This window comes from Hyla sarda, chromosome 1, assembly GCF_029499605.1.
Source record: "Hyla sarda isolate aHylSar1 chromosome 1, aHylSar1.hap1, whole genome shotgun sequence".
NCBI lineage: Eukaryota > Metazoa > Chordata > Amphibia > Anura > Hylidae > Hyla > Hyla sarda.
This window is the reverse complement of record NC_079189.1, coordinates 473,920,083-474,064,261: the sequence shown is the minus strand read 5'-3', so window position 1 is coordinate 474,064,261 and position 144,179 is coordinate 473,920,083. Positions and strand designations below refer to the sequence as shown.

At 43.7% G+C, this 144,179-nt stretch overlaps 1 long non-coding RNA gene across 1 annotated transcript; it reads right to left on the bottom strand.

Moving 5' to 3' along the window:
• Nucleotides 1-70,637: 70,637 nt before the first annotated feature.
• LOC130309982 (uncharacterized) lies at nt 70,638-129,974 on the bottom strand. The gene is made up of 5 exons (XR_008858556.1): nt 129,690-129,974; nt 114,349-114,421; nt 81,549-81,624; nt 80,026-80,066; nt 70,638-70,968 (listed from the first exon to the last, which is right to left on the bottom strand). It is a non-coding gene; the product is annotated as an uncharacterized LOC130309982 (long non-coding RNA).
• Between the last annotated feature and the right edge of the window lie 14,205 nt (nt 129,975-144,179).

Genomic DNA, 144,179 nt, shown 5'->3' with positions numbered 1-144,179 from the left:
ACTCCAGCCACATGAGGTCTAGCATTGTCTTGCATTAGGAGGAACCCAGGGCCAACCGCACCAGCATATGGTCTCACAAGTCTGAGGATCTCATCTAATGGCAGTCAGGCTACCTCTGGCAAGCACATGGAGGGCTGTGCAGCCCCCCAAAGAAATTCCACCCCACACCATTACTGACCCAATGCCAAACCGATCATGCTGGACGATGCTGCAGGCAGCAGAATGTTCTTCACAGTGTCTCCAGACTCTGTTACGTCTGTCACATGTGCTCAGTGTGAACCTGCTTTCATCTGTGAAGAGCACAGGGCATCAGTGGCGAATTTGCCAATCTTGGTGTTCTCTGGCAAATGCCAAATGTCCTGCACGGTGTTGGGCTGTAAGCACAACCCCCACCTGTGGATGTCAGGCCCTCATATCACCCTTATGGAGTCTGTTTCTGACCGTTTGAGTGGACACATGCACATTTGTGGCCTGCTGGAGGTCATTTTGCAGGGCTCTGACAGTGCTCCTCCTGCTCCTCCATGCACAAAGGGGGAGGTAGCAGTCATGCTGGTGGGTTGTTGCTCTGCTATGGCCGTCTCTACGTGTCCTGATGTACTGGCCTGTCTCCTGGTAGCGCTTTAATGCTCTGGACACTACGCTGACAGACAGAGCAAACCTTCTTGCCACAGCTCGCATTGATGTGCCATCCTGGATGAGCTGCACTACCTGAGCCACTTGTGTGGGTTGTAGACTCCGTCTCATGCTACCACTAGAGTGAAAGCACCGCCAGCATTCAAAAGTGACCAAAACATCAGTCAGGAAGCATAGGAACTGACAAGTGGTCTGTGGTCACCACCTGCAGAACCGCTGCTTTATTGGGGGTGTCTTACTAATTGCCTATAATTTCCACCTGTTGTCTGTTCCATTTGCACAACAGCATGTGAAATTGATTGTCAATCAGTTTTGCTTGACTATGAGTTACAAGGATAGAATGAACAGAAAAAGTGGTGGAGTCTGTCTGTATGTAAGAAGTGGTATGAAAGTCAATGTGAACGATGCCATAGTGTGTGATGATTCTGAGGAGGTGGAATCACTGTGGGTAGAATTACAAAAGGAGGGAAATACTGAAAAAATAATATTTGGTGTAATCTACAGACCCCCTAATATCACTGAAGAGATAGAAGGTCGGCTGTATAAACAAATAGAGAGGGCCGCCCGGGCAGGTACAGTGGTAATAATGGGAGATTTTAACTATCCAGATATAGATTGGGGCCGGGGGTTGGCTAAAACTACAAAGGGGAGAAAATTCCTAAATTTATTGCAGGATAATTTTATGGGCCAGTTTGTGGAGGACCCAACAAGAAGTGATGCCTTGTTGGATCTGATCATTTCCAACAACGCAGAGCTGGTTGGTAATGTAACTGTGAGGGAAAACCTTGGTAATCGCGACCACAATATAGATACTTTTGACTTAAAATGTAGAAAACAAAGACAGACGGGGAAAGCAAAAACATATAACTTTAAAAAGGCAAACTTCCCTGGGTTGAGGGCTGCACTACAGGACATAGACTGGGGGGAGGTGTTCTCAAATGCTGATACAGAAGGTAAATGGGACATCTTTAAATCAACTCTAAATAACTATACAGCTAAATATATACCAAAGGGGAACAAATATAAACGATTAAAACTAAATCCTACATGGCTGACAAATGAGGTTAAAAGAGCAATAAACAACAAAAAAATAGCCTTCAAAAAATACAAATCTGATGGGTCAGCTATAACATTTAAACAGTACAAGGAGCTTAATAAAATCTGTAAAAATGTAATAAAAACAGCAAAAATTCAAAATGAGAGACAGGTGGCCGAAGAAAGCAAAACTAATTCTAAATATTTTTTTAGATATATAAATACAAAAAAACCAAGGACAGAGCATGTAGGACCCCTTAATAATGATAATGGGGGAGGTTGTCCCGGCGATCAAGAGAAGGCGGAGCTACTGAATGGGTTCTTTAGTTCTGTATATACTATGGAAGAAGGAGCTGACATTGGTCAGGTCAGTGCTGGTAACACATCATATAATGTATTGAACTGGCTTAATGTAGAGATGGTACAAGGTAAGTTAAGTAAAGTAAATGTAAGCAAATCTCCAGGGCCGGATGGACTACACCCAAGAGTTCTTAGAGAGGTAAGTTCAGTAATATCTGTACTCTTGTTCATGATATTTAGAGATTCTCTGGTGTCTGGTATTGTGCCAAGGGACTGGCGCAAGGCTAATGTGGTACCAATCTTCAAGAAGGGCTCTAGGTCTTCGCCAGGCAATTATAGACCGGTAAGTCTAACGTGCATTGTGGGTAAATTGTTTGAAGGACTTATAAGGGATTACATACAGGAATACATAGGGGATAATAGTATTATAAGTGATAGCCAGCATGGGTTTACTAAGGATAGAAGTTGTCAAACCAATCTAATTTGCTTTTATGAAGATGTGAGTAGAAGCCTTGACAGAGGAATGGCTGTGGATATAGTGTTTCTGGATTTTGCCAAAGCGTTTGATACTGTCCCTCACAGACATCTGACAGGTAAGTTAAGGTCCTTGGGCTTGGAAACTTTAGTTTGTAACTGGATTGAACACTGGCTCATGGATCGTACCCAGAGAGTGGTGGTAAATGATTCGTACTCTGATTGGTCCCTGGATATTAGTGGTGTACCCCAAGGTTCAGTACTGGGCCCGCTGCTGTTTAATTTATTTATCAATGATATAGAGGATGGTATTAACAGCTCTGTTTCTATCTTTGCAGATGACACCAAGCTTTGTAGCACGGTACAGTCTATAGAGGATGTGCATAAGTTACAAGATGACTTGGATAGACTAAGTGTCTGGGCATCCACTAGGCAAATGAGGTTCAATGTGGATAAATGTAAAGTTATGCATCTGGGTACTAATAACCTGCATGCGTCGTATGTCTTAGGGGGGATTAAACTGTCAGAGTCACTGGTAGAGAAGGATCTGGGTGTACTTGTAGATCACAGACTACAGAATAGCATGCAATGTCAGGCTGCTGCTTCCAAAGCCGGCAGGATATTGTCATGTATAAAAAGAGGCATGGACTCGAGGGGCAGGGACATAATACTCCCCCTTTATAAAGCATTGGTACGGCCTCACCTGGAATATGCTGTTCAGTTTTGGTCGCCTGTTCATAAAAGGGACACTGCGGAGTTGGAAAGGGTGCAGAGACGCGCGACTAAACTAATATGGGGCATGGAACATCTTAGCTATGAGGAGCGATTAAAGGAGTTACAATTGTTTAGTCTTGAGAAGAGACGTTTAAGGGGGGATATGATAAACGTATATAAGTATATAAATGGCCCATACAAAAAATATGGAGAAAAACTGTTCCAGGTTAAACCCCCCCAAAGGACGAGGGGGCACTCCCTCCGTCTGGAGAAGAAAAGGTTTAGTCTAAAGGGGTGGCACGCCTTCTTTACCGTGAGGACTGTGAATTTATGGAATGGTCTACCTCAGGAACTGTTCACAGCAGGAACAATTAACAGCTTTAAAGCAGGGTTAGATACATTCCTGGAACAAAATAACATTAATGCTTATGCAGAATTATAAAACTACATCCCTTTCCCTTATCCCCTTGCATCCTTCCCTTCAATCCCCTGGTTGGACTTGATGGACGTATGTCTTTTTTCAACCATACTAACTATGTAACTATGTAACTATGTTTAAGTGTTCCTTTTATTATTTTGAGCAGTGTATATAGAGATATATAATAAGTGAATATAGTCCTCCTTCTCCACACATCTATACAAATTACTAATACTGATATTAATTAATACGAATTAAACTAAACATGTAAGAAATACCTATAATGTATATATTGTATGTAATAGGTCAGGAAAGATCCTAGCTGAAGGCCTAATACTTTCTGAAGTGTGTGATGTCTGTAGACTATATACATGTATATGATGATGTATGCAGGCCCCATAAACTCCTGTAGATAAGGCTCCATGCTATCATTATCTATCACCAGAAGTGTCACTAGGCTTTACCATTCAGGGCCTGTGCCCCAGATAAACTCTTCAGTGCCCCCAATCTTCTGCCCCCAAACTGTGCTGCTATATATATATTTATATATATATATATATATATATATATATATATATATATATATATACATATACGCATCACCACCCCAACCATACCCCCCCCCCCCCACCGCAGCGCGATCGTGCGGGAGCGATCCACTGCTGAGGAAGTCAGAGGGCTTACCTCACGTCCTATGCTGGCTGCTGCGCTATGAATGATAAATCCTGGCAGGACCAGGTTTTATCAATCGAGCGCAGAGCATACAGATTAATGTGGTTCTATGAAACCACATTGATCTGTATGAGAAATCTAATGATTCCTCCTAAAAGTTCCCTAAGGGGACTAAAAGTGTAAAAAAAAAAGTTGAATAAAAAGTTTAAAAAACATCCATTAACCCCTTCCTTATTAAAAGTTTGAATCACCCCCCATTTCACAAATTCCATATAAAAAATATGTAACCAAAGTAAAAATAAACACATGTGGTATCGCCACATGCGTAAATTTCCGTACTATAAAATATATAATTAATATAACCGCATAGTCAATGGCGTACGTGCAAAAAAATTCCAAAGTCCAAAATTGCGTATTTTTGGAAATTTTTTATATAATGAAAAAATGAACAAAAAGCAATCAAAAAGTCCGATCAATACAAAATGGTACCGCAAAAAACTTCAGATCATGGCGCAAAAATTAGCTTTCATACCTGCATGTAAGCAGAAAAATTAAAAAGTTATAGGGGTCAGAAGATGACAATTTTAAACATATTAATTTTCGTGCATGTTGTTATGATTTTTTCCACAAGTAAGACAAAATCAAACCTATATAAGTAGGGTATCATTTTAATTGTATGGGCCTACAGAATAAAGATAAGGTGTAATTTTTACTGAAAAATGCACTGCGTAGAAACGGAAGCCCCCAAAAATGACAAAATGGTGTTTTTTCTTCAATTTTGTCGCACAATTATTATTATTTTTTTTTGGGGGGGTGGGGGGGGGGTTCCCCGTAGATTTTTGGATAAGATGACAGATGTCATTAAAAAGTAAAATTGGTGACTCATAAAATAAGCCATCATATGGATTTTAACATTGTAGAGGGCCAATAGGACCACTAGACACCAGTGATGACCAGCATTTCACCATTTAAATGAAGGACATCAGGGTGATCTCTGATGTCTGTCATTACCAGCAGATGTCAGCCGCTGATAGCAGCAGACATCTGCTGGTTATAGTGTGGACCCAACTCCCAAGCCTGTGCTATGTCCCCTCACCCAACCCACGACATGCACATGTACGTCATGGGCCAGGGAGGGGTTATTGGTAGAGCTAGCATGTGAATTGGGCCGTAGGAAAAAAGTACAAAATAAAAGTTTCTTTACACATACTTTTTGTGGCATTTTTGAAGAGCAACATACAACACAGCAAGCCTGAACCCTGGATGTTTTATGACCGTAACAACCCCCCTGACATGCACTCAGCTGCACAGTCTATACATGCATCACAGAAAGGAGGTTTGTATCGCCAATGTGGCCCCACCCACCAGGAAAGTGACAGTGGTCTCAAAATTCTTCTGTGATTATCACCCCGATATTTATTTTTAACATTTAACAGCATACAAAATTACTCATGTCTACGGATTTCCCAGGTTGCAGTGAGTCGAGACCTGACATCACTAGTCAGGTGATCAGAGAGAGCTTGTCCTGCTTCAATTTTGCAACAGCTGTAGGCCCCCTGGTTAGAAAACATTGTGTTTCAATGGGTGGGGTGGCTGATGTGTGGGAGGAAATAAAGTGACCTCAAACGTTTAAGCATGGAACTGTGGGATGTGTAGTTTAGAGAACAAAATACGACAGGAATAACCCAGTTCTAGCAGGTAAGTGCTAAAATCACCTTATGGTGGATAACCCCTTTAAATAAAAAAAATAAAAAATAAACGATATTGTATGTAGTAAATTTGTTTTAGATCATAACATTCAGTGTCTGTTTTCTTCTGACATATTCCCGGAGGTGAAGACCTTCAGATTATGATATATACTTAGAATAATATTACCAGGTCCAATCTGGAGCAAAATGTCATGACTTGTTATCACCAGAGGATGCATCTCTACCAGCAGAAGGATGAGCTTGTTGCGTAAGAACTATTAATTCTCCTGCAGGACATTTATTGCGGTAACAACTAAGTCAATCATGTGGAATCCATTAACTAGGAGGTAAATATCCTCTCCACTTACATCCTTTTATGAGGCTTAAGACGAATGTTGAAATAAAATGTAGTTGGACTTTAAATGCCAGCATAGGCCTGTAGTGCTTTTTTCTTGTATGTAATGCAAATCCTTGAGGGAGATTTGAGGGATAAAGTTTAACATTTTCTATAATCCCTCTGAGTCTATTCTGTGGACTGCAGTTATTATACATACCAAGATTGAAAATAAGAGTCAACCTATACCTTTATTATCTGTACTTAGCAGAGGGATAGGAATGTATAGTCAGCAGCAGAAATGAGTGACAGGTCAGTTTTGGCTAAAAAAAAGTAATTTTATATTCAACCTTTCTCTACAGAAAAAGATCACGCTATCTGTGTCTCCAGAGAAGAGTGATGTGTAATGAAAATAAAAAGGGTAAATGTAAGGTTTATTTGAAAATCTTATTGATTTTAAAAATTAAAACTACAATCTGCATATGTAAAACTATATTCTCTGCATTTATCTGAAAAGTTTAGAAAAAGTCACTCTGTCCAGGATCATAGTGTACACTGGAGAAATAACTTTTATTACTTATCAAGTTGTTTAAAAAACATTTAATGGGTACTGTCATTAGAAACAAAATATATTAAATACATTGATTACCTAAAGATATGAGTCATTGCAATATACTATGATATACAATTATTATTATTTTTTTAATGTAAAATAAATCCACCACTAGGTGTTTCCATTCTGTTTAGATCATTGTCTAGTGCCAGCCACTAACCCTTGTTTGTCTTGGCTGGCTGCCATGCTGAGACAAACTTTAGGAAGTGCAGGCTGGACAAGCGGAACTCTGTGCACAATTCCGGCTTGTTAAGCTACATTCAAAAATTACGGCCGTCAAACTGCAAAAAAAAAAAACAACTCCTTGAAACTCCTGACAAATAAATTCAGGAGCCTTTCCCAAGTCCACCCTTCTGTCCGGGGAAAAAACTGTGCACTTAACCTTGTCCATGTTAGTTTTAGCCACTGCTTAGCCAGCAAAGAATACGTCTTGCTCCTCAACTCTGTTATTCTTGTTGGTAAGCCTAATGGAGTAAGCCTAGATACTGCTGTGGTAGCCCTTGGGGGGTGTATAGTAGTGGGGATGTTGTATCGGTATATGAGGGGTTAATGTTAACCCTATAGTTCGTGATGCCAAGCTGAGGGCTAGTATGCTGAGGTAATTCTCCGACCTATTGCCGCCCTTCCCAGTAACAATAGGTGCATCAAATGACTGAAGGTCCACAAGGAGATTGAACTTGAACTTGAACAACTTTACTTTACTGTACATCCAAGGCACAGTAACGGTCTAATATAACAGTCCTTATATTGCTCAGTGACTGACAGTTGTTGCGGGCCTTGAGGTATTTAGAGAGTCTCTGAATTTAGGGTAGATATTGCAGATCCGTCCGGATTAAGGGGTTAGATTAGGTCCGGTGATGCTGCAGAGTGTCTGGGGATTGATACACTCTCGATTTAGCATTAATCAGCCGTCGCCGCAAGGCTCAGGCCTAACTCACTTCGAGAATATCTGCGCAGGTCCTTCTCGGTTGACAGCCCAGGAACAAGAGAGAGAATAATGGCCGCCGCTCCCTTATATGGGCAGGGGCGGGTTGAATCTGATTGGTCCGAATACCTGTCATTCATTCGTACACAGAATGATGGGATTGCATACGTCATAGGGACCTCCACAGGTCCTCAAGCAGAAATACCATAGAGTTCACCTAGTCACGTGACCCGCAGGTCCTGGTACGCTACACGCAGGTAAATTAACTATTCATTTACATTTATATAACTATATTTACATAAACCTTGCATAAGTTACTGGTTTACTAGATGGAATAGAGGTGACAAGGGGTAGACTATACAACATGGACCTCTACGTCCTAGGGACTCTGGCTATGGGGACCCATACACATAAAGGGACCGCATAGGATGCGGTATCGGGACACCACACTGCTAATATCAAGCATACCTTCAAAGTATGTTTCTAGGTTCACCACACAGGTACACTTTGAAGCTTGTATGTTTGAATACAATAATATGTCATAGACCGGGTGTAAAAAAAAAAAAAAAACCCTAAGAGCAGATTTGGCCCCCTAATATGTACTACTACACTTCACCTTGAGTAGAAAAACATAAAATAAATATGCCAAGCGTATGCACAAACCATCGTGTGAATGCACCACACAGGTACAGGTGACCCAACTGCAGTAAAAATGTCATAGTACATAGATGCTACATAATTTCTTTAAACGATGAAAGAGAAATCATATAATACAATGGTGTACAGAAAACCTTTCTGTAATCTTCAGAAGTAAGTTCACTAGAATATTAAATTATGACTAAAATTAGAACAACAAGAAAAAATGTGGTTTCAAATGGCAGGAAATGCTCAACCTCAAATGTAGTTGTACATTTATGCTGGGGGATCAGATCCTGCGCCTGTGGTCCGTTGCTAAGGGCGATCCCCAGAATAAAATGCATATAATGGGGGATGCCTGCAGCATCCTACACCAGATGAAAGGTGTGGATGTGTAACATATAGAATAATATCTGGTGGCCCAGTACGGGAGGTGTTACCCAGTACTCCTGCTGCCCTGTCAGGCAGCATCCCTACAGTGTCCCCTGGGCCTCCCTTGCATCTGTCCCCCCATGTAAATATGTTTCTAATGTATTATACCATGTAATGTGTTCAGAAAGCGTTGTCACTTTAAGACTGTTTACAATGTGACTTGTCATGTGATTGTTACCCAGGAGGTACCAGGGGTGACCTATGGGCTCCCTGCTAGTCTCCCCCATATAAGCCCTCGGTGGAGCTATCTCTCTCTCTCTCTCTCTTTTCTTACAAGTCTTTGCTGAGTCAAGTTGAGTCTAGGTATGTGTCCAGAGTCATAGGAAGCCTCAAGTCCAGTCTGCAGCCACAAGCAGCTACAGGTAAGCCACAGTCTCAGTATTGTCAGTCATCAGTCAAGTCGAGTCAGTCAGTCACAGTCACCATTTGTCAAGTCAATGTGGCCTGCATTAAATTGACCCCATCTACTACAAGTCCCAGCAAGCCCTTAATGTCTCTGAGTCACTGATCACTTCCATGGACCCTGGCTGAATTGTATAGACTTTTCCACCTGTCTAACCTCACTAAAGCTACCATTGTCCGTAAATTGGCATTTGAGTCATTATTGACCCCGTGCCTAGCCCAGGATCCAGCGGTATACCTTCAGGTGGCATTGAGGACAAACCACGCCCTGGCGTCACGAATACAAGGGGTTAATACCATCTGCCCCTAAGGTAATTCCATCTGCTATTTGCATCACACCCTCTACCACAAATACATAAATTTAGGTGCACTACTGTGGTAGATGTAAACAGTGACATATGGCTAACCCTCAAACTGATGTTAAAATTGAGACATTAGCCAGTATATCCTTAAATGAAGGACATACCTGAGCCCGAACACCAACTCTAAGGTTTCTCATGTGGCCCGGGACCTATCACTTAACCTAACTGCCGTATGGGCAATACCAGGGGCCAGTGGGCAATGACAGTGGTTAAAATTTAACATTGAAGTCTATGGGAACCGGATGTTAAAAAAAAAAAAACATCCATTATCATCAGTTATTGTCAGGTTTTTTAACATCCGTTTTTTGTACTAAGTACAGCTTTACAAAAAAAGGGTTAAAAACCTGATTTAAAAAAATGGATGTAACTGGTAAAACTGGTAATAATGGATGATAACGGATGAACAACATCAGGTTTTTTAAGGAATAAACATTAAAAATAACAAATGATGGTCATCAGTTATCATCCGTTATTACCAGTTATTGGATCCATTTTTTTCCCATCCATTATTGTAAAATAACTGCAGTAAAAAAGCAGGATGATACCTGTAGTGTGAAAGGGGCCTAATCTTGTATTCAGAATTCTGCAGGATTCAAAGCTGAAATCTACCAAAATTCCATGCTTAGTTCAAAGTGTGCACATAGTCTTTTGCTTTTTAGAAAGAGAAGTCTCAACATATCTAGCCTGAAAACTTGTAGGACTCTGTCAACATGTTTGTTGACCGTTTCCAATAACAACCACGAGAATTGTGACTCCAGCTCTAGACTATATTAATTACTGTAATTCAGGAGTGTGGGATAGGTAATACAATTTAAATACATAGCAGTTTATGTTGAGTATATGAATGGTGGAGTTATTATGTGCGGAATATATAGGGTAACATATATTTTACCGATAAAACTAACTAATGCTTATTACATGAACTGACATTGTTGTAAATCCCCCTGGAGCTCTTAACCTCTTAAGGACCCAGCCATTTTACACCTTAGGACCCGGCCATTTTTGAACATCTGACCACTGTCACTTTAAACATTAATAACTCTGGAATGCTTTTAGTTATCAATCTGATTCCGAGAATGTTTTTTCGTGACATATTCTACTTTAACATAGTGGTAAAAAAATTGTAACTTGCATCCTTTCTTGGTGAAAAATTTGAAAATTTTATGAAAAATGTGAAAATTTTGCATTTTTCTAACTTTGAAGCTCTCTGTTTGTAAGGAAAATGGATATTCAAAATATTTTAATTTTTTTCACATATACAATATGTCTACTTTATGATTGCATCATAAAATTGACAAGTTTTTACTTTTGGAAGACACCAGAGGGCTTCAAAGTTCAGCAGCAATTTTCCAATTTTTCACAAAATTTCCAAACTCACTATTTTTCAGGGACCAGTTCAGGTTTGAAGTGGATTTGAAGGGTCTTCATCTTAGAAATACACCACAAATGACCCCATTATAAAAACTGCACCCCCCAAAGTATACAAAATGATATTCGGTCAGCCTTTTAACCCTTTAGGTGTTTCACAGGAATAGCAGGAAAGTGAAGGAGAAAATTCACAATCTTCATTTTTTACACTCGCATGTTCTTGTAGACCCAATTTTTGAATTTTTACAAGGGGTAAAAGGAGAAAATATATACTTATATTTGTAGCCCAATTTCTCTCGAGTAAGCACATACCTCATATGTCTATGTAAAGTGTTCGGTGGGCGCAGTAGAGGGCTCAGAAGCGAAGGAGTGACAAGGGGATTTTGGAGAGTACCTTTTTCTGAAATTGTTTTTGGGGGGCATGTTGCATTTAGGAAGCCCCTATGGTGCCAGAACAGCAAACAAAAACACATGCCATACCATTTTGGAAACAAGACCCCTTGAGGAACGTAACAAGGAATAAAGTGAGCCTTAATACCCCACATGTGTTTCACGACTTTTGCATATGTAAAAAAAGAAAATAAAATTTCACTAAAATTTGTGATTCCCCCCAGATTTCACATTTTTGCATGGGTTAATAGCAGAAAATACCCCCCCAAATTTGTAACCCCATCTCTTCTGAGTATGGAGGTACCCCATAAGTTGACCTGAAGTGCACTACGAGCGAACTACAATGCTCAGAAGAGAAGGAGTCATATTTGGCTTTTTGAGAGCAAATTTTGCTCGGGGGCATGTCCCATATAGGAAGCCCCTATGGTGCCAGGACAGCAAAAAATACCCACATGGCATACCATTTTGGAAACTAGACCCCTTGAGGAACGTAACAAGGAATAAAGTGAGCCTTAATACCCCACACGGGTTTCACGACTTTTGCATACGTAAAAAAAAAAAATAATAATTTCATTAAAATGGGTGTTTCCCCCCAAATTTCACATTTTTGCAAGGGTTAATAGCAAAAAATACCCCCCAAAATTTGAAACCCCATCTCTTCTGAGTATGGAGGTACCCCATAAGTTGACCTGAAGTGCACTACGAGCGAACTACAATGCTCAGAAGAGAAGGAATCATATTTGGCTTTTTGAGAGCAAATTTTGCTCGGGGGGCACTTCGCATTTAGGAAGCCCCTATGGTGCCAGGACAGCAAAATAACCCCCACATGGCATACCATTTTGGAAACTAGACCCCTTGAGGAACGTAATAAGGGGTACAGTGAGCATTTACCCCCACTGGTGTCTGTCAGATCTTTGGAACAGTGGTCTGTACAACATTTTTAATTTGCACAGCCCACTGTTCCAAAGATCTGTCAGACACCAGTGGGGGTTAAATTCTCACTGCACCCCTCATTATATTCCGTGAGGGGTGTAGTTTCCGAAATGGGGTCACATGTGGGGTTTAGTTTTTTTTGCGTTTGTCAAAACCGCTGTAACAATCAGCCACCCCTGTGCAAATCACCTCAAATGTACATGGTGCACTTTCCCTTCTGGGCCTTATTGTGCGCCCCCAGAGCACTTTGCGCCCACTTATGGGGTATCTCCGTAGTCGGGAGAAATTGCATAACAAATTTTGGGGGGCTTTTTTCCCTTTTACCTCTTGTCAAAATGAAAAGTATAGGGCAACACCAGCATGTTAGTGTAAAAAATTTATTTTTTTACACTAACGTGCTGGTGTAGACCCCAACTTCACATTTTCATAAGGGGTGAAAGGAGAAAAAGCCCCCCAAAATTTGTTAGGCAATTTCTCCCGAGTACGGCGATACCCCATATGTGACCCTAAACTGTTGCCTTGAGATACGACAGGGCAACAAAGTGAGAGCGCCATGCGCATTTGAGGCCTAAATTTGGGATTTGCATAGGGGTGGACATAGGGGTATTCTACGCCAGTGATTCCCAAACAGGGTGCCTCCAGCTGTTGCAAAACTCCTAGCATGCTTGGACAGTCAACGGCTGTACAGCAATACTGGGAGTTGTTGTTTTGCAACAGCTGGAGGCTCCATTTTGGAAACAGTGGCGTACCAGACGTTTTTCATTTTTATTGGGGAGGGGGGCTGTGTAGGGGGATGTGTATATGTAGTGTTTTTTACTTTTTATTTTATTTTGTGGTAGTGTAGTGTAGTGTAGTGTTTTTAGGGTGCAGTCACATGGGCGGGGGGTTACAGCGAGTTTGAGCTGCCACGCAAAATTTGCTGCATCGCAAACTTGCAGCCTGATACTCACTGTAAGCCCCCTGCCCATGTGAATGTATCCTGTACATTCACAGGGGGGGGGACCTCCAGCTGTTGCAAAACTACAACTCCCAGCATGCACAGTCTATCAGTGCATGCTGGTAGTTATAGTTTTGCAACAGCTGGAGGCACACGGGTTGGGAAACACTGAGTTAGGAAACAGACAATGTTTCCCAACCAGTGTGCCTCCAGTTGTTGCAAAACCACAACTCTCAGCAATCTCAAGCATGCTGGGAGTAGTAGTTCGGCAACATCTTTAGAGCCAGATGTTGCCGAACTACAACTCCCAGCATGCTTGGAGTTGTAGTTTTGCAACATCTGGAGGACTACAGTTTGCAGACCACTAATACAGTGGTTCCCAATCTGTGCCCTTCCAGATGTTGCAAAACTACAACTCCCAGTATGCCAAAACTGTCCAGGCATGCTGGAAGTTGTAGTTCTGCAACAGACAATGTTTCCCAACCAGTGTGCCTCCAGTTGTTGCAAAACCACAACTCTCAGCAATCTCAAGCATGCTGGGAGTAGTAGTTCGGCAACATCTTTAGAGCCAGATGTTGCCGAACTACAACTCCCAGCATGCTTGGAGTTGTAGTTTTGCAACATCTGGAGGACTACAGTTTGCAGACCACTAATACAGTGGTTCCCAATCTGTGCCCTTCCAGATGTTGCAAAACTACAACTCCCAGTATGCCAAAACTGTCCAGGCATGCTGGAAGTTGTAGTTCTGCAACATTTGAAGGGCCAGATGTTACAGAACTACAACTCCCAGCATGCCTGGACAGTAAGGGCATGCTGAGGATGTGTAGTTTTGCAACATCTGGAAGGGCACAGTGGTCTCCAAACTGTGGACCTCCAGATGTTGCAAAACTGCAACTCCCAGCATGCCCAGACGCCAAGGGCTGTCTGGGCATGCTGGGAGTTGTAGTTTACAGCTTTACGGCGACATGCTTTGCTGTAAAGGGCCCAACCGCGGCTGAAGATCAACTCACCTGTCGCCGCTGCCGCCGTCTTCATCGCAGGGATCTGGGTCTTCAGGGACGAGGTAAGTACCGGGGCCGGTCCCCAGCACTCCCCCGTCCCCCGCCGCATCCTCCGGTCTTCCTCCCGTCCTCTCCGGACTTTCAGGGGCCGGGCAGGACGGGAGGAAGTAACCGCCCCCCCCCCCCCCCCCCCCTGCGATTGGTCGGTTAACTAACCGACAGATCGCAGGGGATCGGAGGAGGTGCCACCTCGCTCCTAGTCTTCAGCATGGTCCATGCGAAATTACCGGGCGGTCGGGTCCCAGAGACCAGATCAGCCCGGTATTGCCGCAGATCGCAAGGGCGCAGATCGCATGGCCCCCCTCGGCGTTTGCCCTGGATGCCTGCTGAAGGATTTCAGCAGGCATCCAGTTCCGATCTCTGCCCGGCGCGCGGCAGAGACCGGAAAACGCCAGGGCGTATGGATACGCCCTGGGTCCTTAAGGCCCAGGGTGTGAGGGCGTATCCATACGCCCTGGGTCCTTAAGAGGTTAAAGCGTACCCGTCAGATCCAACAAAAAAACATTATTTTCTATATATCACTCAGTATCTAATCCTGACCATGTACATCTAATTTGTATGTGTCTAGCACCTTTACTTATTTTTTTATTACACTTTTAATTTAGCTCACTAGTCTGAATTCCTCTCAAAGGGAGGGGGTGTGGCCTCAGTACAGGTCTCCGCCCCTCCCTCAGTATGCTGTCTGCTCACGTCTCGCTTAACATTAGCAAAACTACAACTCCCAGCTTGTCCTAACTGACAGTAGCGGGACACAAGCTGACAGTGGGAGGATTTTTCCTCCAGCTATGAGCCCTGCGCTCACAGCTGTCAATCAAGGAAGTGTGTCCATGACATAGTGATGATGCATGGACACAGCAGGACTAGTATGTGTCCAAGCAGGCAGGGGGGGCAGTTGTTTGACTGGCTTTTTCAGTATGAAATACTGAAAATTGTCTAATGAAAGCAATTGCAAAACCTATTGGTTTTGCATCCTTTACAACATATCAAAAGTTTTTGTATCTGACAGTTCCCATTTAAGTTCTCTCTGTTTTAAAATCATTATTATTCAATTTTATATAATAACCTCTTCAGGACACAGGGCGTATGGATATGCCCTGCATTCCGAGTCCTTAAGGACACAGGGCGTATCCATACGCCCGTGGGAAATCCGGTCCCCACCACTAGCCGGTTGGGGACCGGAGCCAGATGCCTGCTGAAATCATTCAGCAGGCCCCCCGGCACATCGCCCAGGGGGGTCCTGAGCCCCCCTCATGTCGGCGATTGGAGAAAATCGCTTGTCAATTCAGACATGCGATTTTCTCCAATTCCGGGCTGATCGGGTCTCTGGTGACCCGATCACCCAGAAAATAGGGCTGATCGGAGTTGTCAGCAACAGCCCCGATCAGCCTAAGGGATAGGAGTGAGGTCGCAGAGCTGCAATCTCCTCCTATCCCCTGCCATTAGTCAGAACAGAGTTCTGACCAATGGCAGCGCAGGACAGGGGGTTGCCATGGCAACCCCCATTCTGCCCGCCCCTGGATGTTGAGGGGATCTGGGAAGAAGATGGAGGCCGTAGCTGCAGGAGAAGATGCCTTGGGACCCGGGATCTTCACTGGAGCCTGCTGGATACTTGCTCAGGTAGGGAATCGACGGGGGGCGAATTGAAAGTGAAAGTAAAACGATCTTTACTGTGGCAACCACTAGGAGGGCCAAACTGCAACTCCCAGCATGCCCAGACAGCCAAAGGCTGTCTGGGCATGCTGAGAGTTGTAGTTTTGCAACATCTGGAGGGTCACAGTTTGGAGACCACTGTTACAGTGGTGCCCAAACGGTAGCCCTCCAGATGTTGCCAAACTACAACTCTCAGCATGCCTGGACTGCCCAGGCATGCTGAGAGTTGTAGTTCTGTAACATCTGTCCCTTCAGATTTAGCAATTTTCATGAAGTTTTTGAAAATTTCTGCTCTACTTTGAAGCCCTCTAATTTTTTCAAAAAGCAAAAATATGTCCATTTTGTGATGCCAACATAAAGTAGACATATTGTGTTTGTGAAGAAAAATAAAATGTATTGTGAATATCCATTTTCCTTGCAAGTAGAGAGCTTCAAAGTTAGAAAAATGCTAAATTTTCAACATTTTCATGAAATATTGGGATTTTTCACCAAAAAAGGATGCAAGTAATGGCGAAAATTTACCACCAAAATAAAGTAGAATATGTCATGAAAAAACCATCTCAGAATCAGAATATTCGGTAAAAGCGTTTTCGCGTTATTAATTCGTAAGGTGACGGTGGTCAGAATTGCGAAAAAGGGCTCAGTCCTTAAGGTGAAAAAGGGCTGCGTCCTTAAGTGGATAATATAACCAGTAAAGCAAAATAATTCATAAAAAATCTATACCTTATGCTCCTCATGTCTTAAACCATAGCAATGCTGACAGAGGCATCTAAAGATCAGCAGCTGGGATTGCTGTAGTCATTCTTGATCAATATTTTAGAAGACATACTGCTGCGCCTTTATAAATAAGCTTCTTTATAATAAACCATCATATCATTTTTATTAGGTATTTTGCTGTATATGATGTCATGATGGGACATATAAAGACACGTATGCAGCTTGGAAACATAATGCATATGAATATCCTCAATATCTTCATCTGCTGAATATTTTTGCTGCAGATTATGTGCAGCTGAATTTGCTGCCCATTAACTTCAATATGTAGCAAAATCGGCTGTGGAGAATATGCAGCAAAAATATGCAGCAGGTCCTGAACATGTGAACATAGAGTTGCAAATTCCTGAAAAGTTAATAAAATTGGGGAATATTTCCCAGTGTGTATATAAAAAAAATTTAGATTTTTTTGAAGTTTTAGAGGTTATTGTGAATGAAATAATCTGCATTTTAATGTTTATAGTAAATGATGTTAATGTGTTTAAATTAGTATGTTTAAATATATACCCAAAATACTGGTTTTCATTCCTTATGAATTTCCAATGAGTCTGTAAAAAATGTCGACTGTCCGTGATTTTTGCACAACCTTTCCAGCAAAAGTAAATATCAGGATGGCCACACTGAAATTAAGCTACATGTTTCCTCAGAGACATAATTTGCAGAACCCCCACCCTTGTGCAAAATCTGTTAAGGAATCTTAACCCACCATGTGCCATTTATGATATTGTAGTGTTCAACTATCAATGTTCCAGCTACTATGCACCCACTAGCCACCCAAAAAAATTTTGGGTGGTAAGATAAAGGTTTTGCATACTGCATAAATATGTAACAAGTACTGTTGGGTTATCTGCAAAACTATTTTTTTGCCTTGCACCCCATTAATTGCATACACTATGGTATTCCAAGAAATGTAAAGGGTTAAAATCTGTGTTGCTGTGCATCAGATGAATGATTCCTTGGTCATGTGATCCTCCCACAGCTAATGGTACTTCCACTCCAAGGAGAAGGGGTTGATTCAAAATCTGTTAGACAGTAGTCTAGGCCTGAGCAACATCTCCAAGCTTTTGCATCTGCTAGGCATATCTACATCTAGGCCAAAGTGTTAATTCATGTTGGAATTCTGTTCTTTCCACATTGGAACGAAAAAGTGTGTTAAAGAGGAAAAAAAAATTTTTTAGATATCAACTGGCTCCAGAAAGTTAAACAGATTTGTAAATTACTTCTATTGAAAAATCTTAATCCTTTTAGTACTTGTGAGCTGATGAAGTTGAGGTGTTGTTTTGTGTCTAAGTGCTCTCTGATGACATGTGTCTCAGGAACCGCCCAGTTTACAAGCAAATCCCCATAGCAAACCTCTTCTACTCTGTGCAGTTCCCGAGACAAGCAGAGGTGTCAGCAGAGAGCACTGTTGCCAGACAGAAAACAACAACTCAACTTCAGCAGCTGATAATTATTGAAAGGATTAAGATTTTTTAATAGAAGTAATTTACAAATCTGTTTCACTTTCTGGCGCCAGTTGAAATAAAACATTTTTTTTTCCTGGAATACCCTTTAAATATTCTTCTTCAAGAAGGAGTCAGCAAGAATAACAATTGATACACAAACCTGAAGGAACCCCCCGGGATAACCCTAAACTAAGGACCCGCCTAAAGTCAATAATGTTTATTAAACTCTGTAGAGTATGTACTACCCAAATAGGAAAGTTTAAATCACAGCGTGACTCTAATGTTGTGCTATCAGCACTATTATTAGAGTCACATTAGAGTCACGCTGTGATTTTAACTCTTCTATTTGATTTATCCCTGAGGGGGTTCCCTCAGGTTTATAGTTTAGTACCCTGGGATTTTCCAGCAGATTTGTTTTTTAAGAGAGAATAACAAGGCTGAACAAGGGTCTTTCTGTAATACGATAAATTTTTAACTGACCTACGGTCAGAGTTAGTGCTGGTTGGCTGCCACATCATTAAAAGTTTTCCTGTATACATCCCTATGTGTATTGTGTCGCTAACCAGAGTTTAGTGAGTAAAAGTTTTTAGAGTGCACCACAGCCAACCTGTGAAGTTCCTCATCAGTGGCAATAAAGCTAATTGGACCTTATAACATCTGTAAACATTGACATTTGTAAATTGCATCTGAATAAGTCACCACACTTTCACATGCTGGAAAGAACCGCAAAGATTCCTAGGTTCATTAAATCTGCTAAAAGTGCAACATTTAAAGGGACAGTGACCAAATATCCATTCATCTGGCTTAAAACCAATAACACTTATAGCTGTGCTAAAGCAACTGCATTGTATTGGATTTGCAGAAGAATCTTAAATGGTCACTCTCATTAAAACTTAATTTTGCTATTGCACTCCTTACAGTAAATAAAAAATATTTCTAATATACTTTGTTTTAAAAAGAATGAAGTTTTCTATGTTTTATTTGTGCTTAAAAAAGCTCAAGAGCACATTTTCCCCCATCTCATACACAGACTTTGGACCTAAGTCCAAACACAGGAAGTGCAGCCTGGAGTGCTCAGGGGGCTGTGTCCAGCCTCATCCAATCATAGCTCCTCTTACACTTAACTGCCATATGCTGTTGGTTGGACACACCCCCTTAGCACTCCAGGCTGCACTTCCTGTCTTCGGGCTTCGGTCCAAAGTCTGTGTATGAGATGGGATGGTGTATGAGTGCAATAGCAAAAAAAAAAATTATGAGAGTTACCATTTAAGTAAAGTATAAATACATACATAATAGGCATTGCCACATTCATAATGACAGATGCCAGATTTGTAAATTGGGTACATGGATTTGAGAGATGACAAGCTCTGTACAGTGCTACCATGTATGCTGGCACTATTTAAATAAATAAAAATATTAGTAGTAGTAGTAGTTGTAGTAGTATGATAGATAGATAGATAGATAGATAGATGGATAGATAGATAGATAGATAGATAGATAGATGGATGGATGGATAGAGAGATGGACTACACCCTCAAATGTTTTCTCTTTAATGTAGGTTTGATTTGACTAGTTCTGCTACAATGGGCAATACACAAATCCTAACATGTTTTAAAATACATTTAATGTTCACAAAATTTGCCACACTCTAAAAGCCCAGACAAGAAGACCTTGAAATAACATTTTTACCTAAATTAGATGCAATCTTGTAATAATGTAATTATCTCATTTCTTTCCTCCTAGACCTCTGGCTGAATGTGAGGATGTGTATTATTCAAGTATGTCAATTTGCCTTGCCTCACACTGTTCTTATCAGGTAAGAAATTATAGTAACTGTGGAGGGAATGAAAAGATTTCTCCATGAACAGTCCTGTTGAATATACTGTAAAGTAAACTGTGATTCTAGTAGATGTTCCTATATGTTCAAATATCAGATGAAATGAAGAGAAAAGCTCCAATGACTGACATTAAAAAAAAAGTTTTAAATGTGGGGTTCCTGCAGTTGGGACCCTGAGAATGTGCTGGTTCCCTTCCATTGACACAAATAAGTATTACAGAATAGAAACAATAGCATTTTAAAATATTCTATTCATTTCAATAAATAATGATGTACACCACCAGCTAAGCTGTCAGGATCGGTGGGATGCCAGTATTCTCCACTGAGCAGACCTTCATAACAACATCTTTTTCATGCCTACCACAAGGTGCTATGCAGAGAGTTTATACCTGAACATATATTAATGATTTAATTAATATGTATTGATGCCTATTGTCATGGACAGGCACTACTATGCCTCTGCCACCATAAGAGGTTAATGTCTCATCACAGTTCATACTTACACCTGCCCCTTACTCAGGCTACAAACTGCACACACACCATACAATTCATACAGTAAGTAACATAAACACTGCCACCACTCAACGAATGTGAGCAAAACACAGACTGCATACAATTCATACACTAAGGAAACAAAAGACAGTCCAACCAGCTCACCCCGCCCGGACAGATGGAGCACGGACTCCTGGCGCTGGATAACACCGCAGAGAATGTAGAAAATGGAGGATGGAGTCCAGCACAGTTGCAAATAAAATCCAATTTATTGGTAGGCAAATGCAGAAACACAAGGGTTACGCGTTTCAAGCGCTACAAGCGCTCTTAGTCATACACCATATACAAAGGAAACATGGGTATATATAGGTGGAGCGATGGCAAATGATCACAGGTGATGAAGTCAGATGCCATTAACTCCTTACACACCTCTCTGCAAAAAGAAGCATCTCACAGTTTACAGTACAAAACAGACAATAAAAACCATATAAAGTAATGGAAGATAAAAGAGGTGGGTAAAAAACCCCGAAAGTCTGGATGTGTGCTAAATAAGGAGAACAGGGACAAATAAATAAACAAAATGAAATATGGATAAAAGAGGGACAATATTGTAAATCACCAAAAAAGACACAGATAACATTGGAAGGAATTATAATTATAAAATGATATAAATATCCTACATAAATGCAATGGATTTTAATTGAACTTGTTTGGTTACTACAATTAATGAATTCGGGTAGAAAAACAGACATGGTGCACATCTACAATCTTGTATAATGATCTGATTGCTTCTCAGCATAATATCAAAAACTAACAGGTTGTTAGTATACATTTTTGATCAAAAAGTACAAGCCCACTCGCCACGTCAAGGCCACCTATCCAGAGCGGGTCCCTAACGTCCCTAGCATAAAATGGCGCAGCACCGGGCGGCGACCACAACCGCCGCGACGCCAATGCCCACAGGGGGAACGACCCATCGGCAGAGCGGCCCCAATGCCACTCAAACCAGTCTATGGGCCGCACCCCCCGCAGACACGGCGCCACGGCAGCAACGGACACCGCACAGCACCACACCAGTGTGAACAGGGATGTAATAGCTCACTTACCATACTCTCCCAGTCAGACTGGGAGGCAGCTAGGAAAGAAATGGCCCATGTGCAGCTAACTACTGCTTATATAGGGTTGGGCTGAGGGGGTGGGGAAGAGTGCAGCACATGTTAAAACAAAGAAAAAGGTACAAAAGGTACTACAATTAATAGCAAGGGCTTACTGGAAAATATATCCAAATTTTAATAGTGAAGAATTACGTCTTGCCGTTTATTTAAGCCCTGTGGAACACGGGTAGAGAGCTTGAGAATCCAAAAAATTTCTCGGTTCAGAAGCTTTCTCCTGGGATCACCACCTCTTTTAGAAGGGTTGACACGTTCTATGGCAGTGCAATGAAGAGTTGAGAAACTACCACTGCGTAACTCAGCACAATGTTTGGAAACTGATGACGTATTCCTGGATAAGAAGTGAGGTATGTCAGACAGGTGTTTGCGCAATCTAATCTTCAGTGCATTTGTTCTACATCCAACGTATTGTAAGCGGCATGCCGTACACGATATCAGGTAAACTACATAAGTAGTATTACAATTACAGTATTGTTTGATTGAAAAAGATTCATTAGTCGAAAAAGATACAAAGGACCTGGTAACGTGCATGACGGAACAACAAGTGCACCGATAGTGCCCACACCTGTATGATCCTGGGTAAGATAACCAGGTACAAGATGTAGTGCAGATACTCAGAAATAGACTAGGTGAGACTTTCTGACCGATCGTGGGTGCTCGTCTAGCTATACACTTGTACCCAGAGTTTTTACACTCTGTAATAGAGGATCTGACAAAACCATATGCATATGTGTGTTAATGATTTTGCAAATGGATGAAAAATCAATGCTGTATGGTGTAGAAAAAATGACAGGTGAAGGATCAGTGGCTCGATTGCTCATCGTATTCCTACGCGAGCCATGCAGTAAATCGGATCGATTCCTCTGCAGGGCTATGCGTCTTAATTCATACACTAAGTAACATAAACACTGCTACCACCTATCGAATATGAGTGATATGAGCACATCTCAGACTTAAAGGGGTACTCTGGTGGAAAACATTTTTTTTTTTTTTTTTAAATCAACTGGTGCCAGAAAGTTAAACAGATTTGTAAATTACTTGTAAAAAACCTGTGTATCGGCGCACAAGTATGAGGATAGATGGAAAAATGCAGTGGTACTTACTGAGGATATTATGTTATAATCACAAGGATGGATATTGGTATATGATGGGGATTCCTGGTCAGTTGTAAGGATCCCTCCCAAGAGTGAATAGTGGAATTATTCAGATATTGTACCTGTTACAACAATTTCGGTGTGTAATGTAACAGTTAGATTGGTAATAGTATGATGTCAATACCATAGGAGTTAAAGATAATTAAGCAGACAGGCAACTCACTTATTATAATGTTTGTCACACCTCCAGGTGTACATGTATTTCACTTGTTTTTCTCTATATATACTCCTTGCGGCGGTGATCTGTCACTCTAAGGTAAGATGCTGTGTATCGATGTTAGTTTCACTTTAGATACACTGTGTTCCAATGCGATACTTATGTTGCGATCCTCTTACTGGCGATCGTACTACAATGTATAAATAATACTGTCACTTTCAGGGCAATGTACTTTGTAGTCTATTTCTTATCATGCACTCTATGATATTCAAATAAACAGTATGCCGCACTATATAGTCGGGCCACTGTTGAGATGCACGCTGCTCAAGCAGCTTGTCAATGCATACTCCACACTGAGGGCTTGATATACGGGGTACCTCTGTCATCCAACGCTGTTTGAGTCCCAGAACTTCCAGCGATGTCAGCGTCTTGCAGCCAGGAGAACTCGGGGTCCAATGATGTCGCGGGTCAGTAAGAAGGAGACTAAGACAGTCCGGGCGGTATGCACCGGGAGAACTGCTCCGGCCGGTAGCGTCTCACCAGTGTTACTAATTGTCCAAGGGTTAACTGGAACCTGTAGGCTGCTCGTGACGTCACAGTTACAGCAGGGCGCAGGGGCCAAAAAAATATCTAACGCGTTTCGGTCAGTACGCCGACCTTCATCAGAGATGAGTGGATGTACCAGGTCCCAGCTATTTATGCCGGTTTCCCTATGATGACGCCAAATTGTCTCCATATTTCCTCCCATTTCTACACCAATTGAGTACTATCATATATGCATTGTTCCAAAAACATTAATCAATAGGGTACACAGCCCTTACATTCCTCTTCTAGGATTTGTACTGTATTATATGCAGTATCCTAAATATGTTAGTCCAAAAAACGCATCAAAAACGCACCTGTACTACTGCACTGTGTGAATGCGGTGTACATTTGAATTGTGTAAAACCATGGAAAAAAAAATATTATTATTGCATTTTGTGCATACTTTTTTTCTTCCACGAGCTTCACATTTTTATTTTTTATGTTTTTATATATTTATTTAGAGCAAAATCATTCAAAACTGCAAGGCCATAATTAAAGGAATGCAAATAGCTCCAGGTCCATATTCAAGCCATTTGGGGATATGGTGTTCAAATAAAAAATCCAGCGGCTCTCTGCCTGTGACATGGCCGTTATATGATCCCCCCCTCTGCAGTGTTTTTTCACCTTCTCTATACCAAAAAAAATGTGATTGTGAAAATGAGGCATTGTGTTTTTTGGCAAAATGTTTAGAGAGGGGGTGCCCCAAATACTTTCGCTCAATGTTGTAAATGTGTTCTCCGATCCTGGTAGTTAAAAGGCGCTTGGTTCTCCCCACGTACGTTTTCCTACATGGGCACAGAATCCCATAGATGACATCTTTAGACTTACAATTAATGTGGGATTTTATAGAACCTATATATGATCCATCCCAACTCTCCACTTTAAATTGTGGGGATCTTTTTGCCCCTGTTTTCCTACAGCATTTACAAGAGCGGTACGGGAAAAAGCCTGGCTCCTGAAAAAAGGGTCGCTGGTCCTTATAGTTGTTCTTTATAGTTGGTGCCACCCTGTTTCCTATATTTGATGTTTTTTTGAAAATAAAGGATGGTTTGGCCTGTAGAAAGTGTCCCACAGTACGATCTTCCTTCAAGATCTCCCAGTGCTTGCTCCCTATTTTTTTGAAGAAATTGCTCTGGTTATTGTAAGTGGTAATTGGGATTTTGATGTAATCTGGGTTTTCTTCAGAAGGTATTCTTTGTTTATTCACAAGTAGGGTGTCCCAATCCATATTTTCCACTTGTTCTGCTACTTTTAAAAGCATATCTTGTTGATATCCCTTTTGTAGAAAATCCTTTTGCAAGTCTTTTGCCTCCTCCCTAAATTCTTTTGTGACTGAGCAGTTTCTGCGCAGTCTAATGAACTGGCTCCTCGGGATATTCTGGAGCCATATTGGAAGGTGACAGCTGTTCAAATCAATGAAACTGTTGCTATCCGTTGCCTTGCGATACGTTTTAGTGCTTATTTTGTTGTCCTCTACTGAAATGGTTAAGTCCAAAAAGTTTACCTCTGTGTGGCTAATGGTTGGAGTAAAATTCAGATAAAACAAATTTTTATTTAAATTGTTAAAAAATTCTGTTAGAAGTTGTTCCGATCCATTCCAAATAAAAACAATGTCATCGATAAAACGCCGCCAGAGGACCAGATTTGCTGCCAGGCCTTCCCCTGGGAGGATAGAGAGCTCCTCCCAGAGGCCCATGTAAAGGTGAGAATACCCTGGCGCAAATCTGGTCCCCATGGCGGTACCCCACGTCTGGAAATAAAACGTGTCCTGATATAATAAATAATTATGTTGTAATATTAAAGCAATACACTCCCCTATAAAATGTATTTGTTCTTCTGGCAGTGTAACATCTTTTTTCATAAAAGTATTCTGCCGCTTCTCACCCTTTTTGATGTTCAATAATTGTGTACAATGACGTGACGTCTAGTGTACCTAGAATATACCCTGGTTGCCACGTTATTTCCTTAAGAATTTGCAAGATGTGTGTTATGTCCTTAAGGTATGCTGGAAGTTGCACCACATGTTTTTGGAGATGAGTGTCCACATATTTTGACAGGTTCGCTGTGAGGCAGTCAATACCCAATATAATCGGTCATCCCGGGGGTTTCATTGCGGATTTGTGTATCTTAGGTATGTGGTAGAATGCAGCTATTTTGGGGTGTTTCTGCATAACAAATTCTGCTTCTTTTTTGTTTAAAATGCCACAAGCTTTTCCCCTTTGAACCAGCTCAGTCAGTTGTTTTCTATATAGTGTTGTGGGATCATTTGACAGTTTTTAATAAGTTTTTGTGATTCCAGATGGTAGTCCTCAACATTTTGTACTACTATGCTGTCCCCCTTGTCTGCAGGTCTGATCACAATTCCGTTGTTATCTTGTAGAGTGTGGATTGCCAGCTGTTCTTTTTTTGTAAGATTGGATGCTCTATACCTATTTGGTTTTTCTTTATATCGCCTAATGTCTCTGACTACCATATTTTCAAACACCCTAAATGAATCAGAGTATTCCCCATACGGGTGAAACGTGGATTTGTTCTTTAGCATAGTGTGCTGATATATGGAGGAGCACTCCTCATCATTTTTGGCGATGGGATTGTTTAGAAAATATTTTTTTAAGTGACAGATTCCTCATAAATTTCTTTATGCCTATGAAAGCTTCAAATTTATTGAAGGAGTTGGTTGGTGCGAATTTGAGTCCTTTCCTTAGTAAACTGGATTCGTCTTCATTTAAGGTGTGTTTACTGAGATTGTAAATTTTCTGAGAGGTCAGGGGTTCCTGGTTACATTCAGAGTTTTGTATTTCCCTCCTTGTGTTTTTTCTTTTTGGAGAATTTTCCCCCTCTCGAACCTCTTTTGTGTCCTTTTTTTTCCCCGTTTGTGAAAAAAATCGTGTCTGGGGGTTCTCTCCAGATTATTCCTAGTGCGTATAATTTCTGCATAGGATTTGATTGATCCTGAGAGAGTGTTGTGAAATTTATTAGCACTTTTATTCTTTACTGACTTTTTTGTTATTATTTTTTCACAATCATCATTCCTATAATTCTTATTGTCCTTAGGTCTGACTACTTGTTCTATTTCATTTCCTTCCATTTCTACGTTTGTATTTTCTCTTTGTTCTACTAATGCACATCTATTTGCTGTAGGGGGATACTCTTTACTGGTCGGGGAGTGGGATAGTATACCCATGCATAATTGTTCCTGATCCCCACTGTTCCCCTCCTTGGGGGGATCCGTGTGGGCTTCTGTGCTATACTGTGTCGAGGGAGTATGGCAAATGGAAATTGCTCTCAGGTCTATTTCTACCCCGACCATTGAATTCTTTATATTTGTCTCATCGATAGTATGTAACTCTAGCTCACTGGTTGGTGAGGTAGTATCTAATGGAAAAATTTGAGAATCATCTGGTATCTCATCCCGACTGAATTTATTCAGTTTTTTCTTCATGATTTCTAGTTCCTTGGATTTAATTCTTTGTTTAATACTGTTGGAGAGATGGATGATTTCTTGGTGATATTTGTACGGTTGTAGTGACTCAAAAATCTGTTTATTAGATCCATCCATTTCCATTAGATACTACCTCACCAACCAGTGAGCTAGAGTTACATACTATCGATGAGACAAATATACAGAATTCAATGGTCGGGGTAGAAATAGACCTGAGAGCAATTTCCATTTGTCATACTCCCTCGACACAGTATAGCACAGAAGCCCACACGGATCCCCCCAAGGAGGGGAACGGTGGGGATCAGGAACAATTATGTATGGGTATACTATCCCACTCCCCGACCAGTAAAGAGTATCCCCCTACAGCAAATAGATGTGCAGTAGTAGAACAAAGAGAAAATACAAACGTAGAAATGGAAGGAAATGAAATAGAACAAGTAGTCAGACCTAAGGACAATAAGAATTATAGGAATGATGATTGTGAAAAAATAATAACAAAAAAGTCAGTAAAGAATAAAAGTGCTAATAAATTTCACAACACTCCCTCAGGATTAATCAAATCCTATGCAGAAATTACACGCACTAGGAATAATTCGGAGAGAACCCCCAGACACGATTTTTTTCACAAACGGGGAAAAAAGGACACAAAAGAGGTTCGAGAGGGGGGAAATTCTCCAAAAAGAAAAAACACATAAGGAGGGAAATACAAAACTCTAAATGTAACCAGGAACCCCTGACCTCTCAGAAAATTTAGAATCTCAGTAAACACACCCTAAGTGAAGACGAATCCAGTTTACTAAGGAAAGGACTCAAATTCGCACCAACCAACTCCTTCAATAAATTTGAAGCTTTCGTAGGCATAAAGAAATTTATGAGGAATCTGTAACTTAAAAAAATATATTTTCTAAACAATCCCATCGCCAAAAATGATGAGGAGTGCTCCTCCATATATCAGCACACTATGCTAAAGAACAAATCCACGTTTCACCCATATGGGGAATACTCTGATTCATTTAGGGTGTTTGAAAACATGGTAGTAAGAGACATTAGTCGATATAAAGAAAAACCAAATAGGTATAGAGCATCTAATCTTACAAAAAAAGAACAGCTGGTGATCCAAATTCTACAAGATAACAACGCAATTGTGATCAGACCTGCAGACAAGGGGGCAGCATAGTAGTACAAAATGTTGAGGACTACCATCAGGAATCACTTCGTCTATTAGAGGATACAAAAACGTATCAAAAACTGTCAAATGATCCCACAACACTATATAGCAAACAACTGACTGAGCTGGTTTAAAGGGGAAAAGCTTGTGGCATTTTAAACAAAAAAGAAGCAGAACTTGTTATGCAGAAACACCCCCAAAATAGCTGCATTCTACCACATACATAAGATACACAAATCCGCAATAAAAAACCCTGGACGACCGATTATATTGGGTATTGACTGCCTCACAGCAAACCTGTCAAAATATGTGGACACTCATCTCCAAAAATATGTGGTGCAACTTCCAGCATACCTTAAGGACACAACACACATGTTGCAAATTCTTAAGGAAATAACGTGGCAACCAGGGTATATTCTAGGTACACTAGACGTCATGTCATTGTACACAATTATTGAACATCAAAAAGGGCGAGAAGCGGCAGAATACTTTTATGAAAAAAGATGTTACACTGCCAGAAGAACAAATACATTGTATAGGGGAGTGTATTGCTTTTATATTACAACATAATAATTTTTTATATCAGGACACGTTTTATCTCCAGACGTGGGGTACCGCCATGGGGACCAGATTTGCGCCAGGGTATTCTAACCTTTACATGGGCCTCTGGTAGGAGCTCTCTATCCTCCCAGGGGAAGGCCTGGCAGCAAACTTGGTCCTCTGGCGGCATTTTATCGATGACATTGTTTTTATTTGGAATGGATCAGAACAACTTCTAACAGAATTTTTAACCAATTTAAATAAAAATGAGTTTTATCTGAATTTTACTCCTACCATTAGCCACACAGAGGTAAACTTTTTGGACTTAACCATTTCAGTAGAGGACAACAAAATAACCACAAAAACGTATCGCAAGGCAATGGATAGCAACAGTTTCATTGATTTGAACAGCTGTCACCTTCCAATATCGCTCCAGAATATCCTGAGGAGCCAGTTCATTAGACTGCGCAGAAACTGCTCAGTCACAAAAGAATTTAGGAAGGAGGCAAAAGACTTGCAAAAGGATTTTCTACAAAAGGAATATCAACAAGATATGCTTTTAAAAGTAGCAATACAAGTGGAAAATATGGACCGGGACACCCTACTTGTGAATAAACAAAGAATACCTTCTGAAGAAAACCCAGAGGACATCAAAATCCCAATAATTACCACTTACAATAACCAGAGCAATTTCTTCAAAAAAATAGTGAGCAAGCACTGGGAGATCTTGAAGGAAGATCGTACTGTGGGATACTTTCTACAGGCCAAACCGTCCTTTATTTTCAAAAAAACATCAAATATAGGAAACAGGGTGGCACCAACTATAAAGAATAACTATAAGGACCAGCGACCCTTTTTTCAGGAGCCAGACTTTTTCCCATGCCGCTCTTGTAAATGCTGTAGGAAAACAGGGGCAAAAAGATCCCCACAATTTAAAGTAGAGAGTTGGGATGGATCATACATAGGCTCTATAAAATCCCACATTAATTGTAAGTCTAAAGATGTCATCTATGGGATCCTGTGCCCATGTGGGAAAACGTATGTGGGGAGAACCAAGCGCCTTTTAACTACCAGGATCGGAGAACACATTTACAACATTGAACACTGGAGAGCGGGGGATCATATAGCGGCCATGTCACTGGCAGAGAGCCGCTGGATTTTTAATTTGAACACCATATCCCCAAATGGCTTGAATATGGACCTGGAGCTATTTGCATTCCTTTAATTATGGCCTTGCAGTTTTGAATGACTTTGCTCTAAATAAATATATAAAAACATAAAAATAAAAATGTGAAGCTCGTGGAAGAAAAAGTATGCACAAAATGCAATAATAATAATTTTTTCCATGGTTTTACACAATTCAAATGTACACCGCATTCACACAGTGCGGTAGTACAGGTGCGTTTCTGATGCGTTTTTTGGACTAACATATTTAAGATACTGCATATGATACAGTACAAATCCTAGAAGAGGAATGTAAGGGCTGTGTACCCTATTGATTAATGTTTTTGGAACAATGCATATATGATAGTACTCAATTGGTGTAGCATAATGGGAGGAAATATGGAGACAATTCCGTCATCATACGGAAACCGGCATAAATAGCTGGGACCTGGTACATCCACTCATCTTTGACGAAGGTCGGCATACCGACCGAAACGCGTTTTTTGGCCCCTGCGCCCTGCTGTAACTGTGATGTCACGACCAGCCTACAGGTTCCAGTTAACCCTTGGACAATTAGTAGCGCGGTAGCACTGGTGAGACACTACCGGCCTGAGCAGTTCTCCCGGTGCATACACCCGCTACCACCCAGACTTCCTTAGTCTCCTTCTTACTGACCCGCGACATCATTGGACCCCGAGTTCTCCTGGCGGCAAGACGCTGACATCGCTGGAAGTTCTGGGACTCAAACAGCGTTGGATGACAGAGGTACCCCGTATATCAAGCCCTTAGTGTGGAGTATGCATTGACAAGCTGCTTGAGCAGCGTGCATCTCAGCAGTGGCCCGACAATATAGAGTGGTATACAGTTTATTTGGATATCATAGAGTGCATAATAAGAAATAGACTACAAAGTACATTGCCCTGAAAGTGACAATATTATTTATACATTGTATTACGATCGACAGTAAGAGGATCGCAACATAAGTATCGCATTAGAACACAGTGTATCTAAAGTGAAACTAACATCGATATACAGCATCTTACCTTAGAGTGACAGATCACCGCCGCAAGGAGTATATATAGAGAAAAACAAGTGAAATACATGTACACCTGGAGGTGTGACAAACATTATAATAAGTGAGTTGCCTGTCTGCTTAATTATCTTTAAATTGTTGTAACAGGTACAATATCTGAATAATTCCAATATTCCCTCTTGGGAGGGATCCTTACAACTGACCAGGAATCCCCATCATATACCAATATCCATCCTTGTGATTATAACATAATATCCTCAGTAAGTACCACTGCATTTTTCCATCTATCCTCATACTTGTGCGCCGATACACAGGTTTTTTACAAGTAGTTATATATAAAACGCGAGCATTAGCCAATACTCACCTTTGTGTATCAGGGGGCTGCCGTATTGAGGTACCATTGTTTGCCCCAGTATTATTTACATATATCAGATTTGTAAATTACTTCTATTAAAAAAAATCTTTACCCTTTCAGTACTTATTAGCAGCTGTATGCTACAGGGGAAATTATCTTCTTTATGAATTTATTTTTTGTCTTGCCCACAGTGCTTTCTGCTGACACCTGATGTCATTTTAGGAACTGTCCAGAGAAGGAGAAAATCCCCATAGCAAACCTATGCTGCTTTGGATAGTTCATGACACGGACAGAGGTGTCAGCAGAGAGCAATGTGGACAAGGCAAAAAAGAAATTCAAAAAGAAAAGAATTTCCTCTGTAGCATACAGCTGCTAATAAGTATTGAAAGGATTAAGATTTTTAAATAGAATTAATTTACAAATCTGTTTAACTTCCTGGCACCAGAGTACCTCTTTAATGGAATTCATACACTAAGAAATATAAACACTGCCACCACTTGTTGATTATGACTGATATCAGCACAACTTAGACTGCATACAATTTATACACTAAGGAACATCAACACTGCCACCACTTATCAAATATGATTGATATGAGCACAACACAGACTTTATACAATTCATACAGTAAGTAACATAAACACTGCTACCACCTATCGACAAGTGATATGAGCACAACTCAGACTTAATTCCATTGACGGATCCCATTGACTTGAATGAAGTCTGTCTTGTTTTTCATTTGGTATCCCTTGTTTTTGGGGAAAATGAGCAGAGAAAAAAATGGATCTGCAGTATTTTCTTTCCTCCACTCAAGTCCCATACTTTCAATGGACTAACTGAATGGTGCACCCCTGGATGAAGCTGGAATGCGGGTGTAAACTGAGCCTAACATATATGAGCAACTACACAGATGCTCAGATTCTTTAGATAAGCATGACAAAACTATTAAAGTTTGGGGCATTAATATGCAAAGATACGGTACTTAAATAAGTACATAAAACATATATAAATTGTGCAAAACCAGTTATTAAAAGAAAAAGATTTTAAAAATAAAAACTTAAAAGCCCAATACTTTCCATTAGTTTCATTACTCCTTTGTTTGCCAACAGGAACATGGGCAAAAGATGTACACAACTCCAATATGCTTGAGTCAACAAATTGTGTTACTCACAGTCATGTGTTATTTGGTTTGCAAAGAAAAGGCATAAATGGATGTTTACACATTAGAGTCACGAGAGCACAGTTAGAAAACTGAGCAGGATATTATTTTTTCTAAATCACTCCCAAGCAATATTTGTAAAAAGAAAAGTACATTCGCAAAATGCTTTTTTTTTTTTTTTTTTACAGTTATGTTGAAATATTAAAGTCCATACAACTTCCATATACAGTTGAGCTCTAAAGTTTGCATACCATGGCAGAAATTGTGAAATATTGGCATTGATTTAGAAAATATGACTTAAGATGCAGAACAAATGTATTTTATTTAAGGGTGGTGATCATATGAATCCATTAGATAACAGTGGAAGTGGAAGTGGAAGTGGACAATTCTGGGATCTCGTGCTACCAAGCCAAGGCCAGGTAGATCAAGGTGTTAGCCACTACTGCTAGAAGAATTATTTAGGATACAATGAAAAGCACAGGTAACGTCAGCAGAAATCCTGTTTCCAATATGTCTATCTATCTACACGCCTTACAGCTTTCGTCACACCGTAATTGTGGCCCACAAATATTTAGCTACACCCCCAGGAAACTGGCATGGCACCAAGAGCATGCCCTATATAGGTAAGACTTGTCATTTCCATTCCTATGGTTTCTGTAAGTAGACCTTGTTCCAGTGATGGAGAATGGGCCCAAGGAAACGTAACTGTTTGCACACAAAAGTGCTCTGATTATTTCAGGCATACAAACCTTACTTCAGGAATTTACATACTCTTGTTTCTGTGAACCTCCATTCTAATGGGGCAAAAGAAATACATTTTAAAATGGAGTTCATTTTTACTTGTATATCTATAGCTACAGTTTTTTCTAAGGCAACCCAGTCTAGTGAGTCATGGTAAATTCATCACAATAGCATGATCTGCTTCATGACTTTAATGTCTCCCTGTAGAAAAAGTTTGAACCTTATGATTATCTCAGGAAAATCAGAAAATTTATTAAAATTAAAATACTATGTAGCAGTACAAATACACATACTTCCTATTAACTGTTATAGGAAAAAGTGTTTATTAGTTTTAATATAGTTGAGGTGCCACATGGGGGATAACACAAATCAAGTAAATCACTTCCAAACTTACTATTGTTATTGTGTGTAATAGGGGATGTGTGGGCATAGGCTGATTGCAGAAAAAGGGAGCATAATTCAACGATCATTTGTGCAGCTCTCCCCATCCAACCCTCAAGGTGTATAAAGGCTTTGTAAATAAGCACCAATGTATGAGATTGGCATTAAATAAAGTCATCTAATAGGGCCCTAAGTAACAGAAAACAACATCAGCTGCTTAAAAAGCCAGCAGAATACTGTTCTATACAATAAAATGCATAATCCTACTGCTTTATGATATATTGATGTGGCCTCAACTGGAATACTGTATGCTGATCCATTTTAAGCACTAGTTTATACAAAGCGTTCCTTGGAGTTGGAAAAAGTGCAAATGAACTGATAAGGGGCATTGAGAAGCTTAGTAAACTAATGGGGTGTGCCCAGCCAAGGTGGTGCACACCTAGTCGCCATTATTTTGCTGAGACACAATGAGAGATGCATGCCATGGTTGATACGTGGAGTAGTACCTATGACCAGGGGCAATATGTGGCCGAAAAAAGCTTTGGTCCATTTCTCTCTCAGTGGGATTTCCCAGCCCGGCCTAAGCCGCCTGGCTGAGGCAAAATTCTAATTTATCGCGTTTGCTTTTGCAACCACCCTTGCAGCCAGCCAGGGCTGCTGGCTAAATTCAAATTTGCTGAGTTTGCTTTTGCAACCACCCTGCAGACAGATACAATTGATATGTGGAGTAGTACCAATGGCCAGGAGCAATACGTGGCCAAAAAAACAGTTTTGCTCCATTAATTCCTACTACTTCCAGCCAGGACTGGGCCATCTGGCTGGGGTGAAATTCAACAAATTTATAACGGTTGCTTTTGCAAGCCAGGGCTGCTGGCCAAATTCAACTCATCAGTGACATCTTACTCAAGGCGACACTAATGAGGATGTGGAGGAGCAAGAGCAACCTTGGCTGTGTGGGACAGAGGTGGAACAAGCTGGGCCCTTAGAATGGCTAGGGTGGCAAGAATGACATCAGTCTGCCATCTCATGCTGTACAATAGTAACATCTGTTAGCCACCAGCCCACCGCCTTCCTACCACTAACAGTACGCCATCTCATGTTGTACGCTGGTGACATCATCCGCCATCTTATGCTGTACAATAGTAACATCTGTCAGCCACCAGCCCACCACCTTCCTGCCACTACCAGTACGCCATCTCATGCTGTGAGCTAGTGACATCAGTCCGCCATTTCATGCTGTACGCTATAAACATCTGTCTTTCAACTCTTGCTGTACGCTATTAACATCAGTCAGCCACTACCTGCTGTATGTGGGATACTACTAGTAACACCAATCCACCATCACCATGCTTCCAGCCATATACACAACCCCTCATCCCCAGAAAAGGGAAATTTTTTTCGGCTTTTCACATAAGAGCTATTTCTTCTTCAGTCTTCACTATTTTAGAATGCCAATTTTATTACTCCTAAAGGATAAAGGGATAAGGCCGCAGCATCTTCCCATGCCTCCATATGCATATTAACACTGGCAGGCATCTACCGACAATTAGGGATACTTCATGCCGCTTTATTTTCATGTGAATAAGCCTAAAAAATTAGTGCGCTGGAATAGTTATCATGGTTTACCACATGTCACCATAACTGCTTGAATACACTTTTAACAGTGTTAGACAGGGGTTTAGAGCTTTTAGGCAGTGTTTAAAGTGGTTATCCAGGAAAAAATGTGTGTGTGTATATATATATATATATATATATACTAGCTGAGTACCCGGCGTTGCCTGGTTTTTCCTTCCTAATCCTTGTTGGGGAGGAAAATAAACAAAGGAGGAAGCTTTTGACTTCATATGCAGTCCTCATATATTGTTGACATATCCCAACCCCACATCCCGACCTCCTATCCTGTCCTCCTATCCCGTCCTCCTATCCCATCCTCCTATCCCATCCTCCTATCCTGTCCTCTTATCCCCACCTCCTATCTCGACCTCCTATCTCGTCCTCCTATCCCGTCCTCCTATCCCTTCCTCCTATCTCGACCTCCTATCCCGTCCTCCTATCCCGTCCTCCTATCCCGTCCTCCTATCCAGTCCTCCTATCTCGATCTCCTATCCCGACCTCCTATCCCGACCTCCTATCCTGACCTCCTATCCCGTCCTCCTTTCTCGACCTCCTATCTCAACCTCCTATCTCAACCTCCTATCCCATCCTCATATCCCGACCTCCTATCCCGTCCTCCTTTCCCGTCCTCATATCTCGACCTCCTATCTCTACCTCCTATCCCATCCTCCTATCTTGACCTCCTATCCCGACCTCCTATCTAGACCTCCTATCCCGTCCTCCTATCCCGACCTCCTTTCCCTTCCTCATATCTCGACCTCCTATCTTGACCTCCTATCCCGTCCTCCTATCTCGACCTCCAATCCCAACCTCCTATCCCATCCTCATATCCCGTCCTCATATACTGTCCTCATATCCCGTCCTCCTATCCCGATCTCCTATACCGACCTCCTACCCGACCTCCTATCCCAACCTCCTATCCCGACCTCCTATCCCGACCTCCCATCCCGTCCTCATATCTCGACCCATAATATGTGTACCAGGTATTGAAATAGCTCCAGCCATACGGAAATTATATAAGAACATACATTTCCCATTGATTTGCCCGTTTTTTCCTTCCTAATCCTTGTTGGGGAGGAACCTCGACCTCCTATCCCAACCTCCTATCCCATCCTCATATCCTGTCCTCATATTCCGTCCTCATATACCGTCCTCATATCCCGTCCTCCTATCCCGACCTCCTACCTGACCTCCTATCCAGACCTCCTATCCCGTCCTTATCCCGATCTCCTATCCCGTCCTCCTATCTCCACCTCATATCCTGACCTCCTAACTCGACCTCCTATCCCACCCCCCTATCCCACCCTCCTATCACCTCCTCATATCTCGACCTCCTATCCCGTCCTCCCATCCCGACCTCCCATCCCGTCCTCATATCCCGACCCATAATATGTGTACCAGGTATTGAAATATCTCCAGCCGTATGGAAATGATATGGGAACATACATTTCCCATTGATTTGCATGGGACCTTAAACAAAAACCCCGACACTCACAAATGGGGGTAGTTAAGGGTTAAATTAATTATACTATATTTTAAGTGGACATATAAGTAACATGTGACCAAGTATTATTGAAATATCTCCAGCCGTTTGGAAGTTATGCGTTAACATATATTTCCATTGACTTGCATGGGACTTTAAACATAAACCCCGCCCCTGGCAAACGGGGGTGAGTAAGGGTTAAATCACCTATCCTATGTTTGTTGTTGACATATAAGTAACATGTGTGCCAAGTTTCATTTTAATATCTTTAGCCGTTTGAAAGTTTTTGTGGAACATACACACATACATACATACATACACACACACATGTTGAGTTTTATATATATAGATATATCAACTGGCTCCAGAAAGTTAAACAGATTTATAAATTACTTCTATTAAAAAAATCTTCATCCTTTCACTACTTATGGGCTGCTGAAGATGAGTTGTTCTTTTGTGTCTAAGTGCTCTCTGATGACACTTGTTTCGGGAACTGTCCAGAGTAGAAGCAAATTCCCATAGCAAACCTATTCTGCTCTGTGCAATTCCCGAGAGATGTCAGCAGAGAGCACTGTTGTCAGACATAAAAGAACAACTCAACTTCAGCAGCTGATAATTATTAGAATGATTAAGATTTTTTTATAGAAGTAATTTACAAATCTGTTTAAATTTCTAGAGCCAGTTGATATATATATATATATATATATATATATATATATATAAAATTTCCCTGTAATACCCTTTTAAACGTGTTAATGGCTTTTTTTCTTTGCCAGTTCAAGTCGAACTGAGCCGAACCGAACTCGCGATTTTGGAAAAGTTCGGCAAGCCTTTTCAAAAGTTCACTCAACTCTAGTAATCATGTATGTGATCATAATTCTGAGTGGCTGAACTGCAGCCGAACTACAGATGAAAGGTGATGAAGCAGAAGTTGCTCCTCTATGACTAACAATCATGAACCTATTTAATATACCTCAAGTTTGGCAGAGCTGGAATTCCACGTCTTCTATTATTACCCATCGTCATTTTAAAACCTCTTTCTGTTTGCATTTTGCTAATGGAAATCTTATCTCTAACTAAAGATAAGACATGAAATAATTAGTGCTTAATGATGGAAAGTCAGCCACAAAAGGAATTTTTCTCAACATATATGTTTTAACCATTCCAACTAGAAACAAATGTAAACCTTTGTAGTTTAAATACCGTATTTATCAGCGCATAACACGCACTTTTAAAAACTTAAATTTAAGGCAAAAAGCCTGCCTGTGTGTTATACGCCGATAAATCTTCTGGTCACTGATTTAAAGCGGCCGCAGCAGTGGCTGCTTGTGGTACTCCGGTGAAATTTTTATTTTTTTTTTCAAATCAACTGGTGCCAGAAAGTTAAACAGATTTGTAAATTAGGGTAGAAAACAGACATGGTGCACATCTACAATCTTGTATAATGATCTGATTGCTTCTCAGCATAATATCAAAAACTAACAGGTTGTTAGCATACATTTTTGATCAAAAAGTACAAGCCCACTCGCCACGTCAAGGCCACCTATTTAGAGTGGGTCCCTAACGTCCCTAGCATAAAATGGCGTAGCACTGGGCGGCGACCACCACCACCGCAACACCAGTGCCCACGGTGGGGAACGACCCACCGGCAGAGCGGCCCCAAGGCCACTCAAACCAGTCTATGGGCCGCATCCCCCCCCCCCCCCCGCAGACACGGCACCACGGCAGCAACGGACGCTGCACAGCACCACACCAGTGTGAACAAGGTGTAATAGCTCACTTACCATGCTCTCCCAGTCGGACTGGGAGGCTGCTAGGAAAGAAACGGCCCTTGTGTAGCTAATTACTACTTATATAGGGTTGGGCTGAGGGGGTGAGGAAGAGTGCAGCACATGTTTTCCCCCCCGTGGGCACTGGTGTCACGGCGGTGGTGGTTGCCGCCCAGTGCTACGCCATTTTATGCTAGGGACGTTAGGGACCCACTCTAAATAGGTGACCTTGACGTTGCGAGTGGGCTTGTACTTTTTGATCAAAAATGTATACTAACAACCTGTTAGTTTTTGATATTATGCTGAGAAGCAATTAGATCATTATACAAGATTGTAGATGTGCACCATGTCTGTTTTCTACCCGAATTCACACTGTGTTTTCTATCCCCTCCTTTTTTTTTTTGTTTGAACATGTGCTGCACTCTTCCCCACCCCCTCAGCCCAACCCTATATAAGTAGTAGTTAGCTACACAAGGGCCATTTCTTTCCTAGCAGCCTCCCAGTCTGACTGGGAGAGCATGGTAAGTGAGCTATTACACCTTGTTCACACTGGTGTGGTGCTGTGCGGCGTCCGTTGCTGCCGTGGTGCCGTGTCTGCGGGAGGTGCGACCCATAGACTGGTTTGAGTGGCATTGGGGCCGCTCTGCCGGTGGGTCGTTAACCCCCCCCCCGCCCCACCGTGGGCACTGGTGTTGCGGCGGTGGTGGTCGCCGCCCAGTGCTACGCCATTTTATGCTAGGGACGTTAGGGACCCACTCTAAATAGGTGGCCTTGAGGTGGCAAGTGGGCTTGTACTTTTTGATCAAAAATGTATACTAACAACCTGTTAGTTTTTGATATTATGCTGAGAAGCAATCAGATCATTATACAAGATTGTAGATGTGCACCATGTCTGTTTTCTACCCGAATTCAGATTTGTAAATTACTTCTATTAAAAAATCTTAATCCTTCCTGTACTTATTAGCTGCTGAATACTACAGTGGAAATTCTTTTCCGTTTGAAACACAGAGCTGTCTGCTGACATCATGAGCACAGTGCTCTCTGCCGACATCTCTGTCCATTTTAGGAAGTGTCCAGAGTAAAAGGAAATCCCCATAGCAAACATATGCTGTTCTGGACAGTTCCTAAAATGGACAGAGATGTCAGCAGAGAGCACTGTGCTCATGATGTCAGCAGACAGCTCTGTGTTTCAAAAAGAAAAGAATTTCCACTGTAGTATTCAGCAGCTAATAAGTACAGGAAGGATTAAGAATTTTTAATAGAAGTAATTTACAAATCTGTTTAACTTTCTGGCACCAGTTGATTTAAAAGAAAAAAAAAGTTTTTCACCGGAGTACCCCTGTAAGTATTAGCAGCACGGCCGCGACAACTTTAAATCAGTGACCAGCGGCGGCTCCTCCCCGCTCTGCTTTAAATTTTTCTTACCTCCCCCCTCCCTCATCATTTCCCCTTTCCCAATGCTTTTCATAGTTTTTTTTATTTCCTTACCTGGCTGCGCTTCAGCAGGCGGCGGGTCTTGCGGGCTGTGGTCAGTGAAGCAGATGAGCGACGTCCTCTCCCGACTTCTCTGCGTGGCATCAGAGACATCACTTTTCATTTCCTGCAGTTGCCGCACTCCGAACTCTAACTGGCGGCAGTTACAGGAAATGAAAAGTGATGTCCCTGATGCCGCGCAGAGAAGACGGGAGAGGACGTTACTCATCTGCTTCACTGACCACAGCCAGCAAGACCCACCGCCTGCCGATGCGCAGCCAGATAAGGAGAATAAAAAAAAAAATATGAAAAGCAGGGGAAAAGGAGGAATAATGAGGGAGGGGAAGAATAGCATAGGAGGAACATGATGGGGGGATGATGAGACAGGGTGGGGGGATGATGAGACAGGGTGGGGGGATGATGAGACAGGGGGGGTGATGAGACAGGGGGGGTGATGAGACAGGGGGGGTGATGAGACAGGGGGAAATGATGAGGGGGGGATGATGGGGGATATGATGAGACAGGGTGGGGGGATGATGAGACAGGGGGAAATGATGGTGGGGGAGGCACTAAATGCTTAATGTCTGTATGGCTAGTGGTGGTCTATGACAGGGGGAAATGATGAGACATGGGGGGATGATGAGACATGGGGGGTGGCGATGAGAGGGTTAAATGTGGCACAGGGACTGATAAAAGGGAAGGAATGATGTGGCATTGGAGGGGATGGGACTAAACTGAAGTGCAGAAGAAAACAAAGTTGGGGGGATGATGTTGCATTTAGTCCAAGTAATTTATTTTATATTTAATTTTTTTTACTTAAATTTCCCTGTTAAAATGGGGGTGCATGTTATACGCCAGTGCGTGTTATACGCCGATAAATACGGTAATAATAAATTTTTCTCATATATACTGCATACAGTAATGAATGATTTCCATAATACATAAATAAGTTACATCTCATTGTGGCCAATATTATTGGCACCTCTGAATATTTGGTATACAAGAACAGGGATGTGGAATTCCTATCGCCCGACGCCCGGGACTAGCAGTTTTGGGCGCCGGGCAGGGGAATTTGTCCGGCCCTTAGCCCGGGCCGGACCTGACAAGCGCGGTGGCGATCTGCAGTCTGTATGGAGCAGGCTGCCGACTCCTGCCCGCTCCATACCCTGCCGCCTCCGACAATAAAAAACTGTATCCTCGGAAGCAGAGCAGGGGAGATGAGAAGCTGTGTATGTCTTATCTCCTCTGCTCTGCAGACGTGCGGGGGAGATGAGGGGGCGTGGCTTCTTGCTCTGCAGACGTGCGGGGGAGATGAAGGGGCGTGGCTTCTTTCTCCCCATACAGACCTGCGTCCTCTGCCTTGGGAGAGCTGAGGGGAGGAGGCACGTCTGCACGGGGAGATGCTTGCGGCGCTCTGCAGTATGTATGGAGCGGGCTCGGGATTCCTGCCCACTCCATACTCTGCAGCCCCCGGCTGTTCTCAGTAGCCGGGGGCCGCCGCTAATAGCCAGCATGCGGCGATCGCCGCGGCTGGCTATTAACCCTTTAGATCGCCGCTGTCAAAGCTGACAGCGGCGTCTAAAGGGAGATGTGAATGCTCCCTGGTGGGCTAGTGGGGTGGATCGCCCACCCGCAGCGCGATCGCAGGGGGGCGATCCACTGTAGAGGTAGCCGGATGACTTACCTCTGCTTCCTCCTGTCCAGGCTCTGTCATTGATAGATCCTGGCTGGACCAGGCTCTATCAATGGATCACAGAGCACACAGATTAATAGAGTTCAATAGCACTCTATTCATCTGTCTGAGGAATCTAATGATTCCTCATAAGTCTAATAAAGTGTTAAAAAAAATAAAAAAGTTTTAATAAAAGTTTGAAAGACACATTAACCTAGTGGTCTTCAAACTGTGCCCCTCCAGATGTTACAAAACTACAATTCCCAGCATGCCAGGACAGCCGTTGTATGTCCGGCCATGCTGGGAGTTGCAGTTTTGCAACATCTGGAGGGCCACAGTTTGAAGACCGCTGCATTAACCCCTTCCATGTTAAAAGTTCAAATCACCCCCTTTTCCTATGTAAAAACATGCAAACATAATAAAAATAAACATATTTGTTATCGCTTTGTGCGTAATTGTACAACCTATTAAAATATAACATTATGTATCCCGTACGGTAAGTGTAAAAAAATACCAAACCACAGATTTGCAATTTTTATAATATCCCATAAAAAAAAGTTAAAAAGCGATTAAAAAGTCAGATCAATGCCAAAATGGTACCGATACAAAAAACTGATTATGGCGCAAAACATGAGCCCTCATACAGCTGGTATGCGAAAAAAAAATTAAGCTACAGGGGTTAAAAAATGGCAAATAAGAAAATTTGAAAACGTTCAGAATTTGTAAAACATGACGTAAACGATACAAATCTGGTATTGCTGTAATCAGGCGGCCTAAAGTATCAAACTAACATGTCACCTCAACCACAAGGTAAATGGCGCAGAAAAGAAAAACACCAAATCTGCAAAATTATCTTTTACTATTTCAATTTCACTTCCCCAAATATATATATATTTTTTGGTTCGGAGAATATGTTATTGAAAAATTAAAAGGTGTCATTATAGTAGGTAGTTATGGCTATTATAGGGCGAGGAGGAAAAAATGAGTGCGTAAAAGCGAAAATTGGCCGGTACAAGTGGATCGTCATGAGGGACAAGTAGATTTTGCTCCATTTTAGTCCCGTGGACAAGTAGTTTTTTATAAAATTTCCACACCCCTGCATGAAAAATATTTCCTTAAATAAAGTGTTTAGTGAAATAGTTATATACGCAGACAAAATTGTTGGTACCCTAATGTTAAAGACAGAAAAACCCACAATGCTTCCAGAAATAACTTGAAACTGACTAAAATTATTGTGAATAAAAATATTATCAAGTTATCAATCAAGTGATTTCTGTAACTCTCAATGAGGCCTCTGCACTTGTCAACAGGTACTTTGGCCCACTCTAAGCTATTTGAGGAGTGCTTTCTCCTGACTGCATGTTTAAGCCCTTTCCACATATGTTCAATAGAGATGTCGCGAATTGTTCGCCGGCGAACAGTTCCCGTCGAATTTCATATGTTCTCGTTCACATCGCTGGGCGAACATATGTGAAGTTCGATCCGCCCCCTATACTTTAACATTGCAGTAAACTTTGACCCTTTGAGTCAAAGTCAGCAGACACATTACAGCCAATCAGCAGCAGTCCCTCCCTTCCAGACCCTCCTACCTCTTGCATGAATGCCATTTTAGCCTCATTCAGCATGCTGCAGAAGTGGAGGGTTAGAGAAGCTGCTCCTGCTGCATAGGGAAAGCGATAGCTAGGTTGCTGCTAGGTGGTGTATTCAGGGTCCAGTTTACTCCTAATGCACTAGTGTAACATCTGCTTTAAGGACAGCACCCAAAAAAGCCCCTTTTAGGGCTGAAAGATATCAGTCCTGGTTGGGAGGGAACCGCTGGTTAAAAGGGGTACTCCAGAATCAAACTTAAGTTCCTTCAAGCAACTAACTACTAGTGTTGAGCGGCATAGGCCATATTCGAATTCGCCATATATTCGCGAATATTCGCATATTCTCATTTTTATTTTCGCATACGCGAAATTCGCGCATGCGAAAATTAACATATGAGAAAATTAGCATATACAAAAATTCGCACGCCGGTCTCACACAGTAGTATTAGAGCCTTCTTTACACCACACAAGCTGGAAGCAGAGAGGGATGATCACTGTGATGTGTACTGTGAAAAAAAAACAAAAAACGAATATTCGTAATTACGAATATATAGTGCTATATTGGCAAATATTTGCGAATTCGCGAATATGCGATATTCGCGAATAAAATTCGTATTGCGAATATTCGCGAGCAACATTACTAACTACTACAGTATTCAAAGGGCTGAAAGATATCAGTCCGTGTTTTTTGCAACAGCTGTAGCCACCCTGGTTGGGGACCACTGCTTAAAACGGGAACTCTGCTGGCAAGCTTTTTTTCTTTAAAGCAACTAACTACTACAGTATTCAAAGGGCTGAAATATATCAGTCCGTGTGTTTTGCAACAGCTGGAGGCACCCTGGTTGGGGACCACTGCATAAAAGGGGAACTCCGATGGCAAGTTTTTTTTGCTCATTGTCACACTAGTGCAAATCACATTAGGTGTGACAGTTGTGCAAATAAAAAAAAATACCTTTTTTGGCTGTTAAATAAAATCAGCCGTCACTGTTAGTTCACGGCACAGTTGCCATTTTTCCTGCCTGAAGGGCAAATTGTGTCACCCTAGTGCAACTCACATTAGGTGTGACAGTTGTGCAAATTTAAAAAAAATACCTTTTTTGGCTGTTAAATAAAATCAGTCGTCACTGTTAGTTCACGTCACAGTTGCCATTTTTCCTGCCTGCAGGGCAAATTGTGTAACCCTAGTGCAAATCACATTAGGTGTGACAGTTGTGCAAATTTAAAAAAAAAAACTTTTTTGGCTGTTAAATAAAATCAGCCGTCACTGTTAGTTTACGTCACAGTTGCCATTTTTCCTGCCTGCAGGGCAAATTGTGTCAACCTAGTGAAAATCACATTAGGTGTGACAGTTGTGCAAATAAAAAAAAAATACCTTTTTTGGCTGTTAAAATCAGTCGTCATTGTTAGTTCACGTCACAGTTGTGTCACCCTAGTGCAAATCACATTAGGTGTGACACTTGTGCAAATTTATCCAGAAAAATGACAGGCAGAGGAAGGCCACCCCGCAGGGGCCGTCGTGGTGCTGGGATTCCCTTTGGCCCTAGAATGGCCAGTGTTCAGAGGCCACGTACCCTGAACCCCCAAAGTTCTGAGGACTTAGTTGACTGGCTATCACAAGACACCCAATCTACTACTAAAGCTTCCGCTCGGAACCTTGACGCACCGTCCTTCTCCTTCTCTAGCTTAGCTTCGGGCACCTCTCATGCTACCACTTGCCCGCCTGCTGCCACCACCAACACTAGCACCACAGCAGCTTTACTTGATCCGTCAGAGGAGTTATTTACACATCAGTTTGAAGACTTGAGTGATGCACAACCATTATTGCCAGAGGATGTAGTTAACAGGGATATGTCTCAGACAGGCAGCATTACACACATGGACGTACGGTGTGATGATGATGTTGTAACCGCTGCTGCTTCCTTTCTTGAGGTGTCAGATAGCGGTGAAGGTGTTGATGATGACGATGCGTCGGTGGATGCCACGTGGGTGCCCGCTAGAAGAGAAGAAGAGGGGGAAAGTTCAGATGGGGAGACAGAGAGGAGGAGGAGACGAGTTGGAAGCAGGGGGAGGTTGTCGCAAGGAACTAGTCACAGGCACAGTCAGACAGCATGCATCGGCACCCAGGGTCAGCCAGACGGGACGCCAATCAACGCATGCTGTTGCCACCACCAGAATGCCGTCATAGCAGAGCTCAGCAGTGTGGCATTTTTTTTGTGCGTCTGCCTCTGACAACAGCGAGGCCATTTGCAACCTGTGCCAGAAGAAACGGAGTCGTGGGAAGTCCAACACCCACCTAGGCACAACTGCTTTGCAAAGGCACATGATGTCACATCACAAACGCTTATGGGATCAACACGTCAGTACAAGCAGCACACAAAGTCAAAGCCGCCATCCTCCTCCTGGTCCAGCATCTTCAGCCAGGTCAACCACTGCTGCCCTCCTTGCCCCCTCCCAACCATGCGCCTCTCCGTCTCTCGCCTTGAGCAGTTCCTGCTCATCTGCCCACAGTCAGGTGTCTGTCAAGGAGATGTTTGAGCGCAAGAAGACAATGTCTCAAAGTCACCCCCTAGCCCGGTGGAACTGCTAGCCCGCCAGCTTTTACCATACAAGCTGGTGGAGTCTGAGGCCATAAAAAAAAATTTTAGCCATTGGGACACCGCAGTGGAAGGTACCCGGACTAAATATTTTTGCACAAGAGGAAATCCCCAACCATTGTGCAAAAGGAAATTATGGCATGTCTGGCACACAGTGTAGGGGCAAGGGTCCATCTGACCACTGATACCTGGTCTGCAAAGCATGGTCAGGGAAGGAATATCACCTACACTGCTCATTGGGTAAACCTGGTGACGGCTGCCAAGCATGGAATGCGTGGCTCTGCAGAGGAGTTGGTGACACCGCCACGACTTGCAGGCAGGCCTGCTGCCACCTCCTCTACTCCTCCTACTCCATCCTCTTCCATAACATCCTCGGCCGAGTCCTCTTCCACTGCTGTGTCTTGCTCCAGATCACCAGCACCCCCCCCCCCCCAGCTCCCAGGTGCTAATCCACATTCCGGATACGGCAGTGTCACGCCATCTTGGGGTTGACTTGCCTCAAAGCGGAGAGTCGCACCGCACCAGCGCTCCTGTTGGCCCTGAACGCACAGGTGGACCAGTGGCTGACTCCGCACCAACTGGAGATCGGCAAGGTGGTTTGTGACAACGGAACAAATTTGTTGGCGGCATTGAGGTTGGGCAAGTTGACACATGTGCCGTGCATGGCATATGTGTGTAATCTGATTGTACAACTCTTTGTGCTCAAGTACCCAGGCTTACAGGATGTCCTGAAGCAGTCCAGGAAGGTGTGTGGCCATTTCAGGCGTTCCTACACGGCCATGGCGCACTTGTCAGATATCCAGCGGCGAAACAACATGCCAGTGAGGCGCTTGATTTGCGACAGCCCAACACGTTGGAATTCAACACTCCTAATGTTCGACCGCCTGCTCCAACAGGAAAAAGCCGTCAATGAATATTTGTATGACTGGGGTGCTAGGACATCATCTGCGGAGCAGGGAATTTTTTTGCCACGTTACTGGAGGCTCATGCGCAATGACTGTAGGCTCATGTGTCCTTTTGAGGAGGTGACAAACCTGGTCAGTCGCACCGAAGGCACCATCAGCGACATCATACCGTTTGTTTTCTTCCTGGAGCGTGCCCTGCGAAGAGTGCTGGATCAGGCAGTAGATGAGCGTGAAGAGAAAGAGTTGTGGACACCATCACCACCAGAAACAGCCTTATCAGCATCGCTTGCTGGACCTGCGGCAATGCTGGAAGAGGATTGTGAGGAAGAGGAGTCAGAGGAGGAATGTGGCTTTGAAGAGGAGGAGGAAGACCAACCCCAGCAGGCATCCCAGGGTGCTCCTTGTCACCAATCTGGTTCCCGTGGTGTTGTACGTGGCTGGGGGGAAGAAGATTATACCTTCCCTGACATCACTGAGGACGAGGAACGGTACATGAGTAGCTCGGCATCCATCCTTGTGCAAATGGGGTCTTTCATGCTGCCGTGCCTGTTGAAGGACCCTCGTATAAAAAGGATGAAGGAGAACGACCTGTATTGGGTGTCCACGCTACTAGACCCCTGGTATAAGTATAAAGTGCCTGACATGTTACCGCATTAATGCAAGGCGGAAAGGATTCAGCAGGTCCAAAATAAATTAAGAAGTATGCTGTACACGGCATATAAGGGTCATGTCACAGCACAACAGGGATCTAACAGGGGAAGAGGGAACGGGGGGAGTGTTTTTTTAAATTAAAAATTTTTTTCAATTTGCTGTGTCTTTTATAATTAAATTTTCAGGCTTAGTGGTGGAAGGCGTCTAGTAGACAGAATCCATTACCAAGCCGGGGCTTAGCGTCAGCCCCCAAAACAGCTAGCGCTAACCTCCAAATATTACCCCTGTACCCATCGCCACAGGGGTGCCGGGAAGAGCCGGTACCAACAGGCCCGGAGCATCAAAAATGGCGCTCCTGGGCCTAGACGGTAACAGCCTGATGGTATTTAGGCTGGGCAGGGCCAGTAACAATGGTCCTCGCCCACACTGGTAACGTCAGGCTGTTGCTGCTTGGTTGGTATCTGGCTGATACTGAAAAAATGAGGGAACCATACCCTTTTCTTATTTATTTATAAAAAAAAAAAATGCATAGGGTTACCCCTATTTTCAGTATCAGCCAGATACCGACCAAGCAGTAACAGCCTAACATTACTAGGGTGGGCGAGGAATATTGTTACTGGCCCTCCCCAGCCTAAATAACGCCAGCCTGTTACCTCCTAGGCCCAGGAGCGCCATTTTTTATGCTCCGGGCCTGTTGGTATCGGCTCTTCCCGGCACCCCTGTGGCGGTGGGTACCGGGGTAATAATTGGGGGTTAGCGCTAGCTGTTTTTGATGCTAACGCTAAGCCCTGGCATAGTAATGGATTCCGTCTATAAGACAGCTTCCACTACTAACCCTGAAAATTCAATTATAAAAAACACGGACACATTGAAAAAAAAATTATTTTAAAAAACACTACCCCACAGCCTTTGTTAACCATTTTATTGAAATAAAAAATAAAAAAAAATGCTGGTCATCGTTGCAGTCCACCGAATCCAACGTAGTACTCCGCATTCACGTATCTGAAATGAGAAGAAAAGAAAAACAAGAAATATGGGTTAGTAAAAAATGTTTATGCAGCGTGTTCTTAATAAGGGAGTCTCCAATTGTTGCTAAACCACAGCTCCCATCATGGGGGGGCTGTAGTTAAGCAACAGCTGGAGGCACACTGGTTGCAAAACACTGAGAGTTTGTTACTTAGCTCAGTGTTTCCCAACCCGTGCACCTCCAGCTTTTCAACAGCTGGAGGTGCACAGGTAGGGAAACACTGAGTTAGGAAACAGACAATGTTTCCCAACCAGTGTGCCTCCAGTTGTTGCAAAACTACAACTCCCAGCATGCTCAAGCAGCCGAAGGGCATGCTGAGAGTTGTAGTTTTGCAACAACTGGAGGAGAACAGTTTGGAGACCACTGTGTATTGATGTCCAAACCGTAGTCCTCCAGATGTTGCAAAACTACAACTCTCAGCATGTCCAGACTGCCAAGGCATGCTGGGAATTGTAGTCCGGCAACATCTGAAGGACCAATGTTACAGAACTACAACTCCCAGCATGCCTGGACTGTCTGGGCATGCTGGGAGTTGTAGTTTTGCCACATCTGGAAGAGCACAGATTGGAGACCACTGTACAGTGGTCTCCAAACTGCGGCCCTTCAGATGTTGCAAAACTACAACTCCCAGCATGCCCAGACAGCAAAAGGTTGTCTGGGCATGCTGGGAGTTGTAGTTTTTAAACTACCAGAAGCAGCAGTGAAGAGCTTCACTGCTGCCTCTGATGCAGATGCCGCCGCCTCCATTTACCCGCCGCCGCCAACCCGTGTGCCTCCAGCTGTTCAATAAGTGCCGCGGTCCCCGCCGCAGCTGTCGGCGTCATCTTCCCCTGCTGTGCCCAGCCTTCTAGCGGCGGGCAGAGCAGGGGAAATGAACTTTACCCCCAGTCAGCTCATTCACTGTGATTGGTCCACAGGGACCAATCACAGTGATCGCTGACCAGGACCATCGACAGATGGTCCTGGGGGGTGTTGCAGAAGTTGTCCCCTAATGGAAACAGCGGGACTTCTGCCAGTTAACCCATGCGATGCCACACATCGCCGGGTTAACTGAATGCCGTTTATAAACACGGATCGCAGCAGATCTCCAGAATGATCTGCTGCGATCTGCGTTTAAATTAAAAAGCTGGTGGTACATGCGTCTACATCGCGCTGCCACCGGCTCCTATATACAGTACACTGTCATAATTCATAATCCCCGCCGGGAGACGGGAGCTCTGATTGGTGGAGAGCTATAGACCAATCAGAGCTCTCCTCTCCCTGCGCCGGCGATTATGAATTATGACAGTGTACTGTATATAGAAGCCGGAGGCAGCGCGATGTAGCCGCATGTACCGCTGACTTCTATAGTTAATAAATGCGGATCGCAGCGGGTCTCTGGAGGATGACCCGATGCGATCTGCACCTCAGACCCTGGACTACAACTCCCATCATGGGCAGAGTCTGTCCATGATGGGAGTAGTAGTTCTAAATGTCCCGCAGCCGGGGGATGTGCAAGTGCCATCCCTCAGTGTTGCGGTACTACAACTACTCCCATCATGGGACAGACTCTGTCCCATGATGGGAGTAGTAGTACAAGGGCAGTGGGGCAGATCGCAGCAGATCATTCTCCAGAGACCTGCTGCGATCTGCATTTATTAACTATAGAAGTCAGCGGTCTACAGTGCACTGCCTGCGGCTCCTATATACAGCTCTTATAAGTTATAATCCTCGCCGGGAGAGGGGAGCTCTGATTGGTTAATAGCTATCCACCAATCAGAGCTCCCCTCTCCCGGTGGCGGGGATTATGAATTATGACAGTGTATACATGAGACGGTGACAGCGCAGTGTAGCGCTTGTACCGCCGACTTTTACAGTTAATAAATGCGGATTGCAGCGGGTCTCTGCAGAATGACCCAGTGCGATCTGCACCTCAGCCCCTGGACTACAACTCCCATCATGGGCAGAGTCTGTCCCATGATGGGAGTTGCAGTTTTTACTGTGCCAAAATAGACACTTTTGGAACGTGTCCTCCGAGGTGATGTATATTTGCGCAAGAAAATGCCGTTTGCGCATTTTTTCGCGCAAAAACAAACAAACATGCAGTTAGTAAATTGATTCTACAGTAGAAAATGCTCTATAGTAGAATTAACCGTAGACAAGGGGATGAAAAGTTCTATAAAAATTTGCACACAAAAAATTTTTGCGCAAAAAAAATAGACACAAAATAGCTCTATATACAATGACAGCAGCGCAGATCCTTCTCTAACAACAGCCCACGAGGAAAAAGAGATGCTGCTTGCTTGGCAGCCCAGGAACAAGAGAGAGATTAACGGCTGCAGCTCCCTTATATGGGCAGGGGCTGAGCCGTTTTGGATTGGTCCAAATAACTGTCACTCACCGTTACAAGGAATGATGGGTGCAATACGTCATAGGGACCTCCAAAGCTCCTTAAGCAAAAATCATAGAGTTTACCTGATCACGTGACCCGCAGGTCCTGCTACGTTCCGTACAGGTAATTAACCAATTATATACATTTGTACAATTATATTTATATAAATCCTGAATAAACTGTTAGATTAATAATACCTAGATGAGAGGTGACAAGGGGTGGACTAGATAAGAAGGACCCCAACATCCTAGGGACTCTAGCTATGGGGACCTCTATGCAGGTACCGAATAGGATGCATAGGACACCACAACAAGATTATAAGTGAATTTAAGAAAATCTAGAAAACTATATTTGGGTCTAATAAAATGAGCCCAAAAACTGTTAAAATTGACAAAATACTAGTTAAACTGGTCAGCAATGATTCCTGATTTCAATCCAATTAAAAATCTTTTGGAGAGAGCTAAAAGCTGTTATGGAAAAGAAATCCTGAGAGAATTGCAATAAAAGAATAGAAGAAACGATTAACAGATGAGTGCAAGAAGCTCACACATGGCTACCCAAATGTTGGCAGGGTGGCATTGTTGCCAAAGCTTGGAAAACCAAGTGTTATGGAAGGGTGTCTTTAATTCTGTCCATGTCATATACTGTTTATTACTTATTATTTTTATAAATTATTGATATATGTTGACAGGTCCACCTTTTTGTTGAATGTATTTTGACATGCTATTAAAATGTTATAGGAATACAAAGTTGCTGAATAGCCACTTTCTTCTGACGTTATCAGTGTTTTTTTTAAATCAGATAATTTTTATTGAAGCTTTTAAACACAAACATTTTTTAACAAACATACAAACAACCCGCAACCCCCACCCCGTCAACACCCTCCCCTCAAACATATTGTTTGTCTCAACCCCACAATCCTAAATTACCAAGCAGTTAAAGAACTAAGCAACAGTTATGCAAAGCATACGGATAAGGAAAGTGGGTGTGCAGGACATGGCCTCTCAGAAGTAGACCCCAGTGGAACAGGAAACAAATATAATCACACCAGGCACCACATCAGAAGTCATCCAATACAGAGACAGAAGAGAGAATGCTCACACAGACAAATCTCACCGCATAGAGAGCATCCCAGCTCACACACTGTCAGGGAATACAGAGACCAACATCTATGTCCCAACCCCAGTAGGATCAAATTTCCACACTCAGGGACCCCAAATACTGTCAAACTTCCGTTCTACCTTCTGTTTAATATAGATCCCCTTCTGCAGTCTAACTATAAACTTAACCCGGGCAATCAAATCTGCCAAATCTGGAGGAGTAGGCCTAATTCAGTATTGTACAATCAGTTTTCGGGCCTGATACAGAGCATGCAGTATGCCAGTCTTCACCAAAGAGGGCTCCTGTCCACAACCGAAAAGACCGAGAAGACACACCTTTGGAAGCCGAGATAATGTCACCCCATACACCATCCGGACAAGATTAGGCACTTTCCTCTAATAAGTATCTAAAAGGAAGCAATCCCATATCATATGCACCAGATGTGCCTCCAACCTACCACACCTTGGACATGCAGATTCAGACCTGACCCCAATCCTGTGTAAGAACACTGGAGTTTTATAAACTCTATGAGAGCCGTAGCTGCCATGAGGCGACTGAGGCAGTCGCCTCAGGCGCAGCTACAACCTCTGATAAAGAGGGAGCAGACATGCTCCTTTTTTTAAATTTTTTTTATTTACCTTATTTTCCGGGGGGCCGCTGCAGTGTGCGGTCGCCTTAGCAGGCACATTTGCATCTCTGTAGAGGAGGCGCAGACCTGCTCCTCCCTTTGGCTTTATTACCTCCCAGGCAGCCTGTTGCATTCAGCCCTTGTACCAAAGTGACTGCCAAGGAGTAGAGCGGGATGTCACATCAGTGATGACATGCAACGTGGTTCCAGAAGGCCGGCAGAGAGGAGCGCGCAAGACATGCACATGCGCCCTCCTCAGTCTGCCTGTCACTGAGTCCTGGGCCCGCGTTTCTAAGCTGCTGCTGCTGTTGAGTTTGGCAGCGCCAGGCCTCCAGTGCCAGCCCAGTACCACCCACCATTTAGGTAAAACTCCCCCCTGGCCTGACCCCCTCCCCCCACTTGCCTGCTCCCCCCCCCCACACTGGCCTGCCTCCCCACCTGCCTATCCCCATTACACCTGCCTGCCAGTGCCACCATATACTTAACCCCCACCTACCTACCTCTCCCCCACCTGCCTACCCCAATAACCCCCCCACCTGCCTTCCCCAATAACCCGTACCTGCTTACCCCAATAGGTGAATATATGTATATATATATATATATATATATATATATATCAGTGCATGGGGACCATAGAAGAGTGGCCGCCCACATCTATACATTATACTGGAGGATAACAGCAGATGTCAGGAGTGACATCCGCTGTGATCTTTCCTTAAAGGAGTACTCCGGCATAAGAAAACGTATCCCCTATCCTAAGGATAGGGGATACGTTTCAGATCGCAGGGGGTCACCGCTGGGGCCCCCCGCGATCTCCCGTACGGGGCCCGACAGTCAGCGGCCAGGGGCATGACGCGGCAGCCAACACGCCCCCTCAATACATCTCTATGAGAGAGCCGGAGCGCTGCAATCAGTAGCCTCTGCCTCTGCCGTAGAAATGTATTGAGGGGGCGTATCAGACGCCGCATCATGCGGTGGTCGAAATTAGCTATTTCGGCAAAGAGCCAATAGCCCCGGACAGGAGATCACGGGGGGCCCCAGCGGTCGGACCCTCCGCGATCTGAAACTCATCCCCTATCCTTAGGATAGGGGATACGTTTTCTTATCCTGGAATACTCCTTTAACTGCAGGTATAACTACTCCCAACATGGAGCACACTCTGCTCCATGCTGGGAGCTGTACTACCTGCATTAATAGACAGATCGTAACAGGTGTCAGAAGTTACACTCACTGCAAACTGTCTATTAATGCAGATACTACAGCTCCTATCTATTGCAGAGATGCTGAGCGGCTTTCTCCTGCACTCTGCATCTGTGCACTATACTCCGGCCAGACAGTGATATGAATAGAACATCACTCATTCATATTTCTCTCTGAGAGCGGGGATTGGCTGCAACCATCCGGCCAATCACCACTCTGGGCGGAAAATATGAATGAGTGATGTTCTATTAACATAACTGGCTGGCCGGAGTATAGTGCAGAGATGTGAGCGCTGTATAGAGCCGCTCTGCATCTCTGTTATATTATGGACGATCGCATCGGGTATCAGGAGTGACATTTCCGTTTCTACGCAGTACATTTTTGGGTAAAAAATGTACCCAAAAATGTAGCTGTAGCTCCATACGATTAAAATGATACCCTACTTAAATGGGTTTGATTTTGTATTACTTCTGAAAAAAAGTCATAACTACATGCAGGAAAATGTATACGTTTAAAATTGTCATCTTCTGACCCCTATAACTTTTTAATTTTTCCACGTACGGGGCAGTATGAGGACTCATCTTTTGCGCCGTGATCTGAAGCTTTTGTCAGTATCATTTTTGTTTTTATCAAACTTTTTGATCGCTTTTTATTCCTTTTTTTATGGTATAAAAGTGACCAAAAATTCGCTATTTTGGAATTTGGAATTTTTTTGCGCGTACGCCATTGACTGTGCGGTTTAATTAATTATGTATTTTTATAATTCTGACATTTGCGCTCGTGGCGATATCACATATGTTTCTTTATTTTTTTACACCGTTTTTTTTAATGGGAAAAGGGGGGCAAATCAAACTTTTATTAGGGAAGGGGTTAAATCATCTTTATTAACTTTTTTTTTTACTTGCAATACTTGCAATACATTGATCATTGTTATCGGCAGTTGATTGCTCAAGCCTGGATTTCAGGCTTGGAGCAATCAATTGCCGATTGGACGCGCATGAAGAATGTAAAGCACCCTTCTGCTGTGTCGTAGCTGATTGGGACATCGCAATTATACCGCGATGGTCTTGATCAGCGCGACTGAGCTGCCGGGAAGCTTTCACTTTTACTTTAGACGCGGGGATCAACTTTGATCACCACGTCTAAAGAGTTAATGCTGGACATCTGCCTGAACTGTGATGTCTGGCATTAGCCATGGGTCCTGGCTGCTGATAGCAGCTGGGAACGTGGGGGTATGATGCGAGCTCAGCTCTTGAGCTCGCTTCATAACCCTCCTGTGCCACAGCGCCATTTAGAAATGGCGTTTTTCTTTTTTTTTTCTTTTTTTTGGGGGGGTTGTGTAATTTTCTGGGCTTGCCTTGGGAGCAAAAGTAGCTAGCTACAGCTCTTCACTCTATGCAAGAGAAAGAGCTGGGACAACCTATTAGATTCTGACATTGATAAAGATCAAGTCCAAGATCCCTCTCCCATTTACAATGAACAGTTAAGGGGAATTTTTCATGATGGAAGCTCAACAAGTCTCCATACAGCCACGAGATGATCCCAGCTGGCTCCATTTTTGTGACCACCGAGTCCAAAATCCTATTAGAATTAATCACCAACAAAAGAGACCTACATTGCATCTCGTATAGATGGCGGAGCTGTAAATACCTATAAAAGGAAGAATGTGGCAAGGCAAACTCCTCCTGTAAGTCCCCAAAGGACCGGACCACACCCTGACTAACTAGTTGCTCCAAACTACACAGTCCCTTCCTCTCCCAAAAGCCAGCATCCATAAAAGAGTAGAAATAAGGCAAGCCAGGGTTACGCCACAGCGGTATAAATTTAGTGCAACCAGTAATTCCCAATAGTTTATGCGTGTGATCCCAAAGCTTGCATAAAAGATGGGTAGTGGGAGAGGAGTCAGGAGGTCTTGTAAGGGCACCAATTTTGAGCATGTGGAGCCGGATCCGACCTCCATGTCTTGCCATGAAAAATCTACCCGTAGGGCCTAACATGCTAGCATGTGCCCAACCCCGTATCTGGTGCAGTTGGAAGACTAAAAAATATATATAGGAATTGGGAAGGGCTAAGACTGAAGACTTCCCTCTTTGAAGCGTTTCCAATCTAATCCTGGCAGAGCCCGCCCCCTCCCCCCATACCAGCAGCTGTCTGTAAAGATGCTAAATGCGCTGAAAGTGGGCCATCGCAATCCATACTAGGGAATTTTGTAAAATGTACAATAATTGCTGCATCAATACCATTTTGGCCAAGTTTGTCCGGCCAACCATGGAAATCGGAAGTTTACACCAGACCGCCACCTTTTGGGAACTCCAATCCAGTAGAGGGGTCAGGTTACGAGGAACAAAATCATGCAGGGAAGGAGCAATATAAATGCCCAGATACTTAAAACTAGTGACCACCTGAAGCTTGGGGGCAGCAATCTGAGGAATTTCAGGCAGAGGATCAAGAGGCATCAGCACAGATTTGTCCCAGTTAATTAACAGACCAGAATAGGAATCGACATCAGATGTAAAGGTGCCAAGGAGAGGGCCGTATCTCCCAAAAAATAGCAAAATATTGTCCGCATAGAGCGCAACCTGCTCCTCAATGGACCCATTCCAAAACCCCAACACATTAACAGAAGATCCAATAAGGCAAGCCAAAGGCTCAATAGCTAAAGCAAAGAGCAGAGGTGACAGGGGACACCCCTGCTGCGTGCCCCTCTGCAACCTAAATATCTCTGACAGCTGGCCGTACCCTAAGTCAGGCAACAGGGTTAAGGTATAACAACTGGACATGAGAGAGAAACTGAGGGCCAAAACCCCTAGATATCATCCCCTGCCACAGATAATTCCATTCAACAATATCAAACGCTTGGCAGTGTCCAACAAAACAAATGACCTAGCACCAGCTCCCTCATGAGACATCTGTAAATTAAGATAAACTCTACGAATATTATCTACTGTAGATTTGATACTGTAAAGCCATTCTGATCCCCGTGAACCAGCGATAAGACAACCTTAGCCAACCTGTTAGCGAGTACCCGAGCCAGCAGCTTCACATCAATGCATAATAGAGAAATAGGCCTGTAGGAGCCCGCACACAACAGGTCCTTACCAGGTCTTGGAAGAAGCGCTACTATAGCCTCCATCATGGAATGGGGCAAAGGGCCCTCCTCCACCGTTGTCTCGAATACCCGCTGCAGCTCCGACAAAAGGACCCCCTGAAACTGTGTATAGACCTTGTTCGGCAGACCATCCGGGCCTGGGGACTTTTCATTAGCAGCATCTTTTAGGGCCAATTCTAGTTCTTCCAAAGAGATAGGCGAGTCAAGCTTGCCCCTCTGCTCCAGAGAAAGAGAGGACAGAGACACCCATCCCACATAGTCCTCCAAGCCCACTTCAGAACATGTAGTCTTGGACAAGTATGTGACCTTGTAAAAATCCAACATCACATGTAAAATGTCCCTATCCTCCGTAACTTCCTTCCCCTGAACATTCCTCAGACATCCAGTGTACGTAACCCCTGTTGAGCACGAGCAATAGAGGCTAACAGTTTTCCCGTACCCTCACCACATTATCAGCGTTTTTATGCTAAATAATCCAGGTGGCCATTAATGTAAACCACAACAGTATGCGCCAAACATGTCATGCTTGAAATGACAAAAGTACATTGTCTAACTGTACATTCTATTCCATTCAAAATAATGTTGTCTACAAAAAGCTTTAATAATATGTTTTTATGCTTGTTTCACTTTTAGTAATACAGTACTGCATACAAGCAGTTTGCATATTAGAAATCATGTTCTTTGTAAGGTCTGGTTGAAGGCTGATTTGGCTATTGCAGTACACAACTAACAGGTATTTTTTTGTACTTTTACAAGCAGGGAACCATTAGTTTGAAATACTGTAAATGACTTTATTATTAATGTTAACAGCATGAAACTGTATATAACCTCCAAAAAAGAAGTTAGTCAAATGTGCTTAAAATGGACAAACCTATTCACATAAACATGCCATCCAGAGCCTTTAACTTTCAATTCTCTGTTTTGAATGGCACCCTGCCGACAGATAACAAAAGAAACACCTCTCTCCCCACATATCGTATTTTCGCTCCCTAAAATATAATTACTTGTACATAGCTTCAGCCTAAAAGCATAAGCCAGTGCAGGTTACCACGGAGATATTAACTCTTACAGTATGAATTTCAGGATGCACAAAACTGTAACCTATAAACCTATATAAGTTTTTGAAATAGGCATATAGAGTTCAATGCATATATATATATATATATATATATATATATATATATATATATATTTATATATATATATTTATATATATATATATATATATATATATATACACACACACTAGCTGAGTACCCGGCATTGCCCGGTTTTTCCTTCCTAATCCTTGATGGGGAGGAAAATCAACAAAGGAGGTAAATTTTGACTTCATATCCCATCTTCATATCTTGCTGTTATATCCCAACCCCATATCTCAACCTCATATCCCATCCTCATATCCTGACCTCCTATTCCGTCCTCATATCCCGTCCTCATATCTTGACCTCATATCCCGACCTCATATCTTGTCCTCATATCCCGACCTCCTATCCCGACCTTATATCCCGTCCTCATATCCCGACCTCATATCCCGTCCTCATAGCCTGACCTCATATCCCGTCACCATATCCCATTCTCATATCCGGTCCTCATATCTCGACCTCATATCCCATCCTCATATCCTGTCCTCATATCCTGTCCTCATATCCCGTCCTCATATCCCGTCCTCCTATCTTGACCTCCTATCCTGTCCTCATATCACGTCCTCATATCATTACCCCATATCCCGTCCTCATATGTTGTCCTCATATCCCGTCCTCCTATCCCGTCCTTATATCCCGACCTCCTATCTCGTCCTCCTATCTTGACCTAATATCCTGTCCTCATATTCCGTCCTCATATCCCGACCTCATATCCCGTCCTCATACCCCGTCCCTATATCCCGACCTCCTATCTCGTCCTCCTATCCCGACCTCATATCCTGTCCTCATATTCCGTCCTCATATCCCAACCTCATATCCCGACCTCATATCCCATCCTCATATCCTGACCTCATATCCCGTCCTCATATCCCGTCCCCATATCCCGAACTCATATCCTGTCCTCCTATCTTGACCCCATATACCGTCCCCCTATCCCATCCTCATATCCTGTCCTCATATCCCGTCCTTGTAACATACTGCACTCTGGCCACAGACCCTGGCTGTGAGCGCAGCGTCCCTGTGTCCCCGACCGCCGGCGGGGCCGGGATTCACATTGCGGGACGTGCCCGCGTGCAAATCCCAGCCCGTCTCTTACCTCACTCCACTCCTGCAGCTACATCCTCTCAGTCCCAGCCCCTGTTTTGCCTACCCGTGTTTCCTGACCTTAGACTCCACTCCCCGATATGGTCCGAGTCATCAGCCACACAGGTTGAGGATGCACATCCAGTTTCGTGACAGCCCGCATTCAGGTGCGGGACAGTCCTCATATCCCGTCCACCTATCTCGACCTCATATCCTGTCCTCATATCCCATCTTCATATCCCGACCTCATATCCCGTCCTCATATCCCATCCTCATATCCCAACCTTATAAACCATCCTCATATCCCGACCTCATATCCTTACCCCATATCCTGTCCTCATATGCTGTCCTCATTTCCCGTCCTTATGTCCCATCCTCATATCCTGTCCTCAGGTGGGACTGATTTGTGATGAAGATATTGTAAGCTGAAAATTAAAGGGGACATTGTTTTGTGGGACTGGGCATGATTTGCAAGCAAGGCAGATGCACAAAAAGGGTAGAGAATAAAAGGGGTGGGGCTTAAACAGTGGGCATGTCTTTGTGAGATGAGGTGTGGCTTACAAGCCGGGCTGACACATTCACCAGGAGATGCAGAGCAGAGCTTGTGGAGTAAGGTAACGGAAGTCCCATATACTTGCATGGGACTTTAAAAGTTATATGGGAACATACATTTCCCATAGATTGACATGGGACTTTAAACAAAAACCCTGATCCTCACAAATGGGGGTAGTTAAGGGTTAAATTAACTATTCTATATTTTAAGTGGACATATAAGTAACATGTGACCAAGTATTATCTAAATATCTCCAGCCCTTTGGTATTTATTCAGTAACATATTTTTCCCATAGACTTGTATGGGACTTTAAACAAAAACCCCGACCCTGGCAAATGGGGGTGAGTAAGGGTTAAATAACCTATCCTATGTTTGTTGTTGACATATAAGTAATATGTGTGCCAAGTTTCATGTCAATATATTTAGCCGTTTGGACATGATGCTGGAACATACATACACACACACACATTTACTAAAGTCCAACCGGCTCTTTTTCTCGGTTATTGCGACTAAATTTTAGTCGCAGTGTCTGTGCGACTATTTATGCAACCAAATTTTAGTCGCAAAACCGACACTTTAGAAAACACTCAGAATGGGGTTTTTTTCACTCTGAAATTGGCGTGTTTTATGCAAAAATGGGCGTTTTACCGTCAAAAACCAAAAAATACTCGGAGTACTTCCAAAATCACTTGAGAAAAAGTGTGAGTTTGCCTCACACAATAACCGACAGCCAAGAGGCCGAGTGAAATTCCAAAAATGGAATAATTTCTAACAAGGGACTGTTTGCCATTGCGTTTTGTGTGAAAGTAACTTGTTTTCTAACCTGAAAACATTTTGTTCAGTTAAACACTTTTATGAATAATATATTGAATGCTTTTGTGATAGTTAATGTTTATATATTTTTTTTCTTTTTAACACATTTGCAATATTAGGTTTAAATCAATTTAACACCCAAGCTGATAAACAAGGATAATTGTTGTAATGTTTGAAAAATGATACCACATGAATACTTTTGATTCATGGAAACATTTTAAAACAAACAAGTGTAAACCATTTTGACTCACACAACAAATTTCTTTAGCTCGGAGTTTGTGCGACACAAAAAAACGAGCGACAGAAAAATAACCGACATGTGCGACAGAATAGTAAATAAGCCTGAAAAAAAAGACAAGTGATATTGAAATCACTCCAGAATAAACACTCCATTGGCCCTGATTTTCTAAAGGCTTCCCGACTGTTTTTATCGGTTTGTGCGCCTAAATTTCTGTTGCAGCGACCGTGAGTCAAAATGTGCGCCTTAAATTTGCACAGCAAAACCAACAGTTTTGCAAACACTCAGAGTATTTTTTTGAACCGAGAAAATGGGTGTGTTTTTGTTAAAAAGGGCGTGGTCTCGACAAAATGCTAAAAACACTCCGAGTAAGTTGGAAAACACTGTAAATTGTGTGAATTGTGTTTGCTGAAAAACCGACAACCAAGAGGATTTGTAAAAACTACTAAAAGTTTGAGAAAGGAAGGCATATTCATTCTGAAACGCGTCAGAGACCTTTTTAGACCTACGGAGCATCAGTAGGGACGTCACTAATCTTTCTGCTCCTTCGCAACTTGCGGACATCTCGCTGGTGAGACACCACCGGCCGGTGCAGATCTCCCAGCACTATGGATCAAGTTCACAGCAGCAAGCGACAGCAGTCAGTGGCAACCTACTGGTATGCAACCCGGGGGATACTATAAAGATGGATCATAAGTTGTATAATGGATGCTACATCTCTTCATCTCCCCAGCACTCAGCACAAGGTATCTTTATATAAACCTAGTGGATTACTTTACCTTTTGCTATTAAGGTAGGTGACATCAGCAGTAATTGTAGTATAGATGTTGCATTCAGTAAACTTGCGCCAGTGTATTCAATTATTATATAGTTATATCTTGGTGGTCAGATAGGGTCCACCAGTATACATATGGGCAGCATTCTAATATTCCATAGCGCCGGTGGAAATCCTAGTCTTTATCCTACGATTCTTTAATTATACTTATTCCTATATTAGCACATATATAGATTCTTGGGATGTGTTATTTGTTCTCTTTTGATACTTCACAGGCTCAGAGATCGGCATTAGTTTTGCCTGTCCGTCTGTAGACATGTGATAGATCTTTTAGTTAGGTGATGCGTCATGTGATCCCTAGTTGAGCTTAATGTCCGGACTACAATGGCGCAGCTCCACACTGTGGCTCAGATTTATCAAAGAATGTCTATGGTAGAGCTATTTTCCCACATTTATTTGAGTGGTGGGTTTGACTAGCGTGCATCTTATTTATCAAGAAGGTGCAGCAGGATGATGAATTTTGCGCAGCTCTGCTGTGGTGGGAAAAGCTCTACCATATACACTTTTTCTAGACCCTTGTGAGGGAGGGTAGTAGACACTTTCCCAGGTCCTGAATTTGGCAGGTTAGATGTTTTTACTTAATTTCACAGAGCTGTTACTTGCATTTTAGACGCTACAATCAAATTTGATTGCGGTGTCTAAGGGGTTAAAGCCGGGCATCACCGTGATCGGTGATGTCTGGCATTAGAAATGGGTCCTGGTGGCAGATAGCCGCCAGGACCACCCAGCTATGACCCGCGCTCAGCTCCTGAGCACATGTCATAGAAGGGGAGTGGGACGCTGTTGTCCACAAGAGGTTAAAGGTTGAATTGCGGAAGGTAGAAGTGATTCTCACGCCTACGACTTTTGACAAAAGTCGCAAATGATAAATAAAGTGACCACTGCATGGTCAAAAAGAAAAAGCTCTACGGGTAGGCAAAAAGAGTGAAACTGTCTATATCGAAAGATGTATTAAAGTTTAAATATGCTGAATATGCTGCTTGCCCCTGAACTGCGCCAAAACATACACCAAAAAAATGCTCTAAAAGCGATGATGAATCTCCCCCTATGGGCTTATATGCATGCTCTAGCCCATAATTTACCATGTGACCAGGTTTTCTGTATTATAATTGGTTTAGTACGAGACAGTGGGTAGAGCGTTAACCGACTGAGCTTCCTGAACACCGAGATGTCTGTGCACGTTGACACACACGTCTACATGTCATGTATAAGTATAGTACAGTTAATTATTTAATTCCTCTGATTGCTAATGTTTTTAATTATATGTATTTGGATATTTTTATGTATTTATCTTATTCATTCACTAACTGTACAATGATGAGATAATAATTAACACAATTATTTAGCAGTGAATATGTGCAGGCAATGTCACTTTCTAATATCTATGCACTGTATATATTTGCACCTTACTGTCTTTTTGATTTATTGATGGATTACACTGATTAATTGATTGATAATTCACATGATTTGCTTGTGTATAAATTGTATCACAGATCTTTTGTTAGTCGCTTAAGAAAGACCCTGGAGAGGGTGAAACGTTGCTGCTCTCACATTTTTTGATGGCATAAATTCACTTTATGGAGTGCTGCATTGGCCTGTTTTCTTTTGTGATTCCATGATGGATATGTCCTGGTGAAATCACTCACTGTGCTTGTCACTGACATCACCTAGGTTTTCTATGAAAAATCTAAATGTGAATGAAGAAAATCTATCTTCAGTGACATATTACAACCAAGAGCCTTATAGTTCTGAAGTAATTCCTCAAAAAGGTCCTTATAGTTGTTATTTCTAAAAAAGTTCTGGACTTCTTTCATAAATGACCCCCATGCTGGTGTTTCTTACTCATTTAAGGTGGCATCCAACTCAGAATCATTCATTAATTCTCAAATTTGAGGGCCAACAAACATGCCTTCCTTGATTTTAGCGTTGCTGACCCGTGGAAATTAGTTTTTAAGAAAGCTAAAACCGTGGCTTTCATGTTTTTATATGTCTTTCATGTTTTCATATGTCTCCTTTATGTCGGCCCCATAAGCGATGGGAATGGAGGGGTTTTTCATTACCATTGAGCAAAAGTACTTAGGTTCCTATTGTCTGACAGAAAGTGTTTCCTATTGCCTGTTTTGCCATTCCTGTGTATCCCGACCTTCCTGCTACGTTTTTTGACTACGAACTTTTGCCGCCTGCCTTGACCTTCTGCTACGTTGACTATGCTACAGCCTCCTCCTTCGGTATCTCACCTTGCCCAGTTAACTGTGTGGTCGAGCCGTGTCGGGGGTAGCAACCTGGGTGTCGCCTGCTGCCGCAAGCCCATCCTGCCTTACGGCGGGCTCTGGTGAAGACCAGTGGCACCTTAGACTCTGCTCCCCAATACGGTCCAAGTCATCAGCCACACAGGAAAAGGATGCACCTCCAGTTCCGTCACAGTAAGATCCGGCCATGGATCCCACTGGGGTTCCTCTGCCTGACAACACGGATCTTGCTTCTATCGTGGCGCTTCAGTCACAGCAGTTGGACCAGCAAGCACAGCAGCTTAACCTGCTATCCGCCCTGAGGCAGCAGTTGCTATCTGCTCAGCAGCAACCACAACAGCCTCCTCCAGCTCCAGTATAGCCTCCCGCTGCTGCAGAGACGGCTCTGCTGAGTCTTTCCCAGGGCAACTCCACTATGGGCGAGTATGCCATCCGGTTCCGGACCCTAGCGTCGGAGTTGTCTTGGAATAAAGAAGCTCTCTGCGCTACTTTCAAGAGAGGATTATTAGGTCAAATTAAGGTTGTCCTCGCTGCCCGGGAATTGCCATCTAACCTGAATGAACTTATACAATTGGCATCCCGAATTGATATCCATTTCTCTGAGTGACGTGAGGAACTGCGACAAGAAAGGGAATCTGCACGACCTTGGCACTTCCCTCGTCTGGCACAAGTTTTTCAGCAACCTTCTATGTTGCCTCCCACAGTGGAGGCTATGCAGGTGGATCGGTCTCGTCTGACCCTGCAGGAAAGAACTCGCCGACGAACCGAAAATCTATGCCTATACTGCGCCAGTGCAGACCACTTCCTTAAGGATTGTCCCCTGTGTTCACAGCCACAGGGAAATGTTCGCACCTAGGGTTCGTGGGAGAGGCCTCCCTAGGTGTGAGTTCCGCCTCTCCATGCTTAAATCTGATGGTCCAGCTTCTTCTGCGTTCTAAAGTAGATCATCTCCGTTCTGGCTTTCCTTGACTCTGGCTCAGCAGGAAACTTTATTGATGCCTCCCTTGTCCATAGGTATCATCTGCCAGTGTCCCGCCTCTTAAAACCACTGTATATCTCTATGGTCAATGGAGAAAGACTGAACTGTACTGTGCTATATCGCACAGAACCATTATCTATGCAAATCAGAGTCTCCCTTAGGGAGAACTTGTCTTTCTACGTTCTGCCACATTGTACTTCTCCTCTATTGCTTGGCTTGCCGTGGTTCCAACTCCATGCTCCGCAGCTTGATTGGAAAACTGGAGAAGTTCTTCGCTGGGGCCCGTACTGCAACCACCACTGTATACATATATGTGTGACCAAGTTGAAATCTTCGTCTAGTCCTCTGCCAGGTTTACCTTCGTTCCTCCAAGACTTTGCTGATGTCTTCAGTGAAAAGCAAGCTGAAGTCTTGCCTCCACATTGTCCTTATAATTGTCCCATTGATTTCCTTGGCTTTGCCAATTATTACCGGCAGTTTATTCCCCACTATTCCACCTTGGTTGCCCCCATCGTGTCTCTTACCAAGAAAACTGCCAATCCAAAGGTCTGGACTCCAGAGGCCGAGGAAGCCTTCAAGCGCTTAAATTCTGCCTTCGCTTCTGCTCCGGTGTTGTCAAGACCGGATCCGGACAAGGCGTTTACTTTGGAGGTGGATGCATCTTCAGTTGGTGCAGGAGCAGTCTTGACACAAAGCTCTTCCAAGGGCAGGACTGTGACTTGTGGATTTTTCTCTAAAACTTTCACTCCAGCGGAGAGAAATTATACAATAGGAGATCGTGAGCTTCTGCCTATTAAGTTGGCCTTGGAAGAATGGCGACATCTCTTAGAGGGCTCAGTGGATCCAAAAATCATCTACACGGATCACAAGAATTTACTCTATCTTCAGTCTGCTTATTGTTTCAACCCTCGACAGGCTCGCTGGTCCCTATTGTTCTCCAGGTTTAACTTTTTTATTCATTTCCGTCCAGCAGAGAAGAATCTTCGGGCTGACGCTCTATCAAGATCTTCTGAAGTACAAGACCTGGAATCACACCTTCAACATATTGTTCCTCCTGATTGTCTTATTTCCACAGCACCAGCAAGTAATCAGCATCTTCCCCCTGGGAAGACTTATGTATCTCCTCGTCTGAGACTCTGAATCTTGAAATGGGGTCTTTCCTCTCTGTTGGCTGGTCATGCAATCCTTGCAACTAATATCCCGACAAAATTGGTGGCCCACTCTGAAACGGGATGTCATAGACTTTGTTTGTGCGTGCTTAGTCTGTGCCCGGGACAAAACACCACGTGCCAAGCCAGTCGGTCTTCTACATCCTTTACCTGTTCCTGACCTGCCCTGGACTAACATTGCAATGGACTTTATTACAGATGTTCCTCCTTCTAGCGGCAATACGATCATCTGGGTAGTTGTGGACCGATTTTCTAAGATGGCTCACTTTGTGCCCTTGCCTGGTTTACCATCTGCACCTCAACTCACTAAACAGTTCCTTTCCCATATCTTCCGTCTCCATGGATTACCGACACATATTGTTTCTGACCGGGGAGTCCAGTTTGTTTCTAAATTCTGGAGGGCACTCTGCTCACATCATCAAGTTAAGCTAGATTTTTCCTCTGCCTATCATCCCCAATCTAATGGTCAAGTTGAGAGGGTGAATCAGGTCTTGGGAGATTACTTTCGCCACTTTGTTTCTGCCTGCCAAGACGACTGGGCCGATCTACTACCCTGGGCAGAGTTTTCGTACAACCATAAGGATACCGAATCCACAGGAACTTCACCCTTCATTGTAGTCTATGGACTTCATCCTTGTCCACCTTTGCCCTTGTCTTATCCCTCCGGTGTCCCTATGGCTGATAAACTTGTACCGAACTTCTCCTCCATCTGGAAGAAGACTCGTCTCTCCCTTCTTCGTGCCATGACCCGTATGAAATTTCAAGCGGACAAAAAAAGGCGTCCTTCTCCCCAATATTCACCCGGGGACAAAGTGTGGTTATCATCTAAATACATCCGCTTCAAAGTACCCTGTTACAAACTGGGTCCATGCTATTTGGGTCCTTACAAAGTCAAGAAACTCCTAAATCCAGTGGTTTATTCTCTTCATCTCCCTTCCTCTCTTCAGATCCCAAATTATTTTTAAGTCTCCCTCTTGAAACCCGTCATCTATAACCGCTTCTCTAAAAAGGACGTTTCTCCTACTCCCATCTCGGGTATCTCGGATGTATGTATTTGGTCAAAGAAATTCTGGACTCCAAACTCATTAGAGGAAAACATTTCTTTCTTATAGATTGGGAGGGGTTCGGACCAGAGGCGAGGTCTTGGGAACCACAGGATAACATCCTAGATCAGGATCTTCTCAAAAGGTTCTTGAGCCATAAAAAGAGGAGGAGACCAAAGGGGGGGTACTGTTACACACTGCACTCTGGACGCGCAGTATCCCCGTGTCCCTGACCGCTGGCGGGGCTGGGATTTGCATCGCAGGATGCGCCTGTATGCAAATCCTGGCCCATCACTCACCTCGTCCCACTCCTGCAGCTCTCTCACTCTCTCAGCTCCGGCGCGCGCGTCCCTGTCCCTTAGGGCGCGCATGCGCCGGAGCTTTGAAATTTAAAGGGCACCCATAATTAGTAAAAGCACCTGACAGCACATTATAAGTTGTTACACCTCCCACACCCCTCTGCCGGATCTTCAGTGCATATTGCCTGAGACAAAATGTTCCCTATTGCCTATTTTGCCATACCCATGTATCCAGACCTTCCTGCTACATTTTTTGACTATGAACCTTTGCCGCCTGCCTTGACCTTCTGCTACGTTGACTACGCTATAGCCTCTACCTTCGGTATCTCGCCTTGCCCAGTTACCTGTGTGGTCGAGCCGTGTCGCTACCTGGGTGTCGCCTGCTGCAGCAAGCCCTTCCTGCCTTGCGTCGGGCTCTGGGGAAGACCAGCGGCACCTTAGACTCTGCTCCCCTATACGGTCCGACTCATCAGCCACACAGGTAGAGGATCCACATCCAGTTCCGTCACAGTCCTCCTCCATCGTATGCCAGATTTATGTTTGAGGAGGGTACTGGAATAGGTAGCTCTTCACTGTGAGGGACAGGCCTAATGGCTGAGGGTATTTTAGAATACTGTACAGAATTTTTCAACTTACTTGAAATTCCAGTGATTTTGATAATGCAATAATAGCAGTCAGACAAGTGATCCTTTGGCTCTCTTGATAGCATAGGAACAACAAAGTCCATGTGGCAAAGCTTCTTTCTTAACCAACTTGCAAGCAAAGTAGCACAGGATGCACAACATATATGTGCAGCCCAAGACTTGTCCTGGTCTCCAATCTTGCAACCAAAATATTGTTCACAACTGTTACAAATAAATGGCATTCATTTTTTCTTTGCAATTTAAAAGTGAGCTTTTCACAAACATAACAGAAATTGTCAGGATGATTCAAACAACTTCAAGGTATTTTCATAAATAAAATCACAAAAAAACACAAAAGCTGAACTGAAAGGCAACCAAGTGAGAAATGAAGATTTTTCCTTTTACAGAAGCGTCTAGATAAAATACCAAGACCAGCACCAACGGCGTCCAGAAGTACACTAACTAATTTCTCTTCTTATCTTGCCACTCAGGCTTGTAATAATGCACAGTGCGATGTGCGTTGGTCGAGAAAGTCTCTGAGGGGACCCGAGCAGAAAAAGCGGACAAGTATAAACTATCGGATGCAGGCGGATGGGTGTGGTCAAAGTTTCTCGGGGACTCGTAATTCTCTTGTCCACATTATGAGAGGTACCTCAAAAGAATCTCTATGTACTATTCCACACTGCGTGTGCAGATAAACTTGTCAATCCTACATGACAGTTCCTACTCCCCCCATTTAAACTTCTGGTCTTTTTGTATAAGGCAAAAAGACACATAAAGCAAGAACCCTTTAGGTTCAAGGGCCTGGGTGGGTTTAACCCCTTAAGGAAGCAGCCCTTTTTCACCTTAAAGGGGTATTCCGCCCCTAGACATCTTCTCCCCTATCCAAAGGATAGGGGATAAGATGTCAGATCGCCGCGGTCCCGCTGCTGGGGACCCCTGGGATCCCCGCTGTGGCACCGCGCTATCATTACATCACAGAGCGAGTTCGCTCTGCACGTAATGATGGGCGGTACAGGGGCCGGAGCATCGTTACGTCACTGCTCCGCCCCTCATGATGTCACGGCCAGCCCCTTTCAATACAAGTCTATGGGAGGGGGCGTGGCGGTCGTCACGCCCCCTCCCATAGACTTGCATTAAGGGGACGGGCCGTGATGTGACGAGGGGCGGTGCCATGACGTCACGCTGCTCCGTCCCCCGTATCGCCCGTCATTACACACAGAGCGAACTCGCTCTGTGCTGTAATGATAGCGCGGTGCCGCAGCGGGGATCCCGGGGGTCCCCAGCAGCGGGACTGCGGCGATCTGACATCTTATCCCCTATCCTTTGGATAAGGGATAAGATGTCTAGGGGCAGAGTACCCCTTTAAGGACTGAGCCCTTTTTCGCAATTCTGACCACTGTCACTTTAAGCATTAATAACTCTAAGATGCTTTTACCGAATTTTCTGATTCTGAAATAGATTTTTCGTAACATATTCTACTTTGTTTTGGTGGTAAATTTTTGTCGTTACTTGCATCCTTTCTTGGTGAAAAATCCCAAAATGTCATGAACATTTTGAAAATTTAGCATTTTTCTAACTTTAAAGCTCTCTGCTTGTAAGGAAAATGGATATTCCAAATACATTTTACATTGATTCACAATTACAATATGTCCACTTTATGTTGGCATCATAAAATAGACATATTTTTACTTTTTTTATTTTTATTTGAAGGCTTCAAAGTAGAGCAGCAATTTTCAAAATTTTCATGAAAATTGCAAAATCTGAAGGGACAGATGTTACAGAACTACAACTCCCAGCATGCCTGGGCAGTCTTGGCATGCTGAGAGTTGTAGTTTGGTAACAACTGGAGGGCTACTGTTTGGGCACCAATGTAACCGTGGTCACCAAACTGTGACCCTCCAGATGTTGCAAAACTACAACTTCGAGCATGCCCAGACAACCACTAGGAATGCAGCAGTAGAGATCGCTTTACTGCCCCCTTCCTTCCCCCCTCCCCCCCCCCCACAGTCGCTTCCCTACCTGCGCCGTGATCTCCGCAGTCTCCAGCGATGATCGGAGGTCCCCACGCATCTTCTCCTCCAGGTACCAGCCTCCATCTTCTCCCCCCGTTCTGCCCGACATCAATGGGTGAGCAGAGCGGGGAGTTTCCATGGCAACCCACTCTTGTGCTCTGCCATTGGTCAGAATTCAATTCTGACCAGTGGCAGGGGATAGGAGGAGATCGCAGCACTGCGACTTTGCTCCTAGCCCTCAGGATGATCGGGGCTGTCACTGACAGCTCCGATCATCCCTATTTTCCAGGTGATCAGGTCGCCAGAGACCCGATCAGCCCAGAATAGCAGAAAATCGCATGTCTGAATTGACATGCGATTTTCTGCGATCGCCGACATGGGGGGGGGGGGTCTCAAGGCCCCCCTCGGTAATGTGTCGGGATGCCTGCTGAATGATTCCAGCAGGCATCCCGGTCCGGTCCCCAACCGGCATACGCCCTACGTCTTTAAGGACTCGGGATGCAGGGCGTATGCATACGCCCCACGTCCTGAAGAGGTTAACTACAACTTCTGTACCCCATATAGTTACACTCTTGTTTAAATAGCATGAATAGTAATCTGTTGGTGTTGCAGCTCTTTAAATACCATTATAGGTCAGTACATCATAATAGCTTCATCATGCCATGGAAGAACCTTAGTCACTCTTAGACCCCTAATGAAAAAAAAGGCATAACATCATAGTTGTATTTGCAAAAAGAGAATTTAAAAAGCTATAAGAGAATACAGAAACATAAACAAGCAAAAAAAAAAAATCTAAAGCATAGACTCATAAATCATCTTTTGTCATGAGACCCATTCCAATCTTTTTCATAGAAAAGGTAAGATCTGATAGATCTGCCAGATCATGGTTGTGATGCAGTGTCCTAGCTCCTGCTTATCCACTCCAGTTACAAATGGTCATCTTTGTAAAATAAGGCCAAAAGTGTTATACCGTATGCTGTAATGCAAACTGAAATACAGATGAAGTGACATATCATTCGGTGACAACAATGTGTTAAAGTTTCTGTGTCTGTAAAAGCAAATAAGAGTTGCTCTTCTATCAGATGCACTGTACATAATATCCCTCTTTGCAGACTGCAAGAGCTAATTAACTGGAGATGTTTTCACGCAAGAGCCAGCGCTTTATCTGGAGGGAGTAGAGAAACACTTTACTGTAGGTGACAGAATGACATCTTTGCATCATGAAGAGACTCAGCAGGGAAAGACACCACTGGCCTTCATCATGCGACTGAAACTTACAACACTTTGGAGAGGAATGGATTAATCTTTTGGTCCACAAGAGAGGAAAAAACATGATGCAATTTGCATATAATCAATACCATAAATCAACCCAGAGCTATTGTAGCAATTTCTTATTCCCGTGCTTTTATTGTGGCAGCAAGACAAGTGTAGAGCATGGATTACAAAGGGAAAATAATGCTCTAACGTACAACACATTAAAGCAATAAGAGGGGACATGCAGTCAAACAATATAAGATGCAAATGACTTGTGTGTCCCTGTTCATATGACAATGGTATTAAATATAATTTCCTCACATATTCAGAGCTTATAAGAATCACGGCGATTAGTCATTTTAGCTTTGTTATTCCTTGTAGACTTATATTTACAAATGTGCGTTAGACTATGTGCATTAAAAGCATCATATTCTGAACAAAAACATATCTGTCACACGGAGATATGTTCGGTGCTACCACCTGTTTTTGGATTCCATACTTATTAGGTCACTGTTGATTTTAAAACAAAGGGCACAGTTATGCTAATAAAACTGTAATAAGGTATTGGGTTATACCACCACATGGTGACAATGTAGTGGTAGATTCGTTCGGGCCATACATGTGATTATATATAGTTACAGTAACTCATAGGTGACGTCTCTCCTGATTCTAGGCGTTCTTTTTTCTTTTTCTTTACCACCTGTCCCAGACTGCCATGATGACTTTTGTGGACCCTCAATTTGACTGCCTTTCCCAGCCGATATAGCAACACAAATAAATCTTAGATCACTGACCACAGATAAACCAAGATTCTATAATAAAGATAAATCAGATAAATGACTATTGAAAAGTCGAACCAAGTACAAGCCTTGAAGTACAGTACTTGAAGCAACATTCAAGGATGGTGAGAGCAGTGGCGTCGCTAGGGGGGGGCCAGAGGGGGCCATGGCCCCCCCTAGATCAGGCCGTGCCCCCCCTTGTGCCCCCCCAATTTAAAATAGTCGGGTCGGCAACCACTCATGGCACGCGGGGCTCCGGGCGGAGAGGTGCTCACTCCGCTAATGGGGATCCTAGGATACTTGTCCCGGATCCCCAGGCGAGCCAGCGCCGCTTTCAGCTGTGTGCACACACAGCTAAGCCTCCTCTCAGTGTGAGCCGCAGGACCTGCCGCTTCACTGAGAGGAGACCTGTGAACTCTGCCCCCACGCAGTGCAGGCGCCGATGACGTCACTCATCAGCGCCTGCACTATAGCGGGAGAAGAACGCAGCCCCCTGTGCTGCTGAGGAGAGCCTGCGTATAGGTGAGTAAAAGGTTTATTTTTAATTTTTTAATCATCATGGGGGGGGTTGATGATGTGGAGGAGGGGGGGTGGGGGGGGTTGATGATGTGGAGGAGGGGGGGGGGGTGGGGGGGGTTGATGATGTGGAGGAGGGGAGGGGGTGGGGGGGGTTGATGATGTGGAGGAGGTGAGGGGGGGGTTGATGATGTGGAGGAGGTGAGGGGGGGTTGATGATGTGGAGGAGGTGAGGGGGGGTCGATGATGTGGAGGAGGTGAGGGGGGGTCGATGATGTGGAGGAGGTGAGGGGGGGTCGATGATGTGGAGGAGGAGAGGGGGTGATGATGTGGAGGAGGTGAGGGGGGGTGATGATGTGGAGGAGGTGAGGGGGTGATGGTGAGGGGGGTGATGATGTGGAGGAGGAGAGGGGGGTGATGATGTGGAGGAGGTGAGGGGGGTGATGATGTGGAGGAGGAGAGGGGGTGATGATGTGGAGGAGGTGAGGGGGGGTGATGATGTGGAGGAGGTGAGGGGGGTGATGGTGAGGGGGGTGATGATGTGGAGGAGGAGAGGGGGGTGATGATGTGGAGGAGGTGAGGGGGGTGATGATGTGGAGGAGGTAAGGGGGGTGATGATGTGGAGGAGGTGAGGGGGGTGATGATGTGGAGGAGGTGAGGGGGGGTGATGATGTGGAGGAAGAGAGGGGGGTGATGATGTGGAGGAGGAGAGGGGGGGTGATGATGTGGAGGAGGAGAGGGGGGTGATGATGTGGAGGAGGAGGGGGGGTGATGATGTGGAGGAGGAGAGGGGGGGTGATGATGTGGAGGAGGAGAGGGGGGTGATGATGTGGAGGAGGTGAGGGGGGTGTAGGTGAGAGGGGGGGGTGATGATGTGAAGGAGCACTAGCTACTTCCCTACCTGGCTACCTACCCAATTAACTGCTTGGCTACTTCCCTACCTGGCAACCTACCTAGTTACCTGCCGGGCTATTTCCCTACCTTGAAACCTACCTAATTACCTGCCTGGCTATTTCCCTATTTGGCTTCCAACCTTATTACTGGCTACCTACCCACCTACTTAGCCTCCTGGTTACTTACCTACATAGCTACTTACCTACATAGCAACCTAATTACCTAGTTAGCTAGCTACCCAGCTACCTACCTACATACATAGCTACCCACTTACCTACCTGGCTACCTACTTAGCTACCTTGCTACCTACCTATGAACCTCCATATCTACATCGCTACCTATCTACCTAATTGGCTTCCTACCAACCTAGCTAGCTAACTATATCCAAGGACAATCTCAGCACACCAAAGTATAAAGTGCAGTTCAGTGGAGTTTATTCCATTCTAAACAGAGTTACAGAGCAGGCTACGATTCGTCGCTTCTAGTGCTTGGCAAAGGTGAAGACAGGTCGCTGAAACGTTGCTTGCTCTGTAACACTGTTTGGAATGGAATAAACTCCACTGAATTCTGCACTTCTGGGGAGGGCACTGGAAAAAATGCAGAAACTAAGATGTTTGTCTTGCAGATGCTGCAGTGATGGGTTTTGGCTGGAAGAAGTCGTCATGACGGTCTGAGCCAGATGGAGAACAGAAGGAAAGAGGATGACGCCGACCATAAAAGATGTGAATTGTGAGTCAGTTAATGTAACTGTATGTATATTATTGCGCAACACGACTGGGGTCTGTATTATGCCGGGGGATGGGGTCTATTATGCAGGGATCTGATTCTGGGGTCTGTATTATAGTGGGGTCTGATTATGGGGTCTGTTTTATGGTAAGTGGTGATGATTCAGGGGTCTGTATTGTGGTAAGGTAAGGTAAATTAAACATGTTCTGCATGGTGTGTGTGTGTGTATATATATATATATATATATATATATATATATATATATATATATATATAAATATATATATATATATATACACATACAAATACGTTTTAAAATTGCCCCCCCACTTTTGTCACTGGCCCCCCATGTGCCCCCCCTAAATATGAATGCTGGAGACGCCACTGGGTGAGAGTGTGTAAAGGAGTACTAAAGGGGCACTATGGACTATTGTTGTTGTGTTGGGCACAAAGGGGGCACTATTATTGTCATTACCATTATCACTGTCTGATGTGCTGCTTTATTAGGGGTGAAAATAGTTAAAATGTAACGAGGGGCAGCTGCAGGAAAGGAGCAGAATTCCATGTTTGTGATGAGGGTAAACAATAGATAGGATGGATGCTAGAGAAGCAGGAAACCAGAGACATCTTTACAGGAAATTGACAAGACAAGCCATGGCGGGAAGCTAAAGGAATGGAACAAGTAATGTACAGTGGGGCAAAAAGTATTTAGTCAGCCACCAATTGTGCAAGTTCTCCCACTTAAAAACATGAGAGAGGACTGTAATTTTCATCATAGCTATACCTCAACTATGAGAGACACAAAAAAATCCATAAAATCACATTGTCTGATTTTAAAGAATTTATTTGCTAATAATGGTGGAAACTAAGTATTTGGTCAATAACAAAAGTTCATCTCAATACTTTGTTATATACCCCTTATTGGAAATGACAGAGGTCCAATGTTTTCTGTAAGTCTTCCCAAGGTTTTCACACTTCACTGTTGCTGGTATTTTGGCCCATCCCTCCATGCAGATCCACTCCAGAGCAGTGATGTTTTGAGGGTGTTGCTGGGCAACATGGACTTTCAACTCCTTCCAAAGGTTTTCTATGGGGTTGAGATCTGGAGACTGGCTAGGCCACTCCAGGACCTTGAAATGCTTCTTATGAAGCCACTTCTTCGTTGCCCGGGTGGTGTGTTTGGGATCATTGTCATGCTGAAAGACCAAGCCATGTTTCATCTTCAATGACCTTGCTGATAGGAGGTTTTCACTCAAAATCTCATGATACATGACCCCATTCATTCTTTCCTTTACACGGATCAGTTGTCCTCGGCCCTTAGCAGAAAAATAGCCCCAAAGCATGATGTTTCTACACCCATGCTTAACAGTAGGTATGGTGTTCTTTGGATACAACTCAGCATTCTTTCTCCTCCAAATATGACAATTTGAGTTTTTACCAAAAAGTTATACTTTGGTTTCATCTGACCATATGACATTCTCCCAATACTCATCTGGATCATCCTAATTCTCTCTACCAGACATGTACTGGCTTAAGCAGGGGGACAAATCTGGCATTGCATGATTTGAGTTCTTGGTGGCGTAGTGTGTTACTGAAGGTAGCCTTTGTTAATTTGGTCCCAGCTCTCTGCAGGTCATTCACTAGGTCCTCCCGTGTGGTTCTGGGATTTTTGCTCACTGTTCTTGTGATCATTTTGACACCACGTGGTGAGATCTTGCGTGGAGCCCCAGATAGAGGGAGATTATCAGCGGTTTTGTATATCTTCCATTTTCTAATAATTGTTCCCACAAGTGATTTCTTTACACCAACTGCTTGGTTATTGCAGATTCAGTCTTCCCAGCCTGGTGCAGGTCTACAATTTTGTTTCTGGTGTCCTTCGACAGCTTTTCGGTCTTGGCCATAGTGAAGTTTGGAGTGTGACTATTTGAGATTGTGGACAGGTGTCTTTTATACTGATAACAAGTTCAAACAGGTTCCATTAATACAGGTAACAAGTGGAGGACCGAGGAGACTCTTAAAGAGGTACACCGGGGGAAAACAGTTTTTTGTTTTTTTTTTTTTTTAAATCAACTGGTGCCATAAAGTTAAACAGATTTGTAAATGACTTCTATTAAAAATTCTTCCTTCCATTACTTTTTAGCGGCTATATACTACAGAGGAAATTATTTTGGGATTTCTTTTCTGTCACAGTGCTCTCTGCTGACACCTCTGTCAATTTTAGGAACTGTCCAGAGCAGTATATGCTTACTATGGGGATTTTCTCCTGCTCTGAACAGTTCCTGACATGGACAGAGGTGTCAGCAGAGCTCACTGTGATCGTGACAGAAAAGAAATCCAAAAAGAAAAGAATTTCCTCTGTAGTATACAGCTGCTAATAAGTACTGGAAGGATTAAGATATTTTAATAGAAGTCATTTACAAATCCGTTTAACTTTCTGGCATCAGCTGATTTAAAAAAAAAAAGAAGAAAAGGTTTTCCATCGGAGTACCCCTTTAACCCCTTAAGGACCAGGCCATTTTACACCTTAAGGACCAGAGCGTTTTTTGCAAATCTGACCACTGTCACTTTAAACATTAATAACTCTGGAATGCTTTTAGTTATCATTCTGATTCCGAGACTGTTTTTTCGTGACATATTCTACTTTAACTAAGTGGTAAAATTTTATGGTAACTTGCATCCTTTCTTGGTGAAAAATCCCCAAATTTGATGAAAAAAATGAAAATTTAGCATTTTTCTAACTTTGAAGCTCTCTGCTTGTAAGGAAAATAGATATTCAAAATAAAAAAAATTTTGGTTCATATATACAATATGTCTACTTTATGTTTGCATCATAAAATGTATGAGTTTTTACTTTTGGAAGACACCAGAGGGCTTCAAAGTTCAGCAGCAATTTTGAAATTTTTCACAAAATTTTCAAACTCGCAATTTTTCATGGACCAGTTCAGGTTTGAAGTGGATTTGAAGGGTCTTCATATTAGAAATACCCCATAAAAGACCCCATTATAAAAGCTACACCCCACAAAGTATTCAAAATTACATTCAGTAAGTTTATTAACCCTTTAGGTGTTTCACAGGAATAGCAGCAAAATGAAGGAGAAAATTCAAAATCTTCATTTTTTACACTCGCATGTTCTTGTAGACGCAATTTTTAAATTTTTGCAAGGGGTAAAAAGGAGAAAATTTTAACTTGTATTTGAAACTCAATTTCTCTCGAGTAAGCACATACCTCATATGTCTATGTTAATTGTTCAGAGGGCGCAGTAGAGGGCTCAGAAGGGAAGGAGCGACAAATGTTTTTTGGGGGCATGTCACCTTTAGGAAGCCCCTATGGTGCCAGGACAGCAAAAAAAAACACATGGCATACCATTTTGGAAACTAGACCCCTCGGGGAACATAACAAGGGGTAAAGTGAACCTTAATACCCCACAGGTGATTCACGACTTTTGCATATGTAAAAAAAAAATGTAACATTTTTAAAAAGGGTAATAGCAGAAAATACCCCCCAAAATTTGAAGCCCAATTTCTCCCGATTCAGAAAACACCCCATATGGGGGTGAAAATTGCTCTGCTGGTGCACTACAGGTCTCAGAAGAGAAGGAGTCACATTTGGCTTTTTGAAAGCAAATTTTGCTCTGGGGGCATGCCGCATTTAGGAAGCCCCTATGGTGCCAGAACAGCAAAAAAAACACACATGGCATACCATTTTGGAAACTAGACCCCTCGGGGAACGTAACAAGGGGTAATGTGAACCTTAATACCCTACAGGTGTTTCACGACTTTTGCATATGTAAAAAAAAAACTTTTTTTATTACCTAAAATGCTTGGTTTCCCAAAATGTTTAAATTTTTTAAAAGGGTAATAGCAGAAAATACCCCCAAAATTTGTAACACAATTTCTCCCGAGTACGGCGATACCCCATATGTGGCCCTAAACTGTTGCCTTGAAAGACGACAGGGCTCCAAAGTGAGAGCGCCATGCGCATTTGAGGCCTAAATTAGGGACTTGCATAGGGGTGGACATAGGGGTATTCTACACCAGTGATTCCCAAACAGGGTGCCTCCAGCTGTTGTAAAACTCCCAGCATGCCTAGACAGTCAGTGGCTATCTGGCAATACTGGGAGTAGTTGTTTTGCAACAGCTGGAGGCTCCGTTTTGGAAACAGTGGCGTACCAGACGTTTTTCATTTTTATTGGGGAGGAGGGCTGTGTAGGGGTATGTGTATATGTAGTGTTTTTTACTTTTTATTTTATTTTTTGGTAGTGTAGTGTTTTTAGGGTACAGTCGCACGGGCGGGGGTTCACAGTAGTTTCTTGCTGGCAGTTTGAGCTGCGGCTGAAAATTTGCCGCAGCTCAAACTTGCAGCCGGATACTTACTGTAAACCTCCGCCCATGTGAGTGTACCCTGTACGTTCACATTGGGGAGGGGGGAACATCCAGCTGTTGCAAAACTACAACTCCCAGCATGTACGGTCTATCAGTGCATGCTGGTAGTTATAGTTTTGCAACAGCTGGAGGCACACTGGTTGTGAAACACCGAGTTTGGTAACAAACTCAGTGTTTTACAACCAGTGTGCCTTCAGCTGTTGCAAAAGCTACAACCCCCAGCATGTACGGACAGCGGAAGGGCATGCTGGGTCTTGTAGTTTTGCAACAGCTGGAGGCATACTACTTTGGCTGGGGATGCTGGGGATTGTAGTTATGCAACAGCTGGAGACACACTGGTTTGCTACTTAACAGTGTGCCTTCAGCTGTTGCAAAACTACAACTCTCAGCAGTCGCCAACAGCCAACAGGCATGCTGGGAGTTGTAGTTATGCAACCAGCAGATGCACCACTACAACTCCCAGCTTGCACTTTAGCTGATTGTGCAAGCTGGGAGTTGTAGTTATACAACAGCTGAAGGTACACTTTTCCATAGAAAAAATGTGCCTCCAGCTGTTGCAAAACTATAAGTCCCAGCATGCCCATAAGGGAATGCTGGGAGTTGTGGTGGTCTGCCTCCTGCTGTTGCATAACTACAGCTCCCAGCATGCCCTTTTTGCATGCTGGGAGCTGTTGCTAAGCAACAGCAGGAGACTGTCACTCACCTCCTGCTGCTGCTCGACGCCGCATCAGGTCAGTCCCTCGCCGCCGCCGCCACTTCTGGGGCCCCAATCCCAACATTGACGCCGTAGATCGGGGTCCCCAGCACCCGGGGTCTTCTTCCCACACCCGCTCATGTCCTCCAGAAGAGGGGTGAAGCAGGTTGCGGGAGTGACACCCGCAGCAGGCACCCTGATTGGTCGGCTGGTAAACCGGCCGACGAATCAGGGCGATCGTGAGGTGGCACCAGTGCCACCTCACCCCTTCTGGCTATGGCTGTTCGGGGCCGTCACTGGAGACCCGATTGACCCGGAATCGCCGCAGATCGCTGGACTGAATTGTCCAGCGATCTGCGGCCATCGCCAACATGGGGGGGCATAATGACCCCCCTGGGCGATATGCCGCGATGCCGGCTGAACGATTTCAGCAGGCATCGGGCACCGGCTCCCCTCCGGCTAGCGGCGGGGGGCCGGGAATGGACAGGACGTACTCCTACGTCCTCGGTCCTTAAGGACTCGGAAACGGGGGCGTAGGAGTACGTCCATTGTCCTTAAGGGGTTAAAGAAGAATTTACAGGTCTGTGAGAGCCAGAAATCTTGCTTGTTTGTAGGTGACCAAATACCGTACTTATTTTCCACCATAATTTGCAAATAAATTCTTTAAAAATCAGACAATGTAATTTTATGGATTTTTTTTTCTCATTATGTCTCTCATAGTTAAGGCATACCTATGATGAAAACTATAGGCTTCTCTCATCTTTTTAAGTGGGAGAACTTGCACAAATGTTGGCTGACAAAATACTTTTTGGCCCCACTGTATATAAATGTTCTCCTTCCAAGAGGTGGTATCATTGGTTTCTACTGTCAATAGGTAGCAAAACTGTGATACACTAATGTTGAACAGTGAGGTCATGGAGGATTTCAGGGGTATGTATAACAAGAGCATGTTATAGAGCTGCCTATTATATGTTACCTTAAGCTCCTTCCACCATAGAGATATCACAGTCCACGGTTCTTTAGGACAAAAAACATTTTGAGCAAAATTAGATAAACAGCCAACACATACAGTATATGGAGGGGTCATCAATATCTGATCAGTGGTTGTGTATTGTGAAACGAGCCTCAACTCCATTCATGGTGTACTGTCTGTGCTGTGTTACTGCAGGTCAACTCCTATTCACTTCAATGAGGTAGCCAATGCTCTGCTGACTTGACTGCAATTCTAAACCTTATCTGGTTTTAAAATCAGCATAAAATCATAAAATGGTACAGCAAGAAGTGGCCTTTAAATGGGCACTGTCAGATACAAAAACTTTTGATATGTTGTAAAGCATGCAAAACAAATAGGTTTTACAATTGCTTTTATTAGAAATTTTTCGGTATTTCATACTGAAAAAGCCAGTCAAACAACTGGCCCCTGCCTGCTTGGACACATACTAGTCCTTCTGTGTCCATGCGTCATCACCTATGTCATGGACACACTTCCTTGATTGACAGCTGTGAGCGCAGGGCTCACAGCTGGAGGAAAAATCCTCCCACTGTCAGCTTGTGTCCCGCTACTGTCAGTGAGGACAAGCTGGGAGTTGTAGTTTTGCTAATGCTAGGGGAGATGTGAGCAGACAGCATACTGAGGGAGGGGGCTGAGACCTGCACAGTGAGGCAATGCCCCCTCCCTTTGAGAGGGATTCAGACTAGTGAGCTAAATTAAGAGTGTAGTAAAAAAAAAATAAATAAAGGTGCTAGACACATAAAAATTAGATGTACGTGGTCAGGATTAGGTTATATTAAAAAAGTGTTTTTTTTTTGTTGGATCTGACAGGTATGCTTTAAGTCTTACATTATCAAGCACAACGCCAAGTGTCATGGATTGGAGTAAAGCCCTCCACCAATGGACTCTAATGAGGAAAGGATAATGTTATGGGGATGTTTTTAGAGGGTTGGCCTAGGCCACAAAGTTTCAGGGCAGGTAAGTTTTAATGCTTCAACATACTAAGACATTTTGAACAAATTAATGCCTCCAACTTTGTTGGAACAGAGTCCTGACCTTAACCCTATCCCGCACCTTGGCATAAATTAGGACAGAGATTAGAAGCCAGGCCCTGTTGTCCAACATCAATTTTTGATCTCACCAAATGTTCTCTTCTCCTGAATGAACGTGAACAAGTTCCTAAAACACATTTTAGTGAAAGCTACAAAGGGAGTCCCAATTCTACCCTAAAGGTTATGGATTTAGAATAGGATGTTGTAAAAAGCTCCTGTAGGTTTAATTATGTAGTTGTCCCAAAACTTTTGTACATTTAGTTTATATACTTCTGCATGTAATCTTATATTATAATTGTGCCGAGACTGTGTAACCATTTATGCTTTAATAGTATTTATTGGGGGTTAAACAACATAAAGTATGCATTTAAAATTTCAAGTGAGGCAAGTAACATAGTAACATAGTTTGTCAAGTTGAAAAAAGAGTCCATCGAGTTTAACCTACTGTGTACTTACAAAATAAGGTTCAAAAAGTTGAATGGCGTTCAGGAGGGAAGTGTTTTGAAGAAGAAACTGGACAATAAAGCACAATCTGAAGATAATTGGGAAAAAATAAAAAGCAACATGAAAAAATACATTATATTATATAAATATTTTACCAAAAGAGCAGTGACTATTTGGGACAATTGTCCAGCAGGTAAATTTGCAGTAAGTGAATGTAAGGATGCCTAGGATAAACATACATCTATCCCAAGATAAAAATAACAATAAAATCACATAAAGGCAGAGTAGATAGATTATGTGTTTTTTTTCTGTAGGCAATCAGAAATCATGGTGCTTAAGCGTGCTCAAGAGTGCCAAACATTGTAGTATGTAGTAGGATGTAGGATGTAGTTGCAACAAGGGACTATCTGTTGCATAGCTTTAGAATACATGTTATAATAATATATATTATATAATAGTAAAGCGCCATAATCCAACGCTGAAAAAGAAAAATGAGTTTCTGTTGAACTGTTGATGACCTTACACAATTTAACACTAATATTAATACAACCTGCTCTAGCCTATCAAAATCTATATTTGATAAGAAGGGTGAAAACAAGATAATTTGTACTAAATACAGAGGTGTGCTGTGGTACCAGAGCATGACTTATCATAAAAGCGTATTTTATGTTTAAACATCACAATCACTCCATTTTATGGGTTATAAAAGATTGTTTCCTAATGAGAATCGAAGAGAGGAAGGATCCAGCTCACCGATGGGATATAATTAAAACATAACTTTTACTGTTACGGACTAAAACATGTAAACCAAAAAGTGAAAAGGGGGTGACAGTGCGTTAAAAGCAACTCGCCGACGCGTTTCGGACTCTACTTGAGTCCTTAGTCATGGCATAAAGAAAACTTAAAATGAGAAATATATATATATATATATATATATATATATATATATACACATACCTCTTAGACTGTGTTTGATCATTAGTGCCGACATGTGTGAAACGGCGTGTGACGCTGTTTCTGGGATCATCACATGACCGGGCTCAGTAAAATATCCGGATTGGACTAATTGCTGGTCAAATGCCGAAAGCATCCTCTGCCGTATCTCATAGCAACATGACGTGTGAATTGGGTTGTTATATGAACGAGGGTGCATGGAGAAACAGCTTATGAATATGCATAGTTTGCGGTGCATACATCACCTAATATAACACATTGTTGCTCCACCACCACTCGTTCAACCCAGTTCACACATTTTGAACGGTAATTACATACTAGAGGAGGAGATTGATATTTATCATCATTGCACCAGTGAATAGGCTCAAATAGTACAGCATATACCTAGAACTTCCCAAAAAAACTGCATGACATTGTACAGATTAATATATATATATATATACATTAAATCATTACGATGGTTAAGACCTTTAGGTATACCAGAGTCCAATTGCAGAATCCAATAGGCTTCTCTTGAGAAGACCAATTTGGACCAATCTCCCCCACGTCGAGGTCTCTTCACTTTCTCTATCCCTACAATAGAGATACATGATGCATCTCCACTGTGTTTGTCCCGTATATGCTTGGACAAACCCGACGTGGATCTACCTCCCACATCCACTGCTGGATATTGTGAGTATCGCATGTGTTCCGCAACTCTCAGTTTGAGCTTGCGTGTTGTACAACCCACGTATTGAACCTAGCATTCATTACAAGTGGCCAGGTAAATGACGTGGTCGGTATTACAATTAATGAGAGATTTGATGGCAAAAGATTTCCTAGTAGTGCATGAGGAAAACTGTCTGGTGCAATTTATATGTTGGCAACATGTGCATCTAGTACTATTGCATTTAAAAAACCCCGTTGTGGTCAACCAGTTATTGTTCGCACTGCTGATGGTCAGAGAGTGATATTCGCTAGGTGACAACCTATCTCTCAGCGTTTGTGCTCTTCTTGCAACTACTCTTACACCTGTACTCAAGATGTTGGACACTTGTGTATCTTGATGAATTACTGGTAAATGTTTGTAAATTATTTTTTTATTTCATCAAAGTCCATCGAAAATGGGGTAGAGAAGGTAAGTGTGGCATCTTTTTGTTTTTCTTGACTATCTTTAATTGTATTTAAGTTCTTATTATTTTGTTTCTTTTGACTATATTTAGTGTTGTTCATGTATTCTTCTCTCTTCTTACCTTCTGCTATCTTTTTAGCACGGTTCAATACATTCGGACTGTATGCCCTCTTTTTGAGACGTAGATTGATATCTACTACAGAGTTATTGTATAATTCTTCAGATGAGGATGCTCTCCTAGCCCTTATGTATTCACCAATGGGCAGATTGATAATAGTATGCTTGGGATGACAACTGGTTGCATGCAACACTGTGTTGCCTGATGTCGGCTTCCTATATAGGGATGAAATGACAGTGTTGATGTTGGAATTCCCCACAAGTGTTACATCTAGGAAGTTTACTGTATCTTTCTCTTTATTGCAGGTAAATTTCAGGTTGAAATAATTATGGTTAAGATATTGAAAAAACTTGCTTGCCTGTTCTGGTGTCCCCCTCCATACTAGGAGGAGGTTGTCTATATATCGGCCGTACCACCCCACCAACGGAAGGTAGGGGTTGACGGCCGAATACATACATACCTCCTCCCAATAGGACATGTATAAGTTTGCTAATGACGGGGAGAATTTTGCTCCCATCGGGCATCCTTCCAACTGTAAAAAATATTTGTTGTCAAAAGAAAAAAAGTTGTTTGTAAGAACAAACAGCAGCCCGTCCAATGTAAATTGTATACATGTAGATGAATAATTGCTATATTTTGACAGATGGTATTTAGTGGCTTCTATAGCCCGGCAGTGAGGAATAGTAGTGTATAAAGCGATTACATCGCATGACAGCCATTTGTCTTCAGTATGCCACTCCAGATGTTGCATAGCTTGCAGAAGGGATTTGGTATCCTGTATATTTCCCAACGTCCGTGATACCAAAGGTTGCAGGATATGATTCAACCACGCCCCTATTCTTTCTAATGGGGAATCTATGCCTGCTACAATTGGGCGAAGAGGAGGGGGGAATACATCCTTGTGGATTTTAGGAAACCCATGAAATACAGCACATTTGGGGGCCGTAGGTATTAAATATTCCAATTGTTTTTCATTTATAATTTTTAGGTGTACTCCCTCCTGGAGTATTTTTTCCAATTTGGTCATCATGGATGAAATTGGGTTGGATGGAAGGGACCTATAGGTGGTGGTGTCAGATAGCTGCTGCAGGATGCATTTTTCATATAGCAAGCTGTCTAACACCACCACCACCCCTTGTCAGCCTGTCTAATCACAATATTTTTGTTGTTGGATAATTCTTGTATTGCCTTGCGTAGTTGTTTATTTAAATTTAATTTTCCATGTTTATTGTCGTTGACGAGTTGTTTTATATCCTGTTCGACTCTATTCTGGAACATATCCATTGATTCAGTTCTCGAGTTTATCGGATAAAATTGAGGATTAGACGTGGCAAAGGTTTGGAATGTATTATGAAAAATTTGGTCCCCTTCATTCGAGTCCTGTAAATCTGTCAGCCTCAACACTGTAGATACATCCTGGAAGGTGGAATGTAGAGGTATAGAATTCTCTCCCTTTGCATTAATGACAGATATAGAACCGGTCTGCAACATTTCAGGTGTCCGTTCTTCCACATTAAGGAAATGTTTTTTTTTACTGTGATGAGCCTTATAAATTTGTTAACATCCTTAACCCCTTCCCGCTATTGGACATATGCATACGTCCAGGCGAACTACACGTTCGCGCAAATGGACGTATGCATACGTCCAAGCGATCTCCTGCTCTGCCGCGGGCAGCGCAGGAGATCTCCGGCGGAACTCAGCTGTCAATCACAGCCGGAGTCCCACTGCAGCTGCCGGGGCCGTGATCGCGCCGGTCCCGGCAGCATTAACCCCATAGATGCCATGATCAGTTCTGATCACGGCATCTATGGTATTTGCAGGGGGAACGGTCTCCCCCTGCCCACCAACAGCGGCGCCACGATAAAATAAGGGGGATCGGGGGTGTCCAACACACCCTCGATCCCCATAAAGGGATAGGAGTGAGGTGGCAGGGGATCCACCCCCTCCTATCCCAATAGCAGACTGGGGGCGGGGGGGGTTAAAGTTCGGTTCCCCCCCGCTATGCCCACCCATCGGTGTCCGGGCACAGCGGGGGGAACCGTGTAGTTGCGGCGGCGGCAGTCACTTACCCGGCGGCGGAGCTCCAGATGATGGCGGCGGCTGTGATCATGGCGGCGGTGGAGGTGAGTATGGCGGTGGCGTGTCCGGGAGTCTGTTGCCTAGCAACATCTGCAGGGCGACAGTTTGGAGAGTGGTCTCTAAACTGTGGCCCTCCAGATGTTGCAAAACTACAACTCCCACCATGCCTTGACAGCTGTTTGCTGTGTTGGCATGCTGAGATTTGTAGTTTTGCAACATCTGGAGGGCTACAGTTCAGAGACCACTGGCAGTGATCTCCAGCCTGAACCCCTCTAAATCTTGCAAAACTACAACTCTCAGCATTCAGGAACAGCAAAAGGCTGTCTCGGCATGCTGGGAGTTGTACTTGCGTGCCTCCAGCTGTTGCATAACTACATCTCCCAGCATTCCCTTTGGCAATCAGTACATGCTGAGAGTTGTAGTTCTGCAACAGCTGGAGGCACACTGGTTGGGAAATAACGAGTTAGGTAATAGGTTCTTTCCCCACTTCCCTTTTGTTCTGACATAGTGGAAGGAAGAAGATAATAAGTGGATTATAAGATAAAAGAATAAAGTGGTGGTTTTAATTGGATGTGGATTGTATGTTGAGACCCTAGTCAAAGGTAAAGTTGTAAAAAAGGGAGCTACTGGGTGGGATAGGGAAGAATGCTTGCTCAACAGAATAATATTATTGATTGTACTATTTTAATTAAACCTTTAATAAATATATATTATTAAAAAAAAAAAAAAAAAAAGGCACAAGATATAAAGAGTTAGGCACTGTCAAATCAGAAAAAGCATAATATAACTAGCAATCCCAGCATCAAAAACACAAAGGAACAGTGTCCAGGATTGGAGCACCAAGAGAAGGCTGTGGCACTCTGGGATATCTCAGGGCAGGATCTAGAAAATCATCTAGTTACTCTCGTTTAAGAGCTAAGTATCACTGCCATAGGTGAATCATAGCAGTTGACAGTCTAGGAGAACAGCATCATGCTGGCGTTGCCCAAAAAAAATAAAACACTGTCTCTTTAAGAATTAAGAACTCTGGGATGCTTTTCCTTATGAATCTGATTCAGAGATGTTTTTTCGTGACATATTCTAATTTAACAAAGTGTTAATTTTTCAGCGATACTTGCATCATTTCTTGGTGAAAAATTCCCAAATGTCATGAAAAATTTAGCATTTTTCTAACTTTGAAACTCTCTGCTTGTAAGGAAAATAGAAATAGTAAATAAATTATATATTTATTCAAATATACAATATGTCTACTTTGTGTGTGCATCATAAAGTTGACATGTTTTTACTTTTGGAAGACATCAGAGGGCTTCAAAGTTGTAGTTTTGCCCCCCCCTCCCATGTGAATGTACAGGTTACATTCCCACTGGCGGCGGATTACAGTGAGTTCCCAGCTTCAAGTTTGAACTGCGGCAAATTTTCCTCCGCAGCTCAAACTCCTAGCGGGAGACTCAGTGTAATTCGCCGTCAGTGTGAATGTAACCTAAAAACACTACACTACACTAACACAAAATAAAGAGTAAAACACTACATATACACACATACACTGCCCACCCACCCCCCCCTTCCCCCCCCAATAAAAATGAAAAACGTATCCTACGGCAGTGTTTCCAAAACGGAGCCTCCAGCTGTTGCAAAACAAAATCTCCCAGCATTTCAGGACAGCCATTGACTGTCCAAGCATGCTGGGAGTTTTGCAACAGCTGGAGGCACCCTGTTTGGGAATCACTGGCTTAGAATACCCCTATGTCCACCCCTATGCAAATCCCTAATTTAGGCCTCAAATGCGCATGGCGCTCTCACTTTGGAGCCCTGTCATATTTCAAGGCAACAGTTTAGGGCCACATATGGGATATCGCCGTACTCGGGAGAAATTGCCTAACAAATTTTGGGGGGCTTTTTCTCCTTTTACCCCTTGTGAAAAGGTAAAGTTGGGGTCTACACCAGCATGTTAGTGTAAAAAAAAACATTTTTGTACACTAACATACTGGTGTTGCCCCATACTTTTAAATTTCACAAGCGGTAAAAGAAAAAAAGCCCCCAAAATTTGTAATGCAATTTCTCCTGAGTACGGAGATACCCCATATGTGGGCGCAAAGTGCTCTGCGGGCGCACAACAAGGCTCAGAAGGGAGAGTGCACCATGTACATTTGAGGTCTAAATTGGTGATTTGCACAGGGGTGGCTGATTTTACAGCGGTTCTGACATAAGCGCAAAACAATAAATACCCACATGTGACCCCATTTTGGAAACTACACCCCTAACGGAACGGAACAAGGGGTATTGTGAGCATTTACACTCCACAGGTGTCTGACAGATCTTTGAAACAGGGGTCTGTGAAAATGAAAAATAAAATTTTTAATTTGCACAGCCCACTGTTCCAAAGATCCGTCAAATGCCAGTGGGGTGTAAATTCTCACTGCACCCCTTATTACATTCCGTGAGGGGTGTAGTTTTAAAAATGGGGTCACATGTGGGGGGGGGTACACTGTTCTGGCACCACAGGGGGCTTTGTAAATGCACATGGCCAAATTCTCTCTCCAAAAGCTCAATGATGCTCCTTCTCTTCTGAACATTGTAGTTCGCCCCCAGTGCACTTCACGTCCACTTATGGGGTATTTCCATACTCAGAAGAGATGGGGTTACAAATTTTGGGGGGTATTTTCTGCTATTATCCCTTGTAAAAATGTAAAATTTGGGGGAAAACAAGCATTTTAGTGTAAAAAAAAATATTTTTTTTTACATATGCAAAAGTCGTGAAACACCTGTGGGGTAATAAGGTTCACTTTACCCCTTATTACGTTCCCCAAGGGGTCTAGTTTCCAAAATTGTATGCCATGTGTTTTTTTTTTTTGCTGTTCTGTCCAAAATTTGCTTCCAAAAAGCCAAATGTGACTCCTTCTCTTCTGAGACCTGTAGTGCGCCAGCAGAGCACTTTTCATCCCCATATGGAGTGTTTTCTGTATCAGGAGAAATTGGGCTTCAAATTTTGGGGGGTATTTTCTGCTATTTTTTTTTACATATGCAAATGTCGTGAAACACCTGTGGGGTATTAAGGTTCACTTTATCCCTTGTTACGTTCCTCAAGGGGTCTAGTTTCCAAAATGGTATGCCATGTTTTTTTTTTGTTTTTTTTTGCTGTCCTGGCACCATAGGGGCTTCCTAAATGCGACATGCCCCCCGAGCAAAATTTGCTCTCAAAAAGCCAAAAATGACTCCTTCTCTTCTGAGCATTGTAGTTTGCCCATAGTGCACTTCAGGTCAACTTATGGGGTACCTCCATACTCAGAATAGATGGAGTTAAAAATTTCTGGGGGTATTTTCTGCTATTAACCCTTGCAGAAATGTGAAATTTGGGGGGAAACACACATGTTAGTGAAAAAAAAAAATTTTTTTTTACATATGCAAAAGTCGTGAAACACCTGTGGGGTATTAAGGCTCACCAAATTCCTTGTTACATTTCTCAAGGGGTCTAATTTCCAAAATGGTATCCCATGTGTTTTTTTTTGCTGTTCTGGCACCATAGAGGCTTCCTAAATGCAACATTCCCCCCAAAAACCATTTCAGGAAAATGTACTCTCCAAAATCCCCTTGTCGCTTCTTCGCTTCTGAGCCCTCTACTGCGCCCGCCGAACAATTTACATAGACATATGAGGTATGTGCTTACTCGAGAGAAATTGGGCTATAAATTCAACTATAAATTTTATCCTTTTACCCCTTGAAAAATTCAAAAATTGGGTCTACAAGAACATGCAAGTGTAAAAAATTAAGATTTTGAATTTTTTCCTTCACTTTGATGCTTTTCCTGTGAAACACCTAAAGGGTTAAAACACTTACTGAATGTCATTTTCAATACTTTGGGGGGTGCAGATTTTGTAATGGGGTCATTTATGGGGTATTTCTAATATGAAGACCCTTCAAATCCACTTCAAACCTGAACTGGTCCATGAAAAATAGCGAGTTTGAAAATTTTGTGAAAAATTGTAAAATTGCTGCTGAACTTTGAAGCCCTCTGATGTCTTCCAAAAGTAAAAACACGTCAATTTTATGATTCAATCAGAAAGTAGACATATTGTATATGTGAATCCAAAAAAAAAACATTTGGAATATCCATTTTCCTTACAAGCAGAGAGCTTCAATGTTAGAAAAATGCAAAATTGTTAATTTTTTCAACAAATTTGGGGATTTTTCACCAAGAAAGGATGCAAGTTACCACAAAAATTTACCACTATGTTAAAGTAGAATATGTCACGAAAAACAATCTCGGAATCAGATTGATAAGTAAAAGCATTCCAGAGTTATTAATGTTTAAAGTGACAGTGGTCTGATTTGCAAAAAGGGGCTGCGTCCTTAAGGGGTTAATGGTCTGATACAGATCCGCTCTCTGCGATGGCACAAAATTCATACCCCTGGACAACACTTGTATTTGTTCCGTAGTGAGTACTGTTGCTGATTAGTGTTGCTCGCGAATATTCGCAATTCGAATATTATTCGCGAATATCGCATATTCGCGAATTCGCGAATTTCGCGAATATAGCGCTATATATTCGTAATTACGAATATTCGTTTTTTTTTTTTTTTTTTTCTTCACAGTACACATCACAGTGATCATCCCTCTCTGCTTCCAGCTTGTGTGGTGTAAAGAAGGCTGTAATACTACTGTGTGAGACTGGCGTGCAAAAATTCACACATGCGAAAATTAGCATATGCTAATCTTCGCATATGCGAATTTCCACATATGTTAATTTTCGCATACGTGAATTTTCGCATATGCGAAAATAAAACGAGAATATAACGAATATGCGAATATTCGCGAATATATGACGAATATTCATCCATATATTCGCGAATATTCGCGAATTCGAATATGGCCTATGCCGCTCAACACTATTGCTGATAGATTTACTACAGAAAGACTGTTTTTCGCTGTTATTCCTAATTCTTCTTGTAACGGTTTCATGTTACTTTTGTTTTTGTGTTTTCTTCCCGATCTTCTGTATTTTTTGTTTGACTTTGAGTATTTTGGTGTGTTTTGGTTTTCGCCTTTTTCATTTTTGTTTCCAATTCTAAAAAATGTTGATGTTGTGAATTATGAGCTGACCTAGTATGGGGGTGGTGTGCTGATGTAGATGCATCACTTATCTGATTTTCTTCAATGTCAGACATATCAGTCGCATAGTCTGTAAACTCACATTCTGACGATGAAAAACTTACGTTTTTTCTAGAGTTTTGTTTGTTGTATGTTGAATTTTTTAGAATCGACCTTGGCGTATTGCGTTTTTTCTTATACCATGTATATACCACATTGTCAGCATAATCTTTCAAATCACGATTGAACTTAGATTGCTTCAATTTGGTGATAGTTTCCTCCAGTTTTGTCAGATTTTCAGTCCTTAAATTCCGGTGACTCCTCATATTGCTTGAGGGACTCTACAGTAGATGTAATTTCAATCTCTAGTTGTTTAATTTTAGTATGTTGCATGAGTTTCTAGGAGCAGTCACTTAATATGTTGTTCCAGTCTATGGTGAACTGTTCATCATAGATTACTGTTGACCTTTTCTTTATCCGCAGCCCCCTTGGAATCATGTTTTTTTTTTTATATGCTGCGTTAGAGTGGTGGCGTCCCACCACGTCTTAAGCTGCTGGGTTTTCATTAATTCAAGGTCCCAGATCAGTTTTTTCATGTCTGATGGTATTGTGACACATTGTTGTTTGGTAAATATATTAAACACTTTAGATCTCCTTTCATCATCTTTGGACAGGGAAATATTAGCTAATAACTCTGGCTTATTAGCACAGTCTATAGGGTTATCCATGTTTTACAAATCCCCAAAATATTTTCAATCCATATACAGATGAACTTATTAATGAAGACACCACGCTGATATATACATTTTTTGGCCAACTGAAAAAATTAATAGAGGACCATAGATATGGAAAAGTTCATACCAGAATGCAGAGCACGAGAAAAATCCGGCAATAGAAGAAAAATATGAAAAAATAGTGTTCTCAGCTCACCACCCCTAGGGGTCGTGAGCTGATAACACTTTTTTCATTGTTTCCTAATGTTCAGTTACTGTCCTGAATTTTGGCCAAAATGTTACTAAGATCCCGGGAAATTGATGTTTTTTTGTTAAACCTAATAATGCTGAAATAATGCTAATAATGCTGAATGTATCTCTTGGCAAAAATTAGAGATTTTTGCCAAGAGATACATTGCAGAGATAACAAAATATAAAAATGCCAGCATTGAAATAACATCAACAACCCTTCAAGATCTTGGCAATATGGAAGTGCACTTCAAGTGGTTCTTTCCAGTCATTACTACATGCCTGATAAAGCAATGTCTTTTAAGACCTATATGACAATGTGATACAATAACTTAACATGACCATTTGGTTTTGCCTAGTCTTACTCTGGCGCCAAAGTAAAATTAGGCAAGACCAAATGGTCATGTTTAGTTATGTTAAGTTGCTTTGTTCAAAGTAATGGTAACTTAAAGAGGTACTTCGGTGGAAAACTTTTTTTTTTTTTAAATGAACTGGTACCAGAAAGTTAAACAGATTTGTATATTATATAAAGTAAAGAAGTGATATTCGGCACTGCTATTATAGGCTCTGACGGGCAGTCGTGTATGACGCTTGTACGGAGAAGTATAGTTAGAGATGTGGTGGTGCTCTGATACTTGGCAAAAAGTTCATATCTTCAAAAGGCAATGAAGGAATAGAATGAATCGGCAACTCACCAGTCTTCTCTTCTGAAAAAGTTCCTTTATTCAAAACATACTCACAGCATGAAATGTAAATAGGGAGAGGGATCGGTGCAGGGGGGGTAAAATGTAGTAGGCAACAGATTCTGTTTCACTCGTTATACGAGCTTCATCCGTATAACGAGTGAAACAGAATCTGTCGCCTACTACATTTTACCCCCCCTGCACCGATCCCTCTCCCTATTTACATTTCATGCTGTGAGTATGTTTTGAATAAAGGAACTTTTTCAGAAGAGAAGACTGGTGAGTTGCCGATTCATTCTATTCCTTCATTGCCTTTTGAAGATTTGTATATTACTTCTATTAAAAAAATCTTCATCCTTCCAGTACTTATTAGCTGCTGTATGATACAGAGGAAATTCTTTGCTCTCTGCTGACACTCTTTTTATTATAAATATATAAAACTTAACAAAACCAAAAAACAGGCTTAACTAGCAATAACAAAGCACAACACAACAAAACCTGCCTAACCGGCCAGCCCAGTTTAGCTAATCTAACAAAACACATAACATTATACTAAATTACCTACATATAAATTATGAAAAATACTATCACACACACACACACACACACATACCCACGCATTCTTTACATAAACATAAAAATAGCTTTACTTAGCTTTAAACTAAACAACCAAACTTGGTAAAAACTCAACCGCACATTACTTTCACAACTAACACAACTTTTTTTTTTTTTTTTTTTATTATTATAATTTTTTTTTATATATTTTTTTTTATTTATTAATTTTTTTTACTTTTATTTTTTTTTTACTTTTTTTTTATTAATACATATATATATATATATATATATATATATATATATATATATATATATATACATATATACGTACACACACTTTTTTTTATTTTTTATCTACACTACCATAATATAACCAATATTTAAAGTAATATAAAAATGCTAACTAAATCTGATCCGACTGCCTATCCCCATCCCCTCATAAAATAACCAATCCATACTTTATAATAATATATACAATACAAATATAAAAATACAAATACATAACCTAAATGTAAATATATACATAAACCATATACACCAAAAACCAAACTATACATCTACAAAACACATGACATCCTACACTAGTCTAACCCATCACCCACACAACCACCCACCTTTACATGGGTAAGAGTCCATAGTCCATGGATATCCAGTCCAGTCCATAACTGACCCATGCCAGCCCCTCCAAACATCCACCAACCCACCAATTCCCCCACCCAACCTAATCTATACCCAAACTAACTATACAAATACAACTTCAAAACACAACATAACATCATATACAAATACAAAACAATACAACCCACCTTAGACCCAAGTTCGGTCGCCTGTAAGCCCTTTAGGCAATACATATTCTGAAAACAAAACAAAAAGACTAGGGTGTACATGCATAGCCCACCACCAGGAAGAAGGATGGCAATCCTGATATTACTTTTTTAAACTCTCTCCACTAACGTTTCCCTTCAACTCACCCTACCATTATCCCTTCAACAAACTGACCCTGCACTCACCCTCTCTCTGTCCCTATATTGATATCCCAAACCAGAAACAGGGGTACTCTACCCAAGAGGTCTAGTACCTAGGGCACATCAAATGAAAAACCTCTCCACAGGAGAGAAGCCCTGCTGGTACCAAGACTGCCATACTCCAAAGACCTGATCTTCCCGAGGTCACCGGTGATGTTCCTACAGACCTCCACCTCGGAGAGGACTTTCCGCTGTGTAAATACTAGACACAGTGCGTTCCACGTGTAGTACCTAACCACTAAACTGACTACAAATAAAGTGCCCCGGTCTCGGCCACCCAGGTTCCTGAATGCCCCATAAGCCCACTCCGGATAGGTAAGGCCAGCAAGGTGACTCCAGCCGATGGAAGCGCCCACCCGGTTGTAGACCCCTATATTAAAAGGACAATGAAGCAGGAAGTGGTCCATGCTTTCCAGCGTGTCCCCGCACTCTTCTCGGGGACATCCCCGGTCATCAGAGCTCCTACACTTCAAATTGTCCTTTACATATAGCTTCCCCTGAAAGCAGCACCAGGCCAAGTCTCAAAACTTCTGGGGGATCCTTTTCATGTTTAAAAGGTACAACCCCACCCTCAGATCCCGACCTGGGCAGTCCCTGAGCGCCAGAGGCTTCTGGAAGTGGGTCAACAGAACCCGTTTGTCAAGGAACTGCCTTGACTGGGTCCTGATCTCCCACACTCCCAGACCCCACCGATGTATCGCCTTCAGATTTGGGGTAGCATAAGCCGGAAGATATCCGTGTGGCGTACGGAGGTCCTTCACTCGCCCTCCTCTCTCCCATTCCTGGAAGAAAGGCCGAAACCATTCCCTGCAGGAGAGTACCCACGGAGGAGCCCTCTCTGACCAGAGGTTTGAGATGTTAGCTTTCAAGAAGGTGTTGGTTAAGAACACCACAGGGTTTACCATAGATAAACCCCCTAGTCTCCTCGTGCGGTATGTAACCTCCCTCTTGACTAGGTTCATTCTGTTTCCCCATAACAGTTGGAAAAACAGGCTGTAGATCTTAGTGTAGTAAGCCTCTGGCAAGATACATACGCTGCCCAGATAGATAAACAAGGGGAGCAGGTACGATTTGATCAGGTGTACCCTTTCCCTGAGGGTCATAGACCAGCCCTTCCACTGGTCCACCTTCTGAGTGGCATCCTGGAGCTTACCATCCCAGTTTTTGGTGGGATAATCATCCTGACCGAATGTGATGCTCAAAACTTTTGCTGACTCTTGGGGCCCTGGAAGGGTGTCCGGGAGATCAAACGTGGGATCTCCCCCTCCCAGCCAGAGACTCTCACACTTATCCCGGTTGATCTTAGACCCGGATGCCTCCGAGTAGCGGTCCACTTCTGACATCACCACATCGACCTCCTCTCTCAAGGACACGAAAATGGTGACATCATCAGCGTACGCCACTACTCTCTGGGGGACATCCAGCTCCACCAGACTCATCCCGACTCCCGCCAACGGTCCACAATCTACCCTCCAGACGAAGGGATCGATTGCGAACACGTATAAAAGCGGGCTCAAAGGACAACCCTGACGGACTCCGGACCCCACCTCAAAAGAGCGGCCAGACCACCCGTTCACTAGCGGGAAACTCTCTGCCCCTGCATACAAGATCTTAAGCCAATTAACAAAAGTACTCGGTAAGCCATATCTCAGGAGGACAGACCAGAGGTACTCATGGTTCACCCGATCAAATGCTTTGGCCTGATCCAAGGATAGCAAGTACCCCTTCCAGAGACCTGCTTTACTCCGCTCCACTGCCTCCCTGACACTAAGGACAGCACTTAAGGTGCTTCGGCCTGGAACAGAGCAGTGCTGGGCCCCCGAAAGGAGCCGGGGTGCAAACTTCACCAGCCGATTAAACAGTATCTTGGCCAGAAGTTTCCTGTCCGTATTGAGAAGAGCTATGGGCCTCCAATTCTCAATACGGCTCGGATCTTTACCCTTTGACAGGAGAATCAGGGCGGACCTCCTCATTGACTTTGGCAGAGTGCCCGAGGAGAGACACTCATTGAATACCTCAGTCAAGAGGGGAGCTAAAGACTCCTTAAAGGTCCTGTACCACTCGGATGTTAAGCCATCCGGACCTGGCGACTTCTTAGGGGCGAGCCCCTCGATCGCCAGTCTCACTTCCTCTTCCCTGATTTCTTCTGCCAAAACTTGAAGAGAAGGGTCTACCCCTGGCTCAGGAATGGTTTCAGACAGGAAAACCGACATTTTGTCTCGATCCAGATCCTTCCTCCCCAAGAGGTGCGAGTAGAAGGATCTGACAACCTCCAAGATCCCTGATCTGGACCAATTCAGAGATCCTGTACTATCAATCAGTCCTGAAATTACTTTACTACTCACTGACATCTTACAGTTTCTGTACTTCCCGAAATCCCTCTCAAAAACCAAAGATGCGTGCCTATCGTACTGACACCTCATCAGCAAGGATTTCACTCTGGAGATATCCTCTCGGCTACCTTCGGTCGAGACAAGGAGCTCGAGTTTCCTCCTCAGACCCTGATACAGGCGATACCTGTTCAGGGACCTGAGGCTCGAGAGCTGGCGGAAGAACCCCGCAACCCGCTTCTTGAATATCTCCCACCACTCCAGCTTATTACTACAAAGGCCCAGTAAAGGTACCTGACTCTGAAGAAAATCCTCAAAGGACTGTCTCACCTCTGCTTCCTCCAGGAGGGACGAATTCAGCTTCCAATAACCTTTACCCATCCGGGGGGTCTCTGAAACATTCAGGGAAAACAAAATCATACAGTGATCGGAGAATTCCACCTCAACAATGGACACTGCGGAAGAGACGGCTTCCTCCTTTAAATAAAACCTATCTATCCTAGATCTGCGACTACCTTGATTATAGGTGAAACCCGTGTGGCCCGAGGGGCTCCGGATGTGGGCATCCTCTAGGCGAGCTTCTCTAGCTATGCTAATCAGTGCCACACTATCGCAAGTCAGCGGACCATTGGAGCCTCTCCTATCTTGGGACCTCGTGACATTATTGAAGTCCCCTCCAAAGATCACCTGCCGACTCATAAAAAGAAAGGGCTTAATCCTCATAAAGAGATCTTTGCGGCCCCACTTGGTTTGTGGGGCGTAGATGTTAATGAGCCGGAGCTCTTGTCCCTTCATGAGGACATCTAAGATCAGGCACCTCCCCATTTCTAAATCAATAACCTGTCTGCATTCAACTGGAGCGGTAAAAAGAACTGCCACCCCACTATACGGCTCAGCCGCAAGAGACCAGTGGGAGGGACCGCGCCTCCACTCTCTTCTGGCTTTTACCAGAGAGGCTAGATCTGACAACCTGGTCTCTTGTAAAAAGAAAATGTCGGCTTCAACACGGCCGAGAAAATCAAAGGCTGCGAATCTAGCCGTATCCAACTTTATGCTGGCGCAGTTAATAGATGCCAGCGTCAGTGGGGTGAGTGCCGCCATCCTGGGTGATTGAGTTAGATGGCCTCACCCCTTAAACCTTCTTCCTCTCCTTCCCTCCATCCCCATCTGAATCAGAGGAAGACCCTTTACCCCTTTTTAGGCTCAGAGACATATCCATCCCAGGATCTTTACCTCCGGCATCTGGTGTTACCTCCACCCCTGAGGAAACTGTCCCAGAGGAAGGAGGCTCGGCACCTCCTGGAGGCCGCACTGCCTCCTGAACCTCAAGAGGAGGAGGGAAGGTAGTATCCCCGAGGGCCTCATACCGATTTGAAAGGACGATCAGAGGGTCAGAGACTGAGTTGTTCCTTCTATGGTCTGAGGCTACAACTGAAGAGGAGGATGGCGCCACCTTACTCTTACCCTTCTTCCTCCTCTTCTTTTTCTGGCCACCATTTACTGTCTGCCCCTTCTCCTCCTCCTCATCCACAGTTTCGGATTCAGAGGCATGACTGGAGGAAGGAGCATCTTGACCTTCTTCCCTACGCAGTCTCCCCATCTCCTCGTCCAGTTTGGCCTCACCCAAAGCCTCAGAGTTATTCTGACCTCCTTCTGAGCCAGTGTCTGGAGTGGGACCCCAAGCTACCCCTGGCACCTGGGCATTCTCAAGGGCCCTCTCCAACCTGCGCTTCTCCTCTCGCCTCCGCATAGAGGGGGTCTTATGTTTTTCCTTCACTGGCTTTGGTGCCCCCTCTCCTCCACTGGGCCCTTCCCCCGCCGGGGCAACCGTTAGGCTTTCCCCAGCCGGGGCGGTCACAGCGTTAGAGAATAAGCGTGGACACCGGCTGAACAGGTGACCTAAGTCACCACACAAGTTACACCGAATCTGTCCACAGGTGGCCGCCAGATGACCCACCCCACAGCAGAGGGCGCATATCTGCTGAGTGCAGTTGGCACTAAAGTGGTTTGGGTCACCACACCTGTGACACAGCTTCGGCTGCCCCTGGTAGAAGATCTGAATCCTATCGCGTCCCAGGAAGACGGCCGAAGGGATGTGGGTGACCGTGTTCCCTGAATGCCTGAGACGGACGGAAAACGTCCAGGCCCCTGACCATATATTGTGCTCATCAAAGTTCTTCCGGGGGACGTCCGTCACCTCCCCGTACCTGCCCAACCAGGTCATAATGTCATAACAAGAAAGTGACTCGTTACGGGTCAAAACGGTCACTTTCTTTACTATACTCTGGCGAGATACCGCTTTTACAGCGAAATCTCGCCATCCGGGCTCGGTTTTCATCAGCTCATAATTAGACCAAAAGAGATCTAGTCCCTCCGGCCTAACAAAGCTGACGTCAAACTCGGAGGAGCCGAAGGGGTGAATCAGGGCAAAGATGTCCCTAGCCCTGAAACCCATCTGGAAAAGAAGCTCCACCACCTTGCCCCTTTGGGGGCACGCATCTTCACCTTTCCAGACCAGACGGGCCACATTCCTGCGACCTATCTCCTGCCTGGGTGTCTGGAGGGACCATACGGTCTCCCCATTCCTCTCTCGGAACGCTCCCAGACCATGTCTCTCCACCCAAAAAGACAGGTCCATCTCCTTTCCCTCTACCTGGAGCGTCCTTTCTCCTCTCTTCAGTGCCCCCAGGAGGCGCCGTTGCAACTGACCGTCACCAGATGCAGGAGGTAAAGATCCCACTGAACCCCCAGCCGCCACACTCGCATAACTCCTGGCGACCAGGGGGGCAGCCGGACCAGACACCGTCCCTATGTCCCTGCCTAGGCCACCTGTACTGCCACAAAAGCCACTACCACTCCTCCCATCTGCACCACTACCACTCCTCTCATTCACACCACTACCACTCCTTCCATTCACTCCACTACCACTCCTCCCATTCACTCCACTACCACTCCACCCATTCACACCACTACCACTCCTCCCATCTACACCACTACCACTCCTCCCATCTGCACCACTACCACTCCACCCATCTGCACCACTACCACTCCTCCCATCTGTAACACTACCACTCATCCCATCTGCACCACTACCACTCCTCCCATCTACACCACTACCACTCCCACATACACCCCTCTCATCCACAGCACTACCACTCTCATCATTCACACTCTTTGTATTTACATTGCTTTCATTTACAGTATATATGGGATCAGCAGCTGCTTCACCCACTACCTCTGGGCTGGCCTGGACGTGTTTTAGCTTGGGCTTCTTGCTCCTTCTTAGGTCACCGGCGGCTGCCGACACTGACTCCTCCTCTATACGAGACGCCACCATAGACGTCAAATCCCGAGGCTGCCCCTCAGGGCGCACCTCCACCCCTCCTCCTGCCACTGATGTGCAGGGACTCCCCTCCCTATCAGGGGAGATCCCTGCAGCATCCGCGCCACACACTGCGCCCGACCGCACAGGCTCAGCAGTGGGTCCCGGCGCCTGGACACTCCCCCCCCCCTCTCAGGGGAGTGCCCTGCAGAGCTGGTGACATTGCCCACAATACTCGGGGAACCGCTCCCCTTGCACACTGCCACATAACTACTGCCCACCATTAGCCCGTCCTGCTCTTCCCTACCAGCAGGACGCATGACTGTAGCACCCGCGGCCATGTTGGATGCAGCACTGTACCCCCCCGTGCTGGTCCCGTTCCACAGCAGAAGCGGGATCTGGCAGGGTGGGGGGCCCAGCAGCCTGAACCCACTTTTCAGGTGGCCCAGACTGCTGGATAGGAGAGAAAACAAACTTCACTTGCTTTCCAGCCTTTTTCTTCTTTTTTTTCTTCCTTTTATTCTCCTCAGGGCCCAGGTCCTGGCCAAAACTGAAATTTTCCAGACGGGTGGGTGACTCCTGCATCACTATGGCCCGCAGGAGCCCCCCACCGACCGGGCTGCTGTCACCGCCATCACTGCTGTCACTTTCCTCTGAGGTGGTTGGTAAGGCGACTTGAGCAGGGTTAATATATTCTACACTTGGGGTGACAGAGGTCTTAGGGGTACATGGGGTATCACACACATCCCCCTCACTGCCGCCATCTCCCTCACCACCTTCCTCCATCTTCTCCTCTGTATCAAACAGGCATTCTTCCTCCCCCTGACTATCCTCTTCCTCCTTCACAGGGGTCTGCATGATTTTATAGCGGTCGTTATTTTTTAACTTTTCCTTAAATATGCCCGCTCCCTCTACGATCTGCATTCGGGCTCTCACCACCTCCTGCTCCTCTGCCTTCAGTTCACACACCCTGGCAGCAAACTTAGCCCTCATAGCCTTGGCAGAGTTATCTGTCTGGTAGCGAGCAAACTTCAGATCTTCCCTTAACACCTTCAGCTTCTTTCCCAGCTGCTCATATTCCACCAGCTTTGCCTGCATGCGGGATCCAAAGGTGGCAAGCGACTCCTGGGGTTCCATAACAACAGTCCCTGAAGACATAACTGTAATTTTCTTACCGGACGCCTTGCAGTTTCCAGCGACGGACGGGGGAGTGGGCTCCACATTACTGTGGAGCCTGCTGGATCTTCTCACCCCGTCCTGAGAATCGGCCGTAGCTCTCTCACTCCCACCCCCGTCCGGCCTAGTTCGAGGGGTGGAAGTCTGGGGCTCCAAAGAAGGAGGTTCTCCCAACGAGGCTGCCACCCTCCTGGGAAAAAGGCTGTAGGAAAATCTGCTTCAATCCTCTCTCTCTGGAAAGCCCTGGAAATCAGACACACCCAACAGCTGCTGTGTTCCGCAGGAAGTGCTTTCTGCTGACACCTCTGTCCGTGTCAGGAACAGTCCAGAGTAGCGTAGGTTTGCTATGAGGATTTTCTTCTGCTCTGGAAAGTTCCTTATACGGGCATCAGGTGTCAGCAGAGAGCACTGTGGACAAGACAAAAAAGAAATTCAAGAAGCAAAGAATTTCCTCTGTAGCATACAGCTGTTAAAAAGTACTGGAAGGATAAAGATTTTTTAATAGAAGTAATTTGCAAATCTGTTTAACTTTCTGGCACCAGTTGATTAAAAAAATATGTTTTCCACTGGAATACCCCTTTAAATGTATCGCAGTGTAAAATAGTTCTACGTTCATTGCGGACATGGAGTGATCAATCATACTTGACTTTTTCCACCATATGATAATGACTGCATAGAAACACCTGAAGTTATTACATGTAGTGGGTGAAGGAGAGACGTACACATTTCATATAGACAATGGTGTGAAGACTGCAAATGTGATAGGTGCTGGTGCCATACTGTAGAAGGGAAGCCAGTTTAGAAACAGGTCCCTCCATCTGAAGAAAGTGTCCACTGGAATTCTCCCTGTGTGGTGAACGGTTAGCGGCCATCTGTTGTTATTAGGGATGAGTGAATCGAATCTGACCAATCTGAATTTGTTATGAATTTCACGAAAAATTTGATTCACAACGAATGCGAATATCGCCACAATTCGATCGCGTGAATTGCTTCATTAAACTCCATTTAGTGCAGTCCAGGCTCCAGGGCATCTAAAATGGTTGTGAGGACATGGGTCAAGGAATCCTGGGAAGGCTGGAACAAGGGTCAGCGGAATGACCCTGAATCACATGCAGCATGCAGCCTACCAGCAGCCAGCCACCCCTGTGATGTCACAGCCCTATATAATGGCAGCCATCTTGCGGCCAGTCACAACAGCCTTCTATTACTGAGAGAGAGGGACAGACAGCAGTGTTTGTTGCACAGAAAAGCATTTTTACAGCAGTGATTAACCTCAAGCCCAAATACAGCCTAGAAGCACTGATAGGGAAGGTAGTGAGATTGAGAGAGAGAGTGCAATTTTGGGTGTAGTACACAGCAACTGTGTACTGCAGCACTGGTGTGTACAACAACTGAAAAGCTAAAAGTAGCCACCCAGTTAGAGTGAGCAGAGCACTAAAAGCATATTGTCCTCTATTAAGTGTAACCTGTGCGTACATCTAAGTGGTGTATTATTTTGTTCCTGATAAAGCCTTAAGGGCCTAGATACTGCGGAAGGCCAGAAAAAAGTACACGCCTGCTGGTGTTGTAGACAAATGCTGTTTTAAGTGTACTGGAGCACATTGTCCTCCCCTCATAAGTGCATACCACATGCGTACATCTAAGTGGTGTACCATTTTGTTCCTGTTAAAGTCTGCTGGTGTTGTAGACAATTACTGTTTTAAGCATAGTGGAGCATATTGTACTCCCCTCATATCAGCACTAAGTATGTCAGGCAGAGATGTGCCAGGACGTGCACAGAGGAGTTTCAGAGGCCTAAATTCATCAGGCAGAGGTCGCAGTAGACTAGGGGCGAGTGGCAGAAGGAATTGCAGCGAGAGGCCTGAGCTCCCGGTATCAGCTAGCGGTCGTATCTTGACCAGCAACCCATATGCCATCATCGATTTATTAACACGGTCATCCACTTCATCACAAGTGACATCTGACACCCCCAGTCAGCAGTCAGTGGGTTCCTCAGACACAACCCTCAGTTGGCATGGCCCAGGAGCAGTCCCTGTCCTCCCATTGCCTCTGTCTTATGCTGTTCCCTCCCCACAGAAGTATCTTATGCTGTGGGTTCAGCTCCACTATTTAGTGAGGACGATCTATTAGAGGACAGTGAGCAGCTGCTGCCCAGCCAAGAAGGGGAGGAGACACCTGCTGCTTCCTCTGCTAGGCGGGCAAATAGTGATGAGGAGAGTGGCGTGAGAGGTGGTGTTGCGAGCGTTCAGGCTCCTGAAGCAGAGCTGTGTCAAAGGACTGGTCTCCGTCCGAAACGCGTCCAAATTTCTCCACCACTTTTGATGTATTGATTTTACATTTAATAAGCCAGAATTGCAAGACTCTGCTGGATCACTTATATTTTCTTCTGAAGCAGACACTGTTGAGGAATCTGAGGAGGACATCAGTGACGTGCAGACATAACTCGATGATGCTGAAGCCGATCGCACTTGGGAGCTGGGTGCAGAAGGGGCTTTACCACCATCAGGAGAAGAGGATTGCAGGTTGCCCGTGAGGCAGCAGCTGAGTCAGCAAGGTGGTAGCATGGTTGGCAGTCAGCATGGTGGCAGAAGTGGAAAGTCTGGAGCCAAACGTGCCCGGGGTAGACCACCTGCTTTGCGGCTGCCTACCTTCACGGGAGGTAGTGGGACAGGGGTTCCTGGAGTCGGCGGCAGAAGCAGTCAATCAGTGCGGACTGTTGGTGGAAAAATCAGCTACTCTGCAGTGTGGCAGTTTTTCATAAAGCATCCGGAGGATGTTAACCTGGCCACATGCAAGATGTGTCGGCAGAAGGTGAAGCGTCGCCAGGGTCCCAATGTTGGTCCCACGGCTCTGCATCAACATATGCAGGGTCATTATAAAGCAGCCTGGAAGAACCGTAGCTCCAATGCGGTGGTCCAGCCTGCTGAATCACCCAGTGGCACGCAGCTCCCTTTTTCAGCCAGCCAAAGCTCCACCACCTCAGCCGAAGGGAGCTGTGTGTCATACCCATCTTCTGTCACTCCAGATGCTCCTGCTCCTCCTCCTTCGAGTCATTCTGCCAGCAATCCATTGGCGAAGCCATGTCCAAGAGACAACAATATGCGCCCACTCATCCAACGGCGCAGAAGCTGAATGTGCTCCTGTCCAAGTTGTTGGTGCTGCAGTCCCTCCCTTTTAAGGTGGTGGACTCTTCATCTTTCAGAGAACTAATGGCTTGTGCCGAGCCGAGGTGGAGAGTGCCAAGCCGTCATTTCTTTGTGAAGAAGCCAGTACCAGCCCTGCACAATTTTGTGGAAGAGAAGCTGGTCCAGTCCTTGAGCCTGTCAGTGTGTATCAAAGTGCACGGCAGCGCCAACGTGTTGAGCTATAACTACATTCAGGGACAATACATGCCCTTTATGGCCCACTGGGTGAATGTGGTTCCTGCTCAGCCTCAACGCTCTCAAGCCGTTGGTCCTCTGAAAGTGTGTGACTCCGCCTCCACATCCTCCACTGTGTCCTCAGCCTCCACTGCACGGACAAGTCTCAGTGCCCCTCCAGCATACCATGTGTGCAGGGCACGGCGGTGTCACGCTGTTCTTCACATGGTTGGCCTTGGCGAATGGAGTCACACAGGGGAGGAACTGCTAAAAGTCATTCATCAAGAAATTGAATCAGGGAACTGGAAATGGGAACCATGGTGACCGACAATGGGATGAACATCTTGTCTGCACTGCGACAAGGAAGCCTGAGACATGCGCCCTGCATGGCACACGTGTTCAATCTGGTTGTTAAGCGGTTCCTGAAGTGTTCCCCGCATCTGCAAGATATTGTAGCAATGCCAAGGAAACTTTGCATGCTCTTCGGCTTCGTACACCACAAAGCACACCCTCCTTGAGTTTCACCATTAGAAAGGTATGCCCCAACATAGTCTGATTTGCGACGTTCCCACACGTCGGAATTCCACCGTCCATATGTTGGACCGACTATACAAACAGAGAAAAGCCATCACCAATTTCTTGATGATCCAATCAGATAGGAGGACTCCCCTGTGTAATCTCAATGTCAAACAGTGGCAGCTCATACATGACACCTGCTGTTTGCTCAGGCCCTTTAAGGATGCCACATTATTAGTCAGTCGCCAGGATTACGGGATGAACAACGTCATTCCACTGCTTCATCTACTACAACATGTGTAGGAAACAATGGCTGGTCAGGGCACTGGAGATTTGGTGCCTACATCTCATGGCCACATGAGTCCTGTGGGGGCTGGACTGGAGGAGGACGAGTGGCAGAGGCACAGTGGAGCAAAGTTTAGGTTTCGCGAGATGGGCAGTTTTTCTAGTCATTTGACAGGAGAGGAGGAGGAGCAGCCCGAGGAGCAAAAGGGTTATGAGGAAGGCAAGACAGAGGACCCAGACACACCATGTCAATATGCAGTGGAAATGGATGCAGGGAGTCCCTCCAAGTCACTTGCACAAATGGCACGATGCATGCTCACTTGCTTGCATAGTGATCGCCGAATTGTCACCATTCGGCAGCGGAATGACTTCTGGCTCTCCACCTTATTGGACCCTTGCTACTGGCACAAAATAGGGGCCTTTCTTACACCCACTGAGAGGAAGGACAAACTGACAAACCACAGAGACATCCTACTTAGTCAGTTGGCCGATGCCTATCTGCGCCAACGTCCATCCAATGGCAGGTCTGACTTGTAAGGCCCTCTGTGCTCACCTTCCACTGCCATGGCTGCTGGGGAGGGGTGGGTGGCAGGAGCAGTACAAGCTCCATCAGCAGCAGCCTGAGTCTACAGACACTGATGAGTAGCTTTCTTCACCCCCAAAGTGAAGCAATTCATCAGCAGCAGGTACACCTGGAGCAGGAGCTGAACCAGCAGGTGGTGGCATACCTTAACATGACCATGTCAACAAACCTTTAAGATCCGCTGACTTCTGGGCAACCAAACTTGATTTGTGGCCGCAACTAGCAGAGTTTGCCCTGGAAGAGCTGTCCTGCCCGGCCAGTAGTGTGCCATCAGAGTGGGTGTTTACGGTCATAATATCCCAATTATGAATCAGGCATGGATCAGCCAGGATTTCCACCCACCAATGCCTGATGCATCAGAGTAGATTGACCATGGTGCCACACCAACACTTCACAAATATGGATAGTGCAAAACATATTTAACCCTTTAAGGACCCAGACAATTTTCACTGTAGGACCCGGCCATTTTTTGCACATCTGACCACTGTCACTTTAACATTAATAACTCTGGAATGCTTTTACCTTTCATTCTGATTCCAAGACAGTTTTTTCATGACATATTCTACTTTACGTAAGTGGTAACATTTTGTCGAACATCTTTTCTTGGTGAAAAATTCCAAAATTTGATGAAAAAATTGTAAATTTAGCATTTTTTTTTACTTTGAAGCTCTCTGCTTATAATGAAAATTAATATTCCAAATAAATTATATATTGATTAACATATACAACATGTCTACTTTATGATTGCATCATAACGTTGACATGTTTTTACTTTTGGAAGACATCGGGGGGCTTCAAAGTTCAGCAGCAATTTTTCAAATTTTTCACCAAATTTTCAAAATCAAAATTTTTCAGGGACCAGTTCTGTTTTGAAGTGGATTTGAAGGGTCTTCATATTAGAAATGCCCCACAAATGACCCCATTATGAAAACTGCAACCCCCAAAGTATTCAAAATGACATTCAAAAGGTTTGTTAACCCTTTAGGTGTTTCACAGGAATAGCAGCAAATTGAAGGAGAAAATTCAAAATCTTCATTTTTTACACTGGCATGTTCTTGTAGACCCAATTTTTGAATTTTTACAAGGGGTTAAAGGAGAGAAATCTTCCTAAAATGTGTAGCCCAATTTCTCTCGAGTAAGGAAATACCTCATATGTGTATGTCAAGTGTACGCGGGCGCAGTAGAGGGCTCAGAAAGGAAGGAGCGACAATGGGATTTTGGAGAGTGAGTTTTTCTGAAATGGTTTTTGTGGGGCATGTCGCATTTAGGAAGCCCCTATGGTGCCAGAACAGCAAAAAAACTCACATGGCATACTATTTTGGAAACTACACCCCTCAAGGCACGTAACAAGGGGTCCAGTGAGCCTTAAAACCTCACAGGTGTTTGACGACTTTTTGCTAAAGTCAGATGTGTAAATGAGAAAAAAAAAATGTTTTCACTAAATTGCTGGTTTTCCCCCACATTTTATATTTTTACAAGGGGTAATAGGAGAAAATGACCCCCAAAATTTGTAACCCCATTTCTTCTGAGTATGGAAATACCCAATGTGTGGACATCAAGTGATTTGCTGGCGCACTACAATGCTCAGAAGAGAAGGAGCACCATTGAGCTTTTGAAGACAGAATTTGGTTGGAATAGAAGTCGGGGGCCATGTGCGTTTACAAAGCCCCCCCGTGGTGCCAGAACAGTGGACCCCCCCACGTGACCCCATTTTGGAAACTACACCACCCACAGAATTTAATAAGGGGTGCAGTGAGTATTTACACCCCACTGGCGTTTGACAGATCTTTGGAACAGTGGGCTGTGCAAATGAAAAATTACATTTTTCATTTTCACGGACCACTTTACCAAAAATCTGTCAGACACCTGTGGGGCGTAAATGCTCACTGTACCCCTTATTACATTACGTGAGGGGTGTAGTTTCCAAAATTGGGTCATATGTGGGGGGGGGTCCATTGTTCTGGCTCTATGGGGGCTTTGTAAACACACGTAGCCTTCAATTCCGGACAAATTTTATCTTCAAACTCCCAATGGTGCTCCTTCTCTTCTGAGCATTGTAGTTCGCCCCCGAGCACTTTATATCCACATATGAGGTATGTTCTTACTCAGAAAAAATGGGGTTACAAATGTTGGGGGGCTTTTTTCCTATGTTTCCTTGTGAAAATGAAAAATTTTGGGTAACACCAGCATTTCTGTGAATTTTTTTTTTTTTTTCATTTTTCCATCCAACTTTAATGAAAATTCGTCAAATACCTGTGGGGTGTAAAGGCTCACTATACCCCTTGTTACTTTCCGTGAGGGGTGTAGTTTCCAAAATGGGGTCACATGTGGGTATTTATTTTTTTGCGTTTATGTCAGAACCGCTGTAAAATCAGCCACCCCTGTGCAAATCACCAATTTAGGCCTCAAATGTACATAGTGCGCTCTCACTCTTGAGCCTTGTTGTGTGCCCGCAGAGTATTTTACGCCCACATATGGGGTATTTCTGTACTCAGGAGAAATTGCGTTACAAATTTTGGGGGGCTTTTTTTCCTTTTAACACTATAAAACAAATAAAAAGTAAAGGACAACACCAGCATGTTAGTGTAAAATTTTAAAATTTTTTACACTGACAGGCTGGTGTAGCCCCCAACTTTTCCATTTCATAAGGGGTAAAAGGAGAAAAAGCCCCCTAAAATTTGTAACGCAATTTCTCCCGATTACGGAGATACCCCATATGTGGCACTAAACTGTTTCCTTGAAATACGACAGGGCTCCGAAGTGAGAGAGCGCCATACGCATTTGAGGACTAAATTAGGGATTGCATTGGGGTGGACATAGGGGTATTCTACGCCAGTGATTCCCAAACAGGGTGTCTCCAGCTGTTGCTAAACTCCCAGCATGCCTGGACAGTCAGTGGCTGTCTGGAAATGCTGGGAGTTGTTCTTTTGCAACAGCTGGAGGCTCCTTTTTGGAAACACTGTCTTACAATACATTTTTCATTTTTATTGGGGGGACAGTGTAAGGGGGTGTTTATGTAGTGTTTTACCCTTTATTATGTGTTAGTGTAGTGTAGTGTTTTTAGGGTACATTCACACGGGCGCAGGTTTACAGTGAGCTTCCCGCTAGAAATTTGCGCTGCGGCGAAAAATTTGCCGCAGCTCATACTTGAAGCAGGAAACTAACTGTAAACCCGCCCGTGTGAATGTACCCTGTACGTTCACATGGGGGGGGGGGGGGGCAAACTGTTTCAAAACTACAACTCCCAGCATGTACGGACAGACTGTGCATGCTGGGAGTGTAAGTTTTGCAACAGCTGGAGGCACACTGGTTGGAAAACCTTCAGTTAGGTTCTGTTACCTAACTCAGTATTTTCCAACCAGCGTGCCTATAGCTGTTGCAAAACTACAACTCCCAGCATGTACTGATCGCTGAAGGGCATGCTTGGAGATCTAGTTATGCAACAGCTGGAGGGATCGCAACCACAACTCCCAGCATACCGAGACAGCTGTTTCTGCATGCTGGGATTTGCAGTTTTGCAACATCTGGAGGGCTACAGATAGAGACTACTGCACTGTGATCTCCAAACTGTGGACATCCAGATGTTGCAAAACTACAAATTTCAGCATGCACAGACAGCAAACAGCTATGTGGGCATGCTAGGAGTTGTAGTTTTGCAAGATCTAGAGTGCTACAGTATAGAGATCACTGTGCAGTGGTCTCTAAACTGTAGACCTCCAAAACTGCATCTCCCACCATGCCCAGCAGCTGTCTGGGCATGCTGGGAGTTGTAGTTTTGCAACATCTGGAGATGTTGCTAGGCAACTTACCGGCTTCCGTCGGATCCAGGGAGCCGTCGTCTTCTGCTGCACAACACGCCGCCCGCGCCGATCAACGCCGCCGACCCTGTCCCGCAGCTTGCACCGACGGGTAAGTGGATCTTCGGCGTTTGGTCCCCGTCGTTTCCCCGTCCTGCCCCGCCTATTGTGGGTGGGCAGAACGGGGAAAACGAAAGTAAACCCCCCGCCCCTGATCTGCTATTGGTGGTCGCGTCTAGACCACCAATAGCAGAGATAGGATGGGTGGCACCTCTGCCACCTCACTCCTATCGCTAGAGGGGGATCATGGGTGTCTTAGACAACCGCGATCCCCCTTATATTCCGGGTCACCGGGTCAACATAGACCCGTATGACCCGGAATCGGTGAAAATCGCAAGTGTGAATTCACTTGCGATTTGCGCCGATCGCTGACATGGCGGGGTCTGATGACCCCCCTGGGCATTTTCACGGGGTGCCTGCTGATCGATATCAGCAGTCACCCCAGCCCGATCCCCGCCCGGTGCGCGGCAGGGACCGAAATTCCCACGGGCGTACGGGTACGCCCTGTGTCCTTAAGACCCAGGTACAGAAGGCGTATCCATACGCCCTAGGTCCTGTACGGGTTAAGGTGCTGCTCCCCAGTTACAGACATTCCTTGGCAACCTACCACAAGTATGTATTGAGGATATGCATTAGCTAAAACGTAACTTTTCATAGGATAAAATATATGTACCCAAAATTTTAACAAAAGGAAAGGTGTGCAAAAAACACCATGTGCCACCTACACCACCAAGTATTGATGTGATGCAAAGACCCTTGAAAGGTGGAAGGGAACAACGTATGGTCCAATGTAACTGATGGGGGTAAAAACTTCCCCTATATGGCACTACTCTCGCATTATTAATTCCCTTCTTGGCAAGTATTACTCGCCCTAAAAAGGGCGGCCCCACACAGGAACCTCTCCCTATTTCCCCCTACAAACACTGCCATTTTGCAGGGCTTTTAGGTGGAAATAGAGAGTTTCCTGTGTGGGGCCGCCCTTTTTAGGGTGAGTAACACTTGTCAAAAAGGGAATTAATAGAGCGAGAGTAGGGCCTTACAGGGGAAGTTTTTACACCCACCTGCTACAATGGACAATACGTTGTTCCCTTCCACATTTTCAAGAAAAGTGTTACTCTTCTTAAACCAATCCCAGGAACCAATCCCTATTTCCAACTAAAAACCCTGGGAACTGCCAGCATTTGTAGATGGAAATAGAGAGAGGTTCATGTGTGGGGCCGCCCTTTTTAACCCCTTAAGGACTCAGCCCATTTTGGCCTTGAGGACTCAGACAATTTAATTTTTACATTTTCATTTTTTCCTCCTCGCCTTCTAAAAATGATAACTCTTTTATATTTTCATCCACAGACTAGTATGAGGGCTTGTTTTTTGCGCGACCAGTTGTCCTTTGTAATGACATAACTCATTATATCATAAAATGTATGGCGCAACCCAAAAACACTATTTTTGTGGGGAAATTAAAAAGAAAAACGCAATTTTGCTAATTTTGGAAGGTTTCGTTTTCACGCCGTACAATTTATGGTAAAAATGACGTGTGTTATTTATTATGAGGGTCACTACGATTAAAATGATACCCATTATTACATACTTTTCTATTATTGTTGCGCTTAAAAAAAATCACAAACTTTTTAACCAAATTAGTACGTTTATAATCCCTTTATTTTGATGACCTCTAACTTTTTTATTTTTCCGTATAAGCGGTGGTATGGGGGTTCATTTTTTGCGCCATGATCTGTACTTTTTTTTGATACCACATTTGCATATAAAAAACTTTTAATACATTTTTTATAATTTTTTTTTTACAAAATGTATTAAAAAAGTAGCAATTTTGGACTTTTTTTTTTTCGTTCACGCCGTTCACCGTACGGGATCATTAACATTTTATTTTAATAGTTTGGACATTTACGCATGCGGCGATACCAAATATGTCTATAAAATTAATTTTTTACGCTTTTTGGGGGTAAAATAGGAAAAAACGGACGTTTTACTTTTTTATTGGGGGAGGGGATTTTTCACTTTTTTTTTACTTTTACTTTTACATTTTTTTACATTCCCCATAGGGGACTATTCATAGCAATACCATGATTGCTAATACTGATCTGTTCTATGTATAGGACATAGAACAGATCAGTGTTATCGGCAATCTTCTGCTCTGGTCTGCTCGATCACAGACCAGAGCAGAAGACGCCGGGAGCCGGACGGAGGAAGGTGAGGGGACCTCCGTGCGGCGTTATGAATGATCGGATCCCCGCAGCAGCGCTGCGGGCGATCCGATCATTCATTCAAATCGCGCACTGTCGCAGATGCCGGGATCTGTATTGATCCCAGCACCTGAGGGGTTAATGGCGGACGCCCGCGAGATCGCGGGCGTCGGCCATTGCCGGCGGGTCCCTGACTGCGTCAGCAGCCGGGATCAGCCGCGCATGACACGGGCATCACTCCGATGCCCGCGGTTATGCACAGGATGTAAATGTACGTCCTGGTGCGTTAAGTACCACCGCACCAGGACGTACATTTACGTCCTGCGTCCTTAAGGGGTTAAGGCAAGTGACATTTGCAAGAAGGGAATTAATAATGCGGGAGTAGGGCCTTACAGGGGAAGTTTTTACCCCCCACCGGGTACAATGGACCACACATTGTTCCCTTCCACCTTTTAGAGGTCTTTGCATCACATCAATACTTGGTGGTGTAGGTGGCACATGGTGTTTTTTGCACACTTTTCCTTTTGTTTGATTAAAAAAAAATTGGGGCCATATATTTTATCCTAAGCATATTATTAAAAGTTAAGTTTTACGTAAGGCAAATCCTCAATACTTACTTGTGCACACTAACACTTTTACAAAAAAGACTGTTTTCTTCTGCCTACCTGCCTCAGCTACTATTCTGATCCTGCCACCCGCCTGATGCCACACATCTGAAAGTTCTTCTTTTTTCACCCACCTTCATGTTATTGCCACCCACCGCACCACTCTGTCACGGGGTCACTTTCTGGACTCCCGATGCTGCTGCTGCCACCTTCAGGCTGTTTCATTCTGCCACAATATGTTCTCCTCGTGCTGATGCCACCTCCAGGCTGTCTCATTCTGCCACCATGTTCTCCTCATGCTGATGCCACCTCCAGGCTGTTTCATTCTGCCACCATATGTTCTCCTCATGCTGATGCCAGCTCCAGGCTGTCTCATTCTGCCACCTTATGTTCTCCTCATGCTGCCGCCAACTCCAGGTTGTGTCATTCAGCCACTATATGGCCTCCTCATGCTTCTGCCACTTCCAGGATGTGTCATTTAGCCACTATATGTTCTCCTCATGCTGCCACCAACTCCAGGTTGTGTCATTCAGCCACTATATGTTCTCCTCATGCTGCTGCCAACTTCACGCTGTCTCATTCAGCCACTATATGGTCTTCTCATACTGCCGCCTCCACCCTGTGTTATTCAAGCACTATATGGTCACCTCATGCTGCCGTCACCTCCACGCTGTGTCATTCAGCCACTATATGGTCTCCTCATGCTGCCTCCACCTCCACGCTATGTCATTCAGCCACTATGTGCTCTCCTCATGCTTCTGCCATCTCCAGGCTGTGTCATTCAGCCACTATATGTTCTCCTCATGCTGCTGCCACCTCCACGCTGTGTCATTCAGTCACTATATGGTCTCCTCATGCTGCCGCCAACTCCAGGCTGTGTCATTCAGCCACTATAGGTTTTCCTCATGCTGCCGCCAACTCCACGCTGTGTCATTCAGCCACTATATGGTCTCCTCATGCTGCCGCCAATTCCAGGCTATGTCATTCTGCCCTTATATGGTCTCTTCATGCTGCCGCCACCTCCACGCTGTGTAATTCAGGCACTATATGGTCTCCTCATACTGATGCCACCTCCAGGCTCTGTCATTGTGCCGCTCAGCGACAGTGATTCTAATATTGACGCTTCTGATCTGCATGTCATACTGAATAACAGTATTATTTCACTAACCCCGCAAACACCCTGTGCATTTTACACCAAGGCAAAGTGTTCTACACCCATATTGAGGCCCTCTGTATGCCAGAAATAGACATTTTTAATAGTGATTTGCTGCAAATAAATTCGGACCTAAGCAAATTTTTGGGGAAAATTCAGCGAATCAGCCGAATCGAATTTTTCAAAAATTCGCTCATCTCTAGTTGTTATATAAATTCTAAACACATGGGATTGTAGAGGGAGCACAGTGCAATGTTGCTTTCGAAACAGTGTTGCTAGAGTGTGTTCTACTTTGATTCTAAAGCAAGTGATATAGGATATTAATTTTGTTGTGCCTTTTAGAGGCAGATATATCCAATTAAACAGGACCTTCGGTTCCTTTGTTTAATAGAAAAATATTCTGTTCTTTTAAGTCTGTGCCACCAGTGATTTATACATCAGCTATGCCACCAGAGGGTTTTAATAGTGTTTGCCACCCAGAGATTTGGCAAGTATATCTCCTGTGTCATCAGATAATTAAGCCAAATATTTATTATGCTGTCATGTGGGAAACATCTTTATTTTTCTTCTACTGTGCATTTATATTATCTCTCAGCTACTATATAAATATAGCAATGTTCTTAACCCCTTAAAGAAGCAGGACGTATATTTAAAACCTGTGCCGGCTCCCGCGATATTAAGCGGGGTCACGCGGTGACCCCGCGTCATATCGGGTCGGTCCCGGTGACCATCGACGTCCGGGACCCGCATCTATTACCGGACATGACCGATCGCGGTGAAGCCCGGTATGAACCCGGTATCATCAGAAAATTAGACACATTTTTAGACAATGTAACAATATTACAAGATTACCTATACATGGTAACTCTGCCTCTATACATGTTTCACCTATGCTTCAGGGGAATCCTCTGGCCAGTAGAGTACCCTGTACACGATGGACAGGAAAAATGGTTAGACACATTTCTGACTATGTATGGACTGAATAATATATATTTTAGCTACAGTCCTGACTAGACATGACAATTGACTAGTTTATATGCAAAACACTATACACATGACATTAGCATTATCTATGCTAGACTGACTAAATATACTATCACTCTCGGTACCTAGCTGGTATCCGTCCCTGAGTTGACCTTTGAGATCTGCACAGCAACACCTCTGGGGAATCTGAAACCCTTGGAGCTTCTGCAGCTTCAGCCGGCTCTTCTTCAGTGAAGTTAGGAGCTGGAATTGGTTCAGAACTTTCTGGACTCAGGGTTGCTGGCATTTGTGCTTGAGACATTGCAGATATTGGAGACATGGTCACCACACTGGAGACAGGTATATAGGTCGGAGCCAATGGTGACAGGACTGGGACTGGCGTGTTGACTAACGCTGGTTGAACTAGTCCCGGGGTTTGAGATTCACAGAGGAAAGCTGGCTGATTTGGAGAAAACATGGGGAAATCCATGGATGGATCCCCTCGCCATGAGCATACTCACTTGCAGGTCAGACATCTGGAGGAGACGGTGCTGGGAGCACTGATAGATCTTCTTTGAGACAGAGCTTGACACGAATTTCGGTGGACAACTTGTGGCTCATACCCAGGCTTCTGTTCTTCGTATACATCGGACTCAGGATAGGGTATGGCTGTCACCATATAGGGTGTTGTTAGTTAGTCTAACTTGTTGGGCCTCGCCCATTTGCTTGCTGACAATCTCCGTGGCCTCTTGAATCCACCTCTGATGGTCGGAGACCCACTCCAGGAACGCTTGTGGAGAAATGTTGATCGGGGCCTGCAATCCAAACGTTCGGTCTTTCGGCAGTGGCCCATGTCGACCAATCATCAAGAAGATGGGGATGTATCCGATGGAACAGTGTACGGTATTGTTATAGATTTTCAAAAACTCGGGCAAAAATTCCACTACTGCAAGAAACTCTGGACCACCACCTATCACCCCCAGGGGAAAGGGCTCTGTTAATGTATCAACCAAGTCTTCATCCACATGCTGCGTACAGAAGCTGCACGCAGCATGTGGATGAAGACTTGGTTGATACATTAACAGAGCCCTTTCCCCTGGGGGTGATAGGTGGTGGTCCAGAGTTTCTTGCAGTAGTGGAATTGACACAGTTCTTGGAAGAGTTGGGCCTCGAAGGCCGTTCCACGGTCAGTTAAGACAGACTACGGACACCCAAGGGTTTGCACTCATTTTTAGTAGAACATCTGGGCCGCTGTCTTGGCTGTGAGATGTTTGACAGGTACAACAACAACCCACTTGGAATAATGATTCACTATGGGGAGAGCATAGGTATACCCGGACAGGGTAGGAGACAATCTCACATGGTCTAATGACCAACTGGTTGGGTCTGTCACTCTGGATGGAATAGAGGGGTGCTCTTGCGTCCTTGCGCACATTCTTGGTGACGTTACAGACAGCACATTCACTGCACTATTTTTTTATGTCGCTCCGCATTCCGATCCAATAGAGCCTTCGCCTGACAGTGGCTTCGGTCTTGTGGACTCCAAAGTGTCCCGACTGGTCATGGTATGCGTTGAGGACCATCGCCGCATCTCTTCGGGGAACCAGAATCTGATTATATCGATCACCAGAGACAGGATCCAAAGAATTTTGGTACAACAGCCCTTTTTGCACACGGGTTGGTAACTTTTTGGTTGGTAACTTTTTGCAGAAGGTAGTCCAACAGATCCCCCATGACTCGACTTTCGTTTTGAAGAGTCTTCCAGGTGTATAGGTCTTCTTTAACCTTTTCGGACCTGGGTTCACCGTCCATGAGGACGGTCACAACATTCTGGTTCATGGACCATTGATAAAATGGGGGCACCTCCACATCTTCCAACACGTCTTCGACGGTGGGCTCTTCGCCGGGGGTTATCCGAGACAGTACATCGGCATTGACATTCGACTTGCCGCTTCTGTACTTGATGGTAAAACTGTAATTGGCTAATCTTGAAGCCCGAAACTGTTCGATTGCACCCAACTTGGCAGTGCTCAGGTGGGCCAATGGGTTATTATCCATGTAGATAATAAAAGGCATGGCAGACCGATAGTCTTTGAATTTTTCGGTCACGGCCCATACCAGGGCAAGAAATTTCAACTTGAATGAGCTGTAATTAGAATCGTTCTTTTCTGCTCCTCGCGGGTTATGACTGGACTTCCTGGACTTGGGACAGGACAGCTCCCAGACCATCAAAACTGGCATCAGTATATAGCCGGAATGGCTGACTGAAGTCTGGATATGCCAAGATGGGTGGTTCTGTCAGCAGACGTTTAAGAGCTCAGAACGCTGTCTCTTGCTCGTCGGCCCATTCAACAGGTAGTCTTCCATTGTAGTTCTCCTTCGCCATACCCTGTAGGAGAGTGGTGAGTGGTTTTGCAATTTGGGCAAAGTGTGGAATGAAGCGGCGGTAGTAGCTGGCAAATCCCAGGAAGCTCCTGACATCTTTCACCATGCGCTGGGTAGGCCAGTTGTTGACAGCTTCCACAATTTCAGGATTGGGCTGAACTCCCTCTGCGCTGACAACATGACCCAAGTAATGGACCTGGCGTTTAAGCAAGTGACACTTTGATGGTTTGATCTTCAGCCCATGCTTGATCAAGACTTGAAAGAAGTCTAACAGATGACTGATGTGTTCCTGGTAAGATTTAGAATACATGATGACATCATCCAGGTACAACAAGACGCTTTGGAAATTCAAATGACCCAGGCACCTTTCCATCAGACCCTGGAACGTAGAAGGGGCATTACATAGCCAGAATGGCATACTTCTCCCGATTCTCCATGGCCATGGGCACTTGCCAGTATCTGCTGGTCAAATCCAGTGTGGAGAAGTAAGCAGCAGACCCGAGTGCCGTAAGCGACTCCTCGATCCTTGCCAAAGGATAAGCGTCCTTATTTGTGACATTATTTAGCTTCCTGTAGTCGACACAGAACCGGATGGTTCCATCTTGCTTTTTGACCAGTACAAGTGGTGCCGCCCAGGGATTCTGACTTTCTTGTATTACATCCGCCTTTTTCATGTCAGTCAACTTCTTCTTCACAGTCTGGTACATGCCTGACGCGACCGTGCGGTGCCTTTCCTTGATAGGCGGGCTGTCGCCTGTGAGGATATGGTGCTGGATCATCGAAGTCTTCCCGAAGTCTATGGGGGGTTTGCTGAAAGCTTTGTGATACCTTTTGGCTACATTGATGACTCCATTGACCTGGTCCCTTGGGGTAGTGTCATCCCCAACCTTGAGCTGTGCCCACCAAGGTTCTAGGGGGGTTAGCATTGGATCAATCCGAAACTCGAGCTGCACGCTGTCGGCCACCAGTCATTCTGTCACAATGTCTTTCGGCTTTAGCAGGTACAACTGAGCCACTGGAGTGTATTTGGGTAAGACAGTAGCAGAATCAGACAGGTTTACTAAGTGCACCGGGACTCTCCCGTTGGTGACAGTGACGAGACTTCTCGCAGCTATGACAAGAGGATTATCTTCTAATTGCATAGGTTCCAGCAAGGCCTGATAGTTCCTATTCTTGACTCCGGGACGTGCATGGCACCAGATGATGGTTTCAGTGTTGGGTTATAAGGTCACCGACCTGATATCTTGAAATCGTACTCTGCAGATTTTACCTTGCTTATTTGCAAACATCTGCTCCGCATGTAGAACTTTCAAGTGGTGCTGCACAGCCCGCTGGTCTGAAGGGGACATATGCGGAAGAGAGGCATACAAGACATCTAATATCGCAGTGAAAATGTTTTCATAATGTTCATCCCCAATATAAACTCAGCTGACCCCTTATCTGACACATTAGTTACAATCACTCCCTGCCTGGTAAGTACATGTCTGACCCCCAGTATCCATGTCTGGGGACTGGTTGCCCATTACCTGCAACTACTTGGAAATTAACATCAGGCTCACACAATACACAAGCATCCCAATGCTGATAGAAAACACATTTAGATATGGCAGACACTTGTGACCCTGTATCTTTTAATGCCTCTAAAGGTACACTTTCTACAATAACCGTTACAAAGGGGCAGGAGGCGACATAAAGTCTAACTTAGGTCGTTCTGGAGTTGAGCTTGCCGACTTTTCTCCTGAGGGGAGAGAGGTCCTTGACCCCTGAGGGAATTCCATTTAACCCCTTAACGACAAAGGACGTATATTTACGTCCTCCGCGGGCTCCCGCAGTGACCCCACATCATATTGGGTCGGTCCCGGCCGGGACCTGCGGCTAATACAGGACATCACCGATTGCGGTGATGCCCTGTATTAACCCTTCAGACGCGGCGATCAAAATTGACCGCCACGTCTGAAGCGAAAATGAAAGTATCCCAGCTGCTCAGTCGGGCTGTTCGGGACAGCCACAGTGAAATTGCAGCATCCCAAACAGCTTACAGGACACCGGGAGGGCCCTTACCTGCCTCCTCGGTGTCCGATCGGCGAATGACTGCTCCGTGCCTGAGATCCAGGCAGGAGCAGTCAAGCACCGATAACACTGATCACAGACGTGTTAATGCACGCCAGGGATCTGTGTAAAAGATCAGTGTGTGCAGTGTTATAGCTCCCTATGGGAGCTATAACATTGCAAAAAAAAAGTTAAAAAAAAGTGTTAATAAAGATCATTTAACCCCTTCCCTAATAAAAGTTTGAATCACCCCCCTTTTCCCATAAAAAATAAAACAGTGTAAATAAAAATAAACATATGTGGTATCGCCGCGTGCGTAAATGTCCGAACTAAAAAAATATAGCGTTAATTAAACCGCACGGTCAATGGCGTACACGTAAAAAAATAATCTAAAGTCCCAAAAAGCTTATTTTTGGTCACTTTTTATACCATTAAAAAATGAATAAAAAATTATCAAAAGGTCCGATCAAAACAAAAATGGTACTGATAAAAACTTCAGATCACTGCCCTGTATGTTTGAAAATAAAAAAAGTTATAGGGGTCAGAAGAGAACATTTTTAAACGTATAAATTACGACAAAATGAAACCTATATAGGTAGGGTACCAATTTAACCATATGGACCTACAGAATAATGATAAGGTGTCATTTTTACCCAAATATGCACTGCGTACAAACGGAAGCGCCCAAAAGTTACAAAATGGTGTTTTTTCTTCGATTTTGTCGAACAATGATTTTTTTTTCCGTTTCGCCGTGGATTTTTGGGTAAAATGCTATGTCACTGCAAAGTAGAATTGGTGATGCAAAAAATAAGCCATAATATGGATTTTTTAGGTGGAAAATTGAAAGGGTTATGATTTTTAAAAGGTAAGAAGGAAAAAACGAAAATGCAAAAACTGAAAAACCCTGTGTCCTTAACCCCTTAAGGACCCAGCCATTTTACACCTTAGGACCCGGCCATTTTTTGAACATCTGACCACTGTCACTTTAAACATTAATAACTCTGGAATGCTTTTAGTTATGATTCTGATTCCGAGATTGTTTTTTCGTGACATATTCTACTTTAACATAGTGGTAAAATTTTGTGGTAACTTGCATCCTTTCTTGCTGAAAAATCCCAAAATTTGATGAAAAATTTGAAAATTTAGCATTTTTCTAACTTTGAAGCTCTCTGCTTGTAAGGAAAATGGATATTCCAAATATTTTTTTTATTTTATTCACATATACAATATGTCTACTTTATGATTGAATCATAAAATTGATGAGTTTTTACTTTTGGAAGACACCAGAGGGCTTCAAAGTTCAGCAGCAATTTTCCAATTTTTCACAAAATGTTCAAACTCTCTATTTTTCAGGAACCAGTTCAGGTTTGAAGTGGATTTGAAGGGTCTTCATATTAGAAATACCCCATAAATGACCCCATTATAAAAACTGCACCCCCCAAAGTATTCAAAATGACATTCAGTCAGCATTTTAACCCTTTAGGTGTTTCACAGGAATAGCAGCAAAGTGAAGGAGAAAATTCACAATCTTCATTTTTTACACTTGCATTTTCTTGTAGACCCAATTTTTGAATTTTTACAAGGGGTAAAAGGAGAAAATTTATACTTGTATTTGTAGCCCCATTTCTCTCGAGTAAGCACATACCTCATATGTCTATGTAAAGTGTTTGGCGGGCGCAGTAGAGGGCTCAGAAGCGAAGGAGCGACAAGGGGATTTTGGAGAGTACGTTTTTCAGAGATGGTTTTTGGGGGGCAGGTTGCATTTGGGAAGCCCCTATGGTGCCAGAACAGGAAAAAAAAACACATGGCATACCATTTTGAAAACTAGACCTCTTGAGGAACGTAACAAGGAATTAAGTGAGCCTTAATACCCCACAGGTGTTTCACGACTTTTGCATATGTAAAAAGAAAAAAAAAATTTCACTAAAATGTGTGTTTCCCCCCAAATTTCACATTTTGCAAGGGTTAATAGCAGAAAATACCCCCCAAAATTTGTAACCCCATCTCTTCTGAGTATGGAGGTACCCCATAAGTTGACCTGAAGTGCACTACGGGCGAACTACAATGCTCAGAAGAGAAGGAGTCATATTTGGCTTTTTGAGAGCAAATTTTGCTCGGGGGCATGTCGCATTTAGGAAGCCCGTGCCAGGACAGCAAAATAACCTCCACATGGCATACCATTTTGGAAACTAGACCCCTTGAGGAACGTAACAAGGGGTACAGTGAGCATTTACCCCCACTGGTGTCTGTCAGATCTTTGGAACAGTGGGCTGTACAAAAATTTTTATTTGCACAGCCCACTGTTCCAAAGATCTGTCAGACACCAGTGGGGTGTAAATGCTCACTGCACCCCTCATTACATTTCGTGAGGGGTGTAGTTTCCAAAATGGGGTCACATGTGTGGTTTTGTTTTTTTTACGTTTGTCAAAACCGCTGTAACAATCAGCCACCCCTGTGCAAATCACCTCAAATGTACATGGCACACTCTCCCTTCTGGGCCTTGTTGTGCGCCCCCAGAGCACTTTACGCCCACATATGGGGTATCTCCGTACTCGGGAGAAATTGCATTACAAATTTTGGGGGGCTTTTTTCCCTTTTACCTCTTGTCAAAATGAAAAGTATAGGGCAACACCAGCATGTTAGTGTAAAAAAAAATTTTTTTTACACTAACATGCTGGTGTAGACCCCAACTTCCCCTTTTCATAAGGGGTGAAAGGAGAAAAAGCCCCCCAAAATTTGTTAGGCAATTTCTCCCGAGTACGGCGATACCCCATATGTGGCCCTAAACTGTTGCCTTGAAATACGACAGGGCTCCAAAGGGAGAGCGCCATGTGCATTTGAGGCCTGAATTAGGGATTTGCATAGGGGTGGACATAGGTGTATTCTACGCCAGCGATTCCCAAACAGGGTGCCTCCAGCTGTTGCAAAACTCCCAGCATGCTTGGACAGTCAACGGCTGTCCGGCAATACTGGGAGTTGTTGTTTTGCAACAGCTGGAGGCTCCATTTTGGAAACAGTGGCGTACCAGACGTTTTTCATTTTTATTGGGGAGGGGAGGGGGGCTGTGTAGGGGTATGTGTATATGTAGTGTTTTTTACTTATTTTATTTTGTGTTAGTGTAGAGTAGTGTTATTAGGGTACAGTCGCACGGGCGGGCGATTACAGTGAGTTTCCTGTTGCGAGTTTGAGCTGCTGCGCAAAATTTGCTGCATCGCAAACTTGCAGCCTGATACTCACTTTAAGCCCCCTGCCCATGTGAATGTACCCTGTACATTCACAGGGTGGGGAACCTCCAGCTGTTGCAAAACTACAACTCCCAGCATGCACGGTCTATCAGTGCATGCTGGTAGTTATAGTTTTGCAACAGCTGGAGGCACACGGGTTGGGAAACGCTGATTTAGGAAACAGACAATGTGTCCCAACCAGTGTGCCTCCAGTTGTTGCAAAACCACAACCCCCAGCATGCCCAGGCAGCCGAAGGGCATATTGGGAGTAGTGGTTACGCAACAGCTGGAGGAGAACAGTTTGGGGACCACTGTGTAGTGGTGTCCAAGCTGTAGCCCTCCAGATGTTGCAAAACTACAACTCCCAGTATGCCAAAACTGTCCAGGCATGCTGGGAGTTGTAGTTCTGCAACATCTGAAGGGCCAGATGTTACAGAACTACAACTCCCAGCATGCCTGGACAGTAAGGGCATGCTGAGGATGTGTAGTTTTGCAACATCTAGAAGGGCACAGTGGTCTCCAAACTGTGGACCTCCAGATGTTGCAAAACTGCAACTCCCAGCATGCCCAGACGCCAACGGCTGTCTGGGCATGCTGGGAGTTGTAGTTTACAGGGTCCCATTACAGCAATGCATGTCGCTTTACGGCGACGTGCATTGCTGTAAAGGGCCCGACCGCGGCTGAAGATCTACTCACCTGTCGCCGCCGCCGCCATCTTCATCGCCAAGATCCGGGTCTTCAGGGACAAGGTAAGTACCGGGGCCGGTCTTCAGCATTCCCCTGTCCCCCGCCGCATCCTCCGGTCTTCCTCCCGTCATCTCCGGACTTCAAGGGGCCGGGCAGGGCGGGAGGGAGTAACCGCCCCCCCCCTGTGATTGGTCGGTTAACTAACCGACAGATCGCAGGGTATAGGAGGAGGTGGCCGGCTTGCCACCTCGCTCCTATACTCCAGCATGGTCCTGGCTGTCTGTGACAACCGGGATCATGCAAAAATACCGGGCGGTCGGGTCTCAGAGACCCGATCAGCCCGGTATCGCCGCAGATCGCAGGGGCAATTTCCCTTGCGATTTGCGGCGATCGCCGACATGGGGGGCCTACATGGCCCCCCTCGGCATTTGCCCTGGATGCCTGCTGAAGCATTTCAGCAGGCATCCGTTTCTGATCTCTGCCAGGGACGCGGCAGAGACCGGAGAAACACCAGGACGTACTAGTACGTCCTGGGTCCATAAAGCCCAGGGTGCCAGGACGTTTTAGTACGTCCTGGGTCCTTAAGAGGTTTAGGGGTTAAACCCCAGCAGTGCATTTTCCAGTGGCCGGACTTGTTACAGTAAGTAAAGAAGGGCCTGTTACTCCCAGAATACCTAGCGGGTGAAGGAGCACAGAAATTGGGATTACATGGGGCAGGAGCAGAAGGGGATTTTCTAGGCAAGGATTGCTCACAGGAGAGTGGAGCAGGCCAGTGGCGAGCTCCTTGATGGTGTTAGTCAATTGTTTAAGGTCTTGTTTAATGCTCTGTAAGTCTGAAGCTGTAGTGACTGGCATTGTTTCTTGGACTGTGGCCGGGACAATTGAATGGGGCGGTATAGGCCTGACTGTTGCCCTGCAGGCCCCTGAGCAGGTGCAAGGGGGGTTCAAACATCTTTGGACTCTGCCTCAGAATCAATTACTTGGATAGTTAGTCTCTTAAAAGCAGGAAATAACATATTTGGATTTTGGACTGCCAACATTCTCAGTTGGGCCTTGTCCCACTTATTATGGGCTCCATCAATGAATCTGTCCATTAACACTTTGTTGCCCTGCTCGGGAGTTATACCATCTAACTTCTGGACAGTCTCTAGGGTATTCTGTAGGGCTACAGCATATGCTCTCAAGGTCTCATCTAGCTTTTGTCAACTTTCATACAGCCGGAGATGTACCTCTGATGGAGAATGTGACTCAAATACCGGGTACAGTCCTTCAAAGATCTGCTCCATCGTCGCCTTCTCAGATGCATGCCAGGTGCAGACTTCCTCTAGTGCCGGTCCCTGAAGTTAGCAATTGCGCCTGTTGGTTAGGAGGGAAAGAGTAAAAGACACACAAACTCTGGATCCTCTCTTTGTAATCTCTCAGGGTAAAGGGGTCTCCATTGTAGTTAGGAAGGACAGGGTTCCCCATGAATACTGGTGCAGACACTGGGACACCAGAACTGTTGATGTTGACTGCAGGCAAGGGGGACAGGACCCTGGAGACTGGAGCAGGTGACGATGTTGCTGCTAGAGATGAGGGGGTGCTGGCCCGCCCGGTAGATCTGTGGTAATAGGTTCAGACATTCCTTTGCTTTTTGAGTGCGCTGTGGCTTTAAGAAGAATAAGGTATGTTCACCTTTAAGATGATTGCTTAAGTGCAGCAAAATCTTCCCCTGTGCCAAATAGGGTGGGTCTTCGGTTCCTCCTCGCGGTACTGAAGAGGCATCAAGGTTGGGGACTGACGGGGCGGAGCTGCGGCCGCACGCGCTGGAGACACCGGACAGTTCACAATGGCAGATAACAGTCTTTTCTTCACCCCCCACCCCCTCTATTTCACAAGCGCCTCGGATTAAACACTTTTCACTGACAAAGTCCCGTAAAATTTCTGACACAATTTTTGTTTGCATCTGCGTGCGAATTTTACTCTGCAATACTGGACACAGTTCAGTCTGGGGGGTACTTTTGGCATACGGCGCACACCTGTATCCTGTTCGTAGGACGCCAAAAGTTGTGGTGAGGGTGTGATGAGGGCAGATGGAATTACCCGAGGGGCAGATGGCATTAACCCCTTGTGTTTGTGACTCAAGGATGTGGTTTATCCTCTACACCACCCGAAAGAATACCACTGTATCCTGGGCAAATAATGACTCCAAAGTCAAGTTACGGAACAACAGCAGCTTTACTGAGTCAGACAGATGTAACAGTCTATACAGCTTAGCTAGGCCCACGGTGGGGACCAGTGACTTCAGAGACCTTAGGACTTGCTGGGACTTGTAGTGGACATGGACAATATTGATGCAGGCCACACTGACTTGAGCCAGGTTGACTTGGACTGACTTGACTATGGCAGACTATGACTGACTTCACCTCTTCTGTAGCTTACCAGGCTTTGACTTGACCTGTGGGGTAATGAACTTGAGAATCCGTGGCTGCTTGACTGACTTTATGCCTCCTCTGGATTCCAGACACACACCAAGGACTTTACCTCACTGCAACTCAGCATACAAGAGAGTAAGAGCTAAGAGAGTGAGCAAGCTCCTCCCAGGGATTATATGGGGGAGACTAGGAGGATTCCCATAGGTCACCCTTATGTCACATGATCACTGGTACCTCACTGGGTTACAATCACATGACAACAGGTTCATCACATGACAACTGGTCTTAAAGGTATAACACATTTCGGGTATAATACATTATATAGCAGGCATATAAATGAATAGACAATGGAACAGGTGCGAAGGGGAGGGGGGCAGGGGACACTGTATGGAGGCTGCCTGAGAGGGCAGCAAGGGCACAGGGGTGTAACTCCTGTACTGGGCCACCACAATTTTATATGTACCATATCTTTTCGAAAATTAGGTAAACCCAAAAGGAATGGTTTGCTATGTTTGGGTAAATGGACAGGGAATATGGAATCTATCCAGACAGGCTTAAATTCAACCTTTTGTAATATTTCAATGTCATTAATAATCATTATCATTCAATATTCTGTGCAACTACACTGCTCGAAAGAAAACACTCCTGTGAAATCACACTGTCCACTCAGGAAGCAACACTGATTGACAATCAATTTCACATGCTGTTGTGCAAATGGAACAGACAAAAGGTGGAAATTATAGGCAATAAGCAAGACAGACCCAATAAAGGAGTGGTTCTGCAGCTGGTGACCACAGACCACTTCTAAGTTCCTATGCTTCCTGGCTGATGTTTTGGTCACTTTTGAATGCTGAAATTGCTTTCACTCTAGTGGTAGCATGAGATGGAGTCTACAACCCACACAAGTGGCTCAGGTAGTGCAGCTCATCCTGGATGGCGCATTAATGCGAGCTGCAAGCAAGAAGGTTTGCTGTGTCTGTCAGCGTAGTGTCCAGAGCATGGAGGCACTACCAGGAGACAGGCCAGTATATCAGGAGATGTGGAGGAGACCGTAGGAGGGCAACAACCCTGCAGCAGGACCGCTACCTCTGCCTTTGTGCAAGGAGGAGCACTACCAGAGCCCTGCAAAATGACCTCCAGCAGGCCACAAATGTACATGTGTCCACTCAAACAGTCAGAAACAGACTCCATGAGGTTGGAATGAGGGCTCAATGTCCACAGCTGGGGGGTTTGCTTACAGCCCAACACCGTGCAGGACGTTTGGCATTTGCCAGAGAACACCAAGATTGGCAAATTCGCCACTGACGCCCTGTGCTCTTCACAGATGAAAGCAGATTCACACTGAGCACATGTGACAGACATGACAGAGTCTGGAGACACTGTGGAGAACGTTCTGCTGCCTGCAACATCCTCCAGCATGACCTGTTTGGCTGTGGATCAGAAATGGTGTGGGGTGGCATTTCTTTGGGGGGCCGCACAGCCCTCCATGTGCTTGCCAGAGTGCTAGATCTCGTGGCTGGAGTGTGTCAGCAGTTCCTGCATGAGGAAGGCATTGATGCTACGGACTGGCCCACCCGTTCCCCAGACCTGAATCACATTGAGCACATCTGGGACATCATGTCTCCCTCCATCCACCAATGCCACGTTGCAACACAGTCTGTCCAGGAGTTGGCGGATGCTTTAGTCCAGGTCTGGGAGGATATCCCTCAGGACACCATCTGCCACCTCATCAGGAGCATGCCCAGGCATTGTAGGGAGGTGATACAGGTACATGGAGGTCACACACACTACTGAGCCTCATTTTGACTTGTTTTAAGGACATTACATCAGAGTTGGATCAGCCTGTAGTGTGGTTTTCCACTTTGATTTTGAGTGTGACTCCATATCCAGACCTCCATGGGTTGATAAATTTGATTTCCATTGATATTTTTTGTGTGATTTTGATGTCAGCACATTTAACTATGTAAAGACGAAAGTATTTCATACGATTAGTTTATTCATTCATATCTAGGATGTGTTGTCTTAGTGATCCCTTTATTTTTTTGAGCAATGTAGTATTTTAAAGAACAGAGTTTAATAGCTAAAGAAAGGGGCAGCATACCTTACAATTCACTTGTCTTGGCATTTCTGCATTAGGCTCAAACGGAATATTCATTGAAAGAAGAAAGTAGTCCATTACTTCAATGGATATTGTCCAAAAACTATTCTGATTCAGAGCAATATGCTTCTATGTCCATACACCTATGCTAATGCTGGCCGGGTGTCTGGTAAAAGCAGTTTCTGATGTTCAAGGCTATATTGCTATATATTGAGATGCAAAAGTCCATTCTCATAGCTCCAGGATTTGGAAAAACAGAACAATTTTGGAGAGAAATGAGCTAATATGTCTGGCCACAGGAGTACAGAAATGTGATTCTGTTTGCATATAATCACAGCTTTAAATCAAGTAGCAGATATCTCTAATCCAATGTTAGGCGTACAATAACAGTCTCAGCTTCTAACTCACTGGTATAAACTGCATGAATCAGGACAATGGAGAATATTTTTGGAGTGCATATTTTTCCTTGAGAAACAATACAATGTGCTCTAAGAGTTTCTTTAAATCGGACCTGTCACTACTATAAAACTTTGTGATTTGTGTATATCGCTATACTACTGGCAAGAACATTATGGTCTTCAGTGCCAACGAAAACCCCAGGGAAGTCCCAGGAAACTTGGTCAATCAGTAAACTTGGTCAAACAGGATGCATTGGTATCCATTCTAAAACACCAAACAGTATGAGAATGAGAATGAAATTACACAAACAGGTTACATAAAATATTAGATTTGATCATTTATTTATTGAGATGAAATGTTCCAATATCACATATCTGTAAGGGCTCATTCCCATTCACGTCAGGTTCTGTTATATGTAATATAAACAAAAAGAGCAAAGGAAGCCCAAAGAGTCACTTGTACAAAGATAAAATAAATGTATTGGTATACACTAAAATTAGATACACACATAAAGAGGAAAACAATACATCACAAAAAACGGCAAGACCGGATGCCCTGCAGCAGGGGTGGTAGTGTAGGGGTATTGCACATAAACCACTGATCAACCAAATTGCATGAATACAGACACCAATTAATATAATAGCAGCTTAGTATATATGCGGTATAAAAAATGCAAAGTGCAATTTAAATAAGGTGCTGTATGCTGGTAGGTACAGATACTTAAACACCAGCAGTAAAGTGCATAATATTACAAAAAATTAATGTTACACAATACCCACAACAGGATTAGAACAATCACAGAGACATAAAATACAGCATACACAATGGCCAGTCAGTATATTAAAATAATATATAAAACACGTGTGGTTAACTCCCTGTGTGGCTGCTAATGGCGTGCGCCGAGCCGCTGACACCATCCCCGGCGTACGGAGAGACCACGTCACATGACCAAGCCACGTAAATAAATGTCACGTGACCGGAATCACTAAGATGCGATCCCCCGAACGCCCGTGAGAGGCCTAGGCTGGGCACGCGCTCGAGTGACACAGTGAGTAGGATAATGACATCTAGTGGAGGGCGGACAAATTGCAAGCAGATGATAATAAATACTCAATCCAATGAAATGCATCCTCAGGACTGGACAGACATATAAATGTATAATGGTAAATGATAATGGGAACTGTTAAGTGAAATATTGCAAAAATAAGGACATAGGTAGAAGGGATGAGTGAAAGAATAATGAATAAAAAATTAAAATAAGTAAATAATTAATGAAAACTACCAGATATTGAAAAAATATAAAAAAAAATAATAATAATGACAGTGAATTAATAAGGTAAGTGAATGAATGATAAATAAATAATGTATATGAATATAAGTATATGCATACGTGTACTGGAACAACATCAGAAGATAATCTAGGTGAATAAATGGGTATAAGTAAAGGATGAGTAAAATAAGTGTAAGAAAATAAAAAGCAATATATATATATATATATATATATATATATATATATATATATATATATATATATATATAAATTATGTTGTTACACCAACAAAAAACATATAATAGGGTGCATACAAAGGTAAAAATAAAAATGGAAATGATATCTATATGCTAATGTAATAAATAAAAATTGATAAAAATTACTAAATAATATATATATATATATATATATATATATATATACATGGTATATCTTATTATTAATTTCCTCCTTCACACACTTCAATTTTATATTTATTTTATTAGTTTTTTATTTACTTATTACTCATATTTATTTTCCTTATTATTGGGGACTCTGGATCCCATATATTTATCTAGTCACTTAATCCCATTATATGATTATGTGTGGGTCACACAATCATTTCTCACCATAGTGATTATTTTGTAATGTTTCACAAGCATTTTACCCGCCACATATATGCACTTGCCCCCTCTTAACCCGGACTCTATGTGTTTTTTTCTCACCTTATGCTCATTCACTACAACACTCACGTTCTCATTATCACTCCAATATCCTGTTTTTCTTTTTTTCTTTTTGCACCATTCTTCACTTTGTGGCCTTTTTCACTTTGCAGTATTTGGATGTATAATTTATACAGATATATACATAACACATTCACTATTATTTCCTTTCACTTTTGCTTCACACAACTTATTTTTGCACACTCCCTTTTTTGTCCGGTTCTTTCCTCACACCATTATTGTTCATATTGCACATATTGGGGGAGATTTATCAAAACCTGTCCAGAGGAAAAGTTGCCAGTTGCCCATAGCAACCAATCAGATCGCTTCTTTCATTTTGCAGAGGCCTTGTTAAAAATGAAAGAAGCGATCTGATTGGTTGCTATGGGCAACTGGGCAACTTTTCCTCTGGACAGGTTTTGATAAATCTCCCCCATTGTCATTATCGATTTATTATCATTCCTTCCCACACCTTCCCACACTTTTTTATTATCACTCATATCTGTCTGTATATATGTATGCACATAACATATATGTGTTTATGTGTGTATATATATATATATATATATATATATATATATATATATGTATATTTTTATATATATATATATATATATATATATATATAATTAATATTATTTAGTAATTTTTATAATTTTTTATTTATTACATTAGCATTTAGATATCATTTCCACTTTTATTTTTACCTTTGTACGCACCCTATTATATGTTTTTTGTTGGTGTAACAACATCACTTATATATTGCTTTTTATGTTCTTACACTTATTTTACTCATCCTTTACTTATACCCATTTATTCACCTAGATTATCTTCTGATGTTGTTCCAGTACACATATGCATATACTTATATTCATATACATTATTTATTTATTATTCATTCACTTACCTTATTTATTCACTGTCATTTTTTTTATATATATTTTATATTTTTTCAATATCTGGTAGTTTTAATTAATTATTTACTCATTTTTATTTTTTATTCATTATTCTTTCACTCATCCCTTCTACCTATGTCCTTATTTTTGCAATATTTCACTTAACAGTTCCCATTATTGTTTACCATTATACATTTATATGTCTGTCCAGTCCTGAGGATGCATTTCATTGGATTGAGTATTTATTATCATCTGCTTGCAATTTGTCCGCCCTCCACTAGATGTCACTATCCTACTCACTGTGTCACTCGAGCGCGTGCCCAGCCTAGGCCTCTCGCGGGCGTTCGGGGGATCACATCTTAGTGATTCCGGTCACATGACATTTGTTTACGTGGCTTGGTCATGTGACGCGGTCTCTCCGGACGCAGGGGATGGCGTCAGCGGCTCGGCGCACGCCATTAGCAGCCACACAGGGAGATAGCCACACGTGTTTTATGTATTATTTTAATATACTGACTGACCATTGGGTATGCTGTATTATATATGGTCTGATGACTGAGGATGCCTTCACTCCCGGGCGAAGGTCAGCATGCCGAAACGTGCGTTGGAGTGGCGGCATCCCGGTCCCTGCAGTGTCTCTGTGATTGTTCTAATCCTGTTGTGGGTATTGTTTAACATTCATTTTTTGTAATATTATGCACTTTACTGCTGGTGTTTAGGTATCTGTACCTACCAGCATACAGCACCTTATTTAAATTGCACTTTGCATTTTTTATACCGTATATTTACTAACCTGCTATTATATTAATTGGTGTCTGTATTCATGCAATTTGGTTGATCAGTGGTTTATGTGCAATACCCCTACACTACCACCCCTGCCGCAGGGCATCTGGTCTTGGCGTTTTTTGTGATGTATTGTTTTCCTCTTTATGTGTGTATCTAATTTTAGTGTATACCAATACATTTATTTATTTTATCTTTGTACAAGTGACTCTTTGGGCTTCTTTTGCTCTCTTTGTTTATGGTCAATTTTTTGGAGTCACATTTATGGGTTAAATTCTATTAAGGAGGGTGTTATAGTGGGTTATTTGTTCTTCTTTACCACACACTTACTCTCTTCCTGTATCTGTCTGTCTTTTGTTTCTATTCTTCTATTATATGTAAACCTAGCCTGAGTGTTAAAACTATGTGGACCTTTGCTTTCAGTATCTGGCAGAACCACCTTGTGCAGCAATAACTGCATATAAATGTTTTGTAATTGTTGATAAGTCCTGCACATTTTAGCCAAAGAGCTTTAATCCATTATTTTGGATTTTCTCGCATAAACTGTTCACTTCAGGTCCTTCAACAACATTTCAGTCAGATTAAAGGAAACCAATCATCAGATTTTACCCCATATACCGCTTGGCAGCGAAGCCCCCTCTGCTTAATTGATGGGCCGCGTCATCACTCTGCTCACTGAACAGACAGAGCAGAGCAATGACGCGGCCCATCAATGAAGCGGAGGGGGCGTTGCTGCTGGCCAAAGAACAGGACTAGGTGAGAGGAGCTCCTCACCCAGGGGACTACTTACAGGCACGGCGGGGACTAGTTTATAAGTTGATCTCCTCACCATCCCTGGGGGCAGCAGGAGTGTATAAAGATTATATCCTATATAATGCTTTGCCAAGCATTATATAGAGTAAAATCTGATGATTGGTTCCCTATAAAGTCAGTCACTTTGACTTGGCCATTCCAAAACTTCAACTTTAGTCTTCTTTTACCATTCTTTTGCAAAGCAACTTGTGTGCTTAGGGTTGTTGTCTTGCTACATGAACCACATTCTCTTTAAATGAATTTGTTAATCAATTATAGCAAGCCATCCTTGCCGAGATTCCGCAAAAAAGACCAAAACCATGATACTATTACCACGTTTGTTTGACAAATAGTATGATTTTTTTCTATGCTACAATTCAGCCATTTCATTTCTCCAAATATGACTGTCCTCAAAAATCTCTATTTTGGTTTCTCCCATCTAAAAAAAATTGTTCCAACAGCCTTCTGAGGTCAAGAACAATCTCTTCTGTTTATGTTGGAATATCAGACTTTAATAGGTGCCTGTTCTTAAAGGGGTTATCCAGGAATAGAAAAACACAGCTAATTTCTTTCAAAAACAGCTCCACGTCTGTCTCCAGGTTAAGTGTGGTTTCCCAACTTGGCTCCATTCACTTCAATGGAACTAAGCTGCAGTACCACACCCAACCTGGAGACAAACGGCGAGCGGTTTTTGAAAGAGGGTAGCTCTGTTTTTCTATTCCTGGATAACCCCTTCAAAATAAAACAGCTCACCCACTCACACCTAGTGGTCATTCCAGTGATTATCAGATACACAGATGGCGCTGATTGGGTCTTTACATGTTAAATCTGGGCTGATTACTTCCCTGGACTAACTGAAAATCATGTTGGGGGAAATTTAGGTCCAAGTGCATCACATTATATATGATATACTATTTGTTATATACATCTACTACTGAATTTATTGGTTCCCCTGAGGACATCCTTGTGCCTTTTTACTGGCACACGGATAGAAACGCGTTGGGAACAAGGAACAAGTGATATACCACAAGTTAATACCTTTGGTTGTATCTAAGACTAAGTGTGATGTAGAAGTATCATGAGGGAGGAGTCTAACATATCCCTAATACTACTATAGGTTAAGTCCATTTTTTTTTCCCCCGTGTATCCATAAAGGAAAGAATTGGAGTCAACAATAATTTCCCCTACACATCCCTTCCTGTGTTTCACTATTTTCTACTGGTGGATTTTAAAAGGAAAATAATAAATGTTATATTTTAGCGACACCCCTGTACTTTATTAACTTTTCTTTAAGCCAAATTAATGGGAAAATATAGAACATTCTGACAGGTTCACAAACTTTTAAGAACCACTTTATTTCCCCAATAGTTATGTAGCTCCATCAACTTTTGTAGCACTTTACATAGCAGACTATCAGGGTAACAAATTGCAATTACAACAATTACAGAAGATGCTATGGTACACATTGATCCATACATGTTTACAATGTATGAGCAAGATAGAATAGATACAAGAGAGATTGGTTGAGGGTGCCGTTTTTTACTGCGTATTTTCCTACTCATTGTAGTCAATTGGTAGCAAAATCAGCTGTAATACTACTCATTGATTTAATTGAGTAGGAAAATATGGGACAAAATACAGCATGTGTGTCCCTACCCCTAAAGGGGTACTCCACTGGAAAACATTTGTTTTTTAAATCAAATGGTGCCAGAAAGTTAAACAGATTTGTAAATTATGGACAGAATAGATCAGACACTGGCACCAAAGCCCCTATTATGCAATAATGGGAGACATGCACTGACGAACGTTCTGCTTCCAAAATAATGGCTGGATGGCTTGTGTATAGGACTAATGAGGGTGCTCACATTCATAAAGGAAAAGTTTACCTTTTAGAAATCTTCACAGAAGGATATAAGAAAAAAATGGATCACTCACCCCAAGGTATAGTCTTGACAAATCTTTATTCCATTCCGGACATCACAGAACACAATAGGGAGCAAGGTGTGCGGGTGCAGACATGAGGCAGGGTGGACGAACAAACAAGGAGTGACAATTGTTTCACACTGAATAGCGCTTTCTCTTGCTCCAACCTGTCATTACATGGTAGTACGTTTTATATGCAACAGGTAGACATCACTCTTAATAAACATCAACAGGTGAGTGCAAATACTTAAAAATTCTAAAAGTTGCTTGTGCAATAAACAAACAATTCTAAAATCAATTTCTACTTCAGCATGTGAATATTTTATAGGAAAACTCCTAATTCATTCTTATCGTTAAAACCTAATGGGCCCATGGCATCTAATAGCATAATCAATCTAGCTTCCGCCTGCATAAGCATTGCATGTCTATCTCCACCTTGATCGGGAACATCCACCCGTTCAATGCCGGCGAATTTTAGACATGAGGTATCGCTAGCATGGGCCCGCCTCATGTGGTATATTAATTTTTGGACACCTGTACCAGTTTGTATTGAACGAAAATGTTCTTTAATTCTGACAATCATTTGTCTCTTTGTCTTTCCGACATAAAAGAAGCCGCAAGGGCAAAGAAAACAATAAACAACATTAGTCGTTTTGCAAGTTAGAAACTGCTTTACTTGTATAGATTCTCCTGCTAATTTTAAAATATAACTGGAGATATTAGTTTGACATAGGGAACAATTCCCACATTCAAAGTTACCTATTGGACGTGAATCTGCTAACCAGTTGTTTTTACGTTTATGTCTTTTCTTGGTACTGTTTATTACTGTATTTATTGGTGTATAACATGCACTGGCGTATAACACGCGACCCCCATTTTAACAGGTAAATTTAAGTCAAAATAATAAAATGTAAAATAAATGACTTGGACTAAATGCCACATCATCCCCCCAACTTTGTTTTCTTCTGCACCTCAGTTTGGTCCTGTCCCCTCCAGTGCCACATCATTCCTTCCCTTTTATCAGTCCTTGTGCCACATTTACCCCTCTCATCGCCACCCCCATGTCTTATCATCCCCCAATGTCTCATCATTTCCCCCTGTCATAGATCACCACTAGCCATACAGACATTAGGCATTTAGTGCCTCCCCCCACCATCATTTCCCCCTGTCTCATCATCCCCCATCCTGTCTCATCATGTCCCCCATCATTTCCCCCTCATCATCCCCCCACCCTGTCTCATCATCCCCCATCCTGTCTCATCATGCCCCCCATCATTCCCCCCTCATCATCCCCCACCCTGTCTCATCATGTCCCCCCATCATTCCCCCCTCATCATTTCCCCATCTCATCATCCCCCACCCTGTCTCATCATGCTCCCCATCATTCCCCCCTCATCATTTCCCCATGTCTCATCATGCCCCCTGTCTCATCATCCCCCCATCTCATCATGTCCCCCCATCATCCCCCACCCTGTCTCATCATGCCCCCCATCATTCCCCCCTCATCATTCCCCCCTGTCTCATCATCCCCCATCTTGTTTCATCATGCCCCCATCATTCCCCCCCTCAACATTTCCCCCTGTCTCATCATCCGCCATCCTGTCTCATCATGCCCCATCATTCCCCCTTCATCATCCCCCCTGTCTCATCATGTCCCCCATCATTCCCCCTTCATCATCCCCCACCCTGTCTCATCATGCCCCCCATCATTCCCCCCTCATCATTTCCCCGTCTCATCATCCCCCCACTCTGTCTCATCATGCCCCCCATGATTCCTCCCCTCATCATTTCCCCCTGTCTCATCATGTCCCCATCATTCCCCCTCATCATCCCCCACACTGTCTCATCATGTCCCTTATCTCCCCCCCCCCTCATCATTTCCCTGTCTCATCATCCCCCCATCATGTTCCTCCTATCCAGTGGTGTTCAACCTGCGGGCCTCCAGATGTTGCAAAACTACAACTCAGTTAGCCAAACAAACGCACGGCAAACATTTAAGCGCCGTATGTAGGTCCCGGGGGTACCAATATATAACCAAAAAACAGAGAGACCCACGATACTAACAATATTTCGTAAAGGTATAACAATCTTTATTAGACAGAATAAGACATACAATTAAAATAATTAAAATAAAAGGCAGAAGATGACCATGGGCAGGATACAAACAGTGCTGGTGAATCCGGTATGGGTAATGCAGGTATTCAATGAGGAACATACACAATATAATACTGAAAAAACTGCAGATTCCTTGTGTAATACAATATAAGTGTAGCGTCTAGCATACATAAATATAAGATAGGAGACAGCAATACAGTAGCATAAGCAAAATAGAAACCAAAAAATGGAAAAGAGGAACGCCTAAGAAAACTACCTGTCATAAACCCACAAGCACGTTTCGCGTATGAGCTTCGTCATATATACCTTTACGAAATATTGTAAGTATCGTGGGTCTCTCTGCTTTTTGGTTATATAAAATTACAACTCCCAGCATGCCCGGACAGCCAACTGCTGTCCGGGCATGCTGGGAGTTGTAGTTTTGCAACATCTGGAGGTTGGCAGGTTGAAGACCACTCTTCCCCTTTCCTTACCTATCTACACTTCGGCAGGTCAGGTCAGGCAGCGGGTCTTGCGGGCTGCGGGGTCAGTGAAGCAGATGAGTGACGTCCTCTCCCGGCTTCTCTGTGAGGCATCAGGGATGTCACTTTTCGGCGGCGACTACAGGAAATGAAAAGTGACGTCACGGATGCCGCGCAGAGGAGCCGGCAGAGGATGTCACTCATCTGCTTCACTTACCGCAGCCCGCAAGACCCGCCGCCTGACCTGACCTGCCGAAGTGCAGCCAGGTAAGGAAAATAACAAAACTATAAAAAGCAGGGGAAAGGGGGAATGATGAGGGAGGGGGGAGGTAGGGAAAATTAAAAAGTAAAACTCACTTGTTTTATCACAGATACTGGTTGATAGTGCGGGAGATGCTGATTAAAAGGCCGGGCAGATCCGGACAAGGTAGGGCTAACTTTAATCAGCGTCTCTCGCTCTATCCACCAGTACCTGTGGATAGTGCGGGTGAAAACAAGTGACAGTTTTCCAGAGCGTGGAGGAGATGCCGCTGGTCACTGATTTAAAGTGGCCGCGGCCGTGCTGCTAATACTTAACAAGCAACCGCTGCTGTGGCCGCTTTAAATCAGGGACCAGAAGATTTATCGGCGTATAACACACAGGCAGACTTTTTGCTTTAAATTTAAGTTTTAAAAGTGTGTGTTATATGCCGATAAATACGATAAATTACGGAGAGTTTTATTCCTGCAATAAGTGATAATGGATTTTTGAGAAAAAACATTTTTAAGATCTTCGTCTTGTTCTAATATAAACCAGTTGCGACATGTAGTATTTTTGATGATTTCGTTCATAGGTGAATTATTGAATGAAAAGGTGAATCTAGCAGACTGGTTGGTTAGTTCATTTTTCTTATTATGGTTACATAGGAGTTCTTTTCTAGTTTTATGTTCTCTTACCAATTTTGCAGGATATCCCTGTTCAATGAAACGGGTAGATAATTCTTGTGCATGCCTCAAGAAGGTTTCTCTGTTGTTGTTGATCCTCTTAATTCGGACAAATCGTCCGTAGGGTATGCTCTTTTTATTGTGAACAGCTCTTTTTATTGTGAACAGGGTGTGAGCTTTTAAAGTGCAACAGTACGTTTTTAGAGGTAGATTTTCTATACGAAGATGTAACAATATTGTTATTTTTGATGGAGATATTAACATCAAGGAAGTCAAGAGATTGATCCCCGAATAAAAATGTAAAAGCCATATTGACATCATTGACTGTATTGAGATGGGATACGAAAGCTAAAAATTCATCCTCACTTCCATCCCAAATAATAAAAATATCATCTACAAAACATAGGAACATTTTAATATGTCCAATAAACGGGTTGGAGGAAGTGAAGAGGAATTTTTGCTCAAAAAATGAAAATGTTCGCATAACTGTAAAAAATCATGGTACCATTTCTTTGGGCATACCATTTACCATCATACAGAAAAGTGTTATTCTTCAAAACAAAATACAAGGCTTCACTGATAAAAAGAAGTTTAGGAAGGTTGATTTATTGGAAAGGGTAAGAAATTATTGGATAGCCTGTACACCCGCATGGTGAGGGATGCGGGTGTACGGGCTCTCCACGTCAATTGATGCCAGTTTGTATTTTTCCCACCAAGCTAAATCTTTAAGGGGAGCAATGAGATCACTCGTATCTCGTAACAAAGAGGGTAATTGTGCAAGTACAGGAGACAAAGACCAATCCAAAAATGGTGACAGGCTTTCACCGAGCCGATCCCCGGGACGATAGGACGTCCCGGGGGTCGGCTCAGCGACTTACGTATTTTGGGGAGAATGTAAAGGTAAGGTTTTCTAGGAAATAGAGGGATGAGTTTCTCGGCCAATTGTTCAAATATTAACCCTTTTTCTACTGCTCGCCTGAGTAGGGGGTCAAAGGTTACTTATAATTATTTGGGTTGGATCTCCAGTTAAAGTTTGATATGTGACTCTATTATTTAGCTGCCTATAGATCTCATGATCATGATCCTCCTTTTTCCAGATCACTAAGAACCCTCCCTCATCCGCTTTTGAAATAAGTATATCTTCTCTACTTGCCAGTATCTTGATCTATTTCCTTTCTCTATCAGATAGATTGGGTATATGTTCTGGGTATCTCAAAGCTTTTACCTTGCGCATCACTGTTTTACTGAAAATGTCAATTGGACTACCAGGAATAGTAGGGGGGTTAAATGTAGATTTATCGCCCCCTCTAAAAGATACAGTTTCTTTAGCCATGGGCGAAGCAAAGTCAAGATCACCACCACTGATAACTCAACTAGCATTTTGGTGCAATCGATATCCTCCTGTGTAAATTCTCTAGGTATTGAGAATCCTAAAGGACCTATATGACACCGTGATTCACCCTCCTTTGTACGCTCAGTGTATAAATCTTTATTGCCCTTTACTGCAAAAAACTTTTTCAAATTAAGCTTGCGTATTGCCCTGAAGAAATCGATCTTAAATTGCTCAAATTTGAAAGGCTCAGTGACTCCAAAATGTAACCCCTTCTCTAGAGCAAAGATACATGCTTCGTTCAGGACAATATCAGTTAGATTAGTAATAAGTGAATTGCGATTGGAACAATCGGCATCCGCAGCCAAAGGAATAGTGTCTAATGGTTCCAAGTTACAGTCTTTGTCTTCTTCCTGACATTTCTCCATGGTTGTCCTCTTTGGTTTTCCCCTTCTGCCTCCATGGCGAATTCTTTTCCTGAAGGGAATTGACCAAAGGCTATATTGGCTTTGCTTGTACTAGTACTGTCCATTCCCTCATCAGACAAGCTTGTTTCGGATTCCGTTGTCAGGAAGTCTGAACTCTGCCTTTTCTTTGGTTGTATTTTTTTTTTTTTTTCGAATATCTGTTTCTTCATCCTCTATTCCTCTGGCCTTGATTGTATTTATTTTTAGACCAGGTAAATTCAGTATTAGTTTCAAAATCACGTTGTCTCTCATATATTTGTCGCATTTAACTTCTTTTAGCAATACTTGTAGCTGTCACATTTTTTTTCTCCAAATTGTGCATAAAGGAAGTTACTTGGGCTTCTTGCAAACGAGTTCTTAGCTCTGTTTTACCTTTACAGAACTCTGTTGTCACCCTTTCATATTCTTCCTGGTTTTTATTAAGGATAAGTTTAAGTAAATTCAACGAGTGGTTCAAATGGGCTTCATTCCAAGCTGCCAGAAAAACAGGGTCATCTCCAAACTGGGAGGGGGGTTTTTAGATCCTCAATCCTCTAGGCGTCCGCCAACATTCAACATATGCTTTTTGGGATTGTCCAAAACAGATGAGTTTCTTTTTCTGCAAGTGTGCTAATCTTATGTTCTTTTATCCTTCTGTGAAGATTTGTAAATTACTTCTATTATAAAATCATAATTCTTCCAGTACTTATCAGCTGCTGTTATTGCAAGACTCACCGCAGTCGAATGGCACTCGGGAGGAAGTTGTTCCGCTGGACCACAGTAGTCTGGAACATGAGAGGTCGTAGATCTGCATGATTTGTGTGGCAGATGATGCAGGGCGTGCCAGGGAGCGGAGTCTAAGGTGCCACTGGTTTTCACCAGAGCCCACCGCAAGCGGGATGGTCTTGCTACGGTAGGAAGCACCAAGGTCAATACCCCTGGCACGACTCAACCAAACAGGTGGCTGAGGTGATGCAAGGTACAGAAGGGAAGAGGCAGGACGTAGTCTGGATAGCAGTAGGTCAGGGCAGACGGGACATGAGAGTAAACAGGGACATAGCAGAAGGTCAGTAGGCTGTTGGCAAGGTACACGGTCAGGTCACGGAATACTAGGCCTGGTACACGACAAGGAAACACAGTATAATGTTTTCACTTAGGCACTGGGGCAAACAAAGATCTGGCAGAGGAATCTGGGAGGTGCAGAAACTTATAAGTGTGTGTCAGGTGCAAACCATAATTGCGGGTGTACTGGCCCTTTAAATCTAAGAGCTCTGGGGCGCCGCACCCAAAGAGGTGGAAGAAGCAGAGGACTGAGGTGAGTGATGGGCTGGGGTTCGCATGCAGGCGTATCCCACGATGCGAATCCCAGCCCCGCCAGCTGGGGGAGGGAGAGGAACAATGTGCTCACGACCAGGGGGTACGGCCGGAGCGCTAGCTGTTACGGTACCCCCCCCCCTTTGGTCTCCTCCTCCTTTTTGGGCTGAGACCACAGTCCAAGATGTTTTCCTTAGGCTCCCAGAATCTCTCCACAGGACCAATTCCTCTCCAGTCGACCAAGAAGAATTTTTTTCCTTGTACATTCTTAGTGGCCATTATCTCTTCAACCTGGAACACATCCGAGGAACCAGAAATGGGAGTGGGAGCAGTGTTCTTTTGAGAAAAACGGTTAACTACCAGCGGTTTGAGGAGTGACACATGAATGGAATTTTGAATTAGCAGAGAAGAAGGCAAACGGAGCTTGTATGAGACTGGATTTATTCTTTTCAAAACCTCAAACGGACCCAAGCAACGAGGACCCAACTTGTAACTGGGAATCCTGAAATGGATATACTTGGAGGATAACCAAAATTTGTCACCGGGAGAGAAAGACGGAGGAGATCTTCTTTTTTTATCGGCCTGGGTTTTCATGCGAGATGAAGCTTGAGACAAGAAATGCCGAGTCTGTTGTCAGATGGAAGAGAAGTCACGGACCAGATCAACAACAGCTGGCACACCGATGGAAACAGAAATTGGAAGAGACAACAAAGAACGGAGAAGTCTTCGTGGATCAGAATCCTTATGGTTATAGGAGAATTCGGCCCAAGGAAAAAGATCAACCCAATCGTCCTGACGAGCTGAGACAAAATGACGTAAATAAGTTTCAAGAAATTGGTTAACCCTCTCCACCTGGCCATTGGACTGAGGGTGATAGGCAGAAGAGTGAAGGCTAGGCTGATATTAAGACAGGAAAAGAGAGCATGCCAGAACTTGGATACAAACTGAACTCCATGGTCCGAGACAATATGTTCAGGCAGACCATTTAACCGGAAAATATGTTGCAAGAAATGCTTCACCAGCTAAGGAGCAGATGGGAGACCAGGAATTAGGATGAAGTGAGCCATTTAGGAAAACCGATCATCCGACCCAGATGACTGTGTTATTATGAGATGGTGGAAGATCAGTAATAAAATCCATAGCCATGTGAGACCATGGAGTTTCTGAAATAGGCAAAGGCTGTAAGAGTCCTGCAGGATTCTTTCGAGGAGTTTTGTCACGTGCACAGGTAACAAAGGAACGGACAAGTTCTGAGACATGGCTTCCAGATGCGGCCACCAATAGTGTCGCAAGATTAAAAGTAAGGTCTTACGTACTCCAGGATGACCTACCAATAAAGAAGAATTTCCCCATTTCAGGATTTTGTGTCTCAATCTGGTTGGTACAAAGGATTTCCCAGGAGGTACTTGCAGAAGATCAACAAGGGCAGCAAAAATCAGACGGTCAGGAGTGATGAATGCCTGGGCGTTGAGTCCAAACCCGCAAAGTCAGAGGATCTGGAAAGGGCATCAGCTGTGATATTCTTGTTAGCTGGACGGAAATAAATGAAAAAATTAAATCTGGAAAAGAACAATGACCACCTTGACTGGCGGGAATTCAATCACTGAGCAGACTGTAGGTATAGGAGGTTCTTTTGGTCTGAGTAGATACTGACCGGATGAGAAGACCCTTCCAACAAATGTTGCCACTCCTCTAAGGCAAGTTTTATAGTAAGAAGTTCTCGATCTCCGATGGAGTAGTTCCTCTCAGCAGGAGAGAAGGTTTTTGAAAAGAAACCACAGGTTACAGTCTTGCCCTTGGAATTTTTCTGGGTAAGAATGGCACCAGCCTCTTCAGTCTCAGGAGGCCATGACTTAGGGTTAGAGTTCTTTCTTGCGACCAAAGAAGAGAAATGTGGGATGAACTGACGATAATAGTTTGCAAATTCCAGGAAGTGTTGTACAGCCCGTAGGGCGGGCCAATCCAGAACCGCAGACAGTTTTTCAGGATCCATCTGTAGGCCTTGATGAGAGACTAGATTTCTCGAATAGGCATTTCTCTAGTTTGGAGGAGAGATGATTCCTCCGGAGGCGCTGAAGAACCAGACGAACATGAGAATGATGCTCCTCTAAGTTGGAAAAGAAAATGAAGATGTCATCAAGATACACAACCACACAGTTGTAGAGAAGATCTTGGAAGATATCATTGAGGAATTCCTGAAAAACAGCTGGAGCATTGCATAGGCCAAAAGGCATCACAAGATACTCAAAATGTCCATCTCGGGTATTAAAGTCTGTTTTCCATTCGTCTCCCTCTCGGATTCAAATCAGAGTATAACCTCCCCGTAAATCCAATTTAGTGAAGACCTTGGCTCCCTGGAGACGATCAAAAAGTTCTGCGATCAGAGGAAGTGGATAGCGATTTTTGACTGTTATTTTGTTGAGACCCCTATAATCAATACATGGCCGGAGGGAACCATCCTTCTTGCCAACAAAGAACCTTGCTCCAGAAGGGGAGGAGGACTTTCAGATAAATCCTTTTTGGAGGTTCTCCTGGATATATTTTTCCATGGCTTGGGTCTCAGGAACTGACAAAGGATAGATTCTACCGCGTGAAGGCATAGTCCCAGGCTGTAAACCAATGGGGCAGTCGTAAGGACTATGTGGAGGTAAAGTCTCAGCCTGCTTTTCGCAGAAAACATCAGAATAATCTTGATAAGGGGATGCCAGACCCTGCATAGGAGGAAAGGAAGAAACGACTCTTGGCTGGACTAGTACAAGACAAAGATTTTGACAGCTCTGTCCTCAGCGAGTGATCTCTCCTGATTTCCAGTCAAGTTGCAGAGAATGACGTTGGAAGACCAAGAAGTAGCTGAGAAATACAGTGCGTGAGCACGTAGAATAACATTTTCTACTTATTTAAGACTCCCACCTGCATGACGAGAGGCTCTGTGCAGATTAGCACAATAAGGATTTTATCCATTGACTGAAGAAATAAACAAAGGCTTGGCTAGTCAAGTTACAGGAAGATGATATTCATGTACCAGAGAGGCATCAATGAAGTTGTTAGTGGAACCGGAGTCCAAAAATGCAGAAGTGATGAATGAAATCTTGACAGAAGCGTGGATTTGAACAGATATATTCAAGCGAGGAGAGGTAGTATTCACACCTAGGAACACCTTTCCCACATGCACTAGGTGCGAGCGTTTCCTGAACGCTGAGGACATATAGAACAGTCTTTGAGAAAGTGCTCCGGAATGGCACAGTATATGCACAATTTCTCATTGCGTCTTCAGGATTTTTCCAGCTGCGTAAAGCGAGTATGATCCTCTTGCATAGCCTCTTCGGCAAGAGGCAAAGAAGACTGTAGAGGTGGACATTGGAACACGGGTGCCAAACAAGGAAAATGCCATGTTCAGACACGTTCTCTTTATGTACGAAGTTCTTCCTGCCTCTTGTCAAAACGCACATCAATACGTGTGGCTAAGTAAATTAGTTCACACAGGTTAGTCGGAGGATCATGTGCAGCAA